The sequence below is a fragment of the Puma concolor genome, chromosome D3 (genome assembly GCF_028749965.1).
Source record: "Puma concolor isolate L17-30 chromosome D3, mPumCon1.1.hap2, whole genome shotgun sequence".
NCBI lineage: Eukaryota > Metazoa > Chordata > Mammalia > Carnivora > Felidae > Puma > Puma concolor.
In genome coordinates this window covers 94,294,809-94,404,044 of record NC_141678.1, presented here as the reverse complement: position 1 = coordinate 94,404,044, position 109,236 = coordinate 94,294,809, and the positions used below count along the sequence as shown (strand labels likewise).

The following is a 109,236-nucleotide window of genomic DNA, read 5'->3' as shown; positions in this document are numbered from 1 at the left end:
ACTCTGTGCCCCGTGGCTTTGCCGTGCAGCCTGGGGTGTCCGGCCACGGCCTGCCACACACGGAGGTGCGGAAGGAGGCTGGGCCTGGGGGTCCCCAGAGGGCCGCGCCGGGGACGCCAGTTCAGGGAGCTGGCAGGGGGCAGTGGCTTTGTCGGTCTCAGCTAATGTTTTCGGGCGGTCCCGGCACCCTTCTCCCTTCAAGATTCAGGGCTCCTGCTGCTTCCCGGGCAAACGTGGAGACCCTCAGCCCGGGGCCACTGTACCCTCCAACCACAGGGCGTCACCTTTAAATGGTGGACGCAGCTTTATTCACACTGCAGGAAGTCACGCCGCAGGGATGACTCTCTAATGGCGGAACCTGGGCCTTCCCGGTGCTGTAGAGACGGGACCCCAGGGCCGCCGCACGGGGACTGGGTAGAGTGAGCGGGGAAGGAGTGCCGGTGACAACGTTCACGGCTCAGGACCTTCAGAGACAAACCCCAGATGGTCTGGAAAACGCACCTCTTCCAGAGGAGCGTGTGTGGACCAGGGTGCCCCTGGCGGGTGGGGCTGACAGGCAGCAGGGGCCGTGTCTGTCTGGGGCCGTGGGCTGTCTGTGCAGCCCGGGCCGGGCTCCAGAAGGGGCAGGAGGAGGGAAGGGCTCGATCGCCGCCCCCTCCTCCCAGATGTGACCGGGGCTTCCTCCAGATCAAGTCCTCCTCCCTCCTCGGCACCCCTCCTCGGCTCGGGGAGAACGAGGAACGGAAAATGATGCAAAAGGCCCTGATAATTACAGTCGTTACTGCCAGTAACTCCCGTGCTGGGCACCTTGTGGAAGGAGCCGCTCGGCCGCGACCCGCCGGTCACAGACACAAGGGCCCAGCGAGAACGCGACCGTTAGAAGGTCACACGGGGCAGAAAATGGCAGTCGTCCTCGTGGCAAGGTCAGGACACTGAGCGCCGGGCCGGCAGGGGGCTCACGGGAGCCCCGCACAGCCGCGCATCTCCGGCGACACCGGTCGTCTTTGCTCTTCTCCCCGCGGCGTCCTGTGTGCCAAGTAAAAAAGCGACACGTAACTCGGGCTCCGCTGGCACCTCACGAACGGCTGGGACGCTGGCGACCCGGCGGCGGTGGAGGCACGAGGGCGAGACCCGCCCTCCCCTTGGACACAAGTGAGCATCTGGTCATCTTATACTTGACGTCATGTCTCCTGGCGGAAGAACCACGAACGCGATGCGGTTCACACCCACGACCGCAGATTGGGCTCGTGATCCGGGGTCTGTGTTAGGGACGAGTACGTTTAAAACTGGACAAGGGAAAACCGTTCTTCCGAACGTGACACATACAGGGGCGTCTGGGGGGCTTGGTCAGTTGAGCGTCCACCTCCTGATTCCAGATCAGGTCGGGATCTCCCGGTTGGTGAGATCGAGCCCTGCGTCGGGCTCTGCGCTGGCAGCTTGAGGCCTGCTTGGGATCCTCTGTCTCCCTGCGCACCCCCCCCCCCAAATAAACAAATAAACGTAAAGAAAAGAGTGAGGCAATTCCCTAAGTACCCACGAAACGCACTCCGAGGGACGGGCCCCAGACCTGCAGGCAGGGACCCAGCCAGTGTTCCCAGCAGCCAACGGTGGAGGCGGCCCGGATGTCCACCCACCAACGAGCGGTCCACAAACTGCTCTAGCCACACAGCGGAGTGGGTTTTGGCCACCTAGTGAGTGAGGTGTGGAGTCCTGACAAATGCTGTGATGTGCACGCACCGTGAAACCATTCTGCTGAGTTCTTTTGTTCAAGGCCACCTGCTGTACAGGTGCACGGATATGAAGTCCCCAGAAAGCACAGGTCCCCAGAGACAGAGTTCACAGACGTTACCAGGGGCTGGGGCAGGGGCGACCGCTCGACGGGTCCAGGGGTCCCTTCGGGGGTGACGACGTACTCGGAACCAGACAGAGGCGGCAGTTACACAACACCGTGAACGTGCTCGGTGCCACTGAGTTGTCCACTTTAAAAGCTTAATTTCATCTCGTGTGCATGTCTTTAAAGACCGTGGTCTCACACAGGCCCTTTATCTCGGGCTCTGCACCTCCTCCCCAGGTACAGCAGCTTCAGCACAGCCTCTGTGCTCCAACGCGGGACGCGTTTCTCGGGAAACATGTAACGACAGTTGTGCGGACACACCCTCCTTGCGATGTTGTTGGGACACCGCACAGGGAGGTCACAGACCCTCTTTGGAGCAAAGGTGGAGGCATGGAGAGCTGTCCCCAGCTGGGACTCCGACTGCTCAGGTCAGAGAACACCCTTGAGATGGGGGAGCTAAAGCACCCAGATTTTTGCTTAGGTTGTGCATGGTGACGAGGAGAGGACTGGACGTTTGCCAGACTTTTCCATACCACCCGGTCTCGAACGTGGGAGGGGCCGGGACCGGCGCCAAAGGGAGGAGGAGTCTGCCCTACGGGCCCCGGGCACGGCTGGCCCCGCTTTGCGCCACGGCAGACGGTTCTGGGGCACGTGCCGCCCGATCCCGGTCACCGCGAGAGACGAGTGGCTGGCAGGCAGGTGGCCCCGATGCTCCAGGGGCCCGGCCAGCGTGGCGGTGTGAGGGCAAAACGCCTTGCTAGAGGCGAGCCCGGACTACGCTTCCCTTACTACCCAAAATCAACCCAAAAGAAATGAAACTGAGTCAACAGGTATTTGCGGAAACCCCACCTTTTCGGCAGAGACCATCCCTTAATTCGTAGATTCGTACTTTTGTTTCTGGAATATAAAATCCTATTGTTGGGCGGGGGGGGGGGGGGGGGTGTGACGGATTTATAAAAACTCGCTTTGAAATTAATAGCTTCCAGGACATTCTTCAGGGATGCCAGTCCGGTCTGGGGCCCCGTGGGTCTGCTCTCAGGAGGGGCAGATGGCACTCCGGATCCCCTCTGCGTCCAGCGGGCTCGGGGCTCCTGGCCGGTGACGGGCCCCGCGGGTCCCCTCTTGTCCACGGCCCCCCCACCCCCCGCACTCCCCTCAGAGGGAGCAGGTGCTTGCCAACCCCGCTCGCTAGGTGACCAAGGTTTCTCTAACACTCCACCTCGTCTCAGCAAAACGAACAGGAAATCTTGCATTTCAGAAAGTCCTAAAATCAAAGCAGCGTTTGTGACAATTCAGAATCCTCATTGCTGGAGAAGTTCTGGGTTTCACGCTGGCTTCGTGAACAACTAGACAGCGTTTGTCTACCTGGGCCGCAGCGGGTCTGGTGGGGAAAGGGGCCGAGTAGCCGGGAGGAGCAAGCAGGGCAACAACAGGTCTGCGGACACACGTCATCTTCCCAAGCGACGGCCGCGTTGCACGCGGGCGTGCGTGTGGCCACAGCCTCGCCCAGGTCACCCTTCGGAGCGGAAGCATTTGGCTCCAGTGAAAACTCCCCGTCCCCCCGGCCTGGGTGAGCGGCTCTGAAGCGCGGTGTTTAGAGCATCTGCGGCCGCGGCCACACGGCCGCCTCTTCTGTGTTCCGTGCAGGCCTCTCCTCGGACGTGGAGGAGGGGACCCCACTGCAGGGGCAGCCGGTGCTCTGCGGTCGTGCCGGGGCGGCTCTGCCCCACAGCGCTTCGTGCAGATGCCAACGGAACCAGGACGTACCACAGGAAGTCACTGAGAGCCGGGTAGGGTGGTCCGCGCACGTAATGAATCACCGGCAGACTGAGATCGTCCAGCAAAAAAATATTGCTTTATTGGATCTATTTCCTAAGCACAGACAGCGGACACGAATACCAAACGTCTCCTCTCCTTAGGACAGCCTACTGAGAAGTGTTCCATGCGAGTCCTGGGGCGCTAACTGCGGGCTGCGGTCTGGGCTACGGGCGGGGCAGCAGCCTGGGAGAAGCAGGGTCAGGTCTACGAGGAGCCATGCACCGTCGCCCGTGACAGTTGTGTGCAAATGCTACAGATGTGGCTTTCGGGGCCGTGTCCTTTCTGGGAGTCAGACAGGAATAAGACATAACCACACTGAAGAGCAGTTTTAAAATCATCGTTCCTGTGGGAGAGCGTTCTCTACCGTGACGCTATGTTTCGTTATTGTAACTTACGACCTCCGCCGGCGGGTGCAATTCAGGCATGTTCCATGAGGGGGCATGAATTCCTAAGGCACAATTATTAGGTTAGCCAATTAGACCATGCTTTTTGGTTACGTGGAACAACAGGTCACTGCTAGTAACAACGTGTAATAAGCTGTTAATTGCACAAACGCAGTAGTAAAGCTTACACCAACCTATCCGTTAACAGTAACTAGTCGGAAAACATACTACAGTCGCTGCATGTTAAAACGTTTTTGGTAATCGTTGTCTTAGATGAAGCAGAGATATAAGGCTTCTGTGAAGTAATAATCTTACAGCGGAACAAATATATTACACTCCTCTTGTGATGTTATTTACAGTGACTTTCCCACCTGCCGTTTGGTAGCATCCAGGCATGGAGAACACACGTCTCCTGGCCTTCTAAAGTGCTCGGCTGACGGCACGAGACGACGAAGGCCCGCTGGAGGGACGTGGGCCCCCGTGCACGCAGCTGAAAAGCCAGGCTTTGTCTTAGATGCACCTTCCGGAACGGACGCTGGTTACTGCTGCTGACACGGCAGCCCTCGCTGGGCAAAGACCGGACGTCACCGCCTCTGTCGTTATCGTTTGCACTTAAATATGTGCCAAACCTGTACATACATGCAAACGCAAGAGCTGTCGTGTGGCAGACAGACTTCTCTTTTCGTCCAGCAACCTATCTTGTACTACCATCTTACTCGCGCTACGCTCAAAGCCAGACTAAAAACGGAACCCTAGCATGCTGCAATTAACGATCCTATGGTTCCAGTAACACGGGGGAGGGGGCAGGTGACGAGAGCGAGGACAAAGCAGAAGATCTCTACGATGCACCGAATGAGGCGACACATTGCACGCTGCAGCCCGAGGAAAGCCGAGAAAAAAAGCAGGAAGCACGTGTGACGTATTTCTCACAATGCCTACCTAGCTTGCCAGTATTCTCCTAATTTATACAAGAGAAAGCCTCAGGATGAAGTGTCTTTATAGCTTCTGCTCCTACAAATACTCTCCTGGTAGCAGACTCAGGGCTCCCCCGTGGCGCCCCGATGCTGGGGTCTGTGTAATAAGGCACTTCCAGCACTGGAGTCCCCCCGTGGGAGGCGTGCCCCTTTCGGTCTTGACACGGGAGGAGTGGCCCGTCCCACCAGCCGCTGGGCAGCTTCTGTGAGCAGACAATGCAAATCTTCATGAAGCCGGGGGTCTGACCGGCACCAGGGCTCTGCTCAGTTTATTTGAAGTCCTGGTGCCGAAGCTCAACGGTCAGCGGCCGAGTCGACACCACGCGGCTTCGGAGCGAGTTCCGTGTCGCCAGCTACGATCAGATGTTGGTGCTGGAGAGATCGTTCCGGATTATCTCATTTACTGCAAGAAAACACAATGGAGAAATCATTAGGGAAACGCTGCTCTGCCCAGAAGCGTATGTAAGAACCAGAAATCCCATCAGCCATGCTTTCGGCCAGTCACGTGGAGCCCATGACGGGGAGGGGGGTGGGTCTCTGGGCGGGATGGAATTCCTTCCTGCACCCCACTGCGGGCCTGGGGTGCCCTGAGCCGGCAGCACGCAGCTGCCCGGGACCCGGCTCCACGACTCCAGGGGCCGGCGGTGGTCGGGTTACCGCTCTAGTCCAGAAGCACGGTTGCGAACCGGCCCCGCGACGGCGGGCTCCGGGAGAGGCGCCAGGCGCCGGTCCGGGTGCCGTGAGCGCGTCTTCTCCGGGCAGGAGCGCACAGCTGGCGTCTCCACGGGAAGAGGTGGAGGCACCCCCGCGAAGTCCATGCTCAGAGAACCCCCCCCCCCTTGCTCTCGTCGTCGGACAGGCCACGTCCGAGAGGAGGGCCGACCACGGGGCGGCCTGGGCCTCCCTTTGTTTGTGGCTCTTCCTCCATTTTTGTTCCCTCGTCCGTGTCCACTATCAGCGTGTGGTTTTTGGCAGCAGGAGAGGAAATGAGCGAAGCTGGCAAAGGCCATCGTGAGCGAGCTGCACAACATCCCTCTCTCCACCCCGTGACCGGCCCCCAGGCAGGGGACGCGTCCCCACGGCCCACTTTGCCAAGAGAACTGGGGGGGTGGGGAGCACACGCTCACGTCACGGAACTGCCCGGGCTTCCCTTTGCCGCCCAGATAAATTCCGCGTGTTTCTGCAAAGGCCCCAGCGCGTCCGAGGGCGGCTTCCTGCAGCCGGCAGCTGGCACACCTGTCATCACCCCCACCCCTCCCCTAAATGCCCTTTCGACACCCCTACTATTGTTAAGAACAACAATAATAAAACGGGGTTGGGGGAACCAGGAACTGTGTCATATGGGTGCTGATAACAGCCCGGCTTCACAGGCGGGAGCCTGCCCGCGAAGCCCCAGGCCACCAGCTCTTCCCGAAGGCGCAGCCCGGGCTCAGACCCAGGGCCATGGCGTCCCACACTGTGCCCAGGCCCACCCGCGGCCTGCAAGGGGGCCGCCTATGGGGTGGGGGGGGATGAGTCACTTAATGCAAACACCAGAAGCACAGCAGGCCAGAGTGGGCGCCAGGCCAGCATGCCTGCAGAGGACACATCTGCCGGGGACACGGACGTGATGCACGAGCCACACCTTCTCTGAAGATGGCACTGACCTTCAGGCACAAAACACCGGAGGGGCCGTGGCTCACGCCGGGCGAGTGACTCTTCCCAGCTGCTAATGAGGCCCGGCTGCTCAGGCCAGCTCTCAGGACAACACCCGTCCCCGGAGCGTCCCAGGGGTCAGCCACACGCAGTTTCTCTGCGACACTCTGGCCGCCCAGCTTTGCGAGGCCCGCTAGAGAGCACTGAGAAGCGAGGCACCTGGGAAGGCAGGGCGAGGTGCTCCCCGCTTCCACCGCCCGGACCACACGGCCTCCCCCGTCACTCGACCCCGAGACTGCCCTGCGCTCCCAAGGTCCCAGGTGCCACCGGCCCCTGGAGCACGGGCACAAGGGCCTGGGCCACCAGCGACAGCTCCCCTCTGCCTCCCGCCTCACTTGCTGGGCCTTCTGTTTCGAGAGGCGCGCGTCCAGCTGGTATTTTGCAGAAGAGCGTGACACAGAAGAACATTCGCACAGAGAAGGATGACGAGTGCGAGCTTCCTCGGGGCCCTGCCTTGGCGCGGAGAAGGTCCTCCTGCCACTCACGTGTCTCCGGACCACGCGGGGCAGGCGGGACATCCTCAGGATGGCACGAAGCCGCGTGCGGAAAGCCCAGCCCCGCGGCGGCGACCGCCACCCCCCCACACAGCACGTCGCCATGGCCGGTGTGGCACCGGGCAGTTTAGAAGTCTAAAAGTCTCACGTCCTCCTACGCTGACCGGGCCCGTGGGCCCAGGAGCCCTTCCTGACCCAATTTCAGATGGAAGTCTGGGGGGCGTCCGTGGCGACGTCTGGGCTCCGGGCCCAGCAGGTGATGGCACGGTGGGACGGGGGGTCCGGCCCCCACGGGCCTGCCTGGGTTGGGGGCTGCAACACTCAGCCATGACAGCTTGTGCAGACTCAGCCTCCTGGACAGGACGCCCTGAGGGACGGGCCGGACTTGTCAGTTACACACACGGGGGTCTGGGTGTCACTGCTCCTTCTGCTGCCAAGGACAGCGAAGTCTCAGACCGGAGATGCGACCCTAGCGAGATCGCTGACCAGGTGGGGGGGAAGTTCCCGGGGGCAATAATGACCGGGCAGTCGGGGTGTTCTGAGGGGCTATAATGACGGAGATGTGAGGGAGCCAGACAAAGAAAAACGACGGAATCTGCAGGGGCCTGATGGTTAATAATGAGGGAAAATGTGGGGAAGTCACAGGGGTAATAATGCCAGGGAATGTGGGAAGGTAGACGGAGTAATAATGATGGGAAAGTGTGAGGGTCTGAGGGGGAATAATGATGGGGAATGTGGGGAGGTCTGAGGGGTAATTGTATCGGGGAAGTTGGGGAGGTCTGAGAGGTAACAGTGACGGGGCATTTCAGAAGGTCCGAGGGCTGATAATGGCAGGGAAATGTCGGGAGGTCTGCGGGGTAATCATATCTGGGAATGTGGGGACGTCTGACGGGTAATAAGGACAACCAATAGAAGGGAGGCTTAAGCAAAGCAGCCACGAATCTTCTAGTTCGCCCGGGTTACACAGAGCGCAGGAAAAACAACATCTGTGTGACACGACAAAAGGGGAAGCAGCCTCAGAAGCGGGCTTCCCCTTGCTGCCCACCGGGTCACCTGAACCTTGAAGGGGGAGCCCGAGGTGGGTGGGGGTGGGGAAATCACTCAGCGCATCCTGAGCGGCCCAGGGACCCGGCGGAGCGCGTCACGGCCCTCTGTCCTGGCACCTGCCCCCACCCAGGCTGGCAGGAGGGTCTCAGGAGGGCTGGGAGGGCCGTGCTCCTGGTCCGTCACTGGCGTCCGCGGGCTCCTGAGAAGTCACCGGCCCCGCCTGCCTCCCAGCAACGGCCGGCCGGAAGCGAGCGGTCATCCGATGCCCCCGTCCTCCAGGCCCGGCACCGTCGAGCGGCGTCACAGCGCGGCAGGCACCTTAGCACCGCGCTCAGGACCCACGCGCACGCGCCAACGCCCTTCGGACCTGCCCTGAGGTCCCCTGGGGAGCGCACGGGGCAGCCGCAGCTGACAGAAGGGGCAGGTGGACCAGGTCCCCCGCACGGCTCGGCCGCACAACTGAGGGCGGGACGACGGCACAGCCACGCTGTTTCACAATCTGTGCCCTGGCCTTGCGGGGAAAGCCTGTGCCGTGGCCTTGCGGGGAAAGCCACGCTGGCTCCCGCTCCCAGACGGACCTCAGGCAGGGCCCGAGCGCTCCGAGGGCCGGGTTGAGGACGAGAACGCGGGGTCCCGTCGCCCCTGGCCTCACCCCGGCCACGGCCTCCCACTTGTCTTCCGTGAGGTCACGGTTCCGAGGCCCCGTGAGTCCACAGCCGCCCCCGGGGGCTTGTGCTGGTGACTTTGGGGGCGGTTTTCTCTCTGTTACGGTTTCCTACAGTGTCTCCTCTCTGCTGATAGTTTCCATCTTCTTATTCAGCTTTTCCACCGACACGAAGGGTTTTTTCTCTGTACAAGTATTTTGAACTGCAGGTAACATGTGACCCTCACAGCTTGTCAGACACCTAAAAGAGGAACCTTTGCTGTGCTTGGTGTCAGATGTCCCTGCAGCAGGATGTGGTGAGCTGTTATACCACAATTTAATTTAATGAGAAAGGTTTTTTCCCTAGTATTTAAGTTTTCTCTCAAGCACTCCCAAGGTGGAAACTACTGTTTTTTTCCTGAAACTTCTGTGGCAGTTTGAATTCTTGTTTTACTCTGGGATATGTGTGCAGGATACACACACGCACCCGAGCCACCTCGACGTGCAGGTCTGAGACGGAGTGAAAAGAAAATTCGTGTTTTTCTAACATTTAAAGTCTAAAATGTACAAAGCACAGGCACGCGCTCTCACCTCCGCTCACGTTATCTGTCCACAGTCACTGGAACCTTCCAGCAACACACACAGATCTCGCGGCGATTTACAAATAAGCTCGCAAAGCAATCAGTGAAGGATCCTTTCAAAAGTAAAATTTTTGTATTTTCATCTAACGAGTTTCCTTTTCAACACCATTTTGAAAAAAACGGACTTTACAGCCTCGTGCTGTAGTGAGATGGCCTCAGTTTACCCCTGGTGCGCTTCTGTCGGGCTCTCCTGAGACAACGTGACCGAAGGGGGCGGCGAGGGTCTGAACCTCACTGAACATGTTTTCCTCGACGCCTCGCTTATAAGCCCAGTTTCCCCCCTTTTCGGAATTCCTGGTTTTCGAAAGCGGCCAAGGATCTCAATCAGAATGTCAGGAACCAGCACGGGGCAGGTCGGCCCCGCACGTAGGCGGCCCCCCCCCCCCCCCCCCCCCGCTCCCCACACACACGCACGCGCACCGTTGCCGTCCCCTGCGACAGTCCCAGGAGGGAGGGGAGGCAGACGCCACAGTCGCAGGTTTGGAAGCAGAGAGTGGGAGGGAGCCTCGGCAAGTGGCCACGGCGGCCCTCGGGCTCACGGGTGAGGAGCTCCGCCAGCCCAGGGTCTGTGCCCGCGCCTGCCAGGCCCCCTCCTCCCAGCCTGGCCTCCACTCTGCCCCTGCCCCTGGTCCCCTCTGTGCCCGCAGGGCTGCTCGGGGCTCAGAACCCGGCGTGAAGGGTGGGGAAGGGCCGAAGGCAGGGCCGCGTTCCCGTCTTCCGCGGCTTCTCTTGAAACACCACCCCCCACTGGCGCCATGCACACAGACGTGGCATTCTGTTCCGTTTGTGCTAAAAACACCTACTTTTTTTCATTCATTTCTCCTGTACGAGCTGTTCCGTGCCTTGAAAAAAAAACAAAAACTTTTTTTTCAAGGAGGAGAAGAAGCAAGCGACCGGAGGAACCAGGAACCACTCGGTGTCTGTGCGGCCACCAATTTTCCACTGCATCGTCAGAACGAACAGCGCACATCAGCATTTCCTTTGCTCTGAAACAAACAGCAAAGGGAACTGACCGCCCTCAACCCGATCACACAGATATCAAAGCCAGAGGTTTGCTGACACGCTGCATGGGAAACTTCATTCAGAAATCCCAGCGGCGCGGCACGGTGGTTCCAGGCGCCGCACGGACGGTCTGCCGGAGGCCCTGACGCGACGCTGCCCGCCTGACACGGGCCCCGCTCTTGCCGCGTGCGCCCACTCGACCGGTTTTAAGTCTGTTTTTCCGATGTGATGGCCCAGCACAGCCGCCCTCTGTCAACACACCTTGCCTGCCCGTGGGGGCCTCTCTCGGCCTCTGAGGCAGCTTGCTCACCGCCGGCCTGGGGAGGAGGGTGCCGTCCATCTTTTCGGCCCCCACACTTCCTCCGCGACAGCCCTCCTTCCTACTCTGAGGGAAGAAGTGATGGTGTGTGCGTCTATGTTTGACTTTAAATAACGGGCTTGGAAGTGATGACGGCACCCTAAGACTAGAAAGGAGACCCGGGGTCCTGACAGTGTGTCCCTTAGATCCTAAGAACTAGAGGACGCTGTGCGATCAGAGTTAAAACAGAAACAGACTCTGGGAGGGAAAGCAATCCCCAGAAAGTGACAGAAACGACCCAGCATCTAGGTGGTGCTTGTTTTGAAAGGCGGCCCGACCCCTGTTGTGTGGAGTGGGGGGTGCCCGGGGCCGTGAATGAAGCCACTTCAAAGCCAACAACTCCTCGTGGTCCCATGATTCTCTAACTTTCTCAGAACTCAAGTCCCTTCACGTGATTGCCGCACCATTTAAATGGCGGGTCAGAGATTCATGAACGGAGGCCTGTGACCTTCCCCGGAAAACCTGACGTGAGCTCTTTGCGCCCCAGACACTCGCTCTCGGGGCGGACGCGGCAGCGGGAGGGCCGGAGGAAGACGACCTCGGTCCTGTTCTCACCCTGCCCCTGCGCCTGACTAGAGCCTGAGGGTCTCCTCCGTGACAAGGGGGCTTGGCCGAGACCCCTCTCTGCCCTCCGAGTCGGGGATGCCGTGATCACGCCGAACGGAGAAACCAACCTCCCGGTTGGAGTTGCACATGCCGAGCATAAGACAGGTGTGAACCGCACAGCACCCTCCCCAGCCCTCTGGGAGGTGGATGTTATTATCGTTCTTCGAAGACGGGCCCAGAGAGGGCAGGGGACGCTCCAGGCCTCACACAGCATCGTCAGCGGCCTGAGCAACGGCCTCCTTGGGGACAGGCTCTCCAGGCTGGCTTTCTGAACGGCAGAGGGACGCGTTGACGTGCCCAGCGCGTGCTCAGCCAGCCTGCTTCCACAGCCGACGTGCCGCAGGACTGGCATTTTCTGGTGAACGTTCAGTTTCCTGTCCGTGGGAAGAGTGGACTTTCGGGCACATCAGCGGAGGCCTGGGCTAGGCCACGCTGCACGCGCGCTCACAGAGACTCACCACGGTGCCGAGAGGCGGGGGTCATTTCCGTGTGTTGAGTTTCAGTGTTTCCTGCACAGCGTGTGCATTCTTTAGAGGATCAGAGCACCTCTCCGTGTAGGCGTGTCGTGGGCTAACGCAAACACGGGCCGCGCGCCCCGTGTCTGTCACAGAGCGCCGACAGCCCCGGACGCAGCCCTGAGTGTCACCCGGGGCAAAACAACTGAACGGACGCCCCTGGGCTGCCCCTGCCTGGCCCCACAGGCCTGGGACCGTGGGCGGGGGTCTCTGTCCCCCCACCCATCACGGTCGTGGGGCCCACGTGCGGGGCTTCGGGGAGGGAGGACACGGGAGAGGCGGGTGTCCACACAGACACTGGGCTGACTTCCTCGGGAGCTGGGTTTGGGCCTCGGGAGTAAGAAATCCGGTTCGGCAACGTTCCCCCAGCCACACGGCGTCATCTTTGCTTTAAAAAAGTTCAGTGAAGATGGCTAAGGGCTATACTTCACAAGTAACACTCTTGCGTCTGTTTGAAAAAAATATCGATTGCGTCAGTACTCGTTAACTTGATTACGTAAAACACGTTTTTAAAGCATCTTCCTCCTTTCCGATAGTGAGGTTAGTTCTGCTAAGGAGACAGTTGTCCCGTGAAGTTTTAAAAATTCAGAGTCAGCCTGGCAGGGCCACTGTTCCTTTTTCATTTCTGGTTTGACGACAGGCCACAATGCCGCTTTTTCACGAAGAGGACGACTTTTCAAAAGCATCGCTGTCCTTTAAACACAAGCCACGTGGGAAACAAACAGGCCGGAAGGGATCCACACACGATTAAGTTCTGGGCGTAGGTCCTGTGGCCACAGCGGCACTGTCTCGTCCCGTGGGCCCGCTCAAAGCTCACGGCCAAATTAAGTACCGCGTGTAAAGAAACGTACAAGGGTGGTTGGTACGCGCTTACTCAGTTTTTTCTGAGGGACAGCAAAATGCGTGCCCTTCATCAGAGACATTTTTATTTTTAAGGGAGAGCCAAAATAGCTTTGTGAGGAGCAAAACAAAACAGGAAGGCCGTTTTCCCCATTCCTATAACTAAAAGATAATTTTAAAAAGTATTTGCTAACTTTCCCAGAAAATACACCGTTAGCTAAAGTTGGTGCTGTAACCCGAGAGGATGATAATTTAGGCAGACAGCAGTGCAACCAGAAATATCGCTGGCCCGGTAGTGTCTGCCGTGCGAACCTTTACACGGCCAGTGGTTCTGGGACTCGGAGGCCACCGGACGCAAATCCTAATGAGCGCGCGGGTCCCCGCTGCCGAGACCTTCCGTGCGGAGGGCGTGATCCACGCGGTCGGTGGCCTGCTGGACACACAGTGTTCACATGCACCACTGCACAGACGTAGCCAGACCTCCTTGGTGATCGAAAGCATTACGGCAGGTGTGGGCAGTGCGTGAAAACCACGATAAAAGCCACCGCTTGGAAAGGTAGGAGCAGAGAAGAACACGCTTTTGTTCCCCCCCAAGCACGGGTGGGCGCTGAAGAAAGCTGGAGCCGTCTCTCGTGCGGGGTTTTAATTTCTTAAAAGAGGCAGCATCTCACAAAGCCCGCCGTCCCTACCTCCTCGTTCACCGGTGGGCACTCCGTCCGTGGCCTGGTGTGGACGGCAGGCTCAGCGTCCATGCGGCCCCACCTGGCGTGGCCGGTGCTGTCCCCGGCCCCGCACGGCCTCGGGCGAGAGCAGGTGCCCTTCTGCAGGACTATCACAACCATGGCAATTCTGAAAATGCAGAGTTGCAACATCACCGAAGTCCTGTTTTACTTTCTGACTTTTTTCAAAGACGCTTTGTGAGGCGGTGGAAAATGAGGCCGTCTCTCAAGTTTCATTAAAAAGTAAGTTCCCGTGTTACCTCGGGTGTCCTGGACCCATTTCAGCCTTCACTTATTTTTATCTTTTTAATCATAATAAGCCACTGCCACGGGGCCTGCTATTTTTGGAAGGAGGGACCGGGACGGCGAAGTCTGAGTGACAACAAGTCACGGTTTTAATAAAACATGACCCTCCCGACTGCGTGTGGGGCTGGCACTGGCAGATACTATTGTCACACGGGACTGTCAGCCATTAAAACAGAATAATTTTCCTGCCTTCAGTGCCTGCTTCCTTATTTAGCCCGAATACTCCAGATAATGCGAACGCCCGTGTGGAAACTCCAGCCTCCGTGGGGACCGGGCCGGCCACGTGACTGGGGGGTTCCGCGGGCGTGCAGCGGGCGTATGCTCCCCTATCACCTGGCCCATTTTTGTATCCACGCCAAACTCACCCCACAGTTGCTCCTGGGGATCACTAAACCACAAGCGTTTTTCCAGGGCTTTCTTTGTGCTGCTAGAAAACACATTCCCCCAAAATATACAATTTCTATTCACGCAGAATTAACAGAAATGAAAAAATAAAAGACCAGAAAGGCTCCCTTTAATTAAAAAATAACAACGTGAAGTGGACTGAGAGAGACAGAGAGACGATCGGGCTGCTGCCTCCTGTCTCCCTGTCCAGGGACACGAGTCGGTGTCCTCAACACAAAAGGCGCTAACGAACCAAGTGGCTCCCGATCCTTTGTGGGCATCGGCAGCGTCCACACGACGGTGCACCGGCTGGGCCTCGGCAGGCCGCACCAGACCGCCTGCCGGCCCAGTGCAGGCCAAGCGCCCTCCACGCGCCTGGCAGCTGCCGGGTTTGGTCAGAAGAGGCTGCTCATCACGGAGGCAGAGGAAAGGCTCAAGCCCACCTGTTCCTGGCTTCACGGGAAGTGAAACCACACCTTGTCAGTTAATGTGAGTTTGAAGTAAATCCTCACCTTACCAGAGAATCATGAGTAATTCTGTCAGGCGGGGCTGCCCTGCTGTAATCACATAAGAAAGTGGTCAATGGGGCGCCTGGGTGGCGCAGTCGGGTTAAGCGTCCGACTTCAGCCAGGTCACGATCTCGCGGTCCGTGAGTTCAAGCCCTGCGTCAGGCTCTGGGCTGATGGCTCGGAGCCTGGAGCCTGTTTCCGATTCTGTGTCTCCCTCTCTCTCTCTGCCCCTCCCCCGTTCATGCTCTGTCTCTCTCTGTCCCAAAAATAAACAAACGTTGAAAAAAAAAAAATTTTTAAAAAGAAAGTGGTCACTTAAACGGCCGTCTGTACCTGCGGGATGGCAGGAGGCAGACACGAGGTCCAGGACCCGGGTCCTTGCGATCTCAGCAACGACCACTACAGGGCAGAGAAGGAACAGAGTGCTGTGTCCTGCCCACCCTGAGTGTGGACCTGGGTGAGGGCCCTGGGGACCCACCGCACTATTTATCGTATCTTGCACGCGTCTGAAACTTTTGTAATTAAACGCCAACACCGTCTTCAGAGGCAAGCTGGAGCCCGGGAGAAGCCGGTGACTGTCAGTCAGCCTAGGCACCTCGCCTGCTACCTGGGGAAGCTGCTGGGCGGCCGAGCCCATCCCAGGGCAGCGCCCACCCCCAGCGATGTCCTCTGCACCAAGACACCTTTTCACCCTGCCACCTGGGACGCCCGCGTCCCGCTCCTGGCTCTCCTGGCCCCCCGGGGGAGGGCTACCTGCTGCCACTCCCGTGCTCACGGGCCCCATTGGTCTGAGCCCACCTTGAGGGTAGGAATTGTTCCTGTGAGTATTGAGAAAACCGACCAGCATCAAAGCCGGCTTCTTTATTCTGTGAAGACCTGAACAGAAAAATCACAGAACGCAGGAAGAAAACCGTGTGCAAAACCGAGCTGGTAAGTTCCTCTCAGAGATTCTGTGTGTGGAAGAGACAACCGAACTGAGAGGAAGTGGCTACCAAATACAGCCCAGGGAACAGGCCCCTGGTCTGGAGGACATATTGACCCTGGAGTGGAAAAACACCCAAGATTGAATTTTTGTATTGATTATCTGATTATTAATCTTTATAGAAGCTATTCCAACACTGCACATAATGAGTAATTCATCACAGTATATTAGGTGCCATGGAAGCTGCATTCAGTATAAAGGGCCATTAAGTTTCTTGTAATTGCCCATTACTGGAGCTTTCGTTAGTTCTAAATCAAATCAGCAGGACCGGCATGTATGCGCTCTAATTGACTTTATGTAATAACCGCGCGCCCCTGGTCCACCAAAAGGAGCGGTCTGGCTGTGTCACGGCGCTCCCGAAGACCACTTCTCGGCCTGAGGCCTCAGGTGGAACCGCTGTTTCCGGCCCTCCTCGAAAGGACAGACCCAAGCCGTCACCCGAACGCGGGAAGGACGCGGGGGGCCCGGGGAAGCACCCCGCCTGGGTCTGCAGCTTTCTCAGAGCTGCTTTCCGGGGAGAGTCTACCCGCTCCGAACTCCCGACGGAACCCAAGCTTGGAGACGGGTCACGTCCTTCAGAGGCCCACACATCTGCAGCTGTCCACGTGGAGCAGACACGGGACAGGTTACCACCTGTTACAACCCAGCCCGTCTCACTCGCCTGAAAAGTCCTCCCAAACCCATCTCTCGGTCCCCAGACTCAAGGCAAGCGCGCGGTCATTAGTGGTCCGGCAGCTTGGCTTTGTCTTCTCGAACCGCTATTTCAACTGTGACTATTGTCAGCTGCCTGACCTCCTCTGCGCACTCCCCTCTAATTTTCGAGGAGCCACAGAACTGAGGTGTGCGTGTGTTTTGAAGGCCCTGCGATGCCAGAACAGAGTGAGGAATCTGCAAATATTGTTTGTTATGTCCTCTTTTCAAAGTTGAACGGATCCTCTGCGTGAGTTTCCAGGAGACCGAGCGAGAGCTAAGTAACAGTCTCACCGGAGGCTTCTGGGCATTTATTGCTCAGGCCGGGCCGACGTCACCGCCCAGCCACGTGGCGGGCTCGCGTCTGCCGGGTTTCTTCCTTTTGGTGGGGCTATGAGCCATCCATTTGCAAAATCTGGCATTAACTCTCTCTCTGTTTATCTACATTGGCTCCCGAAGAAGCCTTAACATATGTCCTCAAAAGGAGGCAACGTGCAGAGAACGAGCTATTTAGAAATATGTGTGCACAACAGACGTTAGCTCAGACTGAAGGGGCTCTGTATCGGGCGTGAGTAACTTTACGGCAAAGCAGTGTCTGAGCTTTCCCCAGGGTCTTGACAGTCTGTGGCCATTTCCACAACAAAGAGCTACACGGACTAGCCGGAGGAAGTGGACAGGTCCGGGGTCCCGGGCACAGTGCAGGCCTAGGCGCCCGAGGTCAGCCCCTCCACCACGGCTCCACCTTCCCCACAAGCGGCCAGAGGTCTGGCCACACTTCCACGCACCCATCTGAGTGCTGACTTCAGGAAGCCCTGCTCAAGTGGAGGTCACCGATGCAACGGTGACCAGAGCTGCTCTAAGAGTCCCCCGAGTGTCTGCAAAGATGCTCCCGGTGCCCAGGGCCCTGCTCTTTGCAGCTCGGGACACTGAGGGGCGCCGGGAAGAAACCACCCAGAGGGTTGTGCGTCCTGAAGCTCTCCTCACCTTCCCAGCATTTAATGAATGTGCTGGATGCCATCTGCTCAGCAAGGCCCACACTCCAGGCCCCAGCTCCTCCCAGCGCAGAGGGGCCTCCTCCCAGCTGCGCCCTGGGGGCAGGTAGGAGCCGTGCGGGTGCCCGGCCACCCCCGCCGGCTCCCCAACACCAGGCTCTGCCGACCTAGCAGGGCGGCAGCTGGGGACGGCTCCAGGCCGCGTGCACTGGGCCCCGCTGCCCACCTGGCCTTGAAAACACAGAAACAGGAAGCAGAACAGAGGAGGAAGCGGCAGGCCAGGGAAGGGCCGATTCTGGTAAAAGGCTCGCTTGAAAGCCCAGGTCAAAAGGCACCCCCAGGGAGCCTGCCACGCCTCTGGGGAAATGCTCACCAAAGTGATCAATCACCCAGTTTCCATCCGTATGTCTCCGTGCCATACTTCATTCCGCCCTATCGGGACAGGAAGCTGCACGCAGGATGGAAAGCTGGCACTTGGTCCCGTGGAAACCACCGTTTCCATCTCCGAGAGTGACAGAGCATCAACACCGTGGTTAACGGGTGATGAGAGATAAGGACCAGGGGAGCGGAGGGCGGGTGCGGCCGCTCTGCGCACTTTCCAGCGTTTGGACAAAGTTCGCAACGACAGTCCGACGCGTGCTTCCCACGCTTTTAATCCAGACAAACACTCGATGAGCGGCCAGACCTTGACGAGCAGGTTTTGGGCGCTTTTCTTAAATTCAAGTGCGTAAAAAAAATGTGGGCGTGCCACTCTCCCAGCCCCAGCACTGCGAGCCGTCCTGTGGCTTTATCAAGTGTAGCCGCAGACACCCCCGCCGAAGCCAGAGCGAGCCCGCCGCTGACGGGCAGGCCGCGCGGCCCAGCGCCACCGCCCTCCCTCCGTCCACCGCCCTTCTGCTGTCCAGCCATCTGCCAAGAGGAAATAACTTCGCTGTGCTGGGAGTCTGGGAATCCCAGAAAACAATCTTGAATCCACAAAAATAATTGAAGTTTGCTTCTACTGAGCCACTTGGTTCCATTCTGATTTTTATTACAATGTCAACAAGAGTTTAATTTGTTTTAAAGTTTAGGTTCTTAAATCTGAGCGATATACGGTAGTTTACGGCTTGCTGGCAACAGCTACCGTGGAAAAAAAAAAAGCAAAGTGCAAATAAAGGCGACTCGAGGTTTGACACCGTGAAGGCGGGGAGGTGTGCCAAGAGCAGCAGGCACAACACGGCCTTCCCCACCCGGGACGCAGCCGTGCCGCGGCCAGGGGCACGCTCCCTGTTCCCCGATCTCGTTTGGGGATGGCAATTCAGGGGAAATGTCCCGAAATGCAGTTTCTCACGCGAAACGTTCTCAGATGCCAGCTAGGGCCGTAACGGCGCCACCGTCTTATCTGGAGTCCCTTCTGGAAACCGGTTCCAGCACAAGCCCGAGAGGGGCCGGTGGGGGAGAAAGGTCTGCCCCACCCAGAGGGTCCCGGCGCAGGCAGCGCCGAGCCCGTGGACTTCTCAGAGCCACCCCAACGGGGAACCCATCGTGATGCGGACCGCCGGCCGAGACCTGCCCCTGGTTTCCAGCCCAGCTGTCTCTGGGCCACGGCTCTCAGCCCCATCAGAACCATCTGCCCGTGTCAGGGGCAGAAAGGACAGAGGGGCCGGACAACAAGGCTTTCCCCGGGGTCTTGACAGGTCTGCAGCCATTTCCACAACAAAGAGCTACACGGGCTAGCCGGAGGAAGTGGACAGGTCCGGGGTCCCGGGCTTCTTCCTTTTGGTTTGAAGGGTGCTGCCCATGTGCGGGTCCCACTTTGGGCTCTCAGGCCCAGCTGCCCACTCTGAGTGACCAGCCAAGGCCCCAGGGGGCAGCCAGGCTCCCCTACATCTGTGTGGCCAGATGGTGTCTCTGTGGCACATTCCCCCTTCCCCCCTGCGGTGGACTCGGGCTAGAGCCAGACCCCAGGCAAATCACAGGCGTTTCTGGACGCCGCCGAGGGCCATCAACTGCCACTGTCCTCCGGGCCCACTTCCTGCCATATCTAAACTAACAGCAGCTGTGGGGCCTGATAGGGCCGAGTGCTGGGGAAGCCTGCACCCTTGGGTGGGAGAGAGGACGGCCGGGGGGCTGATAACGCCGCCCCCAGGCCCGATGACTGCATCCTGCACTGTCTGCCCCATTTCAGAACAAAAGAACACCGGCCGCTGGCTCTGCAGCGACAGCGTGCGCCCAGGGCGGGGAGTGGTCTGGCTGACTCGGCCCATTGTGCGCAGTATCAGGCTCTGATTAGCCGGGGTCCCCTGGGCCCGATAAGGGCGGATGTTTCAGAAAGGAACAGGCCTTCTTTGTTCTGCAGTGTGTGTAAGTGTCCACGTTATAATCTGCAAGGAAGGAAGAACCCTGCTTCAAAATTCAAGCAGAGAAAGGTACGGGGACTCCCAGTTCCGTGCACCCACCCGACATGGAAACCGATGGACAGGCTGCATGCCTGACGGCGGGAAATCGAGGACGCTGCCACGAGGCAACCGACGGAGCGGCCCCCGGTACCACTCACTGGCCGTGTCTCCCAAAAGGTCCCTACGTCGGCTAAATGGGGGATAACGTGGAAGCACACGCAGTTTTGCGCCCCCCGAGAAATTCGACCGCCAGCATTGTGTTCATGCCACATGCAAACAAACTGTCTCCCAGCTGTCCTTAAGAAAGGAGTCCGAGGACCGTCCGTGTTCCACAAAGGAAAAACCGTACGTGACGCACACAAGCCTTCGGCTTCAAAAGAGCCGTTCTGCCTCTGGCATCGAGTGTCTTAACAAGCCTGGGTGACTTTGGAAGGAAGCTCCTTAGGCCCCGCAACAGATGCAGACCTAGAGCCATCCCTGGAGGTCTGGCTCTTCTGGACACGTTCACACGGACGGAGCCACGTAACAGGGGGTGTTTGTGTCCAGCTTTTTTGACTCGGCCTTGTGTTTTCCAGGTGCCCCACGCTGGAGTGTGCATTAGCACGTCAATCCTCCTTCTGGCTGAGTAACACTCCATCGTCTGGTTGTGACATGCCTTTCCCGTCTGTGGTCCAGGGGCTGGACGCTCGGTCGTCTCAGATGTTCGGGCAGTATAAGTAACGCTGCTGAGAACATCTGCACGCAGGGCCTTGTGTGGACGTCGGTGCTGACCTCTCATGGGCAGATACTGAAGCGTGGAACGGATGGGCCACGGGACACAACTGTGCTCCCGTGTCCTCTGCCTTTTCCCACGTGTGCCGCTGCCATTCTTGCTTATTAGACCCCCTCCACTGGGTACAAAATCACCTCCGTGTCGGTGTCACGGCTGCCCTCCCTGATGACTGACGACGTTGAGCATATCTGCACGTGCTTATTGGCCATTCACACGTCTACTTAAATCTTAGATGCCAGTTTTTGTCTAGGCTGTCTTCTTATTGTTGACATAAGACGTCTGGTACATTCTGGACACGAGCCCTCGATCAGATATGTATTTTGCAACTATATTCTTTAGTCAATTGTTTGTCTTCTCATTTTCTGAATAGTTCTTTCGAAGCAGAATAAAATCTGCATTTTGATGGGGTCTCATTTGCCCATTTTTAGATATTAGACTATGTTTTTGGTATCATATCTAAAAAGTCTTTGCCTAATCTAAGGTCTCGAAAATTTTTCTCTTATGTTATTTACTACGTGTTTATCGTTTTAGCTTGTACATTTAATTCCAGGATCAACTTTGAGATTTTTGTGTACGGTATGAGGCTAAAGGTGCAAGTTCACTCTTTTGCACGTGGATATCCAATTCTTCTGGTGTCATTTGTTAAAAAGGCGATCCTTTGCCCCAGTTAAATGGCTCGGCATTTTTGTTAAAAATCAACTTACCATAAATGTAGGGATTTCTTACCTCTAAATTCTGTTCCGTTGACCTGTATGTCTTACGCCAGTGCCACACTGTCTTCATCATTGTAGCTTTATAGTAAATTTTGAATCGGGAGGTGTGTGTCCCGCTCCGTTCTTTGTTTTTAAAATTGTTCTGGCTACTCTGGATCTGTGAAATTCCGTATGAATTTTAAGATCATTTTGTCATCTGTCATGTTACTGAAAAAAAGCAAAACCAAATACCTGCTAGAATTTTGATAGGGATTGCACTGATGCCATAAATTAATTCCATTAATTCCACTGTGATGAGAATTAATCCTTTAAAATTTACTAAGGCTCGTTGTATGAATAGAAAACGTACCCTGGAGAATGTTCCACCCACATTCCACTCTGTTGAGTGTTCTATCCATGTCTTTTGGGTCAAGCTGGTTGACAGCACTGTTCAATTGTTCTACATCCTTCCTGATTTTTTGTCTAGTTATTCTGTCCATCACTGACAGTAGTGTGGTGAGGTCTCCAGCCATTATTTTCGTCTTTCCGTTTATCCCTTTAAATCTACCAATTTTTGTTTCGTGTTTTATGCGGGCGTTTTCAGGTGCAAATATATTTAAAACTATTGTATCTTCTTGCTCAATTTACATTTCACTCATTATAAATTGTCCCTTTTTGTCTCCATCAACATTTTCTTTCAAGTTTATTTGTTTTAAGGGGGTTGCAGAGAGAGAGGAAGAGGGTGACAATCCCAGGCAGCATGGAGCCTGATGCGGGGCTTGAACTCACGAACCATGAGATGGTGACCTGAGCCAAAATCAAGAGTCAGACGTAACTGACTGAGCCACCCAGGCGCCTCGACATTTTCTTTGGTCTTAAATTGATTTTGTCTCCAAATCTCTTTTGGTCACTATTTGCTTGGTATATCTTTTCCATCCTTTCAACCTATTTGTGCCTTTAAATCTAAAGTATGTCGTCTGTAGACAGCACATAATTGGGTCCTGCTTTGTTTTCTTTTCCCTAATCCAGTCTGACAAACTTCACCTTTTTATTGGAGTATTTAGTTCATTTAAATTTAATGTAATTTTGTTGTACGAATTACATTTGCCATTTTGTTGTTTATTTACCATGTCTTGGGGGGGGTTGTTTGTTGTTTTTCTTGTTTCTATGACCTTTCATTACTACCTTCATTTGTGTTAAAAATGTTTTCTAATGTATCACTTTAATGCTTTTTTTGTTTGGTTTGGCTTGGTTTCATTTACGGTGTAAATTTTTCAATTAGTTTTTTTGTGGCTCTTCTAGAGATTATAATATACAGCTTAAAGCCTTCCAGTTCAGTCTAATATTAACTTATTCCTAATAACATAGAGAACCTTTGCTTTGATACAGCTTCCTTCCCTACCATTCCCTTTCTGTTATTGTCACACAAATGACACCTTTATATATATATATATTTTTTAACGTTTATTTATTTTTGAGACAGAGAGAGACAGAGCATGAACAGGGGGAGGGTCAGAGAGAGGGAGACACAGAATCTGAAACAGGCTCCAGGCTCCGAGCTGTCAGCACAGAGCCCGACGCGGGGCTCGAACTCACAGACCGCGAGATCATGACCTGAGCCGAAGTCGGCCGCCCAACCGACTGAGCCACCCAGGCGCCCCAAATGACACCTTTATATAAGCCAATCAGAATAGTTTTGTAATTTTTGTTTTATGTATTTTCTTTTAAACAAGTTTGGAGAAGAAAAGAGTTTTGAAATATGTATGCTGTCTTTTTAATTTGTCTACAAAATTACTTTTTACCCAGTGCGCGTATCTGAGTTGCCAACAGCAGAGAGGACTGCCTTCAAAACGTCTCCTAGGTCAGGTCTGCTGGCAACAAAATATCCACATCGTTGCTTACCCAAGAACAGTTTTATTTCCCCATTAAAAAAATTTTTTTTTAATGTTTATTTATTTTTTGAGAGAGACAGAGACACAGCAGGAGCAGGGGAGGGGCACAGAGAGGGGGAGACAGGATCCGAAACAGGCTCCAGGCTCTGAGCTGTCAGCACAGAGCCTGACGCAGGGCTCGAACTCACAAACCGTGAGATCATGACCTGAGCCGAAGTCGGACGCCCAACCGACTGAGCCACCCGGGCGCCCCATTTCTCCTTCATTTTTAAAGCTAGATCTGCTAGCTATTGACTTCTTGGTCAATGGTCTTTTCCTCTGTGACCTCTGAGATTGCTAGTGAGAAGTCAGCCACTACTCTTGTTGAGGACTCCGTGTCCCTGGGGACTTGTTTCTCTCCTGCTGGTTTTCAGGATTGTGTCTTTCCCTTTGACTTTCGACAGTCTGATTACAATGGGCTTAGCTGCATTTCTTTGGATTTATTCTACTTGGAATTTGTTGATTTTTTTTTTGTTTTGTTTTTGGATATGTACAATGTTTTTCATCAAATCTGGGGAGATTTGGGCCATTATCTCTTCATATATTTTTCCTACCCCTTTCTCTCTCTTTCTTGATTCTCAGTATGCCTATTTACATGTTTTATGGTTTCCCACACATTCATTTTCCTTTTTTCTTTCTTTTCCTCAGACTGGATAATCTATAGACATTTCTTCAAGTTCGTTGACTCTTTTTCTCCGCCAATTCCAATCTGCCTCTGAGCCTCTCTGATGAACTTTTCGTTTCAGTTATCGTACTCTGCAAGGCAAGAATGTCTACTTGGTTCTTTAAAAACCTTTTAATCTCGTTATGGATAATCTCTATTTGCTGAGACACTGTTGTCATACTTTCCTTTAATTATTTAAACATAGTTTCCTTTAGTTCTTTGAACAGATCTCCAGCTGCTGACTTAAAGCCCTTGCTGCTAAGTCCAACAGCTGAGCCCTCTCAGGGACACTGTCTACTCTGGTGCGTTGTTTCTTCCCCGTCTGTATGGGACATATTTTCAAATTTCTTTCCAGGTTTCGTAATGTTTTAGTTGAAAACTGGGCATTACAGATAACGTATTGGAGGAACTTTGGAAACAGACTCCTCTGCCAATAGGGTTTGCTCTTTATTTCCCCCTTCCCTTGCTGCTGTGTATTTGATGACTTTTCTGGACGGATTCTGTGGATCCTGTATTCTCTGTAATGCGTGGCTACTAAGTTCTCTATTCCTCTTTGAAAACCATGTTTTTATCTTGAAGCCTGGCTTCCCAAGGGTCACTCTCAGGTTAGCAGGGTTAATGGTCAGTTGGGAGGTTTCTTTAAATGCCTTACGTCTCCACCTTCTGTTGATGAGATCGAACTGCAGGCAATCCCCAAGTCAGCCTCAGCATCCACTTTGCTTCCGCACAAGGTCTCCAGGCCAGCCTGCGGCGAACGACCCGGTCCTTTCTTTCCCCGGGTCTTTCCTGAGCATGTGCGCGTCTGTGTGCACACGTGCGGTCTCCCGGTCCCCGGGAATATGTCGGGGCTTGTTAACCCCGCTGCGGTCACCTAGTGTGGCCGGTCTCCCGCTGGCCCTGGTTGAGATCCCAGCCTGGGCAATCTCCCGCAAGCGTGAGTCTAGCCGTCTGTGTTTTCCATCATGGCCCGGGAAGACGACCCTTCCAGGGAGCTTCACCACCAGTCGAGACACTGTTTGCGCTTCGGGGCAGGGTGTTCACCGAGCCCCACAGAGGCCAACGTCCTTCACGGTCTGTGAAGCTGCTGTCTTTCCACAGCTGTGCTCCAAGGAGCTGGGGAAGGCGGATGGGAGTAGCCCCCGCCTACACCATCACAGACCCACACTTCTTCGTGGGTCCGTTTTTTCTCGAGTAAATGCTTTTCAGTTTGTTCTGCCTCTTCGGTGAACTTCCAGATTGTGAAATGATTGATTTGGTAGTTCTGTCAGGATCTTTGTTGCTTTCTTTGGGAGTGCTGACTGCGTGAGGCCCTCTCTCCAACACTCTGCAAGTCCTGTCTGTCTTGGCATCCTTTCCGAGCTCTCGAAAGGTGCCTCCGGCGAGAACCAGAGGTTCCCCGATGAAGACACACCACGGTCCTCCTGGGTTTGCAAGGCCCACTCACGCTTGCAAGCCAGACTTTTAAGCAGGACGCTTTAAATGGCACAGGTCTAGTGGGCGGAGATACTCATAACAGAGCCGACCCTGGTAGAGAGGCTGCACTTACACCACAGCTGGCAGATCCCCGTGGTGCTCCTGGCCTGTCACTTGTTCAGTGTGATGTGAGCACATTAACCAACCCGTCTGCGAGCCCCGTCTCCCCTGCCGAGTGTGGCCAACACTGGCACTTCCGGCCACGGGTCTGTTCCAAGGCTGAAGATGTGAACTGAGAGAACGTATGCAAACAGTCAGTCTGAAAAGCGCCAAAGGCCGTGCTGTTACTGGCACGTGGGTTCTCTGTTGACAATGATGCGTCAGCTCGGTCGGGAACGACTTTCTCAGTTCCGACGGGAAGAATGTTGCTACAATTCCAAGCATCCGTGTTCTTCTCTGCCTGAACGTGACGGACACCCGTGAGCCAGTGACTCGGTGTTCCTTAGGGATCCGTAGGTAAGAATACACTTTTCTGTCAGGAAGATCGCTTAAAAGCGTCCGTGCCTAGCCGTCTCTTTGCCTGCAGCTCCAAGGGCAGGAGAGCCCAGCGCCCGGCCTGAGTTACAGAAGAGTCTGGCTGCTCTTACAAAAACACAGTTGTCCGACAGATGTAGACAGAGCCCTCCGCTGCCCTGGTCACCACTCTCCCCAAAGAGACACCGGGCCCTGATGGTCGATCACCAACCGTGCTTTTTGAATGTGGCTATTATGCTCTTAAACGCTTTGCCTTACAGCTTCATGCTCCGGCGACGCGGCACAGTGGCGTGCTATTCGCAGGCTCACAGATCTGAAGGTATCTGTAAAGAGCGCTCATTCTCAAGTAGGAAAGCACCGCGAGCCTCAGAGAAAGAAAAGGCACGGAGCCCAGGCCCGAGTCGTACAACCTGATCTGTGGCAGAGACAAAGCCATTTAAAGAACTCTCAGCAAGGTGCCCTGCTCTCTGCAGGAGGAAGTCAGAAAGAACCAGCATGGCAGTCATGAAATGCTTGTCCACGCACACTCTGCGACTACTCAGAGCTTGCCCGTGACAAAGGACAAAAGCACCACGAGCACGTCCCATGCTGCCCACAAGCACGGTCACGTCTGGGCATCAGCTGGCGGGTCCTCTGCGCTCCTGCCGTATGGAGCAGATGGAAGGCTGCTGAGCTCCATGGCGGTCCTGGGCTCTTCCCTTTGCTTTCCTTCCCCAACTCTATTTCTTCATCTCAAGTTAATACTAAGAGGGAAACGAGCTAAGGCCTGTGACGGCAAGGAGAGGCGGAAACATCACTGACGGCAATCCCACCGATCCCCCTCCAAGTACACAGAAAGCACGCAGACTCTAGAACGATATCGTCATCAGAAACAGGATAACTCAAAGCACTCCATGCTTCTAGGTAATGTCTATACCAGGTAAGAATGGAGGAAAGTGCCCGGAACCTCACCGACACCGAAGCTCCCACGTCCCACGCGCTGAAGGGCCCCTCGCCCGCCTGGCCCCGGGGCACGTCGGAAGGAGCAGATGCTCTGACGTCACGGCCCGACGGATTACGGGCTGGGTGCCGGTCTGTGTCTGCACGCTACTTCTAGAGGGCCTTCCTCAGCAGGCCTCCCGGACCCCCCGCTCTCTTTCCCCTCTTCCTTCGTGGAGGCCCGGCCTCCTGACCACTGCTGCCCTGGGGGTCGGCCGCAGCAGGTTCCCAAGGGGAAGCACACACCTTCTGAGACAGCGGAAACACGGGGCTGGGGCGCTGCCCACGTCCACTTGAGAGACCCTCGTCACACTGACCAACAGTCTCTGCTAGTTGCCGGGTCACGCTTCGGTTTATCTGGACAAAGGCTAAAACATTTACACCAACGTCTGCGTATCTGACCCCCACGAGGCGCACTGTCCCTTGACGCACAGCTCCGCGCACACATGGACCGAGGGCCCCGCGAGGAGCGCACGCGGGTCAGAAAAGCCTGCCACGGCCCTTTGAGGCGCTCCGGTACCTGGAAGTGACCGGTTAGAGGCTCTGCTTCTTGGGTCAGCACCTTCAGGCCAGGCCTGGGGGACTCACTTCTGCGCTGGGAGAGCCCTCTGCGGGGTCTCCAGAGAACCCATTCTCAGAGCCTGCAACCCACCAACAGCAGACCCTGTCTCCAGTGGCGTGGGGCGTAATTTTTACGCCTCGAGACTCCGAGGTGCACATCCACGTGCATGAAGGACTGACTCTAATGAATCATTTGCGTGGCTGAATTCATTCTTCTACCCATCACACAGTAGCCGCCGTCCACAGTATTGACGACTCGCGTGTTTGATCACCGTGATACAGACTCTTTCCATCACGAATGGAATGGGGGAGGCCCCAGCCTTCGGTGCCAAGCCAGGTCAGTAAAACTTTCCATGAGGAAAGATTCTGTTCTCTCCCAGAGCAGCTTGGGCTGAAGGAAGAGGGGGGAGCAGAGCAGGGGACTCACAGCCCAGACTCGGGCAGACACGATCCTGGCCGCCTGGTCCACCTGCTTGTTGTTTTAATGACATGGAGACTTCTGGAAGGCTGAGCGCTGCTGGCGGGGACTGAAAGGGCCGATTGTGGCTGAGGCTGCAGGGCGGGCGGGGTGACAACGGGGGCGAAGGCGCAGACACACCAACGCCTCGGGAGCAAGCGCGTCAGCAGCGAAGCTCAAAGGAGGTGCCCGTTTCTGCAAAAGCAGTTCTTGTGTGGGTCCTGTTCACATAACACGCGGTGAATGCCGTGTGCTCCAGAAACGCGTAGGGTACCTTTCCAAAGGCCGTGACACACGGACAGTTACACGTGCGCGTGTGTGAGCTGCTCACATTTTCACATAAGCCACGGACAACCCATTACCGCAGGGGGCGCACGGCCACACAGCTGCCTTCTGCACACGGGGAACTCACAGGGTCGTACCCCAGAAAGGGCTCCTGGCTAGCTTCTACGGCCAATTTAAAAAATCTACATTTGAAACAGCACAAGGCCTATAACACGGATCTCTTAAAAACATATGCCTGTGATTCTGCCATGATTGAGAAGTCTAAATCGAGAGCTTAAATCCTATGGATACTGTTGCACCGAAGAACAAATTATAACTGAAGGGCCAAATACTTTTACAGGCCAAATACTTTTGAAACAAAACCTGAGAGTAGAGACAACTGAAAAACAAATTCTAAAAAAAAAAAAAAAAAAAAAAAAAAAGTTGGGATTCGTTTTCAGGCCAGTTCTCTTACGCTTACGTTATTCTTTAAGACAAACGGAAATCTGTAACGCGTTAATCCTCCCAGGTTCCAGGGCGTCGCTCTGCAGACAGAGCAGGTCACACGCGAGGGGCGGTCCCAAACGTGAGCCACCCTGGCAGCGGCGTTTACGTGCCGCAAGTGCCCCAGACTCCTGGCGACTGGACAGAAACCCCGTTCTTGGCTTTTTCATTACACGCTCCTAGAAAACAAAAATAAAACCCAAACGAAACGCCAGCAGAGAACCCCAAAGCACCCGGTCCCTGACTTCTGAATGGTGGTGCAGAAGCCAGCATGCCATCATCGCCCAACGTAATTACATGAAGGTCAGAGCTCCTGCGTGGCCCCATCAGGGGAACGCGAGAGCTCCAGAAAGCTCTGCTGGTCGGAGGGAAAGGCCGGGATGATCGTCACCGTGCTCCCCGCTATCGGATTTGTCACCACAGGGGCTCGCGCGTGCAGGCCCTCCACCGACCAGGCCCTGTCCGCCCACGGGGCCCCCGGAGAGCGGTGTGGGAGTCCACGGTGCCCGTGGGCCTCTAGGAAAAGGCCTCACTGCCACCAGGTTGTCACGGGCCCGCGGTCCCACTGTCCTATGGCTTGCTGGTCTCTCCGGGAAGTGGGCATATCCCCCCATCATAGCCGCCCCAGCCTCCCCCCTGCCGGCTGCATAACTGCCCAAGACTAGGTGTTTGCTCTTTAACTTCGAGGCCACTTGAAATCAACGTGTCGGATTTTCTAATTTAGGTTTTTGCTGTTTATCCCATTTCCAGGCTGCAAATTCAGACCAGAGACAGAGGGAAGATGCACCTGGTCTGGGCACCACCACCCTCATCGTCACAGCTGCCCTTGGGCTGAATCCGTGATGCTGGGTCCCATTGTCTTAAGACACAGGGTGAACAAAGCGCAGGGCAACTCACGCCTGGTCCAGGGCAGTGTAATCACCAGTAAGTGGGGCGGAGGGCGGGTGGGGAAGGGGAGGCACGCGTGGGCGGGCGTGGGTGGGAGGGGAGGCACGCGGGGGGAGGGGAGGCACGCGGGGGGAGGGGAGGCACGCGTGGGGCGGGCGTGGGGGGAGGGGAGGCACGCGTGGGGCGGGCGTGGGGGGAGGGGAGGCACGCGGGGGGTGGGCGTGGGGGGGAGGGGTGGCACGCGTGGGGCGGGTGTGGGGGGAGGGGAGGCACGCGGGGGGAGGGGTGGCACGCGTGGGGAGGGGAGGCACGCGGGGGGTGGGCGTGGGGGGGAGGGGAGGCACGCGGGGGGCGGGCGTGGGGGGAGGGGAGGCATGCATGGGGCGGGTGTGGGGGGGAGGGGAGGGGGAGGAGGAGGGGAGGCACAACTGGGTTCAGGGCTGCAGCTCCAGGGGGTGTTGGGGGCTCCCATGGGCCAAGGCGGGGGAAGCGCCAGCAGGGCAGCTGCTCAGATGGGAGGGGTCAGCAGGGTCCCCGGCCCCAGGTCGGCTGTGGTGGGCGTGGCCCCTCTCCCACCCAGGCAGTGCGCAAGCTCTCTCAGAACCTTCCCTCAAACCGGAAGGGGCAGAGCGTGACACTGTCCGTTTGGCAAGTTAATTCTCTAAAGTCCCAGTCAGGAGAGCGGTTAAAATGGCGGGGGGGGGGGGGGGGGGCTGGCACAGGATCAGACTGTTGGGGCAACACAGGTCCTGCAGGCTTGCGGAGAGCCTTCCGAGCCGAGGCCCACACCTGCCCATGACACCTGCGTGCCCTCCCCTCGGCCCATCGGGATGGCGCCTGTTTGAACCCGGCCCTAGACGTCCCTCGGCATTCCGATGGGGGGCTCCAGGCTCAGGTGCTGTGCCCGCGACGTGGGCCTTTACCCTGCATTAAACCGTCTTCCGACCACGTTCATATCGTGGTTCTCGTGAGAGGGTCCTGGGTTCCAGGGAGCCAAGGCTGCCATGGAGATCCTGCCTCCAGATCCTCCCGAGAGCCCGTGCCACCTGAGTGGACGGAGTCACTCACCCTGGCACGAGGACATGGCACTCTGTCCTCACTCGGACCACAAGAAGGGGCTGGACCCACTCTGCCTCCTCACGGCCTGTGGGCGCATAGTCTCCAGCCACAGAGTGACGATCGTTCCATCCGCTCTCCTCGTGGTGGACGGACACCTGGGCCAGGCCACGTGTGTGCCCGGACTGCCAGGGAGAAGCCGCAGAGCCCACAGCTCTCGGTGCTTACCTCCCGGGCCTGCGTGCGTGGCCCACTCTGGCCTCTGGGCCTAGAAGCCGCGCTGCAGGGAAGCCTGGGCCGGTGTGAGGCTGAGCCCCAGGAGCACGGTGCGTGCTCCCCACTGGCCTCCGTCAGCCTCAGGAAAGGCGGTCCCAGGTTCGTCCCCTCCACCCACCACCGGTTCTGGAAGGACCCAGAGGGGGACGTATCAGGGCCACTTCTGTAAGGGGTCCGAGGCCAGCGTCTACTCCTCAGCTGCTCAAGGTTTGAGTGAGGACCACCAGGGCAGAGGGGGAACAGCACGCGTCAGCGTGCGCGAGTGAAAAAGCGCGCGTATTTCTATAAACACGTCATCTGCTTGCTACGGAGGCTTGCGGTGCCCTTGCCTTCACCACGATCCCAGTTCTGACCAAAAAATTACAACAACAACAACAACAACAACAACAACAACAAACATCTCCCGGGAATGCTCTTATGAGCTAAAACTGAAAAGCTTTGTTTATAGCCGACCTCGGATTACGGGGCCTTTGTGGAAATAAGGACCCATAAATCCAGCCCCAAACGGAGGCAGAGGGAACGTCTTTGTGTGCAGCCTCACGGGCCGGCTCTCAGAGCCACTGCCCAGGGGGCCCAGGACCACAAGCATCACCAAGAAAGGCCAGTGGGCAGACGGCTGCTGTCAGGGGGGCAGGGCTGAGGCTCAGAGCAGGAGGAGATGCCCAGGGAGACCGAGGCAGGATGTTTGGATGAAGAAGGAAAGATCCCTGAGAAAGTGACCTCACAAAGTGGGTGGAGGTGTGAGTCCCCCGCCCCCCACCCCCCCAGTGAGGGTACAGCAGCTGATGACGGTGGGTGGGTGACAGGTAGTGCGGGAAAGGTGGGGCAGGCGCCATGGAGGGAGTCACGCCAGGACTGGGAGCCAGCCGGGAGGTGGTGGCTCCTTGTAGAACGTGGCCCCAGAGCCCTGCTCCGTGAGCGAGCACCGGGCTGACGGCTGGGCCCCTGCAGACGGGAGTCAGTGCTACGCGTGTGCGGCCGGCGGCCCCGTGGGACCAGGGGCCTGGAGGAGGACCCGCCCATCAGCTCTGCCCTCCCCAACAAATCCAACACCCACCCAGGCGAGCTCTAGTTGGGCGGCGCCCAGAGACTCGCCGGGCCATGGCGCCCTCTTGAGAACAGATCCTACACCTGTGGACTCACGGGGCGCAGGACACCCCCGTCACACGCACCTCCCAGGTGGCCCCTACCCCCTCACCCCTAACAAGACCGCCTCTGACCTCAAGACACTCGGGCAGCAAAGCCGACTGGAGAGCCTGCCCGGCCGGTCTTCTGCGCTTTCCCGAAGGCACTGGAGATTCGGCCAAGACCCTCGGGCCCTCCCGGCCCCAGGGCCAGGCCAGAACCTCCGGAGACCGCATGGAGCACTGAGAAGGCAGGCAGGGAGCTTGGCCGCCTCGGGCCTGATGCGCCTCAGGGGACCGAATGCAGCGCAGGTACCCACAGGGACCCGGTGCCACCTCCCGCCGGTGATAAACCTCCTGAGATTGCCGAGGGCAGCTGTGGACCCAGAGTGCGGTTCTGAAGGACGGACTGCCGGCTTCTGGGGTGTCTCTGAGAGCTCGTCAGGGCCTGCACCTCGGGAAGGAAGAGGGGCCTGGTCTCCCGTAGGAGCCGGCAGGCACACGCCACAAGGGGGCTCCAGGATTGAAGGTGGAACGTTTATGGAACAAAAGTACCTGAAAGCTCGTAGCCAAGTTGGGGATGGAGAAGCCGGGGCAGGCCCCGGGTCACCCCAGCAGACAGAGGGCAGGCCCCGGGTTACCCCAGTGGACAGGAGTCTGCAAAGCTCTGGGTCACCGAGCCAAGGGCAAACACTGGTGCTCGGAGGCTGGGGCTGGGGTTGCACTGCCTTGAAGGCTCATGGGTCCCCCTGCCAGGCTGCACCTGCCACTTAGGTGGGACGGGCCCATAAGCACCATCCGCTTCTGGAACAGCAGCGTCAGAAGGGAACGTTCTTCCGACAGGATGCCTGCAGCTCTGCCATGGGGAAGCCCGTACGATACGAACGGTGAAAATGGGACATTCACTGAAACAGTTGTGGTGACAGAGACGAGATTACCATATTTGGCTGTTACTTTTAGGGACGACGACTAAAGGAGGCTGCAAAGCCTTGACCACGGAGGCTGGGGGGCAGGAGACCATGTGCCCAGCACTGACCCGAGCTCTCAGCCCCACCTGAGTCCAGCAGCAGGGGATGTGCGCATCTGGGCCCAGTAAAGCTTCTACCCGAGGAGACAAGAAGCACCACTGACCAGGCCCGGCACCCGCTCGCAATCCACGCAGGGCCCGTGGACCTGTGGACCCGCGGACCGGGCCCGGCACCCGCTCGCAATCCACGCAGGGCCCGTGGACCCGCGGACCGGGCCCGGCACCCGCTCGCAATCCACGCAGGGCCCGTGGACCCGCGGACCGGGCCCGGCACCCGCTCGCAATCCACGCAGGGCCTGTGGAGGCACTGACCAGGCCCACTGTACTGAGCAGACCACGGGGCCGCTGGGCATGTTCCTGAGCCACCAGCAGTCAGGTGACCGAGTGCGAGTGTGCCACCTGCCTGCACTGGGCCAGGCAGCACCTTGTCCTGCAGGAAAGAGAACTCTGCGGAGTGATCGCGCTAAGAACAATGGGGTGTCTTCTGCCCTCCTTGTGTGGACAGACCCTAGCACATAGACTTGCCTGCCCCGTAGCCTGACTGCAGGTGTCCTGAGGGCCCTTCCCTTCCGAACCACCCTGACGTGGCACGCTGGATGGTGAGAGAGCCCGTGTGCTTGGTGGGGGGGTGGGGGGGGGGTGGGGAGGGTGGGTCCCACACAGGGGGCTGTGAGTCCCCATTCAGGGGCAGCCCAGCTCCTTATCACCCTTCCGCCCGGCGCCTGACCGGAGCAGTGTGCCGCAGAACGTTCACCACTTTCAGCTAAGCCGCCGTTTAAACATCGTTCACTCAGCCCGGGGGGCCCTTAAGGTGCTAAGAAGCAAGAAAGCTTGACCCGAAGCCACGTGCCGGGGCAGCCTCTTCAAACAGAACTTGTTCCGCCTGGTGCCGCGTTGGGCCTGGGGGTCCGCGTCCACCGGCACCACGGGGACATCCGGGCGGGGTGACAGAGCGGAGCCACGCGGCAGGCAGCGCGCCAGCCGCAGGACGCGCCCGGAGCGCGGACACACGTGCCGGGCGTGCTCCCCCGCCAGGTGGCTGAGGCGCACACCCCTCCTCGTCACACTCACAGACACGGCGCCAGGCTGAGCGCACCTACGGCCACGGGCACTTACCGTCGTCCAGGTACAGCTGGTCCAGCTCCTGAGGCTCTCGCTTGACCGTTACGGGAAAGGGAGCCAGACTATGACTACTGTCCTCACGCACCTCGGGCAGCGGCGGGGGCCGGGGGGCTGCAGACTCGCTCCTCGGAGCCTTCGGCAGTCGGTGCTGCTGGCGGCCCATCTCGGATGGGCGGGTAGGGCTGCAGGACTGCAAACAGGTCGGCTCTTGGGTACCGGACGGTGGTGAGGAGGAGGGGCTGTCAGGACAGAGAGCTGGCCGGAGGCCCAGGGGACAGCCGCTGCTCAGCCGTGCACTCACCTGTGGTTGCAGCAGGGCGGGGGGCGGCTGCTGGGGGGGCCCGGGGTGCACGCCCACAGGCCTCGGCGTCTCCCGAACGGCGAGCACCCCTCCGGCCGGCCGCTGAAGTCCAAGGTGGCCGTGGCCCTGGCTGGCCGTGCCCTTGCCGTAGGCGGCGGAAGACAGGTCGTGGAGCTCCTGGCCGGTGCCGGGTGGCGGCGACACCACGGTGCTTCTCTGCGGACAGGGCGGGAAGCCGGCCACCAGGCAGGAGCCCGGGTCGGGTGGCACCACGAGCTGCTGGCTGAAGCGCGGCTGCGGGAGCGGGCTCAGGCCCTGGCCCCCTGGCCCACAGGTCAGGGCAGGCTCGTGGTCGTCTGCGGGCTCTGTTTTTATGGTTGGAGCTGCAAGAAAGAAAGGAGAGGAATGAACACGGGCTGCAGACGCCGTGATGGGGGGGGGATGGGGCGGGCTGTGGCCAGGACGCCCTCGCAAAATAAACAGCGTCCCGAGTCCCCGTGCGTCCCCGCCTGGTTCTCCCACCCAATTAAGAGGAGGGTGTGAGTCACCGTCTCCAGAAAGCTGCAGCTGGTTCTAATACTGAGAACACTGTTTTGCTTGGAATCCCCCCCAGCACTAATGTGCTATAAAAATCCATTTGCAAACTGCAGTAGAAGCTTTGGACCCAAGGGCCCGCGGATTTGTAGCAATCAAAGCGAAAATTTTAACTTGGATGTACAACCGCCTTCCTCCTGCTACCGACGCCCTATCTGATAAACGTCTGCACGTTCGGTGAACTCGAACATGCACCGAGGTGGCGCGGAGATGTCCGGAAACCCCGAGAGAAACGGTCCGCGACTACACGGCGGGGGGAAGCCTCTGACGCGCGGGGAGAACGCACCCACCCAGGCGGCTCCGTGGGGCAGCCGCCTCGGAGCCACAGGCCACCCCAGCCACGCAGCTGGGGTGCGGCTCTAGGCCGTCCCGTCTCCCCGCGCCGGGAAGCAGGGCCGTGAGGCAGACAGCAGGACAGCGGCCCGTCCTCTCTGCCAGACCTGGGCCAGACGGCGCGAGCGGCTCCGGCTTCCAAGACGGGGCGGGTGTGCTGTGGGTTTTCGCGGGACCCGCTCCGTCCTCCCACCTTCCCGTATCTCCTGCCCCCGCGCGCTCCCAGGGCCCCGCCTCCTCGCCTGTTCCCCAAAGCCGGCTCACGGCGCACCTGGTGCCGCGACGGTCACCCACGCAGCCGAAGGTCTCCTGGGTGAGGGGCTGTCTCGAGACCTTCCCACCCACCCTCCCCTCTCTTCCTAGGAGACCGACGCGTGCAGGATGCGTGGCGGTGGGGTCCGCCGCACTGGGGGAACCAGCCTGTGGGCCGCGTGGCCCCGGCCTCGGCCCTCACTAGAGCACGTCCGCGCCCCGAGACCTGCCGGCCGCCGTGGACGGCAGGGCCGCTTCTTACGCAGCAGCGCCTACGAGGCACGGCCCTGAGTTGGTGACCGGCTCCATCTAATCTCCGTTCGAAGGCGGCGCCCGCGCTATGTGACCGGCAGGTTCCCGGTTGTCTAGTTCCCCTCAGAGCCGCCAAGTCCTGGTGCTCGGCTCCCGGGGCTCGCCACAGGATCGCTCTCTTTTGCTTCGCGTTTTTGGGGGCAGGAGGGCCGGACAGAGAGCAGCAGAGCAAGGGGTGGCGTTCACACCAGGCACCGTGGGGGCGCCGGGCAGGTGTGCGTCAGCCGCGTGTCCCCAAGGGCCGCTACACGCACACCACTCTTGCACTCTTGCCGGGTGAGCGCACTCTCTTCCGCGGGACCCGGAGGGCAGAGGGCAGGGCTCTGGTTGCGGGCGAGTCCCAGCGCAGGGGCGTCCAGAGAAAAGCGCAGTTGGCCGCAGGAGGGACCCAGGAAGAGCAGCTCTTCTCAGGGTGGCGTTTTATCGCTGCGTGTCCATCACACGTGCTCTGGGCCACCGTCACGGGTCTCTGGGAGGAGCCAGGACCCGTGAGGGCCTGGGTGCGCGTGCAGAAGAGCAGGCCTTGCTCCTCACGGGGGCCACAGTGACCTCGGGCCCCTGACCCAGGAGCCCCCGGCTGGCCCCACCTGAGGCGCAGTGCGTCCCTAGGCTCCAGCGTCCGTGCGCGTGTGTGGGAACAGTGGCCGTGTCGGGTGGCCCCTCATAAGCCCTCGCGCCCCTGGGGGCTCTCTGTTAACTTCCGCCCACCCAGCAGTGGCCACCACTGACTCTGGAGCTGCTGTGGCCGGGGTTTCTGTCATCGAGCCCCCCCCCAACCCCCAGCCGCGGGGCCTCCGGCTCGGCAGCCCGCCTCTGGGGAGAGGCTGTGCTGTGCGGCGCAGCCTGACGCGGCCTCCCCAAGGTGGGGCGGGAGCTGGACCTCCAGCTGCCCCGCGGTTAACAGGGCACAGTGCTGGGCCCCCGCTCACGTCACACCCAAAGTGCCGGGTGGCAGGGGACGCGGCCTGCAGGGTGACAGTGTTCCCAGGCAGGACCGCCCCGGCCTGCTTCCCGCACACTGTGAATCCGGAACGGCCCAGGCGACAGTCAGGCCCAGAGAGGCAGACAGGCCTTCACCTTCTGGCGGGGCCCCAGGAACTCGGTCCAGCGGCGACGTGCCGGCGAACGGAACGGCGGAGGTTAAATTCCGAATTCGCTGGGTAGCTTTCAAGTTCCTGATCTTGAGAACACGTACATGTCTGGCGGATTAAATGAAACCCTACTGGGACTCTGTCTTCACTGCACTGGATTTCCAGCCAGGCACGGGGCCCACTCGTCTCTCCCGCGAGGTGTCCCCTGAGCTCTTTAAAAACTCCTATCCCGTCTGCACTGAGCCTCAGAACCGCACAGGCAAACCAGCTGCCGGGAAAGGCCGGCCAGCGCGACTCAGCCGCCACGTAGGGATGGGGCTCGGTGCGAGTGGCCAGAACCGGGGACCCCGGGAGGCTGGTCAGAGGCCCGGCAGCCGCCCTCGGCGGGCAGGGGTGAGCTGGGGTCTGCTGGCTCGTGCATGCTGTTTATGACCTGTTTAAGGCCTCCCAGTGGCACCGGCATTAACTCCCGTGTCACTGGGCTCCCCAGGACCTTCTGGAAAAGCTTTCGCAGCGTGGGGCCTGCCCCACAGGACACGGGTCACCGTCCAATGGTGTGGGGGGGGCAGTGGAGAGTTGTGGCAGGACCGACGCCATGGGGCTGGACCACACCCCGTCCAGCCGGCCTGGCCCCCACGGGCTCCTCGGTACTGCGGTGCCCGGTGCCCACGTCCCTCCTGTGTTTGCAGCCGAGACCCCACCAACCCCATGAGGTGGGCCTGACCTCTGCCTAAAGCCCCTGGACAGACTCCCTCAGGGAATAAACTGACACAGTGGCCCTCCTGTGCTCGAGGGTCCCACACAGGCCAGGGACCACGGGTGACAGAGGAGCCACCAAGAGAGAGACCCCGGGGCTCAGGGCCGGGGGGTGGGAGCCACAGGAGGACAGGCCCGACCACAGGCGAAGGGCAGCAGACACAGGGGCGGATGTGCTCTGGGAACCAGGCCCGGGGACGCGGGACATCCACGCGGCAGCCACGGTTCCCGCCGTCCCCGTGGCACCTTCAGGGGCTCCAAGCATGAACATCCGGCGTCTAAATCACACTTCTTGTGTTGGATTTCAAAGCAAACGCGCGTCCTCGCTGTAAATCAGAGCGAGACGCCGCCTCCTGTTTCCTATTAGCGAGGGAAGAAAGGGGCCGCGTCCTGCGCGGGGCCCTGGGCGGTGCGGAAAGCGCTGGGGGGCCGCGGCCACGGCCGAGAGCAGCTTCCTTCCAGACCCGGCGCTTGGTGTGACGCCATGTCTGGTTCCTTCCCGCCGTCCACCTCGCTGGCCTGGGCGGGGGGCCGGGACAGGAGGCGAGTTTATAATCCAGATTCATTACGGCAAACGTGCGAGAGATTAGTGTTAATCTCGAAGGCGGCCGCCGCTCACAAAGCCTGTTCTCATGGAAGAGGTGGGGTGCCACCCCAGCCGTGCTGGCGTTCACACCCCGAGCGCAGCGACCGCGTTCTGCGGAGGAGAGAGCAGACGTCCCCTCGACCCCCCGAAGCCGGGCACCCCGTGCCCTGGCAAAGAGCGGCTGTCTCAGGAGGGGCTTTGCCCCCAAACAGGACCTCTGGTCCCCAGGCTGCAGCGCCTTCTCTCCTGGGCCGTGTGGCAGGCATGCCTCTCCGCAAGGACCCCGCACCACCCACAGCCCCTGCAATGGCCATCTGTGGGCCAAAGACCATTCCAGAACATCCTGGCCTGGCTCGAAGAAACCCCATGTCTGGCAAATGGGCCCGGCCCCCCCCCCCCCACACACACACACACAGCAGCGGCTTCCTGTTCCTGTGGGCAGAGCAGGGCCCTCCTCAGAGCCCCAGGTTAGGTCAGGCGGGGCTCAAGGCAGTGCCGGCCACCTCCCTCAAATCGCTCCAAGCAGATTCCCTGCTGCTCCTCAGGCTCGGGTGCTTTGGGGCATCCAAGCACGGGCCTCGTGGCCCACACGTGGTTCGCACGTGGGCTGTGCTGTTGTGTCTCACACAGGAGATCAAGCAGTGAGTGTGCGCCTTGCTCCGCAGGGTGGGACCCAGGGTGGACGCGTGGGTCCCCAGGTGTGGCCGCCCCATCCCACCCCATCCACCCCATCCACGTGCCCCTCAAGCAGAGTGCACAGTGCACACACCCAGCCAGGCTCACGGTCTCCCCCGAGATGGCCAGGCCTTCGGGTCAGCCACTCCCTCTCACCTAGGGATTCCATGCAGGTGCCAAATGGCCGCCACTGACAATTTCAGCAGGTGATGTAGCAGGACCCAGCAGCAGGGTCGGGGCTTTGGCCCCCAGGCAGTCCCCGACCCCCAGGACCCCTCCTGGATGGAGAGGGCAGTGGCCGGGACCAGCTCCCACAGCTGCCCCAGAGCAACGTGACAGGACTCCCTCCAGAAAATGCTCAGACCATCCCGAGGCCTGTGAGCCGGTACGGACACATGTGATGGCCTCCCCCAAGTGGACAGGGGGACACGGTCCCCTCTTACACCAGACCAGCCGTCCCAAGTCTTCCCCATGTCCTGCCCATGATCAGACACACCCTGTCCTCTTGCTGAAGAGCAAAGTCGAGCAATTCAATTTCGAGATGCTGTTTGGGCCAACCCTCCAGCTCAGGGGCCCGAGAAGACAAAGGCGCTTCCCGTTTGTAATGGAAACGTCGGGGGAACTCCCCACCCCCCCATCAGCACCTCAGCTACCTGAAAGCAAAGCCGTTCTTCGAGTCCTGCGTCCCCAAACATCAGCGATCTCGTGGCCCCAGCACCTGACCCAGTACTCAGATTCCGATTAACGAAGCAGGACACAAGTTGTGAAATGCTCTCCAGTCCCAAAGCCGGTGAGCAGAAAGCACAATTCCTATCTGCCGCCTTTCCTTTTAAATATTCCTTCCTAGATGTGCGGCCTGCTGCACACACGGAAGTGGGGACGAGAGACCCGCACCTCGGGGAGCACACACGGACGGGGGGCCTGAGTCCTGCAGTGACCCACGGGCTGCACAGTCACTGGCTAACTGCATGACTCCTGTGGGCCTGCTTCCCTATCCCCAGGACAGAGTCCCACCTACCCAGCAAATGGCAAGGGGGCCACATGGGCAGTCCGCGTGCGGGGGCTACTGGTGCGTGCCCCCCGTTTGCAAACCCCTGCCTCTGCTGGCACTGGGAGAAGTGGGGGTTCGCGAGTCAGGGCCCCGCTCTTTGGCCTCGGATAGGCCAGAGACACTGCGACTAACCACACTGTGTCCCCCAAACCCATAGGTTGAAGGCCTAGCCTCGCCACAGCTGGTATTTGGAGACGGCCCTTCAGGGGGCAATGATGGCTGAATGAAGTCCGGGGAGCCCTGATCCTACAGGCAAGAGAGAGACCTTCCTCTGCCGTGCGGGGACACGGCGAGAAGGTGACATCTGCCGGCCACCTGCGGGCAGCCCTCCCTAGATGTGACCCACCGGCCCGGAGTCCCAGCCCCCAGAACCCCTTCATCTGCAACGGCTCGTGCCAAGATACCCCGGATGCCGAAGCCACCACACGGTGCAGGGAGCCGCCCCCACCACCCCCTTCTCCCTGCACACGCACGCGTGCAAGTGACCCCAGCTGCGTCGGCCTGGATCACTTCCCCAGGTACCCTGCACGGTTCTGGACAAAAGGGGTTTTGTTCTAAACCCTAGAGAACAAAGATCAGATTGTTTTCTGTTCGCTGCCTGACATTAAAGCCCCAGTTTTACTGTCAGTATAAACACCCACGATGATAACTTCAGGGCATGACTTTTCCAAATAATGAGAAAGGCAATGTAGTAACCGCAGCCACCTGAAGGGCCCACCCCAAGGGGCAGGACGCACCATTTCCACACCCGGAGCCCAGAGGGAATGGGGCCTGGTCGGGGGCGGGGGGGACCAGCGGGCCAGCTGACGCACACCGACCCGCGAGCCACGCGATGACGGACACGGAGGGCATTTCAACTCGGGACTCCACCCCGTCTTTTCCACACAGCTTAACCAGCATCTACGCCAAACCTCCCACATTTCCAGCCAGGTAGGGTTCTCTGGGCTCACGGGGCCGTGGACGCTCCACGGAGCCAGGCAGCAACGGCCATCCCGACCCAGTGGCATCACACCGGTCCTGCGGGTGGGGACCGAGGCTGAGAGACGGGGCCGGAACCCCGTATGGGGCACCAACCCCAATCTCCTCTGGATCCCCACCTGTGGGGAGCTGCCGACCAGTCACACTGGATCGCACACGCCACGAGACGCATCGAGCATTTTCATCCAGGAATGGCCAAAACCGCCTTTGGAGGGAATGAGATCCACGGTCCTGCTGTTTGCCCCCGAGCAGCTGCACCCACGGCTGTGATTCTGGGCAGGGCCCAGGGGGCTGCCTCCCCCACAGCTGGCGGGACCAGGCTCCCAGGGACAGGACGCCCATCCACAGCACGTGGTCCTTCTGTGTTTGGCAGCCCGTGCCCCGCCCCCTCCGCTTGGTCCCTGAGGGCAGCACGGACTCTGTGAAGGAGACTTGGGCACAGCCACCCCCACTCCCCGGCCCCCAGCGTCCCCCCAGACGCGCCCCCCGTGGAGTGGCTCTCCCGTTTCCTGAGCAGGCCGGACGTGTGCTCGTTCACACAGGTTCAGACCCAGGCGCCCCGTCCCACAGTCCACCCCTCAGTCCGTTGCAAGTTCAAATCCTCTCCCTGTGGCCAGCACGTCAGGGTCTGTGTGCCGTCTGAGCTGGTGGTCAGGGCGTCTGACTGGGGGGTGCCAGGCGCCTGGGAGGGAAACGCTTCTCCGCTTCTCCTTCGCCTGAGCCCTGCTTCTGACACCTGGGGGCCTCTCACGACCGAACCCGACACCCAACGGCAGGGCCAGCGACACGTGGCCGAGCGCTGGTAGACGCGGCGTCCGGAAGGTGATACGGGAAGCCGAATCTCGCCAGGGAAGGAGGAAGCCGGCCTTCCTGAGCCTGGAGGATGGCTCCCGAATCCCTGTCCAGCTCCCGCCAGGCCGGTGGGGACGGTCCCCACCCAGGGCATCCCGGGCCTGGCTCCTGCGGGCAAGGAAGACCCAGCTACACTGGACAGCCAGCTCCCCTCACCTCTACACGGCAGGCTGAAGATGTGGAAGCAGAAATCAGAACACGGGTCCCTCAGCCTCTGGCTGGAATAGCAGGAGAGCCAGTAAACACGGGGACCTAGTAAAACCAGCCTCACGCAGGTTGTGCGAGGCTCCGACGAGAAGCGACGGCAGAGTGTCCCACACAAAGTGCTCACAGCCGTGTGCCGTGCACTGGCCCCGCTCCCAACGTGCTCGCTCGGCGGTGCGGCTATCACACGGCTCAGCTGACTTGGGAAGAACGTTCCACAATGTCCACGGGGACCAGCTGTGCCACTGACCACAGTGGGCCCGAAGCCGGGTGTCCTGGGGTCACGGGACGGGCACCACTGACTTTGCTTTGCCTTGAGAAGGGAGTCCAGGGTGGGCAGGAGTCCCCAGAACGGACACCCCCTCTGCCACCTGGGCCAACCTGACCCTCCATACCCGTGGGTCAGAAACGTGGCAGTCTTCTCTGTTTGAGCCCCGAAGGTCTTCCGTGAGAGGCAAAGCTCCGGCCGCACGCACACGGGGCTCGGGTGAGGTCTCAGCCCGGCGGACCCCGCTGTGGACGGTGGCAGGCTGCCCTGCCGGGCTCCGCCCCAGCTCCTATCCGGTGGGGTGGGGACACTCGCCCAGCAGGGCCTAGGGGTCGAGGACCACGTGCTTATGCCTCGCAGCCCTCTTCAGAAGAAGTGGGGGGCACAGTGCCCTAGGAAACTCGGCCTCCGCGAGCTCTGCATGGACCAAGCCCACCTCCTTGTTACCCACAGGACGAGGGGACGTGGGGAGTGGGTGCCCCGGTGAGGCCTGGCCCAGAGGAGTCTGTCAGAGGGTGCCCTCCCACCCAGCCCTGGGGGCTGCGACAAGGGCCCGGGGGCCTGAGGGGCTGTGAAGCTTCTCCCAGCTGAGTCACTACTAAGCATCTTTAGGATTTCGTGGAGGCAATTACTTTGGGACCAAACTTGAACGCGAAGGACTCAGAAAAGCAACAAGGCCCAAAGCTCAGTGGAAAAGGCAGACCCAGAGCTTGCTGTGAAGACAAGGCCACTGGGCTGACGGGACTGGAAGCCGCTGTCCGTGGTTCCATCTACAGACGGGGCCGCCCCTGGAGAGCTGGGTCTGCAGGTGGCCACAGGAGGGAGACCGCTCTGGCCCTCGGGCCCGCAGACCGCTCGCGGCCGGCTCCTCCCGTCGGCAGCCTCGGCTCTGGGGACTCTCATTTCCGGACCACACGATGCAAACGGAACACAGAGAATCCACTCCTGTCTGCACCTGCCGGGGCGGAGGCGTAGCGTCCTTCCGCTCCCTATCTCGTGGGGGTTACCAACTACCGTAACCGCGAGGTCCGTGGCGAGCGGTGAGCCCCGCTCCTCCCGTGGTTCCTCCTCCAGCTGCTGACGTCGGGCCCACAGAGCCCCGGCCCCGCCACCTGGCTCCGAGCTCCCCCTACCCCGGTCCCAAGAGGGCTCTGTTAGAGGAGCTGCCCCATGCCAAGCGGTCCCCGGCCGTGACCTTCTACTGTCTGTCGGTGGTGGACAGGCAGGGCCCAGGGAAGGGAGCTCTAGCCGCCTGGGACCTCCAACAATGGTGTGTCCCCAAAGCCATCCCCACTGATCCTGGGGGAACTCCAGGACCCCTACCTGCTCAGCCACAAGCGACAGTGAGCAGGGGCCAGGAGCCATCATAGGCACCTTCTGGGAAACCGACTACAAACATCTCAGACACAAAGACGCACTCTCCGAGACTCGATAGTTTGTCACCATTTATTTTCTCATCTTAAAGACAGACTGACCTTGGTATGTAAGTTTGAGGCCATAAGCAGAAATGCTTATTGCCTGAGCTCCTGCCCCCTCCCTGCCTGTCCCAGGCACTGGGGCAGCCGTCGGGTACATGAGCCCACAGAGTCACCGCTGACGTGGACACTCTTCTTCCCCTCGGTCTCAGGAGCCGCGGCCCGCGGGTCAAGTCCTTCTCCACACCTAACACGAGCTGGCCCAACGGTGAGAGGTGCCCCCGCTCCCGGCAGAGTCTGCCCCGAGGCGGGCACCAGGGCACTGACGGCCCGCCCAGCCCAGCCAGGGGCCTGACGCGCTACTTGCAGGGGCTGCGGGAGGCACGGTTAACAGGAACGGTGACACACGAGGAACGAGAAAACCTCTCTGGCTCTGTGTCCTCTGCGGCGTCTTCCAGGATCGCACCGGATGTTCTCATGGCTGCCTTCAGGTGCTGCCCCGGGGCACGAGCGGCAGGTGCGCACTCCATCCCCCACCCCCCACCCCCCCCCACCCCCCCCCCCCCCGTCACACCCACGGCCAACACCCAGAGAGGGGCCCGCGCTCCATCGCAGCCCGGCAGGCCCTGCGTGTGATGCCTCATGGCCTCTTCCAGGCCGACCGCTGGGAACGACCCTGAGACCGGAGGCCCCGCAGACGCGTGTGGTGCAGATGGAAAGAGAGGAGGGCGTCATCCCAGGGAGCCGCGGTCAACTCGCTTGCCGTCCAGCTGTCAGGTCACCGGCGAGCCGAGCCCAGCAGCGGGGAAGGTGACCAGAGTACACGTCCCCGAGCAACAAATGCTCTGACTCCCTCACTTCCGTCACCTGCACCGCCAGGGGCCACACGGGGGCAGTGAGCGTCCCCACCTCTCTGCATGAGGGTGGCCTCCCGGGGGCACTGTCCCTTGGGGTCACATGTCTGAGAGCCCACCATGAGGACGAATGAGGCCACACCATCACCTGTACCCACGGCTAATTTTGACGGAAACCCTAGAGTGGCACTTGATTTTACACATTTGAACGTGAAAATAAGTTTTTCGGGTAGAGTTTAAGAGGACTTACTTCCAAAGCCTTGCCCGTTTCAACAGCACATTTAATAACCTTGGAAAGAACCTGCCGTCGGAATACACAGAAGCCAGGGCCCCGCTGTGCTTGCCCTCAGACGGGAGCCCGCCCCAAACAGGCCGATGTCTTCTAGTCCGTGCGGCACGCCCCGTCTGCTACCAAGCTTTCGTCGACACAGCACAGCACGCATCTTTGGGCTCGGAGTCGACAGTCGCGGTCCGTGAGGTGGGAGACTCAGCCCAGGGGGACAGGGTGGGGGGCGCTGTCTAGGTGCCGAGTGCGGGTCTGTGCGTCCTGCTCATGGCCGGGCGAGCCTGGGGAGTGCACGGCAGGAGAAACACCAAACCGAAAACCAGACACACGGGTTCTAGTTTTTCATTCGTTCGCTTATTTATTCTTAAAGCCACGTAAGGGTAGACCCCGTGATTCAGCCACGAGATCAGATCCCGGCCGAGGGTCCTGCTCCAGGGAGCTTACAGCCTAGCGGCGCGCGTGGCCCCGTCCCAACCCCACAGGGCAGCAGACGCCGGCTGCCCCAGGAAGCCGGGGCAGGGCCGGGTGCTCCCAGGGGCCGGCAGCGAGGATGCCTCAGGCTCCGAGGGGCTGGAAGCAAATTTCAAGGAGAGAAGCGTGGAGGGTCACTGAGGCCTGAGAGAGGCAGACAGGCCAGCAGAATGGCAGGTATGTCCAGCCCACAGTCACTGGCCCCTGCGCTAGGGGACAGACGACGTCTGGGGCGGAGCACCGGCTACAGAGAGAAGGTCCAAGTGGAACAGAGTCCAGAGTACGTGTGTGAGGTGCCTGGCACGTGGCGGCGGGGCGCCTGGCGGATGGAGGGGGCGGGGAGGGGGGCGGCGAGGTCTCTGGGGCAGGTGGAGAGAGGGGCGCCGGGGCACTGGGGTGGGGCGCAGTCAGGACCCCGTGGGATAAGGCTGTAGGACGTGATTCCCGCTGCGGGGCGGGGAGAAGGATGGCCCACACACTGCCCTCTGCACCCCACTGTCTTAGTAACATGTCCCTGGGGGCTCAGTGTGCCCCCCGTAGGAGAGATGTGCAGGTCACAGGCGGGGGCCCCTCCACCCCTGACACTGCTCGGGGCACCGTGAACTTGGAGCAGGGACTGCAGGAAACACTAACGTTAGAGATTTTCTAAACCGCTTTAAAAAGCAATTTTTCTTAAAAGGCCTGGTTTTCTTTGAAACGTTCAACTTTTGGTCAACCACGCCGGAAGTTTAATTAGCACACAATCATTACATTTTCACAAAACGACTAAATGTTTTCTTTTGTAGGATATATTGCACCTTATTCCAAGAACAGATAGGATTCACCGAGTTGCATGAAGCAGACCACATAACCCAGGACGGGGTCGCAGACAAGAGAACAGACCAGACCGGCCTGGCGTGAGCGGCTCACGGGCACACGGTGCTATGTTGTGTGCAGTCTCATGACGTAATTTCGCAACAAGATCGTATCATTCAAATCCTGAAAGGCACGGCTAACGTTTGCCCCCAAAGCGGTTAATTCTAACGGTTTGATATCAACACGGATATTCTAGGGCTTTCTCTCATCTACTCGGTATTATGTGTTACAGTCAGAGAAAACGAAAACCTTCAGAGAATCTTGACTTCACCAAGATAGCAACATGGCTGCTTTTTCAATAGTGTTTAGGGTATAACTTCCCTCTTAAATCCCACGAATCTCCTAAGCTTTTAGAACAGAAGCTACCATACAAGAAGACTGCCGCCACTGATGACCTTAACACAGAACACAATGAAATCCAGGATGACCGCAGCTGGGACCACTCAGAGCATCAGGCGATGCTCTGAGGACGACATTCGGGGGGGGCAAAAGCAAACACTGGTATTTTCTTTAAGGAAACACCTTAGACAGCTGAGAAGGCGAAGTGTCTTCTAAGTCCTAAGGCTGTATCCTCAGAATGCGTAAACACACAACCTCAACGAGGGTGGTTTTCGGTTGAGTGACAAGTACTTGGGCCTGAAAGCCTCACAGTCACAGGAAGGTGCAATTATTCGACCAAAGATGTGACGTGGGGGTTTCAGCCCGAGCACAGAAATCGTTAATGTTAGTCAATGACCACATCAGGCACCAGCCTTTAGGCTCAATGCCACGGGTTTACTTCTAGAGGCACCTGCCAAATTATGGTAACTATTTGGTTTTCCACCTTACACGTCTCCAGGACTTGCACACGCGCCTAGACCACCTCAGCCTTTGGCGCAAAAGGGCTGCACTTGTCCTCCCCGCGGGCCATTCTCTATTTGCAAGCGGCAAAAATGACCCGTCATTATCCCAATATGCAGCCCCCACCCACAGCAGTAATAAAGGAAAATACGCTGAAAGCTTCACTTTTTTTTTTTTTTTTTTGGACTCAAGGACGTGTTCCTGTCAACAGGACGATAACGCAGCTTCCGCACACACCGCTTCACCCCGACAGCATCTTGGCATCTATGCGTCTCTTAGGAAAAGCACCCTGCGGGCTCATTCTCAGCGCTTAAGGCTAGAAAGACAGCGTTACCGTTCGCAGGAAGGTAGGTCAAGTGCTGATACTGGCTCCTCTTCCTCTTCCCGTTGCAGACGTAGAAACTGACTTGGACGGGGCTCGTTATTCTCGGATTGCGGAAAGGCGGTATCTCGACCACCAACGAATTCTGGCGAGCAAACGGCAGAGAGGAGGGAGACAGTGAGCATCTCACAAACACGAAGCACCCTGCAGTAAACAGCCCGCGTGGGGGCCACGGCGAGCAGCTCCCGACCGTGCGGGCTGCTTGGAAGAAGCTGCCCACAGAGAGTCTGCCTGGGGCGCGGGCGCACGTCTGGGCGGATGGAACCTGCCAGCCACACCCGGGCAGCCCGTGGATGCGGAGCGTGTGGGGGGGAGGCAGGCCGGGGGCTTCGGCTAAGATCCACCGACTCAGCCCCAGAGACAAGCTGCTGGCGCTAATCTGAGAGAGGAGCTACTCGGTCTTTGGAACACCCGGATGTATCTGCCTGCCCTAACCCAAGGGGTCAGTGGCCTTTGGAAACTAGAGAAAAGTTCCACGTTTGGCCCACGGATGGAGCTGTGAGCCCCTGTTCAGGCAACACACTGAAGACCCAGGAGACCGGCTTCCTGGAGACACGTGTCTGGGGACAGGTTCTCTGACGAAGGCTCGAAGCCCGTCATGGCCTCCCAGACTCCCTCAAACAGGTGAGCTCGACTCTAGCAGGTTGAGGGGCGTGTGGACAGTTAGAAAGAAAGCACAGATCGGGATGGGGGCTGTGGGGGGCACTGGTAACTTCCCATGGCTTAAAATACGAACTGACGACATTTTCACAAAAATTACGCTCCTTCAAGTGCGGGTATAAAACAAGGCACGTGAGGCAGCACGGCATTGTGGGAGACGCGGGCTGGCGGTCGGGGGGCCTGAGCCCCAGCCGACAGCGTGCAGTGCACCAAAGTGCCGACGTCCTCACGGGGGCTCACGCTGTACCTGATTTCACGGGAGGGACAGGATCTCACACCCAAAATGTTTCTTCGATTGCTTTTGTCAAATGATTTAAGTTAACAAGCAAAGAAAACGTATAAGAAAAATCCATCGTATCAGGTTTTGTTACCCAGCTTAATAGCAAAATTGATTGACTCAGGTTAGTAATGGAATCGTATGAATATTAAAACAGGAAACCGAACAGAACTTTGGGCCCAACCTGTTCCTGTTACAGATAAAGAAACCGAGGGAAAGAAGCCTGCTGCCGAGAGCTGCTCTGGGCCCCTCCCCTGGGACCACGCTCCCTCCAGGCTACGTGGTTTTGTCGTCTCAATAACTGCATCCCGTCTGGAAGAAGCAACAAGTAGCCTGAGCGGCTGGCCCCTTGCAGACGTGACCCTGCGCACGTGCAGCCGATGGTGCCGAGGACGGCTGTTGCGCAGGGTGGCCGCGCTGTGGTTACCGGGGATGTCAGTGCCGCGTCTTGGCCAGGAGGTGGCTCGGGCGGCGGTGCGGCCCGCGGTCGGGAGCCTGGCTCGGGAGCACGGGTCTGGGTTCCCACCCGGCCTCCGCACACAGCTGGCGCCCACCGGGGGCGAGCCACTGTGGAGGAAACGGTGGAGTCTAGCGTCCACGGAAGAGAAGACAAGCAAGGAAGAGCTTTAGGAGACGACTACAAAGAGGCGTCAGCGGGAGTCTCCGTGACGGGTCACGTGGGGCAGGGGCGGGCGTGCCAGGCAGGGAGGCCCTCGTCAGCAGTTGGGCTTTGCGGGTTTGGTTTTTGTAAGCTGTAGGCGACTGGGGGTCGCGTTCCAATGCGGGCACAGGCTGATACGCTTCACCTCTCTGAACAGGACGTGCGCGACACCGTCCTCCCGGGAGCACGGTGAAGGGGGAATATGCAGCCACAGGACACGTGTCACCACGGAAACACCAGGCATTACAGGTGGCACGCAGAACCCCACGGAACAAGAAACCCCGCTGAGGGCTCCTGCTAGCGTATAAACTGTGTGTGCAGCATAATCCCGCTTCGTGCAGAAGGCACATTCAATATGACAGCCACGGCACGCGTGTGTGAATACACGCACACCAGGAACAGCCTGGCAGGACATACGCCCACAGTCAGCAGTGGTAAAATTACACGAGGTGCTTCTATTCTCTTTTTCAGTTTTTGTATTTTCCAAATTTCCACAATGAATAAATACCCTTTTGTCATTAGAAATAACATGTAAAATTTAACCTCAGTTAAGAGATAAAGTACGTCATCATCCGCACGTACTGTTACGTTTCTCTTGAAACGCACAGCTGTTAACTGCTCAGCTCCCTTTAAAACATGCAACCGTTCAAAGTGCAAAAGAAAGCCCAGTGACACGAAACCTCCCACAAACTTGGCAGGAAAGATCCCGATAGAGAAAGCTGCAGGATTTCTGCGGGTCTCTTCTTCCTGCTCAGGGGAGGTGCGCACGAGGCCCGTGGTGGTCTGGAGCGGACTTCAGCTGCTGGGCCTGCTGCACCGGGGGACCCCCTTCTGGAAGCCCAGCCGCCCGGAGCCCACGGCGCTTGCTCAGGGCTCCTCAGGCAGCAAGAAATGCCCCGGGGCCAGAAGGAGCCCGTGCACGTGCGTGAGCGTGCGTGTGCGTGTTGTGTGCGGTCCTGAGCGCGGGACCGGGCCCAGACAGCACGGAAGGGGAGCCAGGTCCTGAGCACAAGTTTCCCTGGGACCAGGGAGGAATCTTTTCCACGTGACACCACTTGGACAGGCTTCTGGTAAACGGATCAGAGCTTTAGGAAAGGAGGCTTAAGTCTCAAGAAAAGATGATTCGTCCCGATAGAGCCACCCGTGAGGACCCAGGGCCGGGCCTGCGGTAACCAAGCCGCCGTCAAAGAGCCACCTCCGCGGCGGACAGGCATCTCCAGTAGTGACTCAGGCCCTACCAGCAGCAGGGCAGAGATCGGTTACCTGACGGCTTCGGCAAACCCCTCCACCCAAGGCTCCCCGTCCCCCGGCTCCAACAGCCAGGGCCCCCGGGAGCCCAAAGACAGCAGCAAGTTACTGTCCTGAACACGATTTCTGAACAGGTGGACGCCCCACGTCCCCCCCGCTGTCAGAAGAAGGGCCACACGCCTGTGCCCACACACCTGTGCCCATGGCCAGGGGAAGAGCTACCGAGCTTGGAAGAACTCTGAATTTTTTCAGACAGTCACCTGCGGCCACAGTGTGTTTTGCATCAGCCTGAAGACTGTTGCTCTTCTAGGATCACAGAGAACACACACGCACATGCACGTGCACACACACACTCCGTGGCAGACGTTAATCCCCCCGCGTCCGCAATCATTCGGAACACTCACGCCCTAGAACGCCAATTAGCAGGCTGTCTGAGTGGACAGAAAGAAAGACCCAGCTACCTGCGGTCTGTAAGAAACCACTTTAAACACAAAGGCACAAACGAAGGTTCGGGGACGGAGAAGACGGGCCGCGCTAACGCGAGCCGTAAGAAAGCTGGACCCGCTGCGTGATCCCAGACAGAAAACGTCCCCCATAAACAACCACGTGGGCACCGACACGTGCAAACAGAGCCAAGGAGGCCAAGAAAGGCGGTGTGGGTGGGTGTGGGTGTGCCGGGCGTCTGCGGCCCGGGATCCTCTCGGCGGCACCAGCGAGGCCCGGGCACCTGCCCCGCCACCTTCCGGCGCCTGCAAGCGCGCCAGCTAACTGGCAAAACGGAATCAGCAGCACGGAGACCCGCCTTCACATCCAGCCAGCTCACGTTCAGAACAAGAGTCTACCGAGTGGCGGGAGACGAGATCGTGCCAAGGACGCTGCTGGAGCCTCGCGCATCCCGGCGAGCCCGGGCAGGTGCGACGCCCGCTCAGCGGCTCAGAACAGCCGGTCTTCCTGGCGGACGGCGGCAGCGCTGTGTGCGGGCCCCTGGCGACGACGACAAGGAGGGTGGCGAAGGCCCTGTGCCCACGGTGCCCGCCACGTGACCGGGAGCAGTTGCCGCGCAGGAGGGTCCCAGGCTCCCCTGTGCGGGGTCCCCTCCTACGGGTCACCCGCTGTGCCGCCCCAGGCTGGTCTGGGTCCTAAGAGCACCAGTGTCAGGAAGCCCTTCACGCCGTTGGCGCGTGCTGTGCCCTGACCCCGGTGTTTCCAGCGGCTCGTGTCGCAGGAAGCCCTACTCACCGGCTTGCACAGGCCTCTGTCCGTCTTTGCCTCAGCCTCCCAGATGTGGTGACCGTCTGGAAGAGAAGGGCAGAACGAAGGCTGTTACCCGCGTGCCCGGTCCAGCACACCACCCCAATCCCCTTGCCTCGACCAGGCGCGGGCCACCCCGAAGACCACAGCCCCGTCCACTCGCACCGTGCTGGCTGCTAATGTGCGAGAGCAAAACGTCGTGTGAGCGTTGCCACCGGAGAGGATGCGCTAGGCCCACACGCGGGGGCAAGGAGCCTTGTGGAGCCCGAAGACCCCGGGCTCCGTGGGAGGGAGCCCCGGGCAGCGAGCGTCCCGAAACCCACCCTGCCCGCGTCCACAGGCTCGCCGCCCCGGCCCCACGGCACCCACAGGAGGGCTCGTAAACACAGGAGACGTGCCGGTGACCCGGTAAACGGCGCGTGGTCTCCGGACCTGGACCCGGGCGGTGTCCTGGCTCTCAGACCCGCCGGCTCCAGCTCCAGGTGCACCGGCGGGAAGCGTAGACCTGGTTACCGCGTGCGTTCTGGGAGCAGAGTTACTCTGAGTAATGAGTCGGGGCCCGGGAGCCACAATCCCGCCTCTGCTCAGAGTAGCTGCTGGCTGAGCGAGAGAATCCTTTCTGTGACCGCTTCTCGCCACGTCGGGACACGGAAACGCAGAGCGTGGTATTTCTAACCTTGCCCCAACGGCCGTTTGCGTGTTTTAAAAAAAAGGTAGAAAGGCTCCCGATGGGCCTTGAAAGGGCTCAGTGTCCCGTGGGCCAGGCCTGGAGGGAGGGAGCTTCGAGAAGCCCACTGGCAGGAACGACTGCAAACCGAGCTCTTGGCCTCCGGAAGCCCCTCGATGGCTGGCCAGCGCGACGGGGCCCGGCTGGCTGGTTACTTGGAATTAACAGCTGTCCGTCTCCTGCCGAGACCTCCCTCCTCCCCATCTCCTGTGAAGTCTGTCCCCAAACAGTTACAGCCAGCCACCGTTCCCACTCCCATTCTGGTTTCAAAGAAGAGATGTACGTGCGTTACAATTCAGAAATTATAAATAAAGTAGACAAAATCTCCTTTTTCTGCCTCACAGTGCGGGCGGGCAGGGGTGGAGGGTGGAGACAGAGGGAGGAAATGTGAGTCACACAGAGCCCGGAGCAGCGTCTGTGTGCCAGGACCACACCAGCCTCTCGGGACGCCTGAAGTCCCAGCACAAATTACCCACCAGATGAACCCACTCGGTGATAAAATGCAGACCAGCGGCCCAAGGGAGCAGCATCCACGTCTCCTCCAGAAAAACATAACAGGAAACTAAAAATACACCCTGCTGTTCTTAAAGGCATCAAGACCCACAAAGCAGCTAACTTTCTGGAGCCCCGTGAGCCCAGGGCGCGGGTGCGGAAGCATCTCTGTGAACCCCGGTCCCTGAGCTGGCGGAAGGTCCCGAGCTGTGTGAGCCAGGGATGCGGCTCCAGGGGCCGAGCTCGGGGACGGGGCAGGCTCGTCCGGGCCGCGCAGGCCAGATGGGCCTTGGCCCCGTGGGCAAGGTCCCCACCCGCTGCTTGCTTAAGGTAATCAAAATTACTCTTCCTGTAAGCACAGCTCCTATGTTCCTGTGCCTCTTAAAACAACTTCAGAGGGACACAGCTGTGGGAGTCATAAGCGGGGACAAACCTGGCCACTGCCCAGTCTCTGCCCGTTGGTGGTAACCACGGCTCGAGTTTCCCTGAGGAATTCTCGAGTGTGGCCAGGCCTCCTGTCGAGGCACAGAGAGCACACAGGGGGCAAGAGGGAGGTCGAGGCCCATGAGGGGCCAGGGACACGGCAACAAGGGGGCCGAGCACCCCATCCGTCCTCCAGGAGGGGTCAGACCAGACTCGGCCTCCCTCTGAACACCTTGCAGGCTCATCTGAATAAGAAAACTGACGGAAGGTTCTGTGGGGCCCGCCGGCCAAGAAAGCGCTCCAGCAGAGGCCTCCTCCGGCCCCTCCAGCCCCTCCTCGGCCTAGAGGCAGGGTCCCCCCGTCAGAGCGGCTGCCCGGGGTCGGCGAGCCACACGGTCCACCGTGCACGCCGCGTGTCAGCTTTCCCAGACACCGATCCCGAGAGTCACGCACTAACAGAGTATAGGCCCATCCGGACACGCTGGTTAAAGCCGGGCTTCTGGAGACCCCGCAGGGCGGGAACCAGCGGTCTCAAAGGCCCAGGGCTCTGGCCCTGTTTTCCCTGAGTCTTCGTGTCTGTTTGAATCACAGCCCATGGGGACAAGCACGTCGTGGTCCCTCTGTTTCCACTAAGGGCCCTAAACGAGTGGCCATCCGCTTGTGTATCAGGATGGCAGCTTCGCGGCCACTCAGCGTGGCTGATCGTCACGGACAGGTTCCCTGGGGCAGGGTCCCCCCCCGCCCCCCCCCCCCCCCCCCCGAGCTGGGGGCGTGGGGCCTTGCCGTCCGGCCTCGGGGCGTCCTCCTTGGCTGAGCACAGCCTCAGCCTGCACGGGGTAGGCGGGCCCCGCACGGCCTCGGAGCTGCGGCCTTATCAAGAGCTCCGCGGGCCTCAGCGGGGAAACTGTGCGCAAGCCCAGAAGGAAAAATGTTCCAAACCATTAGGGAACTCCCTGCCGCGTGAGTCATCGGAAAGGCTTCCCCACCACACCCGCCCCGAGGCTTCCACAGCACGGCTCTTAGTCACACACCTCCCGGGGCGGCTAGGGGAGGACGGGGCCACACGTGGAGGTCCCCGGCCTCCGCGGGAGCAGCGGCTGCTTTCCGGAGGCACACTCGAGTCCCCGGCACACAGGAGGCGCAGACGCGTGACTGGCTTTCGACCGAGTCACAGCGTTAGCCGACGGCCAGAACGGAAACAGCGCGGAGCCCCCGTCGGAAGGACCCCGCGCCTGAGTGGCGGGACCTCGTTCCCTGGGGCCCTTGGCCGCGCACACGGTCCCCTCCGCGCCTGGCTGCCGGCTCTGGGAGCGGGCTCAGCCCAGACAGGCGCGGACCAGCACCGCAGCGCCCTGTCCCCGGGCTGCCGGCTGGCAGGAAAGGCAGCGAGCGGGGTGCAAACAGGAGGTCCCTCTGCACTCCCGTGGGCGCCACAGGGGAGACGGCACCCTGACCCCAGAGCAGTCGGGGCCGGCCAGGGCGGGGGGCTCCGGGGTTGTTCCCATCAGTGGGAGGGTCCCCACACAGCTTGTCTTCATCCCCCCCAGGCCCCCCAAACCCCTCCAGGCTTCACACCCTGGGGCTCCCCCAGAGCTGCTCCGACCATTCTGCTTCCTGCAGAAGACTCCAGAGTGAGAAGGAAATCACCCATCGGCCTGGGGCTCAGCCTGGGCTTTCCTCACGTGGCCGAACGTGGGATTCTTGGGTGCGTGCCCCAGGAAGGGGGCCCACGCGTGCACAGGCGGTCACTGGAGCACACGAGCCAGGAGGTGGGCACGACCCCAGAGTCCAGCCGCTGCAGGAGGCTAAGCACGCCATCCATCCACAAGACAGGAAGCCACCCAGCCTTAAAGGGGACAGAGTCCTGATGCGCGCTCTTTGTGGGCGCGAGGAGCTACACACAGCAGGGCCCTGTCCTTCCAGGGCGGCGTCCGGGGCACGCAGAGCCACGGGGACGGAAGTCAGCTCTGAATCGGCCAGGCTGGGGAGAACGGGGTCAAAGGCTAACAGGTAAAGTCTCTTTGGGAAATTTCTGGAATTAGCAGGATGGCTGCCTGGCTCTGAACACACCAAAAGCCACTGAACCTTAAGTGGCTGAGCTCTGTGCTCTGTGAGCTGTATCTCAACAAAGCGAACGCAAGACAGAAGTCGTGCAAGGGCTGCGTGCGGCATGCTCCGAGGCGGCCTCCGTCCAGCTTCGCACTCTTGACACCCGCCCCCTCCCGTGCCCTTCCCCTTCCCACCAAGACTGAGGTGGGAAGCTGCCACCCCCCCCCAGGTGCCTCCCTCCCCGCTTCAGAGGGACGTGTGCCCACGTCCTGGATGTCCCCGAGGTGCCGAACCGGAGGTGGGGGGCTGGGCGTGGTTTGGCACAGACCTCAGGGAAAGACTGGTCACCAGCCCAGAGAAAAGAAGTTTCGGTGACAACCTTCTCACGGCAGGGACGCAAGGCCTCTGGTCTGGCTTGGGGAGCCCCGTGGGGGCCTGCAGACAGGTCCTCCAGTGCTGGGGTCACCAGGCCCCAGGAAGGACTGGGGAAGGCACAGAGGTCACACCGAGCCTCCACTGGCCGCCCCTATCCCTGGGGTGTGGACCCCAGAGACCATGGCGGGACCCCACAGGACAGCCCTGCAGGGGAACGGAAGGCCCGCCGGGCTGGGCTGCAGCTGTGTCTCCCCACGGGCATCAGGTCGCCTCCCAGGACATCAGCAGAGGGAAGCTGAGCCAGGAGAAGGGTGAGTCTGGGACCGGCTGCCCTGTGGCACCGGCCTTGCTCCCAGCTGACTTTCCTCTCCGGCTGGGCTCCTCCTGAGACCACTCAAAACGTCTCAGTGTGGGGCGCCTGGGTGGCGCAGTCAGTTAAGCGTCCGACTTCAGCCAGGTCACGATCTCGCGGTCCGTGAGTTCGAGCCCCGCGTCGGACTCTGGGCTGATGGCTCAGAGCCTGGAGCCTGTTTCCGATTCTGTGTCTCCCTCTCTCTCTGCCCCTCCCCCGTTCATGCTCTGTCTCTCTCTGTCCCAAAAATAAATAAACGTTGGAAAAAAAAAAAATTAAAAAAAAAACAAAAACGTCTCAGTGTAACCGTGGGGCCAGCGTTCAAGTCCAAGGCCGCAGCATAAGGAAAAACCCTTCGTGGCACGGCGCTCCCTCCGGTCTGCCGCTTTCCTTCTGCTCAGCAGAGACAGGCGCCTTCCAGAACCACCAGCCCTGGGAACGGTCACAGGTGATGCCGTGCAGGGACGCCGGTGCCCGCGTGGGCCCCCAGGCCCGCGGGACTCTCACCTCAGAGGCTGCCCGAGAACACTTGCCTGACATCACCCCCTCGGCACGCTGACACAGGGGAGCAAGGTGGCAGTGCCTGTCCGTGTGGACGGCCATCCTCCCGTCCCTCCCACGTCCACGCCAGGAGACCCTTTTTTTTCTCGCCAAGTCATGACCTGCGGGCATGCGAGCCGCATCGTCGGCTGGAGGCATCCGTACCTGGGAAATTTCTGGAAACGCTTCAGAACCAACACACCAAGCTAGTGGGACCAGAAGCCCCACAGCCATGGCCACAGCGCAGGGCAGAGGAGGAGGCGTGGCCGCCACCACCAGAGGGAGCGGAACACGACCCTGCAGGCTCTGCCCAGCGGTGGGCACCCAGGGCTCCCGACACTGTCACTGCCACGCTGTGCGGTTTGGGGGGCGGGGGGGCGGCCACACCCCGGGACAACAGGAGGCTCATCACATATACACGGCCCCCTCTCACACCCACACCCACGGACCACATATGTGAACTCACACACACCCTGACACACGCACACCTGCTCACACACGTGCCCTGACACACACGGGCTCACTCACACACGTTCTGACACACACGGGCTCACACACACTGACACACACACCTGCTCACACACGCACCCTGACACACACCTGCTCAATCACACACGCTGACACACACACACCTGCTCACACACATGCCCTGACACACATGGGCTCACTCACATTCTGACACACACGGGCTCACACACACTGAAACACACACCTGCTCACTGACACATGCTCTGACACACACGGGCTCACACACACTGTCACACACACCTCACACACACACCCCAACGCACACTTGCTCACTCACATACCCTGACACACATCTGCTCACTCACACACGCTGACACACACACACCTGCTCACGCACCTGCTCACACACATGCCCTGACACACACGGGCTCACTCACACTGACACACACACCTGCTCACACACACCCTGACACACACCTGCTCGCTCACACACGCGGACACACACACACTTGCTCACACACACACCTTGACACACACAGGGTCACTCACACACGTTCTGACACACATGGGCTCACACACAGGCACACACACCTCACACACACACACCCAACGTACACTTGCTCACTCACACACGCTGACACACACACCTGCTCACACACGCCCTGACACAGGCACCCTGCACACACCACTCCTAAACCGGCCGCTGGAGTCCAGGCCTGTGCTGCGACCGGGTGCATACTTAAAAAAGAAACATCACCTAAGGCCCCCACACCCCCTCTGCTGGGAGGTGAGGTTTCCGCTGCTCTGGGCCACGGCCTGAAGCCTCGCCCGTGAACACGAAATCATCTGTGCCGATGGTCTGAGAGCGTCCGGGAGGCACAGGTGAGGAGTGAGCCGTGCCACACGCGCACACACACAGGCCCAGGACGGACAGCTCAGGGAGCCCACGGGCCAGGGGCCCACACTTCCCCCTCCACAGGGGGATCCTCAGCCCCCAGGATGCACCCAAAGAAGCCGCTACGGCAAAGTGGTCATTTTCCCACTTCTGGAGCAAACGGGCACATCTCCAACCCGCGGGAGGGAGGTGTGCTGACCCCGCAGCCCCCTCCCTCCCACAAGCCTTTTCACCTTGAGCCCGGACCCCCGAAAGGACTTTGTTCACAACAGCACCAGGATTAGGGGTGTTCAGAAGCAGGTTGGTGAGGATCACAAAGGGGCGTGTGCAGGTGCAGCCGGGGGCGGGGCCCGGGGATTCAGGCTCACCGCCCGCTGAGCGCCTTCCCTGCCCACTGCCGGACGGGCCCAGAAGGGGCATGGGGGCCGCTGCCACCCCCACGGACCGTCCAGTCCACCGGGTGCACCCATCAAGGGCCCCTCTGCCCATCCCCCACCCGGGAGCAGGTGTGGGACGTGTGCCGCCTCCCAGAGCACCCACTGGCCGGCGGCTCAGCCCAGGAGGAGCCGCTGATGGGACAGAACAGCAGAGCCACCTGGGGCTTGGGGCCTTGTGGGGGGGGGGGCGGCGTCTGAGCGCCCCACGAAGAGGTTTCGAGGGAGCAATCCAGCCTTGAAGGGTGCTCACACCGCGGCCCGATGAACTGGCTTCCACGTTTACACCTCAGAGGCCCCACGTGTGGGCGTGGCAGCAGCTAAGGACGCCAGGTGGGGCCCGAGACCGTGCAGACAGAACACAGCCGACCTGCCAGCTCACGGGGGCCACGGGAGCGGCCACGGGCTGAGTCCAGTCCACACAACTGCCAGCAAAGGAAGGGCTTGTTCTTGAAGCCTCTAAGTCTGGGTGAGGTCTGCTGTGCGGCCAAGAAGCCGAAACAGGCTCTGTTTGCGGTTTTCAGGAATCACCACGGAACAGGCAGGAGCCCGCTCGGAGCCACCTGCAGCCCCGGTGTCAGGGACGTGATCTGGCACATCCAAACCAGTGACACGTTCGGCTTTGGCACCTCAGCCCTGCCTCCAGAGCAGAGCGAGTTCACATTCCACGCGATGTCTTCACACGTGTGGAACGTGTGAGGGTCCTCCGGGCTGATTCAAACATTCACACACGTGTTCAAATACATGCTCGATCCACACCGCTGAGGGCAGCTCCAGAGATCTTCACTGCCAGGGATGGGGGGGAGGGCCGGTCAGTGTCTCACTCCCGCACGGGGATGTCCACGATGTCCGCAGGCAAGCCCTCGACACAGCCATCCAGCACTGGACTCTCGGCCCCGCTGGGTAAGTGCATTCAGGTTTTCACACGCTCAGCAGCGCCGTCTCACGTGCGAGCCACGGCCACTGACCCCAGTCCTCAAAGGAAAGGCTCTTCTAATCCTGGGGCCTTTTGCAAAACACAGTAAAGGTCCCCCCCCCCCCCCAAAACTACAGGGCTCTTCTGGAAAGCACCATCACGTACGCGGCCAGAGCTCTGTGCTGTCACGTCCTGTGTGACATCCTGATGTCCCTGCAGCCCCTCATCCTGCCTGGGCTGCCCCGAGGGACCCGCTGACGCCCACCGGAGGCCCAGAGCCACCTACCGGGACGCCTGGCTCCCGTGCACTGACTGCTGCTCTTGCCACAGGTGCCACGAGACCCTTCTCTCATGGAGGCGTAGCCGCTGTGGCTGGCCCTCCAGGCAGGAACTGCCCCGTGAAACCCTCAGAAAGGTCTGGGTTGCTGGTGCGGGGGCTGGGGGCGCCCCGGAGACGCCCCAGCGGCTGGGAGAACAGTGCCCGCGTTCAGGACTCCCACAACAAGGTCTCTCCGCTCACATTCCGGCCTTCGTGGGTTAGGGACTGAACTGCACAACAGGGCAGTGACCTCGTCGGAAGCCTAGAGAACAGCTCAGCCCTAACTTAAATTGGCTTTAGCAGTATCTCCAAAAAATCAACTAAGAAAAGCCCAGTTACGGCTGCAGAGGGCGTCGGGATGCGTAAGGAGTGGCACGAGGGCCACCTGTGCCTGGAGTCAAAGGTGAAAGAACGTTCTCTTTTGAAAACGTGACTTTCACACACACGTGTGAACACGCAAACCGTCTTCTTAAATACGAACACGCAGCCACCGACAGCGTCCGGACATGAAAGCACAGTGTTTACACCTGCTGGTGGTGGCCACAGGCTGTGACCACGTCACCACCCACACCCACGTCTCGCCGGCTGCCACGGGAGGGGGAAGGGGAGGGCCCCACGCAGCCAGCCTCCACGTGGCACGCGAGGCCCTGGAGTGGACACGCACGCGGGGGCCGATCAGGACGGCCGGGCGGTGAATCCCGCCCCGCCAAAGAAGCCACACGGTGCCCACCAGGCGGGGAGCACCCAGGAGGCACCCGAAGGTCCTGCCGTGGCGCCAAGGTGACTGTTCAGGAAGGAGGAAGAAAGCCGCGTGGACTCGTGCAGCAGCCAGAAAAGGAGTGACTCAGGCCAAGTCGCAGCACAGCGCCTGGCGACCCCCCCCCCCACGTCCTCGTTCGTGTGTTTAAGCTCAAAAGGTTAAATCGTTTCAAAATTAGCCTCCTCCGAAAAACAGTGTCCAGCAATGCAAATTCTCCTCATCATCGCCACATTTGGTCCGATTTTCTCCATAATTCACAACATTTTCCAATCACATGCGTGATTACACGGGCACAAGCTGAGCACACAGGACCTGCCGGCCCGTTTTGACGGAGGCACTTAAGCCTCCTGCGCAAAATCAAGACCCCATTGTGGACGTGGGGCACCGCTGTGGCTTCTGGCATCAGCGTGGGTCCTGCAGCCGTGCTCTCCGGAAAACTCTGAGCGGGGGCGCGACCCCCTGCAGCCCAGTGGTGGCAGCACCGTGGGGGGCACTTGCCTGGCCAGCTCAGTGGGGACCGGCCTCCAAACCACAGCTGCCCAGAGCTTCCGGAGGGACCGGCCACACGCACTGTCACCTGCCCCCCCCCCCCCCTTGCTTTACTCTCATGAGCGCCCAGAGGCCTCTCCTGGGGCGGGGCGGGCGTGCACACACCTGCATCCACCCTGCCGCACACCTGGGCTCCGCTCTGCACGCGGAAGACTACACCTGCCACCCAGCAGTCTACACACACACACACACACACACACACCACACCACGGCTGGGAGCCCAGAGCAGCACCTGCCTCTGCATCTCTGGGGCCTGAAGGACGCCACGGGGGTGTGGGGAGGCCACCGAGCCAAGTGCGGGTCCCACGGCCACTGCGGCCACTGAGCATCAGGATGTTCACCTCCCAAGGCGGTGATTCTGACACGAGAAGCCATCATCTACACAGGGCAGAACAGCGCCTCCCGAGACGGCCTGAGCAGCAGCCACCCAAAGCCAGGAAGCAGACGTGTGACCGGGCCAGGCCAAGGGCCCGCCACGGCCAGGGAGCAGGGGGCGGCCCCACACCCGCTGATGTGGGCCACGTTAAGGACAGGCCTTGACCCAGAGCTCAGTGATCTGCTCCTGCTGTGCGGCGTGGAGACCCCAGAGCTGCCCCGCTCTGCCCCTGGGAGCCACCCCCCACCCCGGCGGCAAAAGCGGGAAACACGCGGACAGTCTGTTATAGAGGAGATACCTGGTGCTTTCTCCACGAAAATGACCTTGGAGTCTTGCAGAAAGTTGTGGCCGGACAGGACCATCTTCTTCCCGCCGAGGACGGGGCAGCTGGCCGCGCTCTGCTTCTCCACGAGGGGCAGCTCCTGGGCCGACCGCTGGGCTGCGCGGGGTCACAACAGGGGGAATGAGCTGGAGCCCCGGCCCCACCTCATGCCACAGCCCCGGGAGGGCGCCCCAGGGTCAGCCGGCTGGTCAGGAACGGGCCCTTCCCGCGGGCTCCTCGGGGTTTGGTGGGGGGCGTCACGCACTCGGAGCACAGGGCGACCGCACGCGACAGCTGGTCGCCCTCACGGCTGCTGCTCCAGGGCAGGTCCGCGTGATGACGCACACACAGGGGCGAAGGCGCATCAGCTCGTGTGTGCGCGAAGATCGCGACTTCAGTGGTGCGTGCATACACGTGCAGTCTGAGTGCGCGCCTCTGTGCGGTGAACGTGCCGGCCCCCCAGGGTGACCCCGGCCTCTGCTTGGATAGGACACACCGCCCCGGGTAAGGAACCCCCCCTCGGGACACCCTGTCATGGTGGGAACGGGGTGTGGGCTTTGGAAGCTGGGTGCCACCACGAGACCCCACCCTGGGCGCCGTGGGGGCGCGGGCCCAGCGTGAACTGAGGGGTGGGGTCTCGTGGTGGAGGCCCTGTCACAGCCAAGAGTGGCAGACAAGAGAGGCGGGGGTCTGCTGGGACAAGGCCAGGCAGCAAGGCGTTGAGCATGAGGAGTCAGGCCGTCTGGAAAGCACAGGACATGGGGCGGGGGGGGGGGGGGGGGGGGCACCAAGGCTGTTCCGGGCAGAAATAGTGGCCACTTCTCTGGCCACTATGCATTCTCACCCAACCAGTGGGCCCGAGAGAGGAGGCCATACTTCAGACACGTGGAGCCGCCTGCAGCTAACCCACAGGCCACGCCAAGGCGTGGGGACAGGTGTCCGTGGGGCTCCACACAGGGGTCATGAGACAGCCATCAGGGGGACGGGGTCCCCGGGGGCTGAGGTGAGGGAACCAAACCCAGACACCCCCACTGAGACGGGCGGGCACACGGGTAAGTGTCCTGAGACAGCCACGACCGGGTGAGAGAAGAGGGGCCCTGGAAAGGTGATGTTCCGGCAGCGGCCAGTGGGTGTGGCAGGCCTACAGAATGCTTCCTGGTGACCCACCCCCAGGCCCAGGAAAGAAGCCGTGCTGAGGACAGGCGTTCGTGGGGCATCCACCAACGACCTCATCTGCCGGAGGACCCTGACCCCTTGCCGCGGCCGAGCCCCCGCAGGAGCAGAGGACTCAGGCCCAAGGCTGGAAGACAAGACGAGGGAAAGCCAGGAGCTGCCGGGGAAGATGGGCTTGTCATACAAGGGCTGAGAAACAGGTTTGCTCAGCCCAGTGGACCAGACGCCCCAACCCCACCGCTCAGGTTTCTGAAAACCTAGGGATTTGCTCAAATGGGGCGAGAGCACCCGTCTCAGGGGTTCAGGACAAACTTTCCTCTCTGTGATCCCCGCGGGTGCGAGGAGCAGGGTGGGCGGAGCCCGTGAACCTGAATGCCAGCGAGGTCAGGGCCTCGGGGGACGACCCACGAGAGGCGGGGAGCAGAGCGGCTGCACATCGGCATGGACACACTTGATGGGAAGAGTCTGTGCGAGGTCCCAGACGGGAGGGCGTGTGGCACGGGGCCAGCTCCGCTACTCACAGCACTCGATGGGGTTCGAGGCCACTTGCAGGGACAGCGTCCGGCCGTTGGGCTGCGGGATGTGGACCCGGAAGACCAGCCTCACCCTGGTGTTCTTTCTCCCGATGTCTGTCTCCCCTTTGCGCAGCTCGATGTCCGAGTTTCTGAGCTTCAGGATCCCGGCGCAGTCCACGCTGCCGGAAACAAGGGTCAGACCGTCTTTTGGTCCCTGGGGCAAGGCCCAGGGCGCCCCACCCTGCCCTCGAGAGGCCCACCGTCTGCGCGAGACCCTAGGAGCCACGTGCGGGCAGGAGGAGGACGGGAGGCTGTGAACGGACGCCCTACTCCCGCAAGAGGTCAGTCCTCAGTTTACGGGTCAGTCCCTCGGAACTAGCGAGCAGGCCTGACTTTGCCGCTTGGCCCGTGCACCTCGGTGGTGGCCGTGTTCAGGAATGAACGGGCGTCGCGCTCAGGAGGAGAATCAGGCACAAGGGCACGCTGACAGGGGGGGACCGAACCGTCCAAGCGCAAGGCCCACGGCGCCCGGCGCCCTGGAGCAAATCCACCGCCACAAATGTTTGGGGTTTGCCCAGGTGTTAAGCCGAGGGCAGAGATGCAGAGGAGGGAAGGGCACGCAGGCCACACCCCCGAGCCGGCCCCCAGCACCCCAGCCCCGCGGGCGCAGCTCACATGGCTCTCATGTTGTTCTCCGGCAGCAGCGGGATCTCCAGGACTTTGGTGTTGGACAGGATGGCCTCGTGACTGGTGGTGGACACGGTCTTGCCCGTGATCCGATGCACCTGGTAGAAGGCGTGGGGTCTCAGCAGGCGGTCGTCAGCGGTCCCGATGAACAGCTGTAGCGTGAGCGGCTCGTTCTCCAAGTAGCCGTGTAGCTGGCGACAGAACAAGGTCCCCCGTCAAGCACCCTGCACGCAGACTGCTCAGAACCGGTTAGATTTTTATAAGCAAAGGCTGATTCAAACGGAAACTGTGCAACAGGTGCTCGGTGCTAAGTCGTTCCGCGCCCCCGCCCTCTCCGCTCCGTGACAGACGATGGGAACGCCGGGTGCTGAGTGCTAAGTCGTTCCACGCCCCCGCCCCCTCCGCTCCGTGACAGACGATGGGAACGCCGGGTGCTGAGTGCTAAGTCGTTCCACGCCCCCGCCCCCTCCGCTCCGTGACAGACGATGGGAACGCCGGGTGCTGAGTGCTAAGCCGTTCCGCGCCCCCGCCCCCTCCGCTCTGTGACAGACGATGGGAATGCTGGGTGCTGAGTGCTAAGTCGCTCCCGCATGCCGGCACCCTCCTCCCTGGCAGCTTGTGAGCACCATCTACACTCCGCCCAGCATCTGTTGTAAGGACCGTGTGTGGCTGGTGCCACCGGACACCCGGGGCGAGGCCTTTCCCGAGGAATTCAGGCCCCACAGCCTGCAGGCTGGGGTCCTGCTTCTTGAACAACCTGTCCCGACTGCACATTATCGTCCGTGGACGCGAGTGACCGGTGCACGGAAATGCCACCGGTCCTTCCAAATGTGCAGGGGGCCCGGGGCCGCCGGTTCTCCGAGAAGCTCCCGGAAGGACAGACACACGTCCTCGCCGTCCCGCCCACAGGGCACGACGTGAGAGCCGCACGCCCGGTGAGTGTGCCAGAGCACCTGGTCAGGGCAGACAAGGCGCATACGGAGGGGGTGTGGGCAGGGCGGGCCTGAGGGCACCCGCGGCACTGCCCAGGCTCCACCTCTGCCCCATGACGCGTCCACCATGAGGTCACCTCACCCACCCCGAGGACCTGCCCAGCAGCACAGGCCCTGATGACAGGGACAGAAGAGGTGCCCTCAGGGACCAGGCACAGGCAGCGAACACCGACCAACAGATGGAGAGTGTCCCTGGGAGTGTCCCCGGGCGTCCAGAGGGGGACGGGGCGTCCAGAGGGGGGAGGGGGTGTCCAGAGGGGATGGGATGTCCACAGGGGAATGGGATGTCCAGAGGGGTGTCCAGAGGGGGGATGGGATGTCCACAGGGGAACGGGATGTCCAGAGGGGGAGGGGGCGTCCAGCGGGGAATGGGGTGTCCAGAGGGAGACAGAGCTTCCACAGGGGACGGGGCGTCCAGCAGGGAAGGAGGCCTTCAGAACCTCCCGCAGTCCCCATGCTGGCTCCGGCCGACCATGTGTGCGTCTTTCACGTTGGTCTTCGCGGCTCTCCGGGCACAGCCGCAGCCCCTGGGGCGATGCAGGCGGCTGCCTGTTGTAATTTTCACGGACTCTTCGGTGGACCCGGCGCTGGCCAGCAAGGCAGCATCGGACGATCAAAGGCCCTGGGCTAAGGGCTCGCTCCTGTCTGCACCCGTCACCGCCCTGCCTGGCATCGGGGGCACCCGCGCGTGGTGCACACCCGTCAGCTGCCACGAGAAGATAGAGAGGCCGCTTCCCCGGCTTCGGGCAGCGGTCTGAGCAAAGGCTTCACGGGCTGGAGGCCGCAGGTGTCCCTGTGCAAAGTGGATCGTCCTCCACGCGGGCTGACGGGCCGTGCCACCCCTGGGACGCCCAACGGCTTGGGAACGAGCAGACGGCCGAGCGCCAGACGTGCTGCTGTCCGTCAGGAGCAGGTCAACAGCCCCACCCAGGGCGTCGCGAGACCTGTTCTAGGGACGCGGACGCCGTCACCCTCAACGGACCCGGGATCTCCAACACAAGCACTCGGAACGTCAAATTTAAGATTAAAAGCGGGATCCAACCCTGTGCATCTGTTAACCCTGAGGAGCAAACAGTAGTTGAAATCAGCAGTGAACCATCGACCGGAACCACGCTGATAGAAGACTCGTTAAGTGACTGTCACTGCACTTAATTACAGCACGGCGCTTGCAAGCTCGGGGTTCTCGGAAGAGGGTCCTCCAACGAGGATGGCTCGGGAGGTGCACGCGCCCCCCCGCCAGCATGCTGAGGGCCAGGAGGAAGGAGACCGCGTGGTCAAGGCCACCAGCGCGTGGAGGGCCAGGCTGCCCCGTCCACGTGACGTCACAACTTCCGTGTGAGAGACGCTGGCCACCCCCCGTGGGACGTCCTGAAGACAGAGGCGCTCGGTGCAGGAGGGTGTGCCCAGACACACAGTCACGTGCCCACGCACACACGCACACACTCGCACCAGGGCTCTCCCACATACTCTGGAGCGCTGTGCTTGGCTGGGAAGGTTCGTTGCCGGCCGGCGGCAGGGACACATGCATCCTTTTCTGCCTCGACAGGGTCCCACGCGTCTGTGGACGTGGTCATCACCAAAGCAGCTTTTTCATGTAAAATCATCGCGCTTCCGTCCCGATCCACAGGTGCCTGATGCCCACAGACTAAACACGCGTCTGACAGGCGTGTGCACGCAGACAGGGAGCATGGCTGAGCCGAGCGGGGAACGTGAGCCCGGGCCTCCGCGGAGGGACGCGAGATGCCACGGCCGTGTGGTGGGCGCGTGGGCAGAGAGGCTGAGGGGCGCCTGCCCTGCCCTGCCCGTCTGCTCGCCGGGGCCTCGCTGCAGCCGCGCACGGAGAACCCGCACACGACTCCTTTCAAGGCCGTTCCTGCTGATGCGGCTTAATCCCGCAGAGACGCCTCTCCTCTCTGAACTGAAGAGCTCTTCCTGTGTGCACGCACGAGCGTCCCCAGAGGAGCGCCGTTGGGTCGGGACGGCAGCAGCCGTGGCCACCGAAGTTCTCGCCTCCTTGTGGGGAGGGCGCCTTTGGGCCTCGGCCGATTTCGTGAGCTTTAATGAGAAACCCCTACTCCGTGCTGGACTCGAATCTATGTTTTTGTAACAGAAAACATAAAAGTAACATCAGAGGCTGATTAAGGGGCAAATTTTGCCCCTCGGTGTTCCGTTCTGTGACATCTAACGCAGCAAGACCTAATGAGTCTTTGGCCGAAACGGTCTCTCGTGCAGCTGAGGCGGGTCGGTGGCGTGCGGAGGGCCCGGTGGCACTCAGGCAGTTTGGAAATGACAGGTTAGAGCCCCCCCGGGACCCACGCTGGCACTGCTGATTGCACGCGGGCGCAGCGGACTGTGGGTATAACTTCCCCTTTTAAAAACATGCTACTTCAGTGAAAATGGGAATACTTAAGGTTTAGCTTGGGAGATAAACATCTATTATTTAAAACACGAAGATCATTTTAAGAAAGTAATTTAAATACTTCACGTGCTCCGCTGCGTGGGTTTTCTGCCTCCGGCACATTTTAGTATCTGTAAAACGCTATTTATAAAATTACCTGTCATAACAATGGCCTCTCTTTGCTTCAACTAAACTAAACAAAATGCATTATTCCGTTTTCAAGGTATGAGAGCCGCTAAGTTTTCTACACGTGCGTGTTTGTTTTTAGGTCCTGTGCTACCTCAGCACTTGTGGGGCAGTGACAGGCGGGTGACAAGTGGGGCAAGTCCTCTCGCGCTGCCACTCGCGCTTGGGCAGGTGGGGGCCAAGCCAGCCGCTCGCGCAGAACCATCCGTCCGAAGGGAAATTTACGTCCACCTGGGTGTTAGATCCGAATCTTCACACGACGCCCCAAAGAGGAGCCTTGCGGAGAGGGAGACCCGGCCCCCAAACGGGATTCACTTGTTACCCCACGCTTCTGGCCACCATGCTACCCTGTGAGCCCGCGGGGCGTGAGCGCGGCTGTCACACCGGATCCCGAACCCTCACGGCCTGCGCCCGTGCTGCTCCCCCCCCCCCCCCACAAGGGTGTCCTACATACATCCACACAAATTCCTGCCAAATAACGGGAAGGAAAATCCCACGTGTCTGCTCGCCGGCACCATCACTGGACACGGGAGGGGACGGCGCTATACCGACCACGGCGGGGCCTGGGGATGGGCCGTCACGCCAACTCACATCTGCGACCACCACGGCACACAAATGGCCGGTGCCGTCAGACGCCGACCCCCCACTCCCGGAGGCCGCGTTAAGGGGAGCGGGAAACGAGAAAACCACGAATGAGAACGGAACCACTGCGTAACACGTGGGGCCGAGGTTGGCGGAAGCCCCGACTGAGCACACGTGACGGGTCCACACAGGCCTGTTCTCTCCCAGCAGCCGGCCCCACCTCTCTCGGCCAGGCCGGCAGAGCTATCTCTGAGCTGTGCCTCTGCTGAAAAGTTAAGTGTGCGAGGGGCCGCAGCCTCCCTGCCTCACCATGATGCCTGGGATAAAGCCGCCAGATAAAGACAGTAGGGACCTCAAGAGGCTGGCGGTGTCATGCGTGCACGAGTATACACACGCAGAAGCACGTGTCTCGCAAGACGGTGTGAGCATGTGCAGACGCGTGTTTGTGGGGAGGCATGAGCAGGTGTGCCGGGTGTGGGTAGAGAGGGTGGCTGTCCCGTGGAGAAGCGGGTGGGGCAGGACGAGGTGACGGCCCAGGTGCAGGCCCCACCCTCCCTCACAGCCCCCAAACACCTGCAGGAAATCCAGGCAGACTTCCCGCAGGCAACGCCACAAGTCATTTTCAACAGCTTTACTGAGACAACGTTTTCCACGGCATAAAATTGACCCGTTTTAACCACGTAATGTAAGACTTGTAGTCTCTCCTGGAAAAAAGCTCAGGGACACGAGGAAAGCAGTTAAAACAGGCTGTTTTCTGATGTTGTTAACATCGGCACCACACTGCCTTCTCGGGAAGGGCCAAGTGAGACTCGGTTACCATGAGGACCGTGTACCGCACCGGGTCTCTCGGAGCCGCTGCCCGCAGTGGCCCTGAGCGGGGGGGGGCACACGGCACCTCGTCGCCGCGAGGCCCAGCTTCTCGGAGGGCAGAAACGCCTGAGGTCGTGGGGTCAGATGTCCGTCACCTGTGGCTGTGTCCACACGCTCTTGGGTCCATCTGTCCCTGTCTGCAGGGGACCAGGGAAGTGATTAGCAGGTGTGACCAGCCAGGCAGGGCCAGGAGTGGCTGCACCGTGTGTCCCAGACGCGGGCCCTCCCTTCTCTCCGAAGACTGGAAAGTGCCGGCCCCTTGGCTGGCCGCAGCGAGGTCCAGAAGGACCTAGAGTCACAGACAAAAGTGGGTCCTGGCACACATCCGAGGGAGACAGAAGACAGAGGATTGTGGTTCTCACCGGAAAATCAATTATGTGTGAGTCTAACGTCTTCACAAAAGCAGCTGTGCCATCAGAGGGGGACAGAGGATGGAACGGAGGGGGGGCGCTCAGGCAGGAGCAGAACCTCTGACAGACCACGGCAGCCCGCCCAGCTGTCCCCGGGCCCCAGGGCCCCCCGGGGGCTTTGGTCCCCGTCTGTCTCTGTCCCCTTTCCTCGCCGCCATGCCCAGGGTGACCGTGCCGGAGGACCTGGCTGCGGGGTCTGGGGTGGGTGTGGGGTGTGGCCAGCAGACTCCATGGGAGGCAGGAGATGGGACACCAGCGAATGGTGCCACGTGAGGCTGCGCACACCGTCCTGGGGCCACATCTGAAGAACCGGTAATCGGAGCAAAGAGCATCCACGGCGGGGAACGTGGCTCAGAGGCCCGTGGACAGAGCTGTGAGCGGCTCCGGGCTCTGCAGCCTTGCGTCTTCCCAGCACCTTCCCCGGGTGCCCGGTGCACCTCCAGATCTGGGCACGGACCCACGCGACGTGGGCTCCAGTCTGGAGGTAACGGACCACGGACCTGGTGATGGACGCCCCAAACCCTGTGCGACGGAAGGGGAGCTGGGGGGGGCCCACTCCCTCCACACACACACACGCGCGTGCGCGCATGTGCACACACATGAAGTACGCATGGGCTCACACACGTGCACACACTCGGGCACATCCACCTGTGCGTGCACGCAGGCCTGTGAGCATACACACGTGTGCATGCGTGTGTCTGCGTGTGCACTACACCCAGCAAACCTTCTGGGTTTACACCGCACAGTGTTACGTAAGTTCTCGGAATTCCTCCCGCGAGGGACTCCCTTGACTCGCACGAGGTTTGCCGCGTAAGCCAGATCTAGAGGTGCTCGCCGCCAGCCCACGAAGCCCTCCAGCCGTGGTTTTCAAAGCTGACAGTCACACACGGTTCTAGCAACAAAACGGCTCTGAGGGGCTGCACGAAGTTCCTTTCAAGAAAAAGCTCATTTCTAGGGTTCCCCACGTTGGGTGTATGGAATTTTTCTATCTTTCTGAAAAAGCGCAAAATAAACAAGCCAAGGGCTGTGGTTAACGAGTCCATCGTCTAAGTATTCAGGACACACGACACCCAGAGACCGTGCCTGCCCAGGACCACTGGCCACCGCTCACGGGCGGCACGGGGACAGTCGCTGCCTCTGTGGCTCATACTCACTTCCGTTAATGGGACGGTTACATTTTACAACAGATTTTAAATTTTTCAAGGCCTTGAATGTCCAACTGTTCACTCAAAACCCCCTACACTTTACTTCACGTCAGCGTGGGTGTACATCTGGGATGAGACGTGGATGAAATTGCTCGGCTGTCCCTCTCCCGGGGCCTGGGGCGCTCACTGGACGCGCACACAGGGCGAAGGCAGGGTCTGGAACACCTGCCAGCACATCCCGTCCCACCAGTGAGGTGCTGCATGGGGCAGGCGCCGGGCAGGGCTGGAGTCACGAGTCTCCCGGCTACCCCGCTGCATCCCAGGGTCGGGACGTGGTCTCCAGGAGGGAGGGGCTTTGAGAGGAAAAGGTGGGCAGCGTCCTGTGGCTCCGCAGTTGTGAGGCCTTAGCTGACTCGGTTTCCAGACTTGACTGTAAGAAACAGGTCCCGTCTTCACTCGGGACTTGGCCTCAAGGCTGCCCAGCCTGCGAAGCTACCTGACGCACGACCCCGGGGGCTTCAAGAGCAGCTGTGCACTGTTCTCGGGCCCTGGCAAAGCTAGCCTGTCGTTCGAGGGGGTCAGGGGCGCCAGGCACACGTCCGCCTCTCGCCACGGGGCTCATCTTCTTCCCCATCGAGACCTCAGACCTGCCCCCACTGATGACGGGGGAGAAGGGCTCACACACGTGGGTCCGACGAGGTCAGCGCAGGGGCTCACCTGGCACCAGGACCCCCGCCAGTCCGCAGGCACGGTTGGTGCGTGTCCCTAATTCAAGGACACGTCCAGACGCCAAGAGAGATAAGGTCCTAGTCCGCAGGCCGTGTTTCCCGGGACGCCACTTGCCGGCATGCCGTCACCGTGAGCCTTCCTTCCGAGTGGTTCCCATCCAGCAAGTGACAGAGGAGGAGCTTCCGGCCAAGGGCAGGGAGACGCGCAGAATCCCCGGGGCTTTGTACGGCTACAGGGCACAGTGGTTGTGTGTGAGCGCTGAGTGGAACACACGGTCTCCAGGCTGGTTCCGGCTGAGCCGAGCACGGGCGGGCAGAGGCCAGAGGGAGGGAAGGGAGGCTTGGGCGGCAGCTCTGTGGCCGTGTGGGCACCTGCCGCCCACTAGCCCACCACACACAGGCGCGTCGTCCCTCACGGGAGCAGGGCAGCCGAGGCCCCCGAGCCCCGACCCCTGCGGGCTGACCCTACAGATGGGACGGCTCTGAAGTGACCCAGAGACGTCACCCACGGAGCCGGCGGGCGGGATTCACACAGACACACGTGGAAACATCCAGAAAAGAGAAATTACATTACTTCTGGATCAAAGAACGTTTTGCACGGAAACACTACATTTAGTGTTTCTAATTAAAAACATGCTGAGGAGACCCAACTTTCTGCTGAGGGAAAAATGATCTAGAAACAGAGCGCGTAAGAGCCTCAGAAACCATTTGTAAATGTTAAACTACAGCAGCAAACATAACTTCAGTGACTCCAGAACCCAGAGCACCCCCAGGAACCTGGCCATGGTGGAGAAAACTTCTGGAAACGTCCGTCTTCAAAGAAAGGCCCATCCAGCGGTGTGGTAGGTGTGGCGTCTACACAGGCACGGGCTCCCATGAACTCACGGACCTGCCCACTGGTGGCCTGCCCCTGGAGGAGAGGGTGTCTGGGACCCCCTCAGGACCTCCCGGCCCCACGGGGTGGCCCCCGCCCCCCGCCCCCCACAGAGGCCACTCACCCCCCGGCCAGGCCCTCGGTGTTTGCCGTCAGTGACCCAAAGGACAGCGAGGGCAGGGCCCCAGCACATCGGCTGATGGAGGTGCTGCACAGCCTGCTGCCCGCAGCCCTCCTCCCTGCACCCAGTGCTGCTGAGGGGACACCGCCCGCGAGGCCGGTCAGGGAGCGATTGCGGGTCCCACCTTGGCGCTCTCAGGCCGCAGCTGGGCCGAGCGTCATCTGTGCTGACGCGGAGCAGAGCCCAGTGTTCTCCCGGAGCAGGGAGAGGGACTGGGTGCAGCCCGGCTTGGCGGGACCGCGGCTGCCAGCCCGGGACACGCGACCGATGCTCAGGGACAGTCACGGAACAGCAGCTCAGGAAGGAAGCGTTCTCCAGTCCACAGACTGCTCTCAAACACGGGACAGACTTTAAAACCACAGGGCAACAGACAAAAACCCAAGCATCTGGACGGTCGGTCACTGGCCACCCGCCTCCTTGGCGTGCAGGAGCACTGAGTCCTGAGCTACCTGCGGCCCGCAACGGGGGTCTACACTGTAGGTCTCAGCACGTCCGCCTCTCCCTGTGTCGCCCTGCACTGGTGGGGCCCCTGGGGGACAACACCCGGGGTAGAGCCTGGCTCACAGGCCGAAGACCAGCCCCGCCAGGCACCACAGGCCAAGGGCCAGCCAGTGGGAACGAAGCCGGACCTCAGAGCACACGGAGCAGGGACCCCCTGCCAGGCGCAGCCCCACCCGCGGGCACCAGGCGCCTGTCACTTGGCCGCCATGGGGAGGCACAGCTGGGATGTGGATTTCCCAATTTTGACATGTTTATTAAAGATGATAATTTCTTGGGGCATCCGGGTGGCTCAGTCAGTTAAGCATCGGACTTGATTTGCGCCCAGGTCATGATCTCACGGTTCGTGAGTTCAAGCCCTGATCAGGCTCTGTGCTGACAGTGTGAAGCCTGCTTGGGATCCTCTCTTCCCCCCCCCCTCTCTGCCCCTCCTCTGCTCGCCCTCTCTCTCTCTTACTCTCTCTCTCAAAATAAACTTTTTATAATTCTTCACCATTGTCTCCAGTTAAATTGCCTGGCGCCCCCCCCATCACACCCTCCCCCCCCATCACGCATGCGCCTGATGTCACGTTTCTGAGGCACAGGCACGCATCTCTACGTGGAAGAGTCCTGCACGCTGCTCTGCCCTCAGAGGGCCTTTCAGAAAACCGCCTGAGAACACTCTTTTACAGTTTCCACAGCCTGTAACAAGAAAGCTCAAGTGCTGAATCAAGATTTCTGGCGGCTTCCACTACAACGCTACTCACGGACTTTATTCCCAGAGGGATGTCTGGGCGGCACGGAAACCAAAACCACGCTTCCATCAGCTTGGTGGAACCACCAAACTCAAACGGGCGTCCAGGAGCCCGCCTGAGTCCGTCTGCCTTCTCTGCACACCAGCAGGTGGCAACAATATTCCAAGGACCCCCCCCCCCCAAACTGAGATGACAACAGACTGGCCACCTGAATGGCACTACTACAGTGACACAAGGCACTGGGGCACCTCTCTCCACGGTCCCAGCGGACGTCTCTGGCTTTCTTAAGAGGGACGAGCCCTCGTCGTCATAAAAGCTGGTAACACATTTCAGGGTGCTGGGCAGGTACAACCATCGTGGACCCACCTGTGTTGGGGGCCAGATGGCCCCTCTGCCTGACCAGGACAGGGTGGCACCTACAGAATTGTGTGTACTCAGCAGACCACCTGCCTGGACGCCCCCCTGGGCATGCTGCAAGGGTATGGGCGGCCCCAGGAACGTGAGTCCACACCCCCTCCAAGTCGGCCAGACTGGACTGCGGGGCCAGCTGACATCGGGTTGGGGTCAGAACTGCATTTGAATCCCCACTGCGTGAGGGCTCCGTGGGAGGGGCTGTTCCGTGGATGCCGACGCTCCCGCCCAGCCAGGCCTATGAAAGTTTGTCATCAAGTACTAGTTTATTCCGGTAACATCTATTTCTCTGCCTTTTGTGGAAATCCTGGCTTTCCAGGTTAGCAGCCCTGTCTGGACAGAAGTGACACCTGCCGTGACAAGCCAGGTAGGAGACGACGGGGTGCACGTCTGGGTGAAAGACCGTGCCGTGGGCCCGGGCAAGCCTCTCTCCACCCGCCCGCTCACGCCCACGTTTCTCACACCACAGCCCTGCAGCCCCACCATTCAGGCGGGTGAGACAACAGCAGCGAGACTTTGCCAGCCCAGCCTCCAGGACGGGAGAACGCGGGCTCTTCCCCAGTGTGTCTGTCCCTGGGCTGCAGGCCTCAGAGGCCTCACATTACAGGGACACTTGCCACGCACTTGCTGGGGCACAGCTCAGCCCCGATGCACCCGGGGCAGCCTGCCTGAGCCTGAGGCCAGGGTGGTCCCCGGGTCCCTCGAGACCCCCGCCCTCGGCTCCAGGGCCGATTCCGGCATCACCGGGCAGGACTGATGCCAGCCACCGGTCACCAACCACCCATCACCGACCGGGAGCCTGGAACCGACAACACCAAATACAAGTCTAAAGTGCCGTTTACGACCTCGCGAGACTTCCCAAGGCTTCTCGTCTCAGTGACCTATTAATTATTCACGCAGACCCGGCCTCCTGTGTGGTGGGCTAGATGCTATCAGACAGTTATTTCGGGAGCTTGGTAAACAGAGCTCAATTCTTTGACCCCTGGCTCAGAGGTCAGCGATGTCCCCCAGGTTGCTGTTCCCAGGGCAGCTGGGAACAGACAGGTTCTCTGCAGACGGGCCACCGGGCACAGCACAGGGCAGGGAGAGCAGGCCGCGGGGTCACACAGGAAACAGAACAGAAAACCAGGGTCAGCAAACCCGTTTGGCCGGGAGCCCAGTCTGAAGGAGGGACCCTCAGGGCAGAATCCTCTGGGTTCTCAGAGGCAACACTGGAAGAGGGCCAGCCTTCCTGCGCCCCCTGGGAAGGCAAGTCTCACGCAGGCCCTTCCGACGCCTCCCACCTTGCCCAGGACTCGGGGGCCTCGCTCTGCCGGACCCTCTGACGGCCACACGCCGGCCTCCCAGGGCCGGGACTACAGCCGGGGCAAGGCTGGCCCAGGAGGCCACGGGTACTAACGTGGGCGCTCGGGAGACACGGACGCCGGCAGAGCCCACGTGACTGCTGAAGTCCCTTCCCACCCTCCAGTCCCGGCCCGTGCCTGGGAAGGAGGCAGCTCCCGGAGGCAGGTGCACCGGGCGGCTCCTTCCTACAGTCAGGGACACGGCTGACCCGGAGCAGGTCCTGCCCCGGGGCACGGCTGGGTGTCCCGTTCTGCACAGGGGCTGCGATTTGACGCACAGACTTGGAAACGCGGCAGAGCCTGGTTGTCAGCGGCTGGCACGGGGACGTCATGTTGCCATCCGGCTTCCCCAGGAACCGCCCCTGCGCGGCCTGGTGGCAAGGGCGGGCACCCGGCTTCCGAAAAGGGAGGAGCGGGCGTGGCGCTGGGGCCCCGTGTCAGGATGCGCTAAAATGACTCCCCACAGGATAAAACCTGTGGTTAGCAGGCTTTCGCGGCACCTGAGAGGGTTTTCTATTTTCACGTGTTTTGTAATTACGCACTAACGCTATTTTCACCCAGTGTGCGGGCCACCGACTGAAAAAGAGAGCAAACCCTCCAAACCCCTTCTTTTTAACTGCTCACCTCATACGTGCACGGACGGGAATTCACTTTGCCACGGATCCATCAGAAAAGCCTCAGTCGCTCATCTCTCACCCGCGAGAGACCCTCTCAGCACCTGACGGTTTCTGCTAGGCACCATTTTCTTGCCGTATTTCCCCCGTGAGGCTGGGGCGGGGGGGCGTTCGGCCCGTTCAAACCCACAACCCACTCTTGCATCTAATCTGAAACAATCGTTCAGATGTTGTAAATGCCACTTCAAGTTCTGTAATCCTCGCCGTAACATCCACACTGGAGACTGGAGGCGGGGGTCCCGCGAGGGGCGACGGGCACAGGCGGACGGACGCAAAGCACCCGGAGACCCGGGCTGTGCTGCCCGCCCTCCCCGACCCCCAGGACAGTGGCCGCCGGCCGCGGACCATCCTCAATCACGCGCGCCAAGTCCCGGGCGTCGCACGTCCATGCGGAAGGCGCTAACGTCCGCACGCGGCTGTCCCCACTGCAGGAGCCGCTCCCCTTGCTGGTTTACTTTCAAGAAATGGGGGTGTTTTGCTGCCGGATTCTCTCTTCTCCGTGAGCTGCTCCGCGGCCTTTCCTGTCCACAGCAGTGCACTTTTGTTCGGTGAAAACGGCTGCGGGAAAGGGAGTCCAATGTCTGTAGTCACAGAGCCGGCCTGATGCCCGCGTCCCCCGACCTCAGCCCGCCGTGAAGGCGGGACGGAGAACGCCCAGCTGGCCGCGGTGTGTGCGTCCCGCAGCCAAGCAGGCAAGCACTAGTCAGCATGAAGCGCAGGGCCACAGGCAGAGTCCCCGCAAACTCCAGCTGCTGTCGTCTGGGCGGACGGCCTTTCTCTCTGGGGCTCCTTCCCTGGCAGGCCTTCTGTTTATCGGAACGGAATAAAGTAAAAGCGTGCCGTGCCCTGCCAGGCACCCTCCGGCTGGCCTCCTTCCCCCAGTGACCGGTCGGGGCTCCTGATTTCGTGGTGGGGGCCAAGAATTCCCCATCCACCGCCTGGAGCTCTGGGCAGGAGAGCAAGCCTGACCCCACACGGGCGCCCGAGAGTCACAGCGACGGGCCCGGGCAGGAGGGCCGAAGCTTGTCAGGAACGGAGTCCACCGACGTCACATAGCGGCCACGCTCTGTGGCCACACATCCTCCCTGAGTAGAAGGGTGATGCCTTCGGGCGGTGGACACTACCTGTCCCCGTCACAGTTACCAAGGTGCCCCCGGAACACCAGTGACAAACGCTCCAGCTCTAAAGCCAAATGAATCTTCTTCCCGTCCAGCGTTTTCAGTTGGGAGGCCAGCACCCGCAGTCACCCCTGACACGTGGGCAGGAGACCCCAGCACGGCCTGGTGGTGTGTGGCGCCTCTTCCTGGGGAGCGCGGGGCTCCCTGATGCCCAGGCGCCTCAAGGCACGTCCTCTGCTCTTCCCGTGTCCGGCGTGAGGATCCCCAAGATGTGGGAAGGGACAGACCGCACACAGCCCGCTCCACATAAGGGAGCCGAGGGGACCAGACCTTGGGCCCACCCAGGAACTCCACAATCCATGGTCTGTGTGGGCCACAGAACCTGCATTTCTAGCGACTCCCAGGTCAGGGCCCTCATGTTGAGAACCTCTGTCCTTCAGAAAGAAGGAAGTCTTCAAACCAAACACTGAAACCACTGAAAATACCCAAGCCAAAAGCAGCATCACGTGAATGGAATTCACTTAAATAGTGGCCAAGGGGACCTTTTGTTGGCTCTTAATGATTTGCTGTTAGAGACGCCCTGGATGGACACGGGGCGGCTGAGGTCTCCCCAGGCCACCGCTCCAGGGACAGCGAGGTCTGGGCAAGAGGTACGGCCCGGGGCTGCGGGCACCTTCTCTTCATCACCCCCACCTGAGCGGGCGGGACGGGGCGGGTGCGAAGTCTCTGCAGAGCCCCGTAAAGAGCGCCCTGGCTTTGCTGACACTTTACAGACTTTTACAGAAGAGCTCCTCAAAAATAAAACATTTTGATTCCGAGGTTATATTTAATTCACTCTCTGTTTACCCTCAACAAAGGAGTAACAGCCAGGGTCACGGCTCCTAAGAGGCACAGAAGATGGCCCACCGCGCACACTGCCCACGGGTGCCATCAGGGAAGCAAGGCCGGCCCTCGGGCTCATCTTCCTCTTAACGTCTCATCTGAATCAAACGTGTCAGCCTAGGAAGACGTGGGGAGAGCAGGCGTCCGACTGGACGCGGCATCAGCAAGGCTCTTGCCACCCACACGACCTACACGCCACAGGGGGTGGCCGCCAAGCGTGGACCTGCCGGCAACAGCAGCGGGTGGGCCCCCCGCCCCCCCGCCAGGGGCCAGGGGCCAGGCCCATGCGGAAGAACCCCAGCCCCCACCCAGGGCCAGGCCCACACGGGCGACCCCCGGCCCCCACCTGAGGGACGACCCCCGGCCCCCACCCGAGGCCAGGCCCACGCGGACACAGATGACCCCTGGCCCCCACCCGAGGCCAGACCCACACGAGTGACCCCCGGCCCCCGCCCGAGGGATGACCCCCGGCCCCCACCCGAGGCCAGACCCACAGGGACGACCCCTGGCCCCACCCGAGGCCAGGCCCACGCGGACACAGACGACCCCTGGCCCCCACTCGAGGCCAGACCCACAGGGACGACCCCCGGCCCCCACCCGAGGCCAGACCCACAGGGACGACCCCCGGCCCCCACCCGAGGCCAGACCCACACGGGCGACCCCCGGCCCCCACCCAAGGCCAGACCCACACGGACAACCCCCGGCCCCCGCCAGGGGCCAGACCCACAGGGACGACCCCCGGCCCCCACCCGAGGCCAGGCCCACAGGACGACCCCCGGCCCCCACCCAGGGCCAGACCCACACAGACGACCCCCGGCCCCCACCCAGGGCCAGACCCACACGGACGACCCCCGGCCCCCACCCGAGGCCAGACCCACACGGGCGACCCCCGGCCCCCACCCGAGGCCAGGCCCACAGGGACGACCCCTGGCCCCCACCCGAGGCCAGGCCCACAGGACGACCCCCGGCCCCCACCCAGGGCCAGACCCACAGGGACGACCTCTGGCCCCGCCCGAGGCCAGGCCCACACGGGCGACCCCCGGCCCCCACCCGAGGGACGACCCCCGGCCCCCACCCGAGGCCAGACCCACAGGGACGACCCCTGGCCCCCATCTGAGGCCAGGCCCACACGGGCGACCCCCGGCCCCCACCCAGGGCCAGACCCACAGGGACGACCCCCGGCCCCCACCCGAGGCCAGACCCACAGGGACGACCTCTGGCCCCGCCCGAGGCCAGGCCCACGCGGACACAGATGACCCCTGGCCCCCACCCGAGGCCAGACCCACACGGGCGACCCCGGCCCCCACCCGAGGGACGACCCCCGGCCCCCACCCGAGGCCAGACCCACAAAGACGACCCCCGGCCCCCACCCGAGGCCAGACCCACAGGGACGACCCCCGGCCCCCACCCGAGGCCAGACCCACATGGACAACCCCCGGCCCCCGCCAGGGGCCAGACACACAGGGACGACCCCCGGCCCCCGCCCGAGGCCAGGCCCACAGGACGACCCCCGGCCCCCACCCAGGGCCAGACCCACACAGACGACCCCCGGCCCCCACCCGAGGCCAGATCCACACGGGCGACCCCCGGCCCCCACCCAAGGCCAGACCCACAGGGACGACCCCTGGCTCCCGTCTGAGGCCAGGCCCACAGGACAACCCCCGGCCCCCGTCTGAGGCCAGGCCCACAGGACGACCCCCGGCCCTAGAGATCCCTGGGAATCCCTGAAAGTAATCCCACGTGCACACAGTCTTAGCTGCTTACAGCTGGGTTTAAGCTACGGAGCCGAGAGCCACGTGGTTGTCCACGGCCAGCCACTGTCTTACGAAGGAGGAAAGCAGGACTCTACACTCTCAGCTGAAGGGGCCAGGGCAGAACAATTACGTTTTAAGAGAAAAAGAGAAGCGCAGATAGAAGCACCACGAGCGGCGGACCAGGTGCCCCATCGGGCTCCCGGCGCGTCCTGCGGCCAGCAGACCAGTACCTGCACGCTGGGGTGTCCTCCGGCCGACGCCTTCACAGCCCCGCGGCTCCCCTCCGTCTCGTAGTGGGCTCTGTGGTGGGGCTTGGGCTGCACCTCGATCCGCAGCTCGTAGGGCCCCGAGCGCGAGGGCACCTGCCAGTCCAGGGCGGGGAGGGACGGGCTGCGGGAGAACACACAGGGCGTTAGATGGCGACGCCACGCGCCTCCTCGCACGCACACCGTGGCAGCGCTCCGCCACGTCCGACGTCCGACGTTCCCGTCGGGCAGGGGAACCACCCCATGAGGCCAACGGTCGTGTGACCGGGACGCACGCCACAGGCTGTCGGGTCTCGAGACGAGGTTCTGGACAAGATGCAGACGTCGCGCACGACCTCAAAACAGTTCCCTCCCGTCGGGATAGGGCTTTTTAAATGATTTATCCTTCGTAACAGGACGGGTTCCGGAACTAACCGAAGATCCTTTCAAAGTCACCGAGGTACGAGCCTGACCGCAGGAACGGGAGCACACGGCCCCGCTCGCCGGCCGTCCAGGGCTCGCCGGCCCCCCTTCTAACTAGCTCGCGGCGACCGCACCCCAGCCCCCTCGACCCAGGGGCCCACGCAGGACAAACGAGACGGCCTGCTCGCTGAGGGCGCAGACCCAGGAGAAGAGAGGGAAACTGGGGGTGTCACACGAGGTTAAATGTGTGCGCTGGCAAGGGCAAGCATGTGCACCTGCCAGATCCCATCCTAAGAGCCATGGAACCACGCTGTCTCCTCGTGGCACAGAGGTTTGCTTTAACAGCCCCGTTTCGTAGCTGCAGAGCTGGCGACCTTTGCAAAGGAGGCAATTTCCCCTTTGAAACCAGGTCCCGCTCTCCCGACTGACGAAGTATATGCCTCAGGGCCCCGCCCCTTAGGAAGCTAACGCGCAGCCCTGAGCAGCTTTGGGCCACCTGTGCTGGCCGTTGTGTCCCCCCCACAGGACCGGGGTCTGGTCCACCGGCCACCGAGCTCCAACCACAGCCCGCTTCTGGGGGCCCTGTCTCCCCTTCACGCCCCTGTCTGCTGTGTGCACGTCCACTCCATTGTAACGAGATGCTGAGACAAAACCTGAGGCCCAGGGTCTCTCACTGTGTAGACAAACCTCACGGATCTCTAGAGAAACCGATCCAGCAACTTGACCAGTTAAGAGTGGGGTAAAGACACGTGTGTGCAGGGAATCTGCCCAGGACTAAAACGGGCCAAAGTTGGCGTGAAATGCCAGTGTCGCTTCTAAAGGGCTTACACAGCCGTCAAATGAGACTTTTCCTGACGAAGGAAACGCCTTGGTGGCTCAGAGGCATTTCCTAGACGAGGTTATCAGCCGAGCGCCGGCTTCCGGTGACACCGAGGGCGGAAGGAAAGGCCATCTGGGAGGGCTTCTGGGGAGGGGTCGAGGGCGGGAAGGGGGTCGGCGGGTTGCTCCCCCGCCCGGACGGACTCCGCACAGCGCAGCGCGCAGGCAAACACCGCACCCCCGCTGTGGCGAGGGCGACTCCGCTCAGAGTGTCCCACACACCAGCCCCGTGAGACCCTAACCGCTCCACCGACCTAGGTGAACAGAAAGAGAAACAAACTCTGGGGGCCACCTGCCTCCCGGAGGTAAAACCAGAAAGGGGGGGGCAGGAAGGAGGTGGGAGGCACCGCAGCAGGTCCCTGGAGTGTGGGCCTGGGCACAGGCGCTTTCTAATCTCCTGCGTACTTGAACGTGACCGAAGAGTAAATGTGCCCGAACGACCCACCCTGGGTCATCGGCGAGTGTGCCCACAGCGCACGCGTGGCACGCGTGGCACGCATGGACTCACGTGATCACAAAATGCTACGCTACACGCGGTTAAAGTCGCTGAAAATTCCCGGCATGGCGTTGGCAGTGCGACAACAGATGCAAACTCGTCTCCGGCTCAGAGACGGGGCCGAGCCCGGAGAGATATCTGGGGCCCTGGGGCCACAGCTCCGCGGTCCCCACGGGCCGGTCCCCACGCTGCCGCCCGGCCTCGGCCCCAGCTCCTGGGCTTTGCCCGCTGAACGTAGCAGATAACTCCGTACTTCAGACCCATCTTCGAGTTGATCTGATCCTCTCAGTTCAACAAGAAAAAGGTGGCTGAATCCATAAGTAAGATGCACGTGACCTGTCGAGACTACCTGAAGCTCTCTATATGCACGCGCTCAAACATCTCAAAATCCTCCCCAGAAACGATCTCCACAATTGGATGTGTATCTGGGAGTATTCTCATTTAAAAAAGGGTGTATTGGGGCGCCTGGGTGGCGCAGTCGGTTAAGCGTCCGACTTCAGCTAGGTCATGATCTCGCGGTCCGTGAGTTCGAGCCCCGCGTCAGGCTCTGGGCTGATGGCTCAGAGCCTGGAGCCTGTTTCCGATTCTGTGTCTCCCTCTCTCTCTGCCCCTCCCCCGTTCATGCTGTGTCTCTCTCTGTCCCAAAAATAAATAAATGTTGAAAAAAAAAAAACTTAAAAAAGGGTGTATTTTAATAAAGTAAGATACGTAACTGGATACCCTGCCTTTTTTAAATTAAAGACGTTCAGCATTTTGGCATACTGTTAAAAATTGGTTCGATCCCAGTATCCTATTTTGCCATATAAGTAACTGATTGCTACCTCGCTGCTCGGATTCTGGGTTGTTTCCAATTTGTCGCCATCACCAGCGAGGTGAACAGCCAAGTAAGAGGCCTAGGCCACCTTCCTGGTCACATCAAAGGCAGCAAACCCTTGAACCTGTGGATGTGTCTCCAGAAGTCGCCCCGAGACACTCCGGGAGGCCCCTCATCGGCCGGGTCGTGCATGTGACCCCTCTGGAGAACGTGCGCCCATCCTGCCAACACATCCCACCAAAGACCTTGCTGGGGCCTCATGGTCACAGACACACCAAGTGCAAAACAGCCCGTTAGATATTAATAACAAACACTTCAAACCAGCAGCAGTAACCTCTGCAAATCTCAGGAGGGCTCCATATCTGTCTGATTTCTTTTTTTTTAATGTTGATTTATTTTTGAGAGAGAGACAGAGCAGGAGTGGGGGAGGGGCAGAGAGAGAGGGTGACACAGAATCTGAAACAACTCAAGGCTCCGAGCTGGCAGCACAGAGCCCGACGTGGGGCCTGAACCCACAAACCGTGAGACCATGACCTGAGCTGAAGTCGGACGCCCAACCAACTGAGCCCCCAGGAGCCCCATCGTCTGATTTCTCATATGCATTTTTCCGAAGACAACGCGTGCCCCCAACCCCTGGCCTGAAGGCCTGGCGCCCAGCCCAACAGACGGCCTGGTCCTGCCGCGTCCTCCAGATCTGCTCCGGGTTGACGGTCACCGTCCTTAGTACTGTTCACACTCATTTGAAAGTGACACGTAATGATTTCACAATCGCAGGACACAGGTCTTGTCGACTCCGTGTGAAGCACAACCCGGTGAAACGGCACGGGAACACCAGCCCCGTGTAAGGTGTACAGTTGGCCAAAGCTGCTTTTAGCTTGAAGGGCCCGAACTCCTTTCGTCCCCCAAGACCACAGGTCGAGGTTCAGCTGCTGGGCCTGGCGCAGAGGGGACTCTGGGAAATGTGCAACCACGAAGGGGCAGCGTGGACGCCCTCCCTCCCCCGCTCACTCCCTCTCTTCTCTCTCCGACCCTCCCCTGCTCACTCTCTCTCTTCTCTCTGTCCCTCCCCCGCTCATTCCCTCTCTCTCTCTCTCTCTCTCTCTCAAAATAAACTTAAAAAAAACTGGTCGTCCTCGTCTCAGGAGACATAGATCCGAATCACGTGCCCATTACTATCATAACTACCCGAGCTGCTGTCGCATGCGGACCCCCCCCTCTCCCCCCCAGAGCGGCCCTGGGACCCGGGTCAGTGCCAGTCGCCTGGGGGGGGGGCAGGGGCCCCTTCCGCCGGGAGCTCTGCCGTGTGCCAGGGGCCCAGATAGCACTGCCCCATGTGACGGCTTCCCTCGAGCCGTCACAGTCTCCCCGGCGCCCCTTCCGAGCGTGGGCGAGGCCTCCCGTGGGGAGAGGAAGCCTCGCGCTCCCAGTCTGAATCACCCGGTTCTCGCAGCGGCTGCCACCGCCCGTTTCCCACGAGAAACACCTTTCAACTCTCACTAAACCTCAGTCTTCCTCCACGTAGGAAAAGCGTGAAGGGTTCTTTTAAATGCTTGGTTCGCGGCACCTCCAGGCTGTGAGGAGGGAACCGGCCAGGTCCCAGCTGCGTCTGCCTGGCCGGTCCCGGGACCCCGGAGAAGCCCTTCTCACCCGGGGCCGCCAGCTCCACCCCTCACCAGAGTCGCGGGCCGCATGGGCAGAGGCCGGTGTCTCTAGACCCCGCAGGACCTTGTCGACAGCCCCTTCCCTTCAGCGACGTTGCCCAGAAGCACCGTCAGCAGGGCCGTCCGCTGAGCCACACATCTGTGCTTTGTTGCACAACACAGCCTCCTCGTGTCACAGCACCAGTTCCTAACAGGTATTCGGTGACACATGGTGCCCTGACCGCCTCGCACACAAAGCTGGACAGCGACGTGGCTTCTGCGGGGCCCTCCAGCGTTTCTGTGCAGGGGACCCGACGAGCCAGAGGCCCAGCCGCCGGGAAAACCGCTGAGGCCCGGGGGGGGGGGGGGTGCTGTTTGCACTGGAACTCAAAACCAAGGTGACCTTGATGACACCGCACTGCTCCTGCCAAGGCCCGGGGCGCACAGAAGTCTCCAAGCCTCAGCGCGGCTCACACGACAGTCAGCCACCCGGCCGGCGCTCTGGGAGACCCATGGCTGACGGGGCCACGGTAGGGCTCAGGCCAGACCTCCAAAGCCCCGAGACTCTGGATGGAAATCACCTCGTCAGTGACCACTGACGCCAGAGAGGGACACCGGACGTCTGCCTCCCGAGGGGCGTGCACTCGCCATCTTGCCAAAACACAAAGCCAGATGACCAAATTCGGCGCCAGTCTGAGAAACAAAAAACAAAACAGGGACTACCCAGGACAGGAGAGCCTGCAAAGCAACACCACGGGGGCACCAGGGAGACCCAGCCCGGGTGGGGGGACGCCCTGATGGCCGACGGAGTCGTGGCTCCGAAGAGACGCCCGCTGAACGTGTAGATGAGACGATGCCACGTCTGGGCTGTGGGACGGCCAGGAGGGGACGGCGGGGACTCTGTCGCACGCGTCCTCGGCTCTCCGTGGTACCAAGCAGCAGGCGGGGCCAGGTTCTCACGGGAGGCGGCAGCGCTCACGGGGCCGCTGTGGTGTTCGGGGCCCGGCCACGTGATCCGTGTCTCTTTCTGTGTATCCATAGCTTACAGGTACTTAGCACTTAGAAGAAAGCTGTCACGGCTTTTATGAGCCCTATTTTCCTAAAGCAGCCGAAGCCGTAAACTCTGAACTTGGCAGGACTCAGGCCCCCCCAAAGGAAGGACAATCGAAACTTAAGGAAAACGAAATCATCAAAGTTTTAACGCAACACATTTTCTCAGGGTCGCGGCCAAAGGCCTCCTCTCCTCTCATCTGTTTATTTTGGTTTTCCCTCTCATTTTAAAGAGGGTTATCAGTGCGGTTCTCAGGCCCTTCGCCCGGGATCCGGGCACAGGGTGCGCCCGGGACCACACAGGAGTCCTGGCACAGGCCCGCCCGCCCCCGCCCGGCTCCGGGCTGAGAAGCTTCTTCCCACACCCGAGAGGTCGACCTTCCTGGAGGGCGGCTGAGTCCTGTCGGGAAGGGACAGGTAGGTCCACCCGCGATGAAACCTTGGCTGACCGCCCACCAGCGTTCCAGGGCCAGGCGCCCTTCCCTGTGCACGTCCTCCCTGAAGCGCCCACTGTCGGGGCCCACGGGGTGGCCCCCCCGGGGAAGGAGGGGCTTCGCTTCTGCGGGGACAGAAGTCCGGGGGAGACCTCGCACAGGACTTTGCTCCCGGAGCCTTGGGCCCTCGCTGCCCGACGGCTGCCTCTGCTCCGTCACTGAGGGTGACTCGGAGCAGGACCTGGGACAGATGTCGCAGGGAGGACGGTCATGCGGAGGATGCAGGAAAGGCACAAGGAGGCCATCGTCTGCAGACTCCCGAGTGAGCCGTCTGCCCCTACCCCGCCCCTCCCCGTGGTTGGCGACGGGTCCCGTGATGGTCCCGGGAGCCCCTCCAGGAGGCCCGTCCACAGCGACACCGCCTCCTTGGCCCTGACCTGTCCCTGTACCCCGCGTGCAGGCTCAGCAGCCCGGGGAGGCTGTGTCCAGTCAGGAGCTCCATTCACACTCAGCACAAACTGGGAACCTACGGCGCGCGAGCCACACTCCATACTCGTGCCGGATTCTAAACTGACACATTCGGTAAATTCCCTGATAATCTTTGCCTCAGGAGTCCCACCGCCCGGGCTTTTTCTAGCTCCCGGGGCACCCACATCACCCGCGTCCTGCCCCCAACTCGCAGACACGCCTCCACGGCCCCCACGGCCACAGACTGTGCCCTGACCTCACTGCCCTGCACTCAGATGGGGAGGGATGGCCCAGAGCCCACGGCCTCCGCCAGCCCCCCGCCCTCCGGAACAGCCCAGACCGATCCAGTAATGCCAGAGATTCCCTACAGTCCCACCAGGCAGGGGCTGCTCAGGGAGGCAGAGAGGAGGAGGCTTGGTCCAGAAATCCGGACGCAGACGGAAACAACTACGGGGACCCACCGTCGACCCAGCACAAGGGAGCTCTGTACTGACGCCTCACTCCTGCCCCTGCGCTCCGCCCCTCCGGGACTAGACTGGACCTGTGTGGACACAGACCACCTCTCCCGGTGGCACTCGGGCAGCAGAACGCCACCAGCCACACACTGCTTATAAAAACTGAGAAACTCGGGACCTCCAAGTTCACGCAGGTTGGGGTGCAAAGGTGCCGTGAAGCAGGCTCTCCCACCGGGCGGAGCACGCGGGACAGGCAGGGACAGACACACAGCCGAGGTCGCTCAATGCATTCAGTTCCAATAGCGGACCCGCAGCCTGGATAGTCATCAAATAGCGACCACTCTTTCTCTAACGTGAAGTTAGAAACCCAACGGTTCAGGATGCGCGTCAGGGATGCGTCCAAGCACAGCATTTCACGCCGGGGACGCTGTCTGGGGCCGAGCCCTCGTGCTCAGGCCACGGGAGCCCCGTGCCAGCGGATGCCGCAGCCACATCACCGTGGTCCCGGGCCCTGCCTGCGGGGGTCGCGGTGCCTGTCCCCAGTTCGGCCAGAGCCGACGGCCCCTTCTCTGCAAGCATCAGCCACCGCCCACGGCCTCTGCCTCTGGCCCACGTGCCCGCACGCCCCTCCGTGATGGGAGCCCAGACCCCACCCTGCAGCTGAGCAGCTCCAGGCCCCGGCTGGGACGAGACGCCAGCATGGGGGCCCCGATCCGCACGTGGCCTCAGAGCACAGAGCCCTCCAGTGAGCGGGCCGTGCCATCCAGAACCTTACGGGACCTGGTGGCTTCTTCCTCTTTTACTTTAAATTGGGAAATCGCCACACACCTCGGTTTCTCCATCTGTACGATGAGACTTACCCACACACGGCCTCCCACAGCAAGGAGCTCTCTGGGCCTGGGTCCCGGGCCCTGGGGAGGGGCACGTTAGGCTTTCAGGCCACAGTGCTCGCCCCTGACAGCCCTGCCGGACCCCAGGCTCCGGCGGAAGGGGGGCACTCGTCACCGCGCCCCCACCCCGCAGATGGCCACGTTCACCTGTGGGGAGTGATGCCGAGGGAAACCGAGGCATTGCCACGTAGCTGGAGAACCGGGCACGATGTCACCGCGTGTGAGATCACGGGCACTGGGATGAACCACCACATTCTGGCGACCGTCCACTCAGACCTACAAGCGGCCTGCGAACCAGAGAAAGGCCTGGACCGCCCGCCTCGACGGGCCGTCGCAACAACACGGCAGCGGCGGTAAAGTCGCACAGTCGTCACCGCACTAAGCGCGGAAGCACCACGCGCAACTCCCTGCTCCTGCGCCCTGCGTGTCCCTGCGTGGGCGGCTCGAGCTCTGGAGGAGAAGCGTTTATGCCAGGACTAGAACCGGCCCCTCCCCCCGGGGCTGGCAGGGATCAGCGCCCACAGAGCCGGGAACCTAGTGCGCGGGTGGCTCCGGGGTTCGTAGACGCCCTGGCCCCCGAGTCCCCGCAGCGCGGAGCCGAAGGCAGCCTGACAGGTGAGGTTTGCTGCGTGCACTTTCTCAGGGCAGCGGCCTCGTCCGGAAATGCACCTGCCCCACGGCCCACGTGCAGGCGGCACGCAGGGCACAGACCACCTGCGTCAGAAGCGAGACCTTAGGCAAGTTGCTTCTTTACTGAAAACTGACCGAATACTGTGTGTCCCAGCTCGCAGATGACGGTTTAGAACTGTTTATAAAAAAGCGAACCCCATCGTGATACGTAAGTAGTTTCTGTTCAAGAAACCAAGCAACACGGGCAAGCAGGTCCTGCTGCTTTGCGTGGAAGGTCTAGTCCTGAATGTGTCTCTGGCACAACCACGGTCTCTGGCAGGAGCTGGCCTGGCGGCAGGCCACACCGCACACCGGGGGTGGACGACCCCCTTCCCGCACCCTCTCCTCAGAGGGAAAGGCCCGAGCAGAGATCAATTCTGATCTGTCTGCGGTCACCGACACAGGGTGTCACGGGACGCTTGCTCCCGGCAGGGCTCCCACTGTTTGGGAAATCTCCACACTGGGGTTCCGCGAAGGCCCCGTGTGCACGGGACAGACGGGAGCAGGACCAGGCCAGGCACAGGTCAGACTCGACGCGGTAACTCCTCCCGCCCTCTGACCGGTCTATGAAATGAGCCACGGTCCGGATCTCGTGGTCTGACTTAAGGGCCACGTCCTGCACGCGCACCTGGGACAAGCATGGCAGAGGTGGGCAGAAGCCTCGCCCTGCCCTCCCCGCCCCCACACATCCGCTAACTACGCTCGCCAACGGCAGGCTCACCTTTCAAGGCAGAGGCAGTACTGGCCGCGAAGCACCTTCCCAGGTGTCGGCCGTGAGCTCGGTAAAAGCAGAGCGAACCCGCGCCAGAGGCAGAGGCCCGGGTCTCCGCAAAGCCTCTCAAGCTCGGGCCTCTCGGCCCACGTACTTGTGTGGCAAGCAGACACGGCGCGTTCGGCGTCCCAGACGGGGACAGCCGGCGCCTGGATCCTCCCCCCAGATGCCGGGTTCACCCCGGAAGGGGTTGGGCCTCAGGTTAATCTCTGGCCTCCCCGGGACCTGTGTGCTGGGCGTCCGCCCGCCCCGGAAGCGCGCTCAGCGTCCTGTAGCAGGACGCGTTCTCGTCACTTCCGGGCACGTCCCGACGCCCACCCCGCCCTCCACGACACGTCTCCTAGGAGCAGCGGTCAGGGGTCACGGGCCGAGTTCTGGCTCTGCCCCTAGATAGCCAGGGCCCTAACGGGCGTCCCCGACTGCACCTGCGTCCTGCCAGCACAAAGGGGACCCTACAGAGTCCCCACGGGGCCCCACGGCACGGCCCAGCAGGCTCCCTCCTGTCTTAAAGCTCCGTGTCAGCGAGCCTCCTCCAGGGGCCTGCTGCTGTGCCACGAGCCACGTGCCGACACCCCGGCCGGCTGGCCCAAGACCGCCTGAGCACAGACGGCGCGGGGCCAGGGCTCCCACAGGGGTGCGACGGGGGCGAGACCCCCGGGACACCGCGATGGTCCCAAGCGTTACCAGCCTACGGGTGAATCTCACGCCAAGCTAGGACACACTCTGAGACACTCAGAAAACATAAAATCAGTCGGGGTCGACAGACTTCCAGAAGCCAGCCCCTAACGCCGGGCACAAGGGCCGGGGACGCTATGAAAATCACCGATGTTCCAGCCAAAAACCTGAAAGAAATGTCAAGCACACCACCCTAGACGCACAGCCTCCCCAGGTCCCTGACCCAGCTCAGCTCTGAGCAAAGACGGTCATTAAGGTTACCTGGCCCCCTAGTGAATCCCTTCAAGAGCTCAAATCGAAAGAGCAAAGTTTCCCGTATAGGAATTTAGTTCTGCAAGTGGGAGGTTGATGCTACAGAAGATCGCATTAGGGGCGCCGGCTGGCTCGGCCCGTGGGGCGTGCAACTCCTGATCTCGGGGTTGCGACTTCGAGCCCCACGTTGGATGTAGACGTTACTTAGAAACACAATTTTAAAACAAACTCAAATAGAACGCTTCTGCGCTTCCAAAACCGGTTTCCTTATCCATCTATATTCCTCACGTAAGTAAGCCACTTTGAGGGCAAATTCAGATGATTCTGGGTGCAGAAGCCGAAGACGTTAAGACCCTGTAAGCTGACACGTCCCGTGAGCCTGTCCTAGAAAAAAAGGCGTCCACGCGCACAGAGGCAACCCCCAACACTGGCGGTTGTGCACTGACTGGACGGACACCCGCCAGGTCCGCCGAGTGACCCGAGGAGTTAAGAGCACCCACCGAAACTTGAGATCCTTCGTGCCACCGCGAAAGCCTCTAGAAACTGCCCTCTGACATCTACCGTCTAGAAGTCACCAAGCGTAAGCTAGTGTCTTGTAAATCAGGCCTTCAGATGTTCATCCCATTCTGGCCTCTGCACACCCGCCCCCCCCCCAGCCTCCCCACACTCGGCCCCCCCAGCCTCCCCGCCTCCGCACACATGCCCCCCCCTCGCCTCCCCGCCTCCACACACTCGGCCCCCCCCCAGCCTCCCTGCCTCCGCACACATGCCCCTCTCCGCCTCCCCGCCTCCGCACACCTGCCTCCCCCCCAGCCTCCCGCCTCTGCACACTCGGCCCCCCTAGCCTTCACACACTCGCCTCCCCCCTGCCTCCACACACCTGCCCCCCCCAGCCTCCCTGCCTCCGCGCACACGCCCCCCCAGCCTCCCTGCCTCCGCACACCCGCCCCCCCCAGCCGCCCCGCCTCCGCACACTCAGCCCCCCCCCCCCCAGCCTCTGCACACTCGGCCCGCCCAGCCTCCCCACCTCCGCGCACACGCCCCCCCCTTGCCTCCCCGCGTTCACACACCCACCCCCCCCCAGCCGCCCCCGCCTCCGCACACCCGCCCCCCCCCAGCCTCTCGCCTCCGCACACATGCCCCCCCTTGCCTCCCCGCCTCCGCACACCCGCCCCCTCCCCCCCCCCCCAGCCTCTGCACACACACCAGCTGCCTCAGCAATGGAGTCTAGGCTGCCCTGGGAAGCGGTTATCACTGGCATCATCACTGCAAACACCCTCTCCTTTCTGAAGAGGCTCACAGCCTGCCTCTAAGACTTAGAAAATTCTAGATTTTAGAGGGACTCAGACACATTGATGCAGTTTCTGTGTATTTCCCAAGCTCTGAGAACAGAAGTGTGTTCTGTTAAACTCTAAAACATGTCAAAACTATAAAGCAATGAAGTTCTATGAAACACTATGGTTAGTTTCACAATTTCTTCAAGTGTAGCAAGAACCAAGTATCCTTTCTGACTGCCGTGGGCCTATCAGGATGCTCTGCACAGAGGGGTCGCCATAAATGTACGGACAAAAGACCTCAAAAGGGAGAGAATCCCACAGCATCCAGACTTCTTGGGAAGGGCTAGTGTTGCACACTTTTCATTAAAAAGCTCCTTTTCCGGGCAGGATGGGATTAAAAGTGCACCCAGCACATCTGTTGTGATGAATTCTCCACATCCCAGACTCCAGAGACCGTTACAAACTCGGCCCCGGGGCTGCACAGCCGAGACCCCGCTGACGTCCCAGGCGCTGGCCAGAGTGGGACAGGAAGCCTGATGCGGCCACCCTCTCCTGCGGGTACGACGGCCTGTCCCTGTGGCCCGGCTGCCCTGGGGCACCAGCCGACAGGACAGCATGGGAACAGGACAAGGGACCAGGAAACATATTTCACGGTGAAACCAAAACAGGGGGAAAGGTCAGCTTCCACCCTCCCCCCACGTGCCGTGTTTGCTCGCGAGCTCATAGGAACTCCGGGCGCCCTCCCCTGCTCCCAACCGGGCGCTGTGACAGGGGCACGTCGCGGGGCCCTGAGCACAGACAAGATGGACGGACTCCTCTGGTCCGCACCCACAGCAACCTGCCAGGGACACCCGCGTTCCTGCAGACGCCCCGCAGCTGAGCGAGCCTCCAAGGGGGAGCCATCGTCGAAGGCGTCCTGCCGTCCTCATGCTGAGGCCACGTCAGGTGCTCTGGGCTCAACTGCATCCCCCCCCCAAATTCCTGGGCCGGAGTCTTAACCCCAGGACCTCAGAATGTGACTGTGTTTGCACATGGGGTCACGTTACAGTGAGGTCACCGGGTGGGCCCTGGTCCAGTGGCTGGTGTCCTTGTAACTAGGGGACATCTGGACAGACACAAGCCAAGAAGACGGGCCTCAGGAGCCAACCCGCTGGCGCCCTGACCTCTGACCCCGGGAAACAAATGTCTGTCGCCTACACCGCCAGGGCACAGACCAGCACACAGGGTCACCGACACGTCACGCTTCACCCTGAGCCACGGTTTCCTTCATGCTTGTGGCCTTGGCCCAAGGAGTCCAGTGAGAGACCATGGCCTTCAGGGTCCACGGAGACTATAATTTGTGAGCCTGTGTGCTTATGGCCGTTGGCTTGGAAATAGTCTTATTTTTACTCGAAAATTATAGAGAGGACAGCAGGCATAAAAGGTTCTTAAAAATTTTTAAACGCCTCCAAATGGATTTTTAAAGCTCCCATGTTTACGAATTAAATCCAGGTGCTGAAATACATTTGTTTTGATGATAACTTTGAATACGTCCGCTCGTTAAGCTTCGTACCGTGCAAAGTAGAAGCTGGGATAGAAGTGACACGAGTCAAGAAAGGTCCGTGGTGATTCGAGCTTTCCTGTTTTCTCGTCACCGACTCCTACCCTAAACGGCACGCTGGCAGGAAGGCAGCATCCACCAGCTAAGTGCTCTACAGGCCATCAGTCAACAGGGCGCCTGGGGGCTCGGTCGGTTCAGCCCAGGTCATGATCCCTCGGATCCTGAAATCGAGCCCCGCGTCAGGCTGTCGGTGCGGAGCCCGCTCAGGATGGGTTTTCTCTCTCCCTCTCTCTGCCCCTCCCCCCGTGCTCGCTCACGCGTGCGCGCTCTCTCTCTCTCTCTCAAAATAAATAAATACACATTTAAAAAAAGAATCCAGTCAACGTCATGTTGGTTTCCCACCACAAACTTTCTCCAGGCTCAGCCGGATTCGCCCGACACCCACGAGCCCATCACCCCTTGCGGCCGCGCCCCAGGCTCTCGCTGTGGACACGGGCTCTGAGCAGAGCAGATTCTGAATCAAACGATGCTGCGGACGCGCTCGCCGGAGCCAGTGGGTGCCGCTCCCCAGTGTCGCTCCCGGAACGCCCTCCCACAGAACAGGGACGGAAGAAACGGGACAGCGAGCCCAGGACACGGGACACACGGGGGCGTCCAGGGAGGCGCCCCGCGCTGCGAGGGAAGCCCGTCTCCGTGCTGGTAAAGCTCGAGGTGCAGAAAGCACTCTGCCAGGCGGCATTAGTGGCCCACCTGTCGGGAAGGCTATTTCGTTAAAAATAAAGACGCCGGGCTGGATAAGTAGACCCGGCGGAGTGGCGCAGCCCGCACGCCGCTGAGGAGTAAAATCAACAGCCCGAGACGCTCGCCTGAGCTCCCGTCGCCAGACTGCGGGGAGCGGGCACCGCTCTCCCGGGACGGGAGGCCGTGCCGTTCTCCGAGGAGCCCGGGGAGCGGGGTTTGCGGCTCTGGGGAATCGCGGCGCCGAGGCCCCAGCTGCAGCGACGCCGCGGTGGCAATTAGGCGGGAGAACGGGAGCGGGTGAGCAGCGGAGGGAAGCGCACAGACGGGGACCGTTTGGTTCTATGGAAAAAATGCTGAGCGCACACGTGTGCGCCCTCCTTAGGGCCGGCGGGTCCCCACCTGAACGCACGTGCGGGAGCCCCCCCCCCCAGCAGCTCAGAACGTGGCCTTGTTGGGACACGGGGCCTTTAATGAGATAATTAAGTGAGGACGAGGTTTGAGGGCGTCCTCACAAGAAGCAGATTTGAATACGGCCACGCGGGGAGAAGGGCGCTGAGGCCCAAGGAACGCGTGATGCTTCTAAGGGCAGACCCTGAGGCTGCCGCGGGCCGCGTGGGCGTCCCGGAAAGCGCCAGGAGGCAGCGGCCCCGCGGGCACCCGGATCCCGACCGGCAGCCACCAGGCCGCGAGGAGCCGCCTGCGCCGCCCGCGGACCCTGCACGCCCCCGACCCCCGCTCACCTGGTGTAGGATGTCGGGGACCTGGGCCTGGCCCACTGGTAGGGGTGCTGCGGCACCGACAGGTACTGGTCGCAGAAGGCGCCCTTCCGGATGTGCTGGAAGGGGGGGACCTCCTCGGGCAGGAACTCAGACGTGGGCGGCGTGGCCCCCAGGTCCTCGCCGGCCGGCTCCACCTTGAGCGCCACCGAGGGACAGCGGTCCAGGGCGGTCTTGCGCGCCTTCACGGGGACGCCGTCGCCCAGCTCCAGGGTGCTGTCGGTGCTCAGGGCGTTGATGGCGGCCACGATGGCGGAGCTGGTATACTGCGTGCTGTTGCCCAGCCAGGTGTCGTCGGTGACGCTGACCCGCGGCGAGCTGCGCGGGGACGGCGTGGGCGAGTGGTGCGGGGAGCAAGAGAGCTGCCGGCCGTTGAGGCCGTACTTCCTCTTGTTGCAGGGGGACGACGGCCGGGACGTGCGGGCCCCCAGCCAGCTCTCTTCCGTGACGCTCGTGCGGGGCGAAGTGGAGGGCGAGTGTCTGGGGGACCCCAGCAGGCCGCAGGCGCCCAGGCCGCGGGGGAAGCCCTCCTCGGGGTCTGTGGTCTTGGGGGACACGCAGGGCGACTGCCACGGGGACGTCTGCGGGGACGCATAGGGGTACGAAAAGTTGGACTCGTAGGACGAGGCCTCAGAGTTGCAGCTGCGGGAAGACAGGCTGCTGGCCGGGCTCAGGCACGAGGGGTCCCGGTAGGCCTCCAGGTTGGGCAGATTCAGGGTGGCCGTCGAGGGGGGCCGCTTGGAGCTGGGAATGACGTCTCCCGCCTCCACGTCGTGGAAGAACTGGTTGTTGCCATGGTGCAGTCCCATGTACGAGGTGATCTCGATGCGGGGGCTCTCCAGGGCGGGGGCTCCGTTGGGCCGGATGTGGCTGGAGGACAGGAGGTAGCCGGAGGGCCCGCTGTCCACAGCCCCCCCGTAGCCCGGGGGCTGGCCGGCCGCAGCGCCCGGCATGCCCGGGGCGGCACTCTGCAGGTCGTGGCACAGAGCCGGCAGCGAGGGGTGAGCCGAGCCGGGAGGCAGAGCGGTGCTGATGCTGGGGGGTGCATAACTGTAGTGCTCTAGAAAGGGGCCAGAGAAGAAGACGGCGTGAGGGGCCGGTCGTCAGAAAGCACGCGCACAGCCTGGCGAGCCCGTCGGCGCCGCGCAGCCCCGGGGCCGGGACCCCGGGCACCGACCCCGCCTCCCCTCCCTTCTCCGCCCTGCAGCACGAGGGCACCCACTGCACCTCACACCGCCTTCACGCTCCTACTGGCCGTCCTCTGCCCCAAGTTCCTGCCCGCAGAGAGCTGTCCGCTCCCCCCTCCCTTCGGCTCTCCACGCAAACGCCCCCTTCCCCGGCCACCTCCCCCAGGTTTCGGTCCCCAGCCCAACCGCTCTCCATGCAGACACCCCAGTCGATCTCTTTTCCTCGGCACTTAACATCATCTCGGTCATCACCTCTTTGATCAGACGGAACTAAGTTCCGTGACAGCAGGACCCCTTGCCTGCTTTGCTTTAGCTTGCTTCGTGGCTGTCTTCGGAGCCTATGACTGTACCTGGCACAGATGAGGTCCTCAGTTTGTCAAACGGATGGATGGATGGGTGGATGGAAACGTGGGTGGGTGGGAGGATGGGTGGGTAGACGGTTGGACGTATGCACGGGTGGTGGGTGGATCGATAGGTGGGTGGGTAGATAGAAGGATGGGTGGATGGACAGGTGGGCGGATGGGTGGGTTTTAGCTATAGGAACCTGGACATGTAAAGAGATGCAATGAGCTAATCGCTGTCAAATGTCCTAACTACTGGCTACAGACATAACACCCAAGGATCCGACAGAAACCTTTTCTGGGGTCTCTCATGGCCTGGGAAGCAGATGACAGTGGCACATAGCTGTATTTAAGAATCATGATATGCTAATTATAACTTCAATGAAAAACGTTTCTAAAAAATCATTACCAGGGTAATTAGTCATTTTTAATAGGAAAGCCACATTTCTGGAGCCACATCTTGGTGCCTCATTATTGTTGGCCTGGAGAGGAGTACTGCACAGTCTCTGAATAATGGAAACGCACACATGGAACCCTACACCGTCCCCTGGTTTAAGGGCACTGCTGCCTGGAAGACACTCCCTTCGACGAGGGTGCTGCCCCTGTGCTGTGTTTCAGAGACCCACACGGACCGACCTTGGAGAATCAAGGGTCTCAAAGTACAGGTTCGAACCCCATCGTATTTGCTCACGGGAAGCAGTCTAGCACCCTAAATAGGGAAGGGTCTACAGCTGTTCTTATTTTTCCCAGAAGGAGCCATTCAACCACGCTCTCTGGAGACCCAGGCTCTTGCCGTCCTCGCTACCAAGAAGTTCTTGCCTTCTTGCTCTGAATGCCCCCCGTGAAAACCTGCTTGCTATTCCCCAAATGGCCTCTCTTCCTCCAGGCCCCTCACAGGTGGCCTGGGGAGAGCGCGCAGGCCCACCCCCTTTCCGAGAGAGCGCCCCAGGTGCTCGGCGGGCAGCGGTGCTGAGACGCCCTGGCGGAGGCAGCGTGGGCAGAGCTCTGCCGAGGGAGAGAGAGCAGCACTGCCCCTGGGGAGACCAGACGCTGGGAGCGACAGGACGCAATCCCGTCCGGACGGCCCAGCCACCCTGCCGCCCACCTCCCGTCTCGGTCCCCACCTGCTCCCACGGCCCTGCGGGCAAGCAGGACCCGGGACACTGAAGGCGGGGAAAAGACCAGCCCCTCGTCTCCCCAGGGCAGAAGGTGGGGAGCCGGGCCCACGCGGGCCGCCTGCCCTGGGACCGTGTCCCATGCTCCCCACGTGGCCACTGACACCTGAACACAGGAACTGCAATCAAAAGTTACAAATACGATTACAGTCTTGGTAAAAATCAAGTTACAACCCCGGAAAGGAACTTCCCGGAGAAGATCACGGTTCCTGAGGAAGAGGTGGCATGGCAGCCGTGTCCCCCGGGGACACGTGTGCACATCCCCACACCCGGACCCGGCAAACCGCGCCACACAGGTGCCTGAGGGGGACATCATCAGGGGGAGGGGCCCGGCAGGCGCGAGGGGACAAGCCCCCAGAAGGAGGGCCCAACCCAGACCCTGGATCCTCAGCAGACAGGACGAGGCAGGGGCAGCAGGGGCGCCAACACCCGGGCCATTCCGCACGGAACGGGGTCTCAGCAGAAAGATCCACCTCAGCAGAAAACGTTTGTTCGCAGCCACACGCCTTCTCGTGTACTAAACACGTTTCCCCGCGTATTAGTATCGTTATCAGTAAGCAGAATATCAGCAAGGAGAGCGTGAGTCCGTTTTACACACTCAGAGGACAGGAGTGTTAGTAATCAGACGTCAAGAAACGACGTTAGTGTGTTTGGCATATTGCAAAATTGAGTGTGAGTGAAAGACACGCTCGGCTGTCCTGGTCCCCAGCACCCGGCTCGCTGCCGGCCACGGAGCCCCTGCCTCCCGGGCTGCCACAGGCGCCCAGCCAGCAGCGCCGATCCCACAACCGCTGGCACCGGCCGCACACACCTCTCTGGGCGCCTGCAGCCCCCGCCCGCAGGGCAGTGAGCGCAGGTCTGCAGACGTCCCATCCCCGCCCGCGTCCGCGCCCTGGGCGCCACCTGCCCGCGCCGCCGTCACACCTGTCCAGACACACACTTTCCCAGACCACCGAGAAAGCCACGCTGCTACTCTCCTGTGGTCTCGGCCCCCTCTGGCCTTCGGGGGGGCGAGACACCCCTGGGGGCCCCCAGCGAGCCCTGAGCCACAGGCATGAGGGGCTCTGCCTTCCCTGGAGCAGCTCGGACTGTGCGGCCCGCCTGTGGGCTCAGGTCCAAGGGCTCCCAGGACCAGCGCGGTCTCGACATTCTGTCCTCCGGGTGGCAACGTCCCGACGACAGGGGCACCTCATCAGACCCTCCCAGTGGACGAGGCCCCCAGGCCCTGGCCCGCCTGTGGCTGGGGCGCTCACACCCACACGGACCGTGGGCCCTGCCGTAGAGCCCTCGGACCCGTGACGCACATGACATCCCAGCGTTCGGTGAGGAACGTGTTTTCATTTCAAAAGGAATCACCGCCTCCAGCAGACAGAGCACCGGGCGCGGGGCTGAGGGGGAATGTTAAACGCCACAAATACAAATGTGTGTCACAAAGCCACGTGCTGGGTCACCGCCAAGGAAGTGGTGTCCCTTGTGATGGGCCCCCCACCAGCTCCCAGGCTGTCTGGACCTCAAAAGAAGTTTAATGGACCAATCCCTGTATTCCCTGACCCGGTTAAAAGAGCACTATGGGTGGGGTTCCCCGGGCATCCCAGTCAGGTGAGCGGCCGACCCTTGATTTGGGCTCAGCTCAGGATCCCAGGGCCGCGAGATTGAGCCCCACATCGGGCTCTGCGGTGAGCATGCGAGCCTGCCTGGGATTCTTTCTCCCTCCCTCTGCCCTTCCTCAACTCGTTTTCACTCTCTCTCAGAAGGAAATTTTTAAAAATTAAAAAAAAAAAAAAAGTAAAATGGTGCATCCACAGTTTAAGAGTTGGGGCACCCGGCTGGCTCAGTGAGTGCAGTCAACACCTCTCCATCTCGTAGTCGTCAGTTTGAGCCTCTTGTTGGGGGCAGAGGTTCCTTAAAAAATTAAAAATAAACATAAAAAAGAGGGAAGGTTGAGCCCACAATTGAGCTAACATTTGTTGGCAAGAAGGTAATCAAAGAGTTAAAAAAACAAATCCTACCAAACAGCCGAGCAGGACTGGCCCCCCCCCCCCCCCCCAGCAGGTGCCTGGGCCCCAGGTTCTGACTGCACAGCCGGTGGAGGCGTGCGGGGGGTCACAGGCTGGGTGAAACGGTGGGTGGGGGTGCGGCCGGTCTGACGGGTGTGCCCCCCGGGAGCGCCGTCTTCTAGAAGGATCTGGAAGAGACCAGGAGGAGCAGACCATGGGCCTGGGCTGTGGAACTGCCGAGGGGACTTTATGTAAACCAAACACTGTCAATAAACATGAGTCAATGAGAAAAGAAAAAGCAAAAAACCTCATTAAAAAAAAAAAAAAAAAAAGACTCACCTAAAACACAACTTTCCCTAATTAAACAAATTACAGACAGAAAGCCACATGCCTGACCTTCGTGAGGGCCCCACAACGGCGGGGCTGGGCGCTGGATGATGGAAGTATCTCTGCCGGGGCAAAAACACATCAAGGGAGACGTCCCTGCTTGCCGCGCCCGGGGGCTCCCGCCTGCTCCCCACTCCGTTTGGGTTGAGGACCCACCTAAGCCGTATTCAAATCTGCGTTACTTAGCGATTCAGTGAAAATGTTTCCAGTAACTTTCTTAACAACCCTGAGATGTTCAGGCTGATTCATGTCGCGTCAGGAGCCGCCGAGGCGCTCAACACCCATTAGGGTCACTTTCTGCCGCTGCTTCTGGGACCTGGCCGTCTGCCAACGAGGGTTCAGTAACCTGCAGAGCAGGGGAGCGCGAAAGACAGCGCCCGGGTCCGAGCGAGTATCGTGGGGACCTTCAGAAGGCTCCACACGCGAGAGTGACAGCAGTGTGGCCCGTCCTCTGAGGACACGCACCGCCCCTCCGCCGTCCGCACTGGAGTCCCAGCCCCACGCAGGTGCGTGTCCCCGAGGAGGGACGCCCGGGTGGGACGGGGGCCGCCCCCAGGCTTCTCTGGCGCTCGGACTTGTCAGAACCATTTCCTCCCATTCTGAGAAAGAATCTATTTCAGAACCAATTTTGTCACTTCCGAACCACCACCAGAAAAGTATATCCATGTGTCTTGTGTTGAAGCCAACGGCCTCTGGGCATCATCCCGGCCACCGGCCTGGCCCTGCCGGCCCGTCCCCTGCAGGCGGCGACGGGCGGGGCACGGACGGGCGGGCTCACCCCCGCCGGGCTCCCCTCGTCCTTCACAGAATGATGCTCTCCATTTCCAGGAACCCCCCCCCCCACCCCGTGGCGTCTGCTGGGGCCTGACCGCAGGACACGGGGCTGGACAGAGGACCGCACACCCGTGACGCCCGGTCCTGTCCTCCAAGATGCCCGACCAGACCTTCTCGCCGAGGCCCCACGGCCACCAGGCAGCAAGACGGCAATTTCCCAGGTGATGGAAACAGAGCAAAACAAAACTGAAACACACTCCACGCGAGAGCCTGCCGCCCGGCCCTGTTTCCTGAGCACACAGAGGTGGCGCCACAGCGGCCCAGGCCCGGCGGCCGCGGGGCACACACGGAACCGCGAGGAAGCCCCGGGGCCCCACAACCTGCCCGGGAAGGTCTCGCACCGACACCACCACCTGCCCCAAAGGTGCCCCTCCCCCCCAGCCTTCTGCGGCCTCCTCACGGCGGCGGTGCCCCTGTCCCCGGGCCACACGGGCGCCCCGCACACCTCTTGTCCCTCAGGCCCTCACCTTCTCATTCCCTGTCTTCAAGGAATTGCCATTATTAGCTGCAGCCTTCCTCTGACAAAGGCCCTGAATGAAAACACCCTCGTGCCAGTAACTATCCTGATGGAACATCCCGGAACCTCGGGACAAAGTGCGGACGGTGGGCCGCCCACATTGAATGCAGGGGCGCCTGTCCCGCAAGCTGAGGGTCCCCCCTGAGGCCCCCTGAGGGTGCAGGACCCACACTCACCGAGCCCCTAGCACCAGAGACCCCAGGTCTCTTCCTGCCACCGCCACCTTCCTGACAACGGACTTAGGAATAAAGGTCCCTGCAGACAGGTCTCCTTTCTGTGCGCACTGGGACACACCACCCTCGGCGCCCGGCACCACGCCCGCCAGCCTGGAGGCCCGGAGGAGGCTCTTCTGCCGGGGACACTCCAGCCCGGGCCCACAGGCCTGGCCGACTTCCTCCCGAGTTGCCACAGCGACAGCACCGCAGCTCGGGGCCAAAATAACTTAGGAGCCGGGCTCCGGCCCCGGGTGGGAAGCAGGGCGGTGCCCGCCTCCCGGCCTACGCGGCAGCTCCGTCCTGAGCCTGAGAAAGGGGCCCCGCCAGCCTTCTGGGGGGCGCTGGGGCCGCCAGAGATGGGACGGGGGTGGGGGGTGCGGAGACCCTGTGAGCACAAGCACCCCTCCTGTTCAGTGGGGGCAAATGGTTCTAAACGTTCTAAACGTGCTCTCTCCCTTCCCTCAACAAACGGTGACTACTTGGGCCTGCCGAGCGTCCTGGGGACAAGGAACTCTGTGCGCCCCAGCCCTTCAAGCGCCAGGCGAGACGGAAGCCGTGTGCATGCCTCCTGCCCAACGGGAGCACGAGGCGACGAGAGTGACGGGGGTGGAGGCCCACCACCCACGACTCCTCAGGGTGGGGGAGCCGTGACAAAGACCCGGTCCGTGCCCCCGCGCCCCTGCGGCTGAGCGCCCGTCTCCCTGCGCCCGGCGGCCCATCAGGCCGCGTTACCAGGCCTCGCAGCCCAGCGCAGGGGCAGCTACCCATTCCCAGAGTTACATCCAGGCTCGTTCCAGAACGAACGTGAAGCCATTTCTATCAGTAAAGGCTGGAGAATTGAACGTAGCAGCTTACTATAACACCGTGATATTTTAACATTTAATAATTATGATATGTCAATTATTCAGAACAAAGAGGAGGGACTTCATTAAATAATGGCCAAAACCCGGAAGCAATCACCGATGTCCTTCAGCAGGTGATGGATAAATAAACCAGTCCATCCAGACAAGGGACTATTACCCAGCACCAGAAAGAAATCAGCTACCACTAGCCACGAAGAGACACGGAGGAAACCGGAACGCGCATCACTGAGTGGAAGAAGCTGGTCTGAAAAGGCTACATCCTGTATGACTCCAACTGGAAGACATTCTGGAAAAAGCAGAACTACGGAGACAGTACAGACCAGCGGTCATCAGGAGCTGGAGGAGAAGGAGCCCACAGGGTGTCTGGGGCCGTGCAAGGACCCCGTGGGGTGCAGGAACGTTGCCTGCGTGTCCTCGTGTGCCAGTGCTCTGTGAGGTAGGGTCACGGTGCACACATGTCCTCGTACGTGTGTCCAGGCCCACAGAGCGTGCACCACCAAGAGCGCCGCCTACCATCCACTGTGGGCTGTGGGTGAGGATACAGGTCCAGCACAGTAACAGGTGCCCTCTCCGGGCAGGTGTTAAATGACAGGGCAGCTGAGGCGGGACGGGGCGGGGGGGGGGGGGGGGGGGGGGGGTCTAGGGGAAATCTCTCCACCTTCCTCTCCTTCAGCCCTGAACCTAAAAGTGCTCTTAAAAGATAGTCTTAGTAAAATGCAAACAAAACAAAACAAAACACGAGTATCTCTCACAAAAATACGTTAAAAGAGGAACGTTTCCTACACTTCTTTCTAACACGTGATGGTGCGAAGGAGGCCTTTCCTTCTCTGCCTGGCCTCCTCTGCCCAGAGCTATCTCCAAGTTGCTCGGGACCGCCCAACCCCCAAAGCCTGGTGAATGCTGGGCCCCAGGTGCCGGCACCCTGGAAGCCTTCCCGCAGGAGACCTTCCCTGGATCGTACTCCCCCGGGAGCCTGGGGGCTGGGGCACATGTTGAGCTGAGGATTAAAAGCAGCCTTATGAAGGTTCCGGCTCAGGGTCGGCTCTGAGTGTGGAGCAGACATTCTGGGAGGCACAGGGAGGCGGCGAGGTCCCCCCCCAGCTCTGGAAGCCCCCAACCACAGAAGCCACATGGGGTCTGTGCCCCCCAGCCTTCCGGCACAGCAGCACCCCTGAGGGCCCAGTGGTGGGAGGACAGTGCCGGGAGGCCCTGCCCAGGATGGGCCTTTACACCACGGTGGGGGGGGGGGGGAATCACAGGCACGGCCCCCACTTTCACCTTGTGCCTCTTGGCAAAGACACTTGCTGAGTGCCTGAAACCGGGGGCTGGAAATCTGCCAGACTCAGGGAAGAAAGTGAAGCCGGCCCCAGGGACCACGGCCCTTCCAGTCCCAGCCTCTCCTGAACTGCCTTGGCTCCCACTGACCCCGGAGGCCTGGAGACCCACAGCCGTGGAAGACGAAAACGGGGTGCAGATGACAAAATTCAGGCCGCCTCTGCCTGGTTGCAACGTTTATTCTTTAAAAACGAACAGGACGTTGCAGTTTTTAAAGGAGGGGTGGTGAGCGACGTGGAAAATATTATACAATCATCGCAGAAATGCCGTCCCATCAGCGCCAAGAGCTGCCTTCAGCCTCCTCGCTTTAGCGCCACGTGGGCAGGCCAGAATGGAGAGGTGAGGGGCCCGGCTCTGGGGGTCCTGCACCCGCCCCCCCCCCCCAGCCCTCCCGCCCCGCAGACAGCGCCTGCCACCAGGAGCTGGCTGTGAACATTCAACAGCTCAGCTCGAGTTCTGACTCTGACTCAAGAGCATCCACTCCGGGAGACTGGAGGTTTCGTTTATTTGTTTGTTTAACTGAAACCTTTCTTTGTGCAGAGGAGAAAATGAAAGAGACAAAGGCTCCCGCTCTTGAGGGCAGACTCACTTAACGCTTCCTCCCTTCCTCCGGGAGGGGCCGGGGCCTCCGGGGCGCTCAGGGACAGGTCTGGAGGGGCTCCATGGCCCCCTGCCCTCTGGCAATGGCCGCTCACCACCTGTCCCTCGACAGTGTCCAAGTCCAGGGCCTCGGACACTCGTGTCCCCTGGCAGAAGCAGCACACCCCCACCCTGGAGAAGCCGCCTCTCCAGCATGAGTGCCCGAGAGACCCCACAGTGTGACCCGCAGGCAGGAGGCCTGATGCTCTCCCTGTGGCCACTTGGCGACACGGCCTGTCCCACCCTCCCACAACTCCCCACTAAACTGGGTCTCGGCGCCCTAGGGGCAGGATGGGGGCCCCAGGCACACCCCCCAGGCCAGCCCTCCTGACTTCAATCTGGTTCCTGCGCCCCCCCACCCCAGCCCTGCACCGCCAGGGTCCTGCACCTGCGGCCTCGCACCCCGAAACACAGCACTGGAGGCCCCCGCACCTCCGGCCCCTGCGCCCCTCGCCCGCGCCCCCTCCGCAGGCCCCGCGCGGACCCACCTGGGGCAGCGACGGAGCCTTCGTCGCTCTGGTTAAACTCGAAAAGGAAATCGAAGTCGAACTCCTGGTCCTCCTCCAGCCCCGTCATGTTGGGATGGGCCAGGTCGGGGTTGGGGTCCTTATCCGCGCTCGGGGCCCAGGGTCTGGGGTCAAGGTGCGGGGCGGGTCAGGTAGGGGTCTGGGGTCGGGGGTCAAGGTCCGGTCAGGGTCGGGTGGGGGGGGCGGCGGCGGTCCCGGTCTAGGATTGGGAGGGAGGGGGGCGGGGCCCTGGCCCCGATCCGGGCCGGGCCCGGGTCGGTCGGGGTCGGGGTCGGGGTCGCGGCCTGGCTCGGGGCCGCGGCCGCGGGCACCTGTGGTCGCGCCGCCCGGGGCTCGGCTGCGCCCGGCGCTGGGCCGCGCGTCCTCGGGTAACGTGACTCCCGCCCGCGCCCCTCCCCCGCGCCCGCCCCCGCGCCCCTCCCCCGCCCCCCCGCCGTTTCCGGGTTGACATAAACAAGCCGCTCGCCGGCCGCCGGCTTCCGAGTTTTAAATAAACTCCCGGGGCAGCCGGGGCGCACGCGGCTCCCTCGTGTCCCCCGCCCCCCGCCCGCGTCCGGGGGTCCACGTGCGCCCCGGCCAGACCCCCCGCGGCCCGCGCCCGACGGGCTGGGGGCGGGGGGGGGGCGGGGCGCGGGCGGAGAGCGGGCGTCTGGGACCCCCGCCCCCCCGCCCGCGGACCCGCCGGGTCCCAGGGGGCGAGAGGGCGCCGCTCCCAGGCACCGAGTGGCCCAAAGATGGAAAACTGCGTGCCACCGAGACGGGAGACTGCGTCCCGCCTGCTAAATTTGTGTAAAAGTTAAAAAAAAAAAAAAAAAAAAAAACTCTCAAACTGCCGGAGCCTCGTCTGGAGCGAGGATTTGGTTGCTGCCTGAGTCTACAACATGCACGTCCTGCCAGAGGCCGGCGCTCGCCTCAGTGCGGATGCAGTCCACTGCATAGCTGTGCTCGCTCTCTAACCCGCCTGCCCCTTGGACAGGCAGCGGGGGGTGCACCATCTCTCAGCCCCCGTGGCTAAATCACCCGCAAATGCCAAGGAAACGTGCGGGTTTCCGCAGGGACCGGAAACGCCCTCCCGTACAGTGGGAGGCTCTGCTGTGGCCTGCAGGCTGCGCACATCTACGCGCCGCTGGCTGGCACACAGCAGCCCTTTTGTGCTGTGGCGTCTTCCTCACAGGCTCGTGCCCACCTGCCACCTAGCTTCGTTGCAACACCGTTTGCTTCAGTCCTGCAACTTCTTAAAACACATGTGCACACTCCTACGCGTCCACAAGTAACTGCAAAGCTTTCAAAGTTTCAGTGTGTGGGGACTGAAACCCAAGGCTAGGACACAGCAGCCGGGCACAGCAAATCTAATGTACAAGGCAGGTCTGGGCACCATTGTCTCCTACGTCTTTGCTTCAGCCGTCCGTTCTGACTGTCCCCAGTGTCTCAGCGCCACGCACAACTGGCATCTGCAAGAACACGCGAACTTTACAGGAGAGTGAGCGTCAGCCATGGAGAAGGACACGTCCAAGAGAGGGAGGGCGGGACCGCAGCCACTGCCGCTGGTCCGCTAAGGGACAAGCGCCCTCCTTTCTGCCCTGCAGGCCCTTTGCCCTGGGGGTACTGCTTTTTCCGGAAGCAAATAAGCTGCAAATCACGTGACCCCCCCCCCCCCCCATGATTCTCTCCCCTGACCCTTTTCAAAATGCCTGGTTTTCTCCAGTGATAAACTATAGTTCACTTTGGCCTGATTTAGTTTCTAATAATAGTGCTCACTTTGAGATGCATGTTGGAGGGTTGTTTTGTTTTAGTTCGCTTTTTTTGCTGACCTTCGGGCAAATGGAAGTCTGTTTCTGTTGAGAAGCCGCAACATTTCATTTTCTTTCCAGCTGTTTTCTCTGCAGCCACCTTCTAGTCCCCACCAAAAATGTACACACAACAGCCCTTGTCATCTGTTTAGACGAAAACTTTTTGGTCGACCGTTCGACCACTTTCAGAGAAAGTGGGTTCGCACTTCCACACGCACACGGGTGCCCACCAGCTTCCCACCTGGGCCAGCGGACCAGGACTCAGCCCTGCCCTGCCTAAGGCTGAGCTCCCCCCCCCCCCCGCCCCCAACCTAGTTTCAGATCCCCAACCAAAGCCACCACATGGGGAGGCCAGGTCTTTAAACGCTCCCCTTACCAGCAACCCCCTCCCGGTGAGTGCCTTTCAACTGGGAGATGGTGTGGAGCTATTTGCCAACTCAGCAGACACTCCTGTCCTGATGCAAATGTTTAGCTTGGCGCTTAGTCTCTGAGGCTGCGGGTGTGGGAGCACTGAGCTCCAGCCCTGGGTGTGATAGAGCAGGGCCTCTCCTAATCTGGATTAGGAAACTGCGAGGCCGGCTCGAAGTTAAGTGTCGGGAGAACAGAGCGAGCTTTGTTCTGTTCCGGAGAGCCCCGAGGGCATTCTGTGTGGAGCAACCAACCTCGGAATGGGTGGGTGGGTGGCTACCTACCAGGCCTTGCATTTCCCTGCGCTCTCCACGCGGAAAAACAAGCACAAGGCCTTCAGAAACAACAGGCCTAATGAGCTTCAACCCAGATGCTCATTAAACTGGAGGGAAGTGCCGGGGAATCACGCAGATTCTCACAGGGGCAGCTGACGCCTTAGTCAGGCCTTGGGGAGGGGACAGATCACGCGTCCTCCAGCGCTCGCTCCGCTGGGCAGGCGTTGACCTGCAGAAAACGGAGCGCCTGTCGAACCCTCAGCCTGTCTCCCTGAAGGACTCGACCACGCTTTCTAGCTGCCTCGCCTCGCAGTTCTCACAACATACACTGATATTCACCTGGTCCAAAGGCCTCGCTGCACCTGGCCTGCTGTCTTTTCTGCAGAGGCCCTTTGTCAAATGCAGGAAACAGGAAGAATCCCCACCCCCCCCCAGATGGCTTTTTGCCTTGTGAAAGAAGAGAGGTTGTTGCAGGATGGGCCACCGGCTGTTCAAGTGAAGACACTCCGAAAACGGTGTCCCAGAATCCAACAGCAAAACCTCAGCACACTTTTTAGAAACTGTTCCGATAGCGAGAGCTTGGCCCATAACCATCACCTGGTATTTACATTTAAACAGCCCCTCAACTGGGACGAAATGGTAAGAAACGCACGTCTTCCTCCACCACACAAAACACCCGGCAAATAATCGATCTCCGTTTGATGAGCGCACCGACTGGCCTGGGCTCCTCTCTGTTAAAGAACGTAGGTTCTCGAAGCTGGCGAGAACGCGGCTCTAAGTCTGCTCTGCAAATGCCGCAGGAAAGTTCTGGTCCTCGGAAGCACGTCCGCCCCAAAAGCTCACTACCAAGTCTGCCCGCTGTCTTAAAATAATGTAAATAAACATCGGGCGCTCCTAAGGCCTTTGGGAAGGTGTCTCCCGGTTCCCAGGGTGCAATCGCTGCCCGATGCCCCCGCAGGATGCCGGTCACCCCGGTGGGAGGCCGTTTTCAGACACCTGCGGGAGCACAGCCGGTGGGCGCTCCAGGCCGCCCGGCTGGAGGTGGTGGCGCTTCTCAGGGCAGCGGGCCAAGGGGACTCCGTGAGACTCCCTGTCGGGAGCGGAGTCGCCATCACCAGGCTTCATTCACTTTACGCACTTTTGGGACTATAAACAAGCGGCTTGAAACTTGGCGGTCTCTTTTCAAACTATCCTGAATCCTTTTCTACGGTTGGAACTCGCCCTCTACGAGGTTGCAAAATGTTCTGAATTAGGGGCTGTGTCCAGACAGCGCGTTTGATGCCTGGAGTCCTGCGGGTCCAGCCACCCGCGAGGCAGAGCCGGGGCGGGGGACGGGGTGCGAGACGGCGCCCGCCACGGGCGGAGCTCGCGGAGGGGCGCAGACCCCCACCTCACGCCGCGTGGCTGCTCTCCCAGGCCGCAGGGTGGCCTTGCCCCCGCTGGGGACGAAACCGGCCGAACTTCGTTCCCAAAGAAACCTCCTGGCTCGGTCGCAAGGCGTCTCCTGCGGTGGCGACGGCCCTAACCTCGCCCGGTCCCCGGACCGCCTGCGTTTGAACGCAGTTTGTGCAGCGGCTCCGCCGCGAGGCTGCGCTCAGCGCTGGAGGAGAGGAGACACCTATTGGCAGGAAGGCGCGCTTGAGACCAGGGCTGCTCCGGGGAAACACCAGGGGGACACCGCTTCCCAAGCCGCGCCGCGCCGCGCCGCGCCGCGCCGCGCGCCCCGCCGCCCGCGCCCCTCCCGGCGGCGGACCCGGGCCCGTCCCGCTCGCCGCTCCCGGGCCGGGACCCCGGGGGGCGCGGGGGGAGGGGGGGCGGCGGCCTCGCCGGCTTACCTTCCTCCGCAGACTTCATGGTGCCGCCGGAGGGCGGCGCGGGCCCCAAAGTTTCTCCGCTCCCGCAGACTGCAGCCGGAGGCCCGAGTGGAAACTTGGAAGGGACTGGAAAACTGGTACTTGGCATCCACGCGGCGGCGGCGGCGGCGGCGGCGGCGGCGGCGGCGGCGAGCAGGAGGAGCGGGAGGAGGAGCGGGAGGCGCTCGGCGCCGCCGCCCCGGCCGGGTCTCCCGGGAAGGCAGGGACCTCTCCCCCGGCTCAGCGCCGCCCGCCCCGGACAAATGTCATTGGGGGGCGTGTGCGCGCGTGGCGGGCCGAGCCGCGGCCCTGGGGCCCGAGCTGCGTGGCGGGGTGGCGGGGTGGCGGGGGCTCGGCGGTATGCTCCCGCGCCCCGGTGCCCGCGCCCGGCCGCCCGACCCGGCGCGGTGACTGTGCCGGCGAGTTCGGAGTCCTCTGAGTGTCGCTCTGACGCAGGGCCGCGCTCTGCCTCCTGCCTTTTTAAAGCTGGAAAACACCTCCCCCGCCTCCCCGCCGGCCCGGCCGCTCCCGCGCCCCCTCCCTGCCGTGACATCACGCCCCCGCCCGAGCCGGCGCAGGGCCCGGAGGACAAGTCGCCGAGCTCCTGCCCTCCCCGCGCCGCCGCCGCCGGGCCCGCTGCTCGCCGGGCCCGCGGGGCGCACGGGGGGGCGGGCAGGGGCGCACGGCCCCGGAGGGGGCGCGCCGGGGGCGGGCAGGGG

At 60.9% G+C, this 109,236-nt stretch overlaps 1 protein-coding gene and 1 long non-coding RNA gene across 10 annotated transcripts; one reads left to right on the top strand and one right to left on the bottom strand.

Moving 5' to 3' along the window:
- Positions 1 to 3,670: 3,670 nt before the first annotated feature.
- Positions 3,671 to 109,003, bottom strand: NFATC1 (nuclear factor of activated T cells 1). 9 transcript variants are annotated; one of them, XM_086683282.1, is made up of 11 exons: positions 108,500 to 108,983; positions 94,139 to 95,234; positions 79,909 to 80,068; positions 63,887 to 64,089; positions 63,218 to 63,390; positions 61,500 to 61,640; positions 51,515 to 51,570; positions 47,382 to 47,514; positions 34,375 to 34,757; positions 34,068 to 34,280; positions 3,671 to 5,412 (listed from the first exon to the last, which is right to left on the bottom strand). In XM_086683282.1, exons 1-10 carry the CDS (start codon positions 108,624 to 108,626, stop codon positions 34,116 to 34,118), a joined length of 2,637 nt encoding a protein of 878 aa, XP_086539408.1. In that variant the 5' UTR covers positions 108,627 to 108,983; the 3' UTR covers positions 3,671 to 5,412; positions 34,068 to 34,115. The 9 variants fall into 9 exon arrangements, 8 of the variants coding, with proteins under 8 accessions (XP_086539408.1, XP_086539406.1, XP_086539411.1 ...); XM_086683280.1 differs by having other exon boundaries at positions 34,068 to 34,263; XM_086683285.1 differs by lacking the exon at positions 108,500 to 108,983 and adding an exon at positions 104,153 to 104,512 and having other exon boundaries at positions 34,068 to 34,263.
- Positions 44,968 to 52,580, top strand: LOC147575720 (uncharacterized). The gene is made up of 2 exons (XR_015242685.1): positions 44,968 to 45,073; positions 46,138 to 52,580. It is a non-coding gene; the product is annotated as an uncharacterized LOC147575720 (long non-coding RNA).
- Positions 109,004 to 109,236: the final 233 nt, after the last annotated feature.

Excerpts from the sequence above, each read along its gene's own strand:
- NFATC1 (XM_086683280.1), bottom strand. The coding sequence starts at position 108,626 with ATGCCAAGTACCAGTTTTCCAGTCCCTTCCAAGTTTCCACTCGGGCCT. Across the intron at positions 64,090-79,908 it reads GAGGACACCCCAGCGTGCAG|CTACACGGCTACTTGGAGAA; the intron begins GTACTGGTCTGC and ends TTCTGTCGCCAG. Across the intron at positions 34,758-47,381 it reads GACCTACCTTCCTGCGAACG|CTCCAACCATAAAAACAGAG; the intron begins GTAACGCTGTCT and ends TCTTTCTTGCAG.